We start from the raw sequence: 117,955 nt of genomic DNA, 5'->3' as shown, positions 1-117,955 counted from the left end.
CAAACGCAAAACATAGTCGTCGCGAAAATAAATTTGTTTACAGTAATTAAAAAAAAAATATATCGCGATCGATGGTGGCATTACCGCTTCAACTTACCTTAATTTTATGGGTTTTTTTATCAAAATGTCACTATAATGTTTTCTTCCGTTAGGAATCTATGATTGAGGATAGGGTTTTGTTACAAAGAAGAGGCGAAGGGAATCACTTTTTAAACAGACTTCCAACCTGGGGCATATCCTCTGATAATTGTTAATTAAACATTTACTCTGAAACAAACACTTTACAAGTGCTTTTTGACAAAAGGTTCTGTCCTCAGCAGACCTTTGAAATAGAGATGTCAAATCGGCGCTTTAGTTTGAATCATAAGACACAGACCAAATACCGGATTCGAAGATTGTAGCCTATTATTATAAGCTGATCTTTCATTGAAAGGAGGGCAGCTTCAAGTGAACGAAATTGTAGACGCTTTTACGCCCAGGGCTAAGAAATGGACACGGACCGGACATGATAACGTGGCTGGAGATTGTCCGGAGCGCGACTGGTGGATGGCCGTAGAAGACCTAGGATATGATACCTCTTGACTGATCTCGACCTCTGCTTTCCTTTGGACGTCTGCCTTTTGTCAGGGCCATGTTTAGCTCCTCAAATATTACAATAAATATTAAATGATAATCCCGCCTCGTATATTCTTCTTAACAATTATTTTCAATGATTATAATTCCTCGAATGTCCATCTCGACACCTGGCCAGTTAGCTTGTTAAATGGCCAGAAGCCCGTGGCATGGACACTCCTTCTACGGGTGGTCGGACAAAAATTCATATCATTCGCGTGGGTGCATATTAATGACAATCATATTGAATGCATATTTGTGAATTCGACACGCACAAGAGATAATAATAATATAATATTAAGCTATTTTCTGGCATTTGCTCAGTGTTTTATAACTTAAACCAACAACAGGTATGAATAATGTATTAGGAGGGACAGGTAGGGGTCACTTAGGATCAGCACATATTTTGAGCTGACCTTTAACTCCCGGAGTCAAATAATGTTTGGTACAAAACACGGACAAATCCCCCATATGTTACTACTGTCAGGTTCGTGTTCACCTTAGTTTCCCTTTACAATGAAATGTCAATTTTAAATATTTTTTACTTTAATGGTTTGGTTAGAGTTGGATTTAAAATTATCCTTATTAAAATGTAAATCTGGCATTAATATAAAATACTTATTCATATGGGCAAGACAAGTTGATAAAAATAACGGAACTTTTGTTGACTTGACACTCCTTCTGTACACGTGTTTGTCGTTAAATTTCCGTTCTTTTATTTTGAAATTTAAAATTCGTTCTCTCTTTCTAATCTACCATGTTGATATGTTGCAAATGATTATAATATGGAATGTGGATGGCCAGTAATTGATACAAAATTAGGTATTTGTTTAACTTTAACTCATTTTCACTGCGACTTTAGTAGACGTTTCTCTACCTAACTTTGGTTGGTTTTTTCCTGGATATTTGATAAACAAACAACAGAGTATACTGTACTTGTAATGGAATTGTGTTCACGGTGATTGATTTCGCGAATAGTATTGACTTGGAAAGACAAGCGAAAATACCCTTATATACAAATATCTCATGTTCTGTGATATTTTTCAAAGTTGTCCCCAAAACTTTTTTTTTAAAATAATAAATGCCATTGTTTTATAAGTAAGTTGTTATATTGACTTTAAACATATTTCATTGTCTTAAAAAAAACAAAGGGATAAGGCACACGTGATTACAACTTATGACGCCTTCTCCAGTCAACATGAAATATTCACAGGTGTTGATATAGGTATAAATCATAATTGAATTTAACAGATAGAGTACATAACAACAAGATAAACTATATATTATATTTTCATAATATGTTCAAAATCTTCTGCTGGACTTTATAAATGATTGCACAAGTTCAAATACATGACAATTTACTTCCATGCCCAAGTTTTCATTTCCATAAAGTAATAGATATAAATTCACTTGCATGTTCAGGTCATTTAAATTTTAATACATATCTGTACGAGCAGTAACATAAATCTAACATTCAAAAAAGAAATGGTTAGCATTTTCACAAGTGTTTCCACAGTTTATACAAATTGAGTCTGGTGCGGGAAAGGTCATCTTCGTTATATAGTTATCATAGAAGTATTAAAACCGATAACATGGACTATGAACCTGTAAATGTAGATCAATTTTACTTCGATGTTAAAAGAAATTTTTACATTATAAACATTCACGGGAGGTGTGCAACAAAGTACACAGCACCTTTCTGTAGTGATGGTGGTTCGTCACAGTCGTATATGTCTACGGGGGCTCTTAGTGTCGGGCTTGACCAATTAGAGCAATCAATACTGGTCGGAGTGGATTTGATGTAAAAAGTCGTAAATCACATGAAGATAAGGCCTGGGTGAGTAAGATTGATAGGCAAGGTGGGAAAAAACCTCCAAAACAGAAAATGTAATAATTTGCTATTTTGTCTATTTTGATTCTGATTTACCTAAATATCGTGACTTTGGCGTATAGCAATGTTATATTTTAATATATCTAGCATAGAAATGAATAAAAGTATATATTGAAATAAATTTATTTCATTTGAACAACATAAATTAGACTTTGTGTAGAAACCAATGGGGAGTTTGCCAGGCAACCATTTGTTAATATCAGATAACGACAGTTCTAGCGCGTCACAGTCTTCTTGTTTTCCACGACAAGTTAACAATTATCATGATTATGTTACGATTCGAAGTGAAAAATCAATTTTAATGAGAGTTAATAGAACGAGAAAAAGTTGAAGTGTCCCCCTGGGTGGTATTGCTGTAAAGTATATGACACGGCAGAAGCAGTAAGCTTTAGAACAAGAGCAGCCATTGATGCCGGGGATCAAACTAGCGATCTCCGCGTCGCCGGATTACGCTAGGGTTTGAAGCACTCATAGCGCCACTAGGCTTCATGGAGACTTTCTGTGGACAATTAAGAAAAAAATTAACATGCGCAATAGTCTTTTCACAAAATGATGGAATGTAATAGCGGATAGAAAGAACTCCATTGTTTGATTTTTTACATATGTCATTTCAACTTCGACAAATTTGATTTCGATACCGAAATCAGATTTAGCTTCTGATGTATATACATTTATATTTTAATCGTGTTAAAATTTGAGATAAATCAGGATTATGTTTAAATTTCTCTACGATAATTTCATTATAAATTTTATATTTGGAAAAAGTTATAACAAAATTGTTCTTATAGATATATACTAATTCGTTTACAAACTCTGTATTTATTCAAGTTAATTTGATTTTGACTTATGTAATCACAGCGCTGTCGGAAACTGTCGGAAAGTGAAAATAAAATCAAATAATCAAAGGATAAGACGGTATAAAACAGACAAAAATGGATTTGCAGAGTAGACATCAAATCAGGACGAACGTATTCGCTGTAACTCAAAGCACGCCGAAAACATTGTTTATAGAAGTCTAAATGAAACAAATATTGATATTAGAACAATGTAAGTTGTCACTTCTACAGTCATCTTCAACTTGGTCAGTTCCAGAGTGAAGTAGGAAAAGAAGCATGTATGGATGATTAATTAATATTTAGCTTCAAACAATTTCTATTTGCCTTTCCCACATATATAATGGTACAAAGACCGATTAGAAAAGTCATCACTTTTTCTCAGTCATTTTCTCATGTGGAAGAAGTGCCTTCCGGTAACTGCAATGTTATTTTTTTAGCAAATTCAATAAACAATACATAACTTTGATGAAATCTTCTGTGATTGGCTAAGTGAAAGCTTACCTTAGTTTTGGACTTGTATCTATTTTATCTTAGGGTCTGACCTTATATTGATATTCTTAGACAAATTTTACGTTCGACCGCCGTCAAGGCTTCCTCCAAAAGACATTAAGATATGGACACATTTAATTTTATCTACTAATAGAATAGCAAAATGCACTGTCTATCTTAGAGTTCAAATGTGTCTTAAGAAGCACGTGTTGGTAATTAAATAGCCTTATTTGCTTTTTCCACATATATTATGAAATAAAGACAGATTACAAAAGACAGCACATTCTCATTTAATTTCTCGTGTGGAAAAAGTGCCTTCCCGTAACTACTATGTTAATTTTTGCAATGTCGATAAACAATGCATAACTTTGATGGCACCCTCTGTGATTGGCTAAGTCAAAGACTAATTTAGTTTTATACTTGTATCTATTTTATCTTAGGGTCTGACCTTATTTTGATATTCTAAGACAAATCTTAGGTTCTAACACATTTTATTTCATGTTTAATGGAATTTAAAATAAACTCTTTACCTTAGAGCGAGAAAAGTTAAATTTGACTCAAGTGACGATTGAGTTAACATAAGAAGGTACAGCTGAAACCGTTATCTGTGTTAATAACTTGATAGGTGAAATGACCAACCCTTTTTGGTCAGTAAGCAGCTGATTATAAAACCAAAACTCAAAATTCAATTTTCCAAAGCCTGTTAAATAGAAATATTTTCTAGAGCACCTGGGTTTTGTACCATTGTTATAATTACTGTCTTTAAGTAACACTCTGTACTACATTCAGCGTTTCGATTACCGTTATCATTTATATCGATATTCGCTATCTAAAATGTGTGCCATGATATAAGGGCACCAGCAGTAAACGTTATAAAGTCAACAAACATTGAGGTCAATTGTCAGAACTTCGTTAAAAGAATAGCTCGATAACGCTATATTCATAAAGGAATGATGAGATTACGAAACCAAAACGCATTACATAGTAATGAAAAGTTCAAATATTTATATATGGATTTTAAAATTACATGTATTGAAATTTACCATTACCAATAACCAATAACATTTTTACCAATAACATTTTTTCATTAAATCTGATTTTAGTAAAGATAATATTCTTAACGCTTTCAAACAAATAGTACAAATGTCTTTCCATAATAAAAAAAAAACCAATCCTTTGTATTGTTTTTTTTATATTCATGTAATTAAATGTCGAAGGAAGTTAACAAGAAGCTATCATTTAATTTTTTATACCAATCTAGTGATAAATAAACGATAGAAATCAAACTCACCCGTAGTCCAGGTGAGACCGAACATGTATTATTAAGCATGATTGGGTTGGAGGTAGGAATACAAGGAGGGGATGTCTGATGGTCTCTAAAGTGTAAACGACCGGGGTCATACAAGTCAGACTGTGTATCCTCGTAATAATGGCATTAGTATAGTTAGCCGATTGGTAGTTAGACCAAAACGATATTATACAGCAAATATAGTCACTTATAACGAGGTTATCAGACCGACAGCGTGAAATGTTTAGGTGTAGCTGTGGTACCGCCATGGCGTATTGTGTATAATGTTGTTACACACAATTACGATTGGTGAGGATGTTACTTAACAGGGACATTGCAAAACTTATTCTCTGAGTAAATTGCTAGTGTTTTTTTACCATATAAAAAGTGTGGGCTTTTTTTTACAGTTATGGTCATTGAAGGATATGCCCGGTAATGGTACCAAAGAAAGCATTCATTTTTAAAAGACAACCCACATTAAAAGAGCATATAAAATAAATAGTAGGAATCAAATATGAAAAGGCAAAGAAAAATAAATAACGTGAAAAAGTAAAACATGAATTTATGAAAGTGACTAAATCACACCCATAATATTCCAGATAATAAATTATTGAAAGATATGACTACAGCCAACAAACTGCGACGGTATCTTGGATAGGTCGATAATTGTAAATATAAATCTCCTTTGTGTCTGTAGTACTATCGAGTGTACACATCATCGGGAAAACCTTATTAAACATTAATTATTATTAATAGCATCTTGGCTTGCACAGGAAAACAAATTGTTGAAAAAGAGAACCAGGTGTTTCTGAAGGTTAAGCATCATCTGATTCGCCAACGACAGCAGCCATAGAAACATTTATTTCAACATTGATTCAAACTTTCCTAACTTATTAATATGGACCATATTGGACATATTTGGAAACATTGAAATCATCCAATCATAGTCTATGAGCAGAGCCATGTGTGTTAAGATTTATTATCCGAGCATGGTTTATTTCTAGGTACACGTATAGCTGTTTGAGGTTCAAACATAATATATTACAAGAAAGAAATTTTCCCCTGGAAATAGAAAATGGTTGCTTCAAATGGCGAAACAGAATCAAATGTTGGAAGGCAATATATTCTTGAAGATAAAAATAATAGCCATAATTTATAGAAAAAAAACCAACAAAAGAACATATATTGGTATGCTTGAAAAGAATAATGATGTATCGACATCTTTACAATATCAACCAGAATTTAAAATACGTTGGTGAAAAAGATTGTATTTCAGCATGCTGACACTTCATTAATGGGTAACGTCTTCATACAGTCTTACTACAAAGTCTTACACCCCAATGCTGTCATTCATGCATACTAGACATTGGTAAAGAACTGTGTCATTCAGTCGCTGTGTGCACAATTATCAAGAAATGAAAACACCAGACGAGCCGCTTTAATATTTAACAATTTTCAGTAATTAGGGATTAATTGAAATCCAATTGATACCTAACGACAGATATCACACTCTACAGATTTCTGTGATGATATAATTGACCACCATATCCTTTAATGATATGGGCCCTGCGTTATCTCGTCACATTGCCTGCGCGAATTACACTGTAGCTGTGATGATCAAGGTTTAGATTATTTAAACTGTTAATAAAGCAATTCATAGTTTATTCATAAAACATCTTTTGTTTGGGACGTCCAAGATTTTTTTTATAGATATTAAAAAAAAAGATATGTTTCTATTCATTTCTTTCAACTTACTAATTTTCAGACAGCTACGGTATCTTATTTGACATAATATTCGTGTTCATTTTGAAATTTTAGAACCTCTTATGATATAAATGTTGAGGAGAAGGAGGAGGGGGACAATAATCAAGAAGAGGAGAGATAGCACAGGAGAAGATAAGAAGCTTAGGTAAAAATAGGAGGAGGAGGAAAATTGTGAGGAGCAGGATGACGAGAATGATGAGGAATTCGACGAAGAAGGTTGCGACGAATAGAACGATGACGAGGAAGAGGAGTAAGGGTATGCTTTTAATCAGAATTAGAATGTGATGGAAGTATCTGAACAAAAGATTTCAAAAGAAAGTAAAGACTAATGGTCTAATTATAGGCAAAACACTGTAACAAACCATACTTTATGTTATATATAATTAATTTTATATCTCTTACAATATAATTTACACCATTCCCTCACATCACAACAGCTCGAAAATGACGTTAATTTAAAATACATTTAACGATCCACGCTTCCAAAATTGAACAATTTGAAAAGATATTTAGGGTGTTATTGACATGTTCTGTCACCGCCAGCAGTACAGATATAAATCGCCTCCCATAACTAGTAAATTTTGGCCCCACGACCCGCATACCCTCCCCTTTAAGTTATGTGTCTGTAGCGGTCAACCGATTAACTTTCTTAACTTGCCGCTATTATGTATTTCACTTCCACAAACATGCCAGATAACGTTAGGCTACATATTGTGTTTTAATGGTAAAGGTTGATAATTTTTCAAAAGAAAGAAAACAATTTCACAAGGTTTTATAGCTTCTTTCAAAGAATTTGATTTTAAAAATATTTATCTTTTTAAGAAAAATATTAAGATCAAACAAACTTTTAAATGTTTGAAAGAAAGAAAATGATGTAAATATGTAAACACTGATATATAGTCGTTCTATTGTGAAGTAACCACATTTGAATTGAATGCCGTATTTCAATTGGAAACAATTTACATCGGTCTAACTGAATTTGCCTGAACGATGATTTTCCACATAAGGTGGTACGATAACTAACAAAATTTAGACTAATGAAACTACAATTCTTATGTTTTTGACAATACAAATGGTTCAACTAAGAATAGCCATGACGGAGCGAAGTTAATTTGTATCCTTCTTTAATCGGGTTTTCTGTTAAAAGTTCGACCCTCATGTTTGGCAGACGCTCGTTGGACGCAAGTTGAATTTATTCTTATTTCTGGTCTCAAAATTATATTGACATTTACGAGCCTCACACCGCCTGTCTGAAGTGTTTTACATATGTACAGGTCATGTACTATAAGACAAATATAGGAATGTCGCCTTCTTCATGTCCGTTTACGTTTTTGATTTCATCTTTAAACCGCAGGTTTTTTTTCTGTGTTTTTTTGTGTGCTCTTTTTGACGTAGTTTTTGGTTTCTTCCATTGTATTGACTTGACATTATTTGTTTGAGATAGCCTGATGTTCAATTCATTTGATATATTTAAAATTAATGAAATATAGTTGAAATTGAAAATGAAAAACTATTTGCTTCATATATTCCTGGTAATTTTGTCATGGTTATATCTTTGCCCTATGTTTGTTTGAAAAATCTATTGAAATCGTGTGCATTCATGTGTACGTTTTTGCTGTCAATCCTGCATTCATGAATATGTTTTTACTGTCAATCCTGCATTTATGTATTCGTTCTTATTGTCAATCCTGCATTTATGTATACGTTTTTACTGTCAATCTTGCATTTATGTATACATTTTTACTGTCAATCCTGCATTTATGTATACATTTTTACTGTCAATCCTGCATTTATGTATACGTTTTTACTGTCAATCCTGCATTTATGTATACATTTTTACTGTCAATCCTGCATTTATGTATACATTTTTACTGTCAATCCTGCATTTATGTATACATTTTTACTGTCAATCCTGCATTTATGTATATGTTTTTACTGTCAATCCTGCATTCATGTATATGTTTTTACTGTCAATCCTGCATTCATGTATATGTTTTTACTGTCAATCCTGCATTTATGTATACGTTTTTACTGTCAATCCTGCATTTATGTATACGTTTTTACTGTCAATCCTGCATTTATGTATACGTTTTTACTGTCAATCCTGCATTTATGTATACTTGTTTTTACTGTCAATCCTGCATTTATGTATACGTTTTTACTGTCAATCCTGCATTTATGTATACGTTTTTACTGTCAATCCTGCATTTATGTATACGTTTTTACTGTCAATCCTGCATTTATGTATACGTTTTTACTGTCAATCCTGCATTTATGTATTCGTTTTTACTGTCAATCCTGCATTTATGTATTCGTTTTTACTGTCAATCCTGCATTTATGTATACGTTTTTACTGTCAATCCTGCATTTATGTATACGTTTTTACTGTCAATCCTGCATTTATGTATTCGTTTTTACTGTCAATCCTGCATTTATGTATTCGTTTTTACTGTCAATCCTGCATTTATGTATTCGTTTTTACTGTCAATCCTGCATTTATGTATACGTTTTTACTGTCAATCCTGCATTTATGTATACGTTTTACTGTCAATCCTGCATTTATGTATTCGTTTTTACTGTCAATCCTGCATTTATGTATACGTTTTTACTGTCAATCCTGCATTTATGTATACATTTTTACTGTCAATCCTGCATTTATGTATACGTTTTTACTGTCAATCCTGCATTTATGTATACGTTTTTACTGTCAATCCTGCATTTATGTATACGTTTTTACTGTCAATCCTGCATTTATGTATACTTTTTACTGTCAATCCTGCATTTATGTATACGTTTTTACTGTCAATCCTGCATTTATGTATATGTTTTTACTGTCAATCCTGCATTCATGTATATGTTTTTACTGTCAATCCTGCATTTATGTATTCGTTTTTACTGTCAATCCTGCATTTATGTATTCGTTTTTACTGTCAATCCTGCATTTATGTATACGTTTTTACTGTCAATCCTGCATTTATGTATCGTTTTTACTGTCAATCCTGCATGTATACTGCAATCCTGCATTTATGTATATTTTTACTGTCAATCCTGCATTTTTTTTACTGTAATCCTGCATTTAGCTTATGTATCATTTTTACTGTCAATCCTGCATTTATGTATACGTTTTTACTGCCAATCCTGCATTTATGTATATGTTTTACTGTCAATCCTGCATTTATGTATACGTTTTTACTGTCAATCCTGCATTTATGTATACGTTTTTACTGTCAATCCTGCATTTATGTATATGTTTTACTGTCAATCCTGCATTTATGTATACGTTTTTACTGTCAATCCTGCATTTATGTATACGTTTTTACTGTCAATCCTGCATTCATGTATATGTTTTACTGTCAATCCTGCATTTATGTATACATTTTTACAATAATTCGCGAAATGACACAAATAATGTTGTTAACAATAAGCGAATGATGTCTCGGATGAATACCACTTCGTTAATATGACGCTAATTATGAGGAGCAAAGCCGGAGATCACGGAGAATAAAAAACCTGGTAGAAAGTTCAGAGATACATTTGTAATTCTATTAAGATGTGTTTTATCTTATATTTTGTTGTTCAATATGTTTTCTACTAGATACTGATAAATAACATCGAGAATGTCATCAAATATCTCTCAATAAATCAAATAGCTACTTTCTTAATAAAAAATAATATCTGTTAATATCAACAAATCAATCATGACTCATTTTAATACAAATTTAATTGCTACATAAAAATAGTCTATTTTGATGTATGATATACTATTTATCATCAATTAGCATCGTGCTTGCTTATTCAACATCAATTATCAAAGCATTGTATTCCTTGTTTATTACTAAATATCAATCGATGTCGTCTTATATGCAATATAACGTGATACGATTCATTTAACATCTAACCAAGGAGATGATTTAACTTGTTTGCATATTATCTAGACGTCTTTGTTACTTTTCACTATTCAACGAAATGCTACGAAATAGAGAGATAAAACATTTTAAGATGTTTTGAGAATTGAATCCGAACCGGAATATGAAATTTTGATATATCATGCTGTTTTGGTCACCAAACAAAAAAATCGAAAATTAAGCAAAGAAAAAGAAATTAATTGGTCCTAATAAATAAGAATGTCATGCAACGCTTTGCATCTGTAAACTACACGTCATATGAGAAATTGGCTGATTGTGTGGCCCTTATTAGCACTGCCAGGTTTGCTGTGATCCCTCTCGTGTAGCCCCGTGTGTCAGAGAGTTACCCATTTAGTGCACGGTGTTGAAACTAGATCCGGAACACTTGACTAGCAAATATAACGGTAAACAAGCGCGTGCTCCCCGCCAGACTCGCAATATCTACCCGTATATTTCACGTTAATCCCCACAAATACTTTTGATAACGATACCAAACCTCAGGCACGTGAAGCACATTTAGGCATTAGCAAGTCGTAAATCTTGGCTCCGCATCGCCTATCACTAACCTCTTCATGATATTGCCAATTTAATAGTTTGTTATCTCGTCATGCCGTTTTGTCCCCGCTCTTTAAACACAAGTACACCGCCGTATTTATCCTCGGCCGGTTTCGGTTGGCAGACGCTCGTACCTGTTGGTTTAAATACTCTATTCACACTTTTTCAAAACTTACAAATTTCCACCCACATCGTTGAGAATTTATAACCTTTGGTCGTTTTACGTAACTTCATTAAAAAACTCGCAAAATGTGTAATGTCAAAAGATGTGTCTTTTATTCAATGACCTCTTTCAAAATTTAATCTAATAAATCTATGTGCCCGGCACAAGCTTGGAGCTTAATCAGAGTTAATGATAAATTGGTAACCTCCGGATTCACATGCGCGGCGCTTGTGTAATATTACTCGACAGCAGTAATACGGCCAAATTGTGCGGGTCCCGTATCCTTGCTCGTATACATTAATAAAGGGGTGTTGCAGGCTAAAGGGCTCCCATCCCCTTCTGTGTATTCAGGAATACATATTTTGATACTAAAATGGAAATAAACTCTACTAGCGCATATGGTCCTCTTATAATCAAATTGTAATGTTACGTCCAAGACGAAAGTTAATTGTATTCCTAAAGTCTTGGTGTCCTTTACACGTGTTTTCTCTAGTTATCCCTGGAACTGTCGCTCTCACGCTCTGGACGTCAGTCACGCAGCTCCATATATCTTAATAAATCATGTTAATAATGTATAATAACAACATCACTTTCTGTATATAACGTATCGTATTCATATGATGATATGTTTATAATAATTTTGCCGAAAATATTGCTTCATTACATGAGATCTGTGAAAAAAATCGAATTCTATATTTATTATTGGATCTTTAATGTATGTTTTAGTTATTTAGTTATTATGATAATTTATTCAATAAATATACAAAATCTAAATAGCAGCCATTTCCATATATAACGTATTGTATTAATATGATCCATCGAAAAATAAAACATTTCAACTTTTTTTTCTTAATTGTACGTAAAATCCTATCGTATATTTATTTTTAGATTGACAACTATGTGTTGTTGATCATCTAATTTATTCATTAGATATGAAATATCTAGTTCTAGATAATATGTATTGTACTGACTAAAGTTGATTGATCATTTTATAAATGTATGCCTACAGTAGAAATAACTCCTTTCGATGAATTTACATAACGAACTAGCCACAATTTGACGGAGAATAGGTTAAAATACTGAAGTACGCTTTTTTATTTCCTTAATATCGAGTTATAATTACAATTTCATAATAATTATTATTTCGTTTCTTCTGGGAGAAATCAAAGTTTAAAGTGTCAAAATCTAGAATAACGTCAGAATAAGGTCGATTTTGCCCTATTCTCACTGGAGTAATAATATCGCATCTTCATCATGATTATTTCTTATCATGTTTTACAATGTTTTATAAAAAAAACCCAGAAGAAATAGGAAGTAATGAAAAAATGTTTTAAAGTCAGAAGGGAGATAGATATTGATTTTGTTACCATTACTCATTTGCATCTTCCCGAGAATAAACAAAAAACATAAAGAGATAGAAACTTATTTGATCCTCATTATCCATTTCCAACCTGCAGCGATTAACCAACTACTTACAGACATACATATTAATTTGATCGCCATTTTCATTTTCTACTAGCAGAGATTAAACAAAATAGTTAAACAGGAATGAATAAATCCACTAAATAAATATTACATAAACTACTATTAAATGTGTAAAAAATGCTTTTTAGATAATGCTTAAACAATAAAGAAACTGACAACGATATGATCAACATAAGGAGATGAGCTGGCTGTCCATTGGACAACAAACCTGGTATGGTAATGACAGAACCATATTAGTGTGAGTGAGAGTAGTGCCTTTTTGTGATACAGCTTGGTAACCATGCCCCTTATTCTTAATTAAACAAGCGTTGTTACAAACGTTGCTGGGTTCCATCCCGTATCTGACAAAAACCCCTCTTTACACCAGCTCTCAAAATAAATTGCATTCTGAACGCAACATGACTGAAACACGGGGTCTTGGCAAATTTGCATCGGCCGTAACTTTAGTTATTTCACAGCAAACTAAATATAACAAGAGTAAATGTGGGTAGGTATCAATTAAAACATGTAATTAGTGCGCCAGCACATTACAGCACGGTAACCACACCAGCACCTAGCCCCATATCTGATTAGCTAACGCTCTCTCGACAGGTTTCATTATTGTTTTCAACCAACGTCCGCTTCTGTTGAAATATTAATTTCGGAAAAATACATCACCTTTAAGCAAATTTTATCACATAGGCACCCTGTCTCTCAATCCCTGACAGGATCATTACACGTTCTGTCAATAAGGGTATATAATGTCAGTGTCATTCAGGTTAGAAAAACTATGTGGAGCAATTCATATCATCTTAATGTTGAATAATGCGAACCACGCATATTTTTAGGAACAAATCCACCAAATGTATTGGACAATACGACAAACTTTTTCCCAATTCGTATATATGATTCTAAAACAATATTAGAATATATAAGATATTGACCAAAAACTTGATGTATCTGTCTAGAGATTTTCGACTTATTCGAAATTTCTATTTGCGAATTAAAAAAAAATTGATTGCACTTTCCAAAGCTCGAAACAATTTTCTCGTCAACTATTTGACTTGTATAAGAACGTTCAAAGTCATTATGTCAGTATTATCATTTTATATATAAAGTCGTTACTGAGACTTCCATTGTGGTGATATATGCATTTTACGATCGCAATCTTTATATCATATCATCGTTATTGTATTTTAGTTTGTTTAATAATTTTACAGAAATTCAAACGTAAATTCAGCATTTGTAATAAGAATTAGTTAAGTATTGTTCGGAATAAAACTATATATTCACATAAAAATATTAAAGATATTCACAATTTTACAACTTGTGTAGCATAACATAGTTTTCTTCATGCAGAGATGCAGCAAAACCAGAAATCAATACATCAAAGGGAGGCAACCCAAAAGTAAATACTAAAATATGTGCAGCAATAATGCACTCATTACATATACCAATACTGCTCTTATAATGGCCATGAAGATCCATGATATCTTTTCTGTTGTTTTGTATAAAACAGTACTATTTACAACAACAATGAAGAATATAATTTATCACAGAGTAGAATAATCATTTACATGAATCTACCCTCAGATAGTGGCACTTTGTGTTCAGTTTACAACTCCATTCAATACTCCAACGTTTCAATCCCTCAACAAGGTGGGAAGAGGGGTTAGGGGTAATTAAATGGAATGAAATTAAAGCAGGACCTACTATTGCAATGCTAATCGTCATATAGGCGAACGGCCTGGCGGAAACATACTGGTGCGTTTAATGAAGTAAATAAGGAGTTATCCATGCATACGAGACCAGCAGGGGCGGGGTCAGACAACAATACAAGATCTGGCTAATATAAAACTTTTAACGGGACCGTGTGCTCTTCAGATAGCATGAATCAAACTGAAGTTGAAATAGGCAGCGAAATAAGAAATGATTATAAAATCAGAATACGGACACATGTTGTTCCACCCCTCCTGATTATCACCCGCCCTGCTGATCATGCGGGCCAGCCCCCTCCCGGCCGGTTGGATGCGGGCCGCCTTACCCACCCGTATACTGAAGGAAGCGGATAGGACTGGTTGGTATCAATCCCCACCCGTCTTACCCACGGCCTCCACCGTTAGTTACAATACAGTATCTTCTTCTACTCGACAGGCGGCATCTCCTCAGCATCACAATATTTCGGTAAACAATAGCACGACTTGTTCTTTTTACTATTGAAATTGATCGGAATACCTGCATGAAATGATCTCTGTATTATGTTGTTTTTAATGTATTCGATTTTTCATATTGTCAGATATATGCTAATTCCTATCTAATGAATATTTCCCAGTCAGATGATAAAGTAAATACAGTACAACGTAAGTTAGTCAATGTCAATTAAAGAAGCTTGTTATAATAACAGGTAAAGGCAATGGATTTAGATATATTTAGACTTGATTAATTTATTATGTTTATTTGTTCACACTCCTATGACAGTTGGTTATAGGGTATACTTATTATCTTTTATCTTTAACAGACATAGCACTCAATTACTGACAGAATTGATATTGATTTATTAAATTGACTGGTGACACAATAAAAACAAAGCTAAAAATAAACATAATCATATACTCTAAACGTGAATATTTTCGCAAGTGCTTCTTTCGTGGTATTGTTAGATTTAACAAAAAGTTTCTACATGTACAATATATTACGCGCGGTGGAAATGTTCACGATCAAGTGACATTCATGCGATTTAATTTAACAAATTCCAACCATAAAATTACAATAAAGCTGTTGTTTTAACATTTCGTGACTATTTTATGGATTCTAATTGTGAAAAATTCTATGTTGCTTGAAAATAAATAAAATGACAGATACAGAGTCATAATACAGTACGATATAACCCTCAGAACAGTGGATATAATTATTCCTTATGCCAGAATAGAGGACCGCCATCTTTACCGTTTGATGGATGTTTTCTTTCTCAAAACTGCGAATGGCATAAACCGTTTTTGACATAAACTTACGACGTAGAGTTCAGCTTAAAACTTCAAACATAATATTTTGAGGGTACTAAAATCTCAATTAAAACTAAAATGAATTAAGTAGTGAAACCTTCCAGTAGACCATTGACCAACGGTTAGGTGTTGTACTGCTGACTAAGCGTCTCCTTTTTGTTTTCACACAATAATTCATCGAAGAAAATACCACTAAAAGCACTTCCAACCTTTATTGGTGATATTTCATTCTTCGTAAAGCCCCCTTTCATTGTACATTCCGGATACTGAAACAAACTTAACTTCGCGTTTTAGAGTATATAACATTTATCAACAAACTAATTTCGAGATTAAAAACTACAAAAAAAGTTTCACTGGGGCTTTGATTGATGAAAACAATCGAAATCAAATCGCAGGCGAAAATAAATTTGTGTGTAGTATTTGTATAGTGGATGGAAGTTTATAAAAAATATCATCTTATTCAATGACGCCCCCTCCCCCCCCCCAAAAAAAAAAACAAAAAAAAATTAAAAAAAAACTCACTGAAAATTTGATGACACCCCCTTGACATTTCGGAAATTGAATAAAACCATCTTAAATATTTAGCACAGCGTATTTAGCATGAAGCTTTAACCGACTTTTCCTAATAGTATTGTGTTCAAACATGGTGATAAGCTTAGACATAAATGCAATAGACGATATCTGAGGTGATGGTAAGGGAAGTAACTCTTTTAATAAATTTTCAAAAAATCCTCCTCCAGATGGAGAAAAAAAACTTTTAAATTTTTTTAGACTTTTGTAAATTCAAAGAAGGAATATTCCCGTATACGATTTTTTATTTACAATGTTAGTACTATTATTATTCTTCAATTTTAGAAATTAATATGATAGACAATAAATATTCATATTAATGGTAGCTATCGGCAATTATATGGTGATTAACAGGGATAACTGATATAGAAGAGAAAATATCCTCCAATCCTTTTGAATTAATCAGCAGGTTTAAATCCCATGAATAAAAAGCAATGCAGGTGATCTAGACCATTTAATATATCCCCCTGCCATCGTCAGTCACCCACGTGATCAGCCTACACTAGGTTGCGATCTGATGTATAAATAAAGTGTAGTGGAGATTAAGTACCGTGGTTTCCGAGGGTGTCCCCTTCCTTGCCACAATTAGAATTAGCAGAAATATTTATTTACAGTAATTCAAATCCCTCATACATCTCCATTGGTGTTTGTTAATTAATTGAATATAATGTAAAGATTGGTCGGCTCCAATACACTACAAAATTACTAGGAATTTCAAGTTTAAAGAAACTAATTAAATTAAATTAACAAAACCAACAAGCAAGAGGTGTTTCTCTTTAGTTGACTGTCCATTAATGGATTGTAACACCTCTGCAATAGCAACTTACGGTATATGTCTCATTGGAATCGATATTCTAAGTTTTCATAACAATATTTGTGACAAACTTTGCTTGCTGATGATCAAATGTTTAACAAAGGGGTTCTAAATTTAATTAGGTTTATGAAGACTGTGAGAGAGTTTAACGGTCAAAATTATGGTCCAATTAGGACAATCGTTTGTCGATATAAGGGTAGATTTTTTAATGATCGAATTCGCCATTTAACGAAATTCTCTAACCCAGAGTGTGTTTTATCCCGAACTTGACGTTGATATGTATGCCAGGTATCGCCAGTAAATCTAAGAGCGCTTACACTTCCGGAGCACTTGGCGCTGTTCTCCTGACTTTTTTTCTCAAGACAATGGCGTGACAACAAAAGAATATGACTTCACGTTGGTGATATATTTTGTTAATACAATTCCCTTGATTACGCTAAGTAAATGCCAAATCCGTCGACTAAGTTAGAAGTCTTTTCTTTTTCCTCTGAATGAACACTTAATGTAGATAACGCGAGACGCCTGGAGACTTATTCTGTCTGACTATTATTTTTCATTAGTTTCACAATTAACACTTAGCGCGGACAGGGGAGTGTACCCATGGCGATACTTATGTCACCATACCCAACAAATAAAAACTACTTTAGCGGAGAATATCACCTTATTAGATCAGTAAATGAGATAAGCATTTGGCTTCCATGTAATAAACAAACTAAAGGGATTTTGTACATGATCATAGATCGCTATCGCAATGGCTAAGCAAGTAGTCTAAGCAAGCTAGTACACAAAGTGTTCTTAGTGACAACGCTTGGCGATGAATAAAATAATGGAAGCCACTTACTTATTTTCATTTCACATATAAATTAAAAAACATACTTAGTGATCATTAGTTTTATAACCTCAATCATCCAATTTGATTGATAATAAAAACAACTGATTAAAAACCAGATACATCATTATGAAAACAGAATATACCTACAAAGAATATATAAATAATACTCGTCTAACGTTACATAATAAAAACAATCAACAATAGCATGTCAAAGATTTTCTTTCAAAAAGACAAAGCAAATAAACAGTAAATAACAACATTTCATCACAAACAGCAAATTGATAAGCATTACCGAAATGACATTTAGATAAGCTTTTCACATCGAGGTTTACCATCTCTATATTTGAAAAGCTTTCATGTAGAAGTGACGAAGCGTGTTTCCTTAGCGATATTGCTAGCGTAAAAATTTATTAGACACGAACAAAAATATATTCTTTAATTCTCACTATCTGGGAGAGCAAACGTGAAATTCCTAATCAATGATGCCGGTCATACATCCTATCTCTAGGTCAGTTCTTGATGAACATATTTATCGAAAAGGGAAACAAGTATTCGTCGATGGTGTTATAAAGCATACATTATACATAATTTCCTTCAATGATTTGTATTTCTCTAATCCTGTACATTTATGTATTCGTCAAAATTTCATTCGTGAGTGTCATGTTTTAAAGATGCAATGATGACTTTGCATATTATCATTTTAAAGAAAATACAACCATCACAATAACATTTAGAGCAAAGTTTCTGGTGTGAAAATCACCCAATTGTAAATATCTATAAAATATGTACTTTTACATGTTTAGCCTAACAGGATTGACTTTTTAAAGATCATGAAAATTGAAAAAAATTCCTTGATATGCATATTACATGTTATTTTAATGCTTTGTTGAAATCAGGCACCACTCAGAAATCCATAAATCATAAATAATTACGTATTTAATCCATATGCTTCGAATTCAATTTCGATTAAGCAAAAGTATTTTATACTAAAATACATTTTTCTAAGAACCTGAAAAATAACAAGGTAATAGAACCATTCGCTCCTTAAGAGTTACCGTCCTCCGCGGCATCGCTGATACCCGCAACACAGGTATAGTTCAAACTCGGGCCATGTCATACTTCCTTTATAGAACTAAGACATCAATGGATCCACAAGAACCACTGAGTAAGGACATCCCTATACCACAATGAAACAGGGCAGTTTCCAAATTTACCACAACCTAAGGGAAGCAATGTCCAACTGTTTAGAAAGGCAATATCTGCAAATAGAAAAAAATGACTTGTTTCATCTGATTGCAAGTCGCCCCTGTCAGTTTCATTTTTGGGTAAAAATACAATTCAGGTAACGTTATAGCCAGCGTATTTCGTAAGTCGGCAAACGTTCAACTCTATGTCAGAGTGTGACAATGTGTAATAGTACAGATACAAGGATAGATAACATCTCCGTCTTATCGAGTCGAGACTTCCTCGACATGGAGATACGGTCTTTGATTAGTCTTTACTTTACATCTTTACAACCATTTTATCTTGATATTTGATCGCAAACGGTGTGTTAAATAACAATAATGATCGTTTCTACTATGCATGTATATATATATGTGTGTGTAAGTTTGTATGATTAAAAACGTTCAATTTATCGTTTATGCAGTCTTCTTGATAATACTTTATGAAATTGTACTTCGTTAAATATGGCATATAAGTTATGTCTAATTTTTTCATACCTGGTATGCTGTGGGTTTTGGCCAAAATATTATTTAATACTTTGAATTTTAACTGTCATAAAATACATAATCTTGTATATCAAATCTGATTTCAATTTCCATTTAAAGATGAAATACCAGTTCAATATGGCCACTCTGTCAGGTTTTTTCCAGCAGTTTCGTCAAACAGCTTTCTTCTTGCTCCTGTTTACGAAAGAAATATATTTCTCCTACAAAGTTTCCCCGTGGTATTACAGTTCTAAAAACGTAAAATCATTATCTAGCATTCAAACTGTGTTTGGGATTAATCTGTCCAGAAGTTTGGCGTTATGGATGCAAATACCTTATACGTCTGCTGTCGTGTGTTTTTCTCATTTGGTTAACCATAATTCGTCAATCTGGGGTAAAGATCACATTAATTACAACCTAAATTGACGATAAGATTTTACACCGTTGAATTTCACACCTATAAAAGGTTAGAAGCGTGCGCCATCACTTCCACCAGCTAGATATGAAGATTACACGCGTTCAGTGTAGATCTCGCGAGATTAGAACAGGCTTTACAAATGCGTTACGTTTCACTGCATAGTTTTTATGCTGATTGACTCTAAATGAGAACTCGAACAACGTTTGATGCTTTTCAACTTTTCTTCGGCTCATAAAATTTTAAAAGCGAATATTTTTTTTCATTTGATGACAACCAAATGGGGCTTGCATTTGATTCCTGCCGACTATTAGGGACTGGGATCTGTAGGTAGCAGGGTGGGTCTCTAACCAGGCGGACTGCCCGCCATTGTTGGATGCTGTGTACCTGTCAGTACTGATTGAGACAATCTCTACGGGAAGGTGCTCAGGTAGAATCACTTCGTTAATTAAAATACAGTTATGTCAGAGTCGATTAAATACACGTCATTTGATATTAAACACCCTACGGTGCTTTTTATCTTAAACTCCGTCTTACATGTGGAACTATTGCGTTCCATGTGTGACACGAAGGTATCAGCGCATTACTGAATCTCAAGCATTAAATAGTCGTTCCTTAAGTTCCGCGTTACTCATGCAATAATTTGCACCAATGGGATTTTTTTACCTGAATTTTATGTTTAAATCGTTATTGATTATTTACCTTAAAAATTTATAACCAGATATCTTAAAGATCATGTCAAACATATCTTACAGACTAACCAGTATTTATGAGATTGCTGTCCTTAGATGCAGCCACAGATATTATCAGTTTTTCATGGCTTATCCTAATTTGCCGGTTACCTATGACCCACCAGCACGTTCGTGAACGCGACCTTTAACCCGCCAGTATGTGATCGAGGACACCAAGATAAACAATCAGATACTAGATATTAGCATCTATGAATCATGTGCATTTGTGTGAATTCCTTTATGATTTATCACAACTCAGATGAGATTTATAACGTTTCTATTGTTATCTCTAAAATCTCAACACATTGTTTGAGTAACACGTGCGTACAATTAGCAAGAATGAATATATGCCTTGATGCAAATATCACCATGAACAGTCCTCGACACAGTAATGTGTGCCTATTGATGGTCATGTTCACATGTCAGATTATCTTGATGGGGGAAAATGAGATTTAACATGCGAGTTTTTCCACTTCCTCTTTCAAATAGCGAAGAAGATCGATGGTTCTGTTTTCCCATTGACTAAAATCGTTTCTTTAAACAATGCAAGTAGTAGTGAAAAGAAGTTATAAGGATGGTCAATAGATGATAGTATAATTAGGTCATTCGCTTCAAGTTTCCAATGTGCATTGGTTGTATCGCATAAAAAAGAATCGCCCTAAAGCTTCATCTACACTCTTTCAATAACGTTTTAGCTATATTCTCCCTAAATATTAAAGCATGACGCTGCCTCATAGCAAAGAATTTAAGTTTTGTATTTTTCATTTTGATAATATTGTATTGTTTGGCTGCGTTTATGCAGTGTATATATTTTTTATGAACTTTCCCTTTCCATTTTAAAACTTTTCTTATTTGTTTGTTCTTCCAACATTGCTGTTAACGATGAAGATAGCTTTCTGGATCTCTATGTTGCACTTAGTTTAATCTTTCCTTATATCTATATTAGAGGATACAGCATTGTATGCTACAGCATTGTCTCATTGATATCGTTTTGAAGAAAAAAAAAACATGTTTTCTAAACTGGTTCTCAACAAGTTAAGAAATAATGCTCTGCGCTGATATGGCGGTATCGGGCTGATAAAGGGTGCGATATCAAAATTGACATATCATAACCTTTTTATCACACACTTTGAAAAAAAAGGCGAAAGAAATTTTAACATTTTTAAAAACATGTATTATAACGTATTGAGCAATGACCGATATTCCACTGGTCATAATGTAGGCCAATTTAATGTTGAAACAGTGGAAAAACTTCATTACATGTACATGTATATGTAAATGAACGAGTTGAAATATGTATTTTAAGCAAAATTAACAAATTCCTAGTGAAGGCTAATGTAATGTTGATAATCTTGTATAAATGTATGTTGTGGAAATGTAGAACTCCAACGCAGACTGAGTGGATGGTACGATACGTTTATTGGAGTCTTAGGAGTCGACTCTGTACAGAGATTGTTTGCGAGTTAATATAGCAGTACATCGGGATAACATATGTCAATATTTGGGTATGAAAGCCAATACCTGGAACAGCTGATACCAACGTAGTTGCTGTATTACATAGGGAAACATGGTTACTCATTAGAACTTATCATGTATCATAATTAATAACATGGCTATGTAATTAGTAGTTATACAATGACCCTAACAGAAGTTGGTTTCCAATAGACTTTACATGTACGTATATATACTATTGTAAATATGAAACACATGTTCTTGACCTACACAGTGTAACATACTTGAAAGCCGCACATGTAAATGTAGATAATTATATATTAGTCCAAATTTCAAACTCTAAATTCTTATCATTTATATATATAATACCACACTAACTATCACTTAAAAAAATTGATAATGTTCTACAAATTTCGGCAAAGCGGGTTCATTTCAGAATGATCAGTTTTACAACGGACAGGAATTATGAATTCGACGGGAAAATTAAACTAACAAACCCATTGTTATGTATGCCTAATCTAGCATATTAAAACAACCAACATGGCTGAGGTCCAGCATCATTTATTAATCCAAACGAGGCTCACGAGCACGTGACATAATAACAGGGACACACTACTAACCGGATTATGGACCGATTAAGATATACATGACATCCCCCTTCTCAAGAACTTTAAAAAAATTCTTTTAGCCGAGTCCATATATCAATACAGTTACTGTAACCGATCACTATGTATATAGCCTACAAGCTTTTACATTCACCTTGAGCTTAACAGGTTAAGGTCCATCCAAGCAAAGTCCTCATTAACCGTTCAAACGGAATTTAACAAATTTTAAAACACAAACTCGAACAAATTAAAGTCTTTCGCGTGTTAACTTGAAAACTTAACTTTAAACAAAATCTTATATTTATTGAACATAGTCTTTCAAATATCCAGGCTTTGAGGTGACTCTGCCACTGCTCCTTTGTAATGGCTTCTCCACGGTAGTAGCTGGTGGCTCCTTCACAGTCTGATGATCAGCTGTATCATCCTGAGTGTATGGTACGTTCGCAGATGGCTGTTGAACCAGAACTAGAGGGTCTATGTTGAACTCGCGACACATGACACATGTCAGATCCTGTATGGGAACTATATTGCTTTAGTTCTGGAGCGCGAGTAGGTTTTAACATTGTTCGATTCCTCCGGTACCGTCTACCGTTGTCCGTGTTTACCACATACGATCGTGGACTTTCATGTTTACACTCAACTGTTCCTCTTACCCACGGTTTATCACGTTGAGTTTGAATCATGACTGTGTCACCTGGATGGAAGCTTTTGAGACTGCTCCTACTAGCTCTGTGATCAAAGTAGGACTTGTATTTCTCCTGTCGTTTTTGTAGATGTTTGCTGATCTCGTCATTACCATGAGATTTCAAAAGGCCTGACGTAGTTGGTAGCATGGTTTTCAGTCTACGTCCTTAAAACATTTGGGCTGGAGATATATCTATGTCCAGAGGAGTGTTCCTATAGTCGAGCAGAGGTTTGTAAGGATCCTTTGAGTTTTTCACCGTCTGAACTGCTCGTTCTGCTGGCCCATTTGACTGAGCATAGTATGGAATACTTGTGTTATGCACGAATCCGTAGCTTTTCGCAAAATCTTTGAACTCCGCGCATGAAAATTGTGGTCCATTGTCCAAAAATATTTCATCCGGAACTCCATATCTTGATATCAGACTTTTCAGTCGGACAATCATGTTTTTTTGCTGTCAGATTGTCTAGTAGCTGTACTTCTGGCCACTTTGAGTAGTAATCTACTGTGAGAAGATAATGTTTTGAGTTGAGCTCAAAAATATCTGCTGCTACTTTTGACCATGGGCGGTCTGGTAGTTCTACCTGTATCATTGGTTCCTTTGGATTGTTCCGTTGTACTTCCGCACATATTGAACAACTTAAGACCTTTTCCTCTATCTGGCTTGACATCCCTGGCCAAAACAGAACTTCTCTGGCCCTGTCTTTACACTTGACTATTCCTAAGTGTGAATCATGAATGATATCCATCATTGCTGGTCTAGGCGTTTTGGGAGCAATCAGCTTTGGTCCTTTGTATAAGACACCATCTATGCAGGCAATCTCATCTCGGAATCCCCAATATTCTCGTACTTCTGCAGATATACTGTCTTTGGTTGTTGGCCAACCATCTAACACTAAATTTTGTAGTTCTTGTAGCACCACGTCCTTGGCAGTTTCCCGCTGAAACTCTGCATATCTCTCAGGAGATATGGGTAGGTATCCCGTAGGATTAAGCATGTTTACGTCTACTTCCGGTAATAGCTGTTCCAGTGTTTCCGGTAAGTATGATCTACTCAAATGATCCGCAATCCACATGAGCTTTCCAGGTTTGTATTGTACATTCAAGTCGTACTTCTGAATGGTAAGTAAAAGTCTTTGCAATATCACAGGTGCCTGGTGAAGTGGTTTTGAAAATATGGCTTGTAGTGGTTTATGATCACTTTCCACCTCGACTTTACGACCATAAACATACTGGTGGAACTTGGTACAGCCATATACGACCGCTAAGGCTTCCTTCTCTATCTGCGCGTAATTTTGTTGTGATTGTGTGAGAGCTCGCGACGCGTAAGCTATGGGTTTTTCCTCTTGAAGGATTTACTGCGCCTAGCCCTTTAGAGCTAGCATCCACCGAAAGGTAAGAGGTAACTTCGGATTATAGAATCTGAGAATCGGTGCTTCGGTAGCCATGAGCTTGAGTTTTTGAAAGCTCTCCTCCTGCTCCATAGACCATTCCCATTCGACATCTTTCTGTGTAAGTTTTCTCAATGGTGCACTAACATCCGACATGTTAGGCAGAAACTTAGGCTAGATACTGAATGAACCCTAGGAAAGTTAGTAACTCTGGTTTGTTCTGGGGCTGCTTCATCGCTTTGACTGCACGAACCTTTTCGGGGTCTGGCTTGAGGCCTTCTTTGCTGAGTACGTGTCCGACGTACGTTACCTCCTCTTTTTTGAACTCGCACTTTCCTGGACTAAGTTTTAGATTGTATGACCTTGCCTTTTCCATGACTAGGTTCAGCCTATGGTCATGTTCTTTCTGGTCTGTACCCCAGACTAAAATGTCATCCATGATGGCTTCAGCTCCATCGATATCTTCAACCATTTGTGACATTATCTTTTGGAACACCTCAGGCGCCGACTTAATTCCAAAAGGCATTCGTGTGAAGCGATATCTTCCGAAGGGAGTGTTAAAGGTGCATAGTTTTGAGCTGGCTTCATCCAACCTCACCTGCCGAAATCCAGATGTCGCATCAAACTTTGAAAACACTTTAGCGTCAGGCATGTTCGCAACAACTTCCTCAATGTTTTTCATTGGTAAATGTTCTCTTACTATGGCACGATTGAGATCCTTAGGGTCTATGCAGATACGGATTTTGTTTGGTTTTGTGACAACAACCATACTGTTTACCCATTCCGTTGGTTCGGTTTCCTTGACAATAACACCGATTTCCTCCATACGTTTCAGTTCGTCCTTGACCTGGTCCTTAAGCGCGGCCGGTATTTTCCTTGGTGGGTGTACTACAGGAGTGATTGTTGGGTCAATCTTGATCCTGTGTTTACCTGGTAAACATCCAATCCCTTGAAACAAGTCTTCATACTTGATAACCTACCTGATAGTATCAAATAATGTTGGTTTACGGTATACGTACCTGAAAGCATCAAATAATGTAGGGTTAGAGTATATGTAACTGATAGCATCAAATAATGTTGGTTTACGGTAAACCTACCTGATAGTATCAAATAATGTTGGTTTACGGTATACGTACCTGAAACATCAAATAATGTAGGGTTAGAGTATATGTACCTGATAGCATCAAATAATGTTGGTTTATGGTATACGTACATGATAGTATCAAATAATGTTGGTTTACGACATACCTACCTGATAGTATCAAATAATGTTGGTTTACGGTAAACGTACCTGACAGTATCAAATAATGTTGGTTTACGGTATACGTACCTGAAAGCATCAAATAATGTAGGGTTAGAGTATATGTAACTGATGGCATCAAATAATGTTGGTTTACGGTAAACCTACTTGATAGTATCAAATAATGTTGGTTTACGGTATACGTACCTGATAGTATCAAAATAATGTTGGTTTACGACATACCTATCTGATAGTATCAAATAATGTTGGTTTACGGTAAACGTACCTGATAGTATCAAATAATGTTGGTTTACGACATACCTACCTGATAGTATTGTAACCCTATAGAGGTAGGCAGGCTGGTAGCCTTGCTTAAGCCCCAATGAGATTATTGGTGATAGATGATTGTAACCCTATAGAGATTGACAGGCTAGCAGCCCTGCTTAAGTCCCCATGAATATCATTAATAGATATGATATTTGAATATTCCCGCTAGGTAAACAGGAAGTGGGGTACCTGTCGAACCTTGACAGAAGTTGTTATGTTAGCCGTGTATAATTGTGGATCGCGGGGCTGAGTTAAATTATAGTGTATTTTATAAGAGTACAAGTATTAGTTATTTAATAACAACCATGTATATATTTATTAGGCTGTGTTTAATTTCATAGTGCATTATTGTGGTATATATATTTAAAGGTCAGTAACGCGGGATTGTTTACTCATGCTTGCAGCCAGAGTTAGGTTGTTGTTTTAGGGCATGGCCAAACTAGGTGACCGAAATATCAGTAAATTGTTACGGCACCTACTTAGTAGCGACTACGTGGGATGTTCTGGAAAGCATGACAGGACATCGCACGGTCTATGCACGTGTTAAACTAGGTGACCAACTTATTAGTAAATTGTTACCGAATAGGTATGGGTATGGTAGGGACTACGTGGAATGTTCTGGAAGGAATGACAGGACATCACGTAGTCCACACACCTGTTTAACTGCGCAGTATAGTTTGTGCAAAATGTGCATATTACAGGCGGTTCTGTCCAGCCTCAACCAAGTCCAGTCAGAAAATCAAAACATTTCTATTTTGTTAAGCCTGCATCAGGCGCCGGTAAGGCTGTATTCTGAATTAAAATTAGTAAATTTTGACAGTTTATGATGAGCTGGGTAACCTTTGGGGCAAGCATTGTCCCAACGGCACGTGCACCAGTCACGTACCCAATCATTATAAATAGAGGGCCGCAATAGGCCCCAGTCAGACGGAAACTAGACTGAAATTAGACGGACATTAGACGGGAATAAGACTGAGACTGGGTACTTCCGCCTCACATACACCTACGTCACCGCCTCCTCTAGGGTCACACACATGAGAGAGAGAAAGTGAGAATTCTTGTCTACACTTTGAATAAAAGCCGTCAACAAGCTTCTACCCTACTCCTTGACGTCATTTCGACCAACACAGCCATCCATAGGACGACAGTATCAAATAATGTTGGTTTACGGTAAACGTACCTGATAGTATCAAATAATGTTGGTTTACGGTATACGTACCTGATAGCATCAAATAATGTAGGGTCAGAGTATATGTAACTGATGGCATCAAATAATGTTGGTTTACGGTAAACCTACCTGATAGTATCAAATAATGTTGGTTTACGGTATACGTACCTGAAAGCATCAAATAATGTAGGGTTAGAGTATATGTACCTGATAGCATCAAATAATGTTGGTTTACGGTATACGTACCTGATAGCATCAAATAATGTAGGGTTACAGTATATGTAACTGATAGCAACAAATGATGTTGGTTTACGGTATACTTACCTGATAAAATCAAATAATGTTGGTTTACGGTATACGTACCTGACATCATCAAATAATGTTGGTTTACGGTATACGTACCTTATATCATCAAATAATATTGGTTTACGGTATACGTACCTGATACCATCAAATCATGTTGGTTTACGGTATACGTTCCTGATAGCATCAAATAATGTTGTTTTACGGTATACGTACCTTATATCATCAATAAATATTGGTTTACGGTATACGAACCTGATAGCATCAAATAATGTTGGTTTACGGAATACGAACCTGATAGAATCAAATAATGTTGGTTTATGGTATACGTACCTGATACAATCAAATAATGTTGGTTTACGGTATACGTTCCTGATAGCATCAAATAATGTTGGTTTACGGTATACGTACCTGATACAATCAAATAATGTTGGTTTACGGTATACGTACCTGATAGCATCAAATAATGTTGGTTTACGGTATACGTTCCTGATAGCATCAAATAATGTTGGTTTACGATATATGTACTTGATAGCATCAAATAATGTTGGTTTACGGTATACGTACCTGATAGCATCAAATAATGTTGGTTTACGGTATATGTACCTGATAGCATCAAATAATGTTGGTTTACGGTATACGTACCTGATAGCATCAAATAATGTTGGTTTACGGTATACGTACCTGATAGCATCAAATAATGTTGGTTTACGGTATACGTACCTGATAGCATCAAATAATGTTGGTTTACAGTATAGGAACCTGATAGAATCAAATAATGTTGGTTTACGGTATACGTACCTGATATTATCAAATAATGTTGGTTTACGGTAAACCTACCTGATAGTATCAAATAATGTTGGTTTACGGTATACGTACCTGAAAGCATCAAATAATGTAGGGTTAGAGTATATGTAACTGATAACATCAAATAATGTTGGTTTACGGTATACGTACCTGAAAGCATCAAATAATGTAGGGTTAGAGTATATGTAACTGAGAGCATCAAATAATGTTGGTTTACGATATATGTACTTGATAACATCACATAATGTTGGTTTACAGTATATGTACCTGATAGCATCAAATAATGTTGGTTTACGGTATACGTACCTGATAGCATCAAATAATGTTGGTTTACGGTAAACGTACCTGATACATAAATTTTCAATATATGTTGTTGGTTTAAGGTTTATATGTACTTGATTTAATCAAATAATGTTGGTTTACGTATATGTACCTGATACATCAAATAATGTTGGTTTACGGTATACGTACCTGATAGCATCAAATAATGTTGGTTTACGATACATGTACTTGATAACATCAAATAATGTTGCTTTACAGTATATGTACCTGATAGCATCAAATAATGTTGGTTTACGGTATACGTACCTGATAGTATCAAATAATGTTGGTTTACAGTATATGTCCCTGATAGCATCAAATAATGTTGGTTTACGGTATACGAACCTGAAAGCATCAAATAATGTAGGGTTACAATGTAGAATATATATAACAGATAGCATCAAATAATGTTGGTTTACGGTATACGTACATGATAGTATCAAATAATGTTGGTTTACGACATACTTACCTGATAGTATCAAATAATGTTGGTTTACGGTAAACCTACCTGATAGTATCAAATAATGTTGGTTTACGACATACTTACCTGATAGTATCAAATAATGTTGGTTTACGGTAAACCTACCTGATAGTATCAAATAATGTTGGTTTACGGTATACGTACCTGAAAGCATCAAATAATGTAGGGTTAGAGTATATGTACCTGATAGCATCAAATAATGTTGGTTTACGGTATACGTACCTGAAAGCATCAAATAATGTAGGGTTAGAGAATATGTAACTGATAGCATCAAATAATGTTGGTTTACATAATACGTACCTGATAGTATCAAATAATGTTGGTTTACGGTATACGTTCCTGAAAGTATCAAATAATGTTGGTTTACGTTATACGTACCTGATACATTAAAATTATGTTGTTTTACGGTATATGTTCCTGAACACATCAAATAATGTTGGTTAACGGTATACGAACCTGATAGCATCAAATAATGTTGGTTTACGGTATACAAACCTGATAGCATCAAATAATGTTGGTTTACGGTATACGTACCTGATAGCATCAAATAATGTTGGTTTACGGTATATGTACTTGATAACATCAAATAATGTTGGTTTACGGTATATGTACCTGATAGCATCAAATAATGTTGGTTTACGATATATGTACCTGATAGCATCAAATAATGTTGGTTTACAGTATATGTACCTGATAGCATCAAATAATGTTGGTTTACGGTATACGTACCTGATAGCATCAAATAATGTTGGTTTACGGTATACGTACCTGATAGCATCAAATAATGTTGGTTTACGGTATACGTACCTGATAGCATCAAATAATGTTGGTTTACAGTATATTACCCTGATAGCATCAAATAATGTTGGTTTACGATATATGTACTTGATAACATCAAATAATGTTGGTTTACGATATATGTACTTGATAGCATTAAATTATGTTGGTTTACGGTATACGTACCTGATAGCAACAAATAATGTTGGTTTACAGTATATGTCCCTGATAGCATCAAATGATGTTGGTTTACGGTATACGTACCTAATAGCATCAAATAATGTTGGTTTACGGTATACGTATCTGATAGCATCAAATAATGTTGGTTTACGGTATACGTACCTGATAGCATCAAATAATGTTGGTTTACGGTATACGTACCTGATAGCATCAAATAATGTTGGTTTACGGTATACGTACCTGATAGCATCAAATAATGTTGGTTTACGGTATACGTATCTGATAGCATCAAATAATGTTGGTTTACGATATATGTACTTGATAACATCAAATAATGTTGGTTTACGGTATACGTACCTGATAGCATCAAATAATGTTGGTTTACGGTATACGTACCTGATAGCATCAAATAATGTTGGTTTACGATATATGTACTTGATAACATCAAATAATGTTGGTTTACGATATATGTACCTGATAGCATCAAATAATGTTGGTTTACGGTATACGTACCTGATAGCATCAAATAATGTTGGTTTACGGTATACGTACCTGATACCATCAAATAATGTTGGTTTACGGTATATGTACCCTGATAGCATCAAATAATGTTGGTTTACGTATATGTACTGATAGCATCAAATAATGTTGGTTTACGGTATACGTACCTGATAGCATCAAATAATGTTGGTTTTACGATATACGTACCTGATAGCATCAAATAATGTTGGTTTACAGTATATGTACCTGATAGCATCAAATAATGTTGGTTTACGGTATACGTACCTGATAGCATCAAATAATGTTGGTTTACGGTATATACGTACCTGATAGCATCAAATAATGTTGGTTTACGGTATACGTACCTGATAGCATCAAATAATGTTGGTTTACGGTATACGTACCTGATAGCATCAAATAATGTTGGTTTACGGTATATGTACCTGATAGCATCAAATAATGTTGGTTTACGGTATACGTACCTGATAGCATCAAATAATGTTGGTTTACGTATACGTACCTGATACATCAAATAATGTTGTTTACGTATACGTACTGATAGCATCAAATAATGTTGGTTTACGGTATACGTACTGATAGCATCAAATAATGTTGGTTTACGTATACGTACCTGATAGCATCAAATAATGTTGGTTTACGATACTACCTATCAAATAATGTTGTTTACGGTATACGTACCTGATAGCATCAAATAATGTTGGTTTACGGTATACGTACCTGATAGCATCAAATAATGTTGGTTTACGGTATATGTACCTGATAGCATCAAATAATGTTGGTTTACGGTATACGTATCTGATAGCATCAAATAATGTTGGTTTACGGTATACGTACCTGATAGCATCAAATAATGTTGGTTTACGGTATACGTACCTGATAGCATCAAATAATGTTGGTTTACGGTATACGTACCTGATAGCATCAAATAATGTTGGTTTACGGTATACGTACCTGATAGCATCAAATAATGTTGGTTTACGGTATACGTACCTGATAGCATCAAATAATGTTGGTTTACGGTATACGTACCTGATAGCATCAAATAATGTTGGTTTACGGTATATGTACCTGATAGCATCAAATAATGTTGGTTTACGGTATACGTACCTGATAGCATCAAATAATGTTGGTTTACGGTATATGTACCTGATAGCATCAAATAATGTTGGTTTACGGTATACGTACCTGATAGCATCAAATAATGTTGGTTTACGGTATACGTATCTGATAGCATCAAATAATGTTGGTTTACGGTATACGTACCTGATAGCATCAAATAATGTTGGTTTACGGTATACGTACCTGATAGCATCAAATAATGTTGGTTTACGGTATACGTACCTGATAGCATCAAATAATGTTGGTTTACGATATATGTACTTGATAGCATCAAATAATGTTGGTTTACGGTATACGTACCTTAATAGCATCAAATAATGTTGGTTTACGGTATACGTACTGATAGCATCAAATAATGTTGGTTTACGTATAGAGTACATCAAATAATGTTGGTTTACGGTATACGTACCTGATAGCATCAAATAATGTTGGTTTACGGTATACGTACCTGATAGCATCAAATAATGTTGGTTTACGGTATACGTACCTGATAGCATCAAATAATGTTGGTTTACGGTATACGTACCTGATACATATCAAATAATGTTGGTTTACGGTATACGTACCTGATAGCATCAAATAATGTTGGTTTACGGTATACGTACCTGATAGCATCAAATAATGTTGGTTTACCGTATACGTACCTGATAGCATCAAATAATGTTGGTTTATCGTATACGTACATGAAAGTATCAAATAATGAATCGACTCGTACATGTTACTGCATAATGACCCATCAATGGTTCATAATAGATAAATACATGCATGTGCATTGGTAAAATGACATTATGGATTCTTGAAGAAGACAAAATAACACACTATAAATAAGACACTATATAATATTAGTTAAATCTTATATAACACAGTAGTACAAAAAACAAATAGTACCTGTTATTGTTTTCTTGGTTTCTTTAGTAACTACGATTTTACTTTCATGTTTCTTGCATGTATCTTTAGTTTTAAGTGAAGTGTTTCACTAAGAGATTACAAAAAAGCTTTTTTGGCAATTTCCTTTCCGTTTTAGTGTTTTAGTATTAGTCACTTATTTTTGATAGATTCCATTATGTTGAAACATCGTTAGCAACATTGTCCTGAATTTAAACCAAACCAACACTCTCCTGTAACTGCAGTTTCGAAATTTCATTTCTATGTAGAAAAAATCTTGTTGCTGTCCATTTTTTTAAAGTTTATATTCATTCTATGCGTGTTTTCTTTCTTAATATAACTATTTGTGCATTTTGCTAGAAAGAACTATTTGCTCTTGCTATTGATGGTGATATGTTTTCTCTTTAATAAATATTTTGTATATTGTTGATACCGAAACATCTAGAGGTTCTAGTACCTTGATAATGTTTCCTATTACATGTTCTGATGCTCATCGCACCATAAATCCTTAACCCCTGAAGTAATTGTAACAAAACATGCAAGATAAAATAAGTACCATGTGTATCACTTCAAATGGGAGTCGTTTTCGGTATTAGGACATTGACCTCACACTTTCATATCATATAAGTATTATTTTCCACACTGATGTCTGTATGTTCAATTTAATGACAATGTGATAAGCATTTAGTATGTCTAAATAATATTAAGATAAATACAAAGACTAGTATGAATCATGCACGGCATGTAGGCCATGCCGTGGGCTAGGAGGGTCCCACATGTACCCTCCCCCCAAACCTCCGAACCAATATTTTTCTTAACCCTTATGACCCACTGATCACAAATCAAAATAAGTTGGGATGAACTTCCGGTTATGACGTCATGAAGATGGCCGGCATCTCGAATTTCACTAAAAAATGAAAAATAGTCATAACATTGACATTTTTCCACCGAAGTAGACAAATGAGGTATCAAAATGACCACAATAAAACAACAAATACATATCAGTACCGATATATGTAGTGATTGCTACTCAAGAAATGAAAAAAGTATGATTTTTAGCTCAAAAATGGTGATTTTTTAGCAAATTTTTCATATTTTGCTTGACGCAGCAAACATGATTTCCAATAGCAATCTGTTATTTCTAATAAGTTTTTTGACCATTTATCAATCAGTTTAAATGACAACAACAACAAAAACCATTTGTAACATTGTATAAGTTCCGGTTATTACGTCATCAAAATGGCCGCCATCTCGAATTTTACTAAAAAATGAAAATAGTCATAACATTGACATTTTTCAACTGAAGTAGACAAATGAGGTATCAAAATGACCACAATAGAACAAAAAATACATATCAGGATCAAATAATCCAATGTATGTAGTGATTTGTACGCAGGAATTGGAAAAAAAATATGATTTTAAGCTAAATAAATGGTGATTTTTCAGAAAATTGTTCAATTTTGGCTTGACGCAGCTAAAATCTTTCCTAACGACTAATTATTATTCGTAATCAGTTATTTGATCTCTTATCAATCAGTAAACAACAAAAACAAAATATATAGAAATGCAAAAGAGAATTATTGTTATACCCTCATTAGGTTTACAAAACATCACCGAGTACGTATAATGGGCATATCCTAGGCCTATTTTTCGAACTCCAAACTGCTGACACCATAGTTTCCTGGTGTATCATAATTTCATTAAATAGAACATTACCTATTGACGATTTATAAGTAAAAAAAATAATGTAAAGTTGACAGAATATCTAGGTGGGACAAGTCACAGTTTCACATAATCCATTTTCATGTTTGAAATTTTGGAGATTAGCAGCGTCTCAAAAATAATTATTACAGCGGGACACCTTTTGAAAGCTTAACAAATATAACCTTATCTAAGCCTGTGTTTCCGTTAATATTATTAGCAGTTTCAAGAACGTTTGTGTCTGTGAAAATGAGCAAATTCATTGTTAATTACCTATGCATAGCATAAGCAAAATGTCAGATGGTTACTACAGTGTCACATATTTCTTTCACTGGTTCTTATCGATAACCATTATCATTGTGCGTGCTTTCTCGACTCACTGCTCTATCCAGTGAAGAGACTCGGCATGTCTGGTAGCTGGTAGTCCAAATCAGAGTAATCGAGATATCAGTATCAAATTCGTCGAAAACCAGAGCGTCGTCTTCAATGTCGTGGAGCTGATGTGACGTTACATTACCAGGGTTGTTCTAGCCTGTCATCTCTCATGACCCATCCATGGCCAGAGTTCATATCAGGAAGAACAGTTTCAGAGATGTGGGATCTCCCTCAGATTCTAACATATCATACATGCTGTTTCAGACTTCTCCGGCATAACAGAAATTACATCATATCCACATTCTTCGAATGGTGGAATTGGTTCTCCTTAACACATAGCTCCATAATATGTACAGAAGTATCATTTATCAACCTTGTGGACCCTCGTTCGACCACAAATGACACAGGTGATATCATCGAGGTCATTATTGAGGCCATAAATGTTAAATGCTTTTCATTGGTATGACTTTTCCCACTCCCTTGAAGGTGCTGGTTGTGTCACATCTGGAGTGTGCGTAAAGAGACCATTGAAGACTCTCCAGAAAAAGGTTCTCTACAGTGCTTTCCAGACTTGGAAAATAGTGGAACTTCACTGCAGACCTCATTTATGACTTCAAATAATCACCTGTGCCATCTATGGTCACTGAGGGTTCACAAGAAGGAGGAATTGTGCTTCATGCGAATTGAGGAGAACCAGCTCCACCCTTCGCAGAATGTGGATCTGGTGTCTTTTCAATCATGCCGAGGAAGTCTGGAACATCATATACGATATGTGAATCACTAGGTTGGAAACAGAAAGAGCCCCCACATCCGTGAAACCGATGTTTTTTATGTTAACTCTGGCCATGGACGGTTGATATGTTAGAACCACTATGGTAACACGGTAATGTAATGGTACATCAGCTCATCAGCTCATCGCCATCGAAGACAGAGAACTAGTGAAAGAAATATGTGACACTGTAATAACCATCTGACATTTCCTTACGTTATACACAGGAAATAACAATGAATGTGCTCATTCTAAAGACACAAAACGTTTCTGAATATGCCATGGTATTTACGGAATGACAGGCTTACCTCAGTTTCAATTTGATACCATATAGCTATTAGTTTGCGTTTTACTGTAATAATTCAGTTTGAGACGCTACTAGTCTACAAAAGTTCGAACATGACAATGGATTATTTTGAAGTCCCACTTAGATAACAATCATATGCCCTGTATACGCATCCGGTGATTTTTGTAAACCAAATGATGGTAAAACAATAATTCTTTTTTGCATTTCTATATATTATTGTTGTTGTTCTTACTGATTGACAACAGATCAAATTACTGATTACGAATAATAATTTGTTGTTGGGAAACATTTTTGCTTCGTCAAGCCAAATATGAAAATGCTGAAAAATTGCCATTTTCGAGCCTAGAATATTATTTTTTCATTTCCTGCGTACAAATCACTACATATATTGGTCCTGGTATGTATTGTTGTTCTATTGTGGTCATTTTGATACCTCATTTGTCTACTTCAATTGAAAAATATCCATGTTACTTTTTAGTGAAATTCAAGATGGCGGTCATTTTGATGACGTCATGACCGGAACTTATACACCGTGCGTTCAATACGAATCTGTTGTATCTGTATTGGAACGCGCCGAACCAGCAGAACTGTACCGGTACAAGTGGTTCGTTTTCCGAAGCGTACCACTTGAATCCGAGATTGCGGTCCTGAGATTTTTCATTTTGTGATCGGAATGTTTTCTTTATTAAAAACAAGACAATCTTTTTTATATCCGATAAAAATGACATTATAATTTACTTCAATGTATTCCGAAACTATTTTACACCGAAAATAATTGCCTTTTATATTCGAAGTGTATCTTTCATATGGGTGCCGCCATCATGGAAAAATTCAAACGCGTTCCATTTGGCAGTGTCGTATCACTTTAGTACAACTGGTACGAATCCGCAAATGAAACGCATGGAGAATTGGTAATAAGGCAGGTAATCTAGCCTACATAGGTAGCAGTTCACAGTTAGACCGAATGGCCATGTGTGAGATTTTTTATTAAGCAGAAAGCCTCTGTTTTATTATGTGCATAAAAAATGTATATGTCCTAAAATTGATAAATTCAATCTAGACATTTATATGCAGGCTTCACATCTGCATAAAGAAATTATACAAAATGGGTTCGAGATGAATGGTTTAGATGATTACCAAATGTGCGTCTAAGACGGAAAAAAACTCTACTGTAGCAGCAGAAATTGATAGACGCGGTACGAGGTAAGATTGCTGAAAAGTTTAAGGTTATACCTATGTAGAAATAGGCTCTGTTCCGCTTTCACGACAGTGATGCTTGGTTTTAAACTGTGTTCAAGAAAAAAAATGTCAACTAGAAGGGGTGTATTTTGGGTTAAAAAAAAAACAATTGTTTGCAATTTAAAAAAAAAATAGTTACCATGCTCACAAAACCACAAAAAAACAGACTTGTCAAAAAATGAACTCTGCATAACAATTGCAAATGTTGTTAGATTTAAAATGTAAACACTTTTATAGACGTGTTATTTAAGGTTAAAAAGCTGTGTGTACACAATTAAAGCCTGCACTTTATTTTGCTGATTTTTTTTTTAATTTTCTGAACTCTGCTACCATAGGTATGAAAATATGGCGGCCAAAAACTGAAGCTGTCAGATTTTGAAGATTGGGACTTTTCTTATAATTTCATGTACGTGTTACCATAGAAGTGCTTCGCACTTCGTGGCCTTCGGGCACAAATGGTTGCGCCCTTATTATCATTATTTAAAAAAAGGGAATAAAAAATGTATAATTACTCCTGTAATACATTTGCATTAGATAAATATATTTACTGCGGAGAGCAGTACCGGAGCAACGCACAAACCGGAACAGATTAAACCGGAAGTACAATTTTTTTTAGCCATTCATGCATGCAGGTCATTGATCTTAGTATATACTTTTGCTTACGTACATGTTTTCGATTTTCGACGCGCTCGCTCTTATTGTTAGTTCGTCAATGTCTATACAGTGTACTTTAAAGTTAACAACATCTGATTCAAAACTTTACCGCCGAAGGGGAGAATACCTTTCGGTAGTAAAATCATCCTGTTTCGGAATAATTCAATTGTTGACTATACGATATCTCGTCTATTTGTTATATATATATGTATATGTTGATCATTGTTTACGAGACATCTCGCCTAGCAGTGATATGTGTAGTTTGTTATTGATGATTAAGAAAACCTCGTCTGTTTTGCATATATGTTTTTAATATTGATGAACAGGGATGACTGGTTGGTCCTTTGTCATTTTAACGTGTAAGGATGTGGTGTTCTGTTCGCTATCTTAGTTAGTATGTAAAATTATAAATATTTTCCTTAATCACAAGACCATCGTCAAATTATCGTAACTATTAATAGGACAATTTACAGTATAAAATCGAACCAAATAAGAATGCCATTCTCTTGGTATTTATATGTTTTTTCTTTTATTCATGATGGATATCGCCTGTGCTGTCTTGATATTATTGACGACAAAACAGTTTTTCTCGCCTCTGTCTAGCTTATAAAGTGCTATCTGGTAACCTCTTTGCATAATCGAAGTATTAATTGGCTTAACTTGGAAGCCCATCTTTTTATTGCATTATTTTCTAACTGACTTCATACCTTTAAAACCGTCCGTCTGCCTTCTGTCATTTGGTTATAAGCGTTCGCATCTTTGGATAAGGTTTGGGGTTCTCTAATTTGGTCGAGACATGGCTACAGCAAAGGTAAAATCTTCCCTACCGAAACGTGAACGTTGATGCACAACGGCCTAGTTCGCTATGTTTCCAGGTGACTTCAACAATATACTCCAATACGATATCACTATAATCGTAAGAGTACCCGAGGCTAATGAACCACGAATGTTAAAACAATGAAATTGATTTTATCCATTATTCAAAGCACTATGGCATCAAATAACCACGAATATTTCAACCTACGAATTGACTTTAAAGTTCCAAACAGCGAAAAAAAAAAGAAGTCATGAACAATCCATGTTATACAGTAACAAGGAGTCACAACACGGACATTTACTACGCACATGTACACCCAAACAGGAAACCCGTGATCTTGACTGTTGGTGGGACGTTAAATGATAGACAAAAGCAAACATAATGTACACTTCGTATTGTTACTGATAATATTTCTTTAGTGTTTATTTATATGTATGTATATATGTCAGGTGTTTCATTGGTGTTGATAACACTTTTACTTCGTATTTGATTGGTATGATGTTTTTGTTGTTGCTGTCGAGACCTCCACTTGTCTGGTATGTTTTTGCTCATGAGCATAAATATGAATATATCAAGGATTGTAGATATTATTTTGTATTGTTTTTATGTATTTTTAGTCTGACATGTTCATAGAATGTGTGTGTGCGTGTTTTTTTAAGTTCCTGAGAATATCTCTCATTTTGTAAGTATTTATTTCACAATGATGATGTTGTCTCCCTTACTAAGTTATTTTTACATACGTTTTTGATGATGTTGGCGATACGGCCATCTTTTGAACCTTGCTTTGACATGAAATGACATGTTATTATTGTTGGTGATAGATATCTCTAGTCTTGTTTTGGCATATATGTGATTGAAATATCTCAAAATTTAAAACAAATACCTAGATTACAGAATAACATGGGTCAAACAACACCATGTTTGAAAACACCCATGTACCTTTCTTTTAATGGCTGGAAAATATCGTTTTTGTATGACTTGCTGAACTACCGGAAGTAAGCTATGAAGTAATTATTTCCGGTCGATTTCCTCATTAATGAAACTTGTATATATTCAATTGTGCGTTATATTATTCAATTAAATGTAAGGATTCCCACATGCTTTGACAGAAACTTTAACAAGCGCTGCTGTAACTTGGTCTATTTTATCTCGATTTGAAAATTATATCATACTTCATGTGGAAATGTCATTGAAATGGTTTTCAGGTGTAAACGATTGTATTGCCATTAGGTAAGGCACGGATGTTTAATCATATAATTAACAGCTTTAATTTGTTCCATCAGCACCGACAATGCCTGATGTTGTGGCTGGAGTTATCTCCAAACGATTTATTTCTCGACATTACAATAAATCGTCTGCAATCTGGAGTAGAATCGGAAATGGGAGAACTCATTTGTTTTCATGTGTGATTAGTGTGTGAATTTATAATACCTGTGTGTTACAATAAAACTCAAACCGAACAATGATCCAATTTATGGGTTCCATTCACAGTTATGCCATTTCCATTCGAACAAAATGGACAAAACTTTTAGTCATACACCCTGAGGGTGCAGCATCAAATCAAATATATTAAGTTTTTCGTCATATTGGAAGCAAGCACCTGCTCCTTAATTTCAACCCCATGCTGTCCATCAGCACATTTCTATCATATCCATCTAAATTTTACACATAATTTAACTTTAAGTCGTGGGACTTATGTCATCGGCGACTCTGGTCTGGAGGTGGAGCCTGTTGCCTCGGTTCCACCCATACAAGTCAGCTTCAATTTTGTTAAGTGATGATTTCCAATAGAAGTGATAAGAGTTAATTTAACCATGCAGAATTGTTTCATCTGTCTGGAAAATGATTTTCCTTATTTCAAAGTACCTTGATGTTAACATATGGCAACTTAACTTCAGCAAGCTGGTTCATTCGTGTAACAAAACATCTTTACACATCATGAGTTTTTCTTGTTTCTCAGAGGCCAATAAAAATTAAAAATGCCATACGTACTTAAGACACTGACTTTTTATTTATTGTAGCCTGATAAGTTCCTTTTTGATGTTTGGTTCAATAAATTTTATTGCATTTAACGCTTGCTTTGAACAAGGTTGTTCTTTTCTCTGAGATAATGGTTGACCGACACCATTTGTCTGACTCGCTGATTAGCTGCCTTCGGTTTGGTTGTAATCTTATGTAAATGCATTGGAGGGGCTGTATCCAGTCAAGATGTACTTTTGTCGGTTTTTGTTGAATCTGCATCCATGTTGGGCTGTCTGCGGGTGGGGATCAGCACGTGGTACCTGTTAGGCCACGCTCTACTCTTTGGAATATGGAGTGTCTAGGGTACTAGGAAATATGCGGGTTGGTTTTTTCGCAACCAAGAAACGTTTTTAGTTAGCCTGAAGAGCCCAGGTGCGGGCCTGCCGGCTGCATGATATGGGTAGTTTGGATTTTGTTATTGGTTAATGATATCATCCGTTTCGTAATACATGCTGCCGATCGCCTCTTACGAAATGTAGCATCCCTATTTGCAACTGCCACTTACAGGAGGGCCCCTTAACCCTTTAGACACTCCTTCTCTGTCAAACATCCTAGAACCATTTTTTTCTTGCTTTGTGATTCTTTGTTTTGAAATGTCCCTCAAGTAGCAATAAATCATCTGTGGAGTTTGCATATAACATTTATTTTGTGTACTTGTCTTCAATTTTTCCACCGTTACCTCTTTGTGTAGTTCCCTCACCTGCCAAACGGTCTCAAACTCTCCATCATGTGCCTGGCGCCTCGTACAAACAATACCCAGTTCTCGAACAAATACCCTGTATCGTTTTTGTCTATTATTCCCTTATAATTATCCCAAATAATCGGACATTACACGCAACAAAATTTCAAAAAGTTTGAACAAAAGAGGAAGGGAATAGGGCGCTAGCTTTCCGTGATGCAAAGCTTTCTTTTACATAACGGGAAAACAGCTGCATCTGCCTTCCAAGGAAAAACGACAATATGCACCTTATTTAACTTTTGGATAATCAAGCCAGCTTGAAATTAAAGTAAAACGATAAATATAAATCAATGAAACCACCGTTGCAGCAATGAAAAAGTGGCGATGGTGAGGCCAGGTGATGAGAGAAACGGAGAGTTTTAAACTTAATATGACATCAACAGCGCTCATGGCGCCTGCCTCTTTATGATACCTCATTCATGTCATAAAAATAAATTATTTTCATGTAGGATTAACTTTATTTTGAAATTATTACTCAATTTTAAAACGTATGTGCGATTTCTATCAGAGGAGCATCACTCCTTACTCTGCACAGGCAGAAATGACGATTAGAGTAACCCACCTTTCTTTTCAATTGTTCCCATTGTTGTCGCCGGATGGCGCTGTTGACTGCCTGTAACAATAGAATAGCGTCTTGTTGGTAGGAAGAGTTTTAGCGGGAAATTTTAGCAATTTGACTATGGAAATGTTATGAAAACGTACAGGAATTGTACATCTGGGGTAGAATCCCAGCAATTTAGCATCGAATTAACTATTATTTAATTTATTTAAGATTATTTAAGGATTTTATAATTCAATTTTCACATAAACTCATAAATCCTTTATGTTACGTCGGAGCACGAAGCACCTGAATTTCGGGTGGTACGAATTCAGCTGTCATGGTCTATGTAAGCCTCCACTGTTCTTTTATTTGTGTGATTGGCATTTATGTCGCAATAATCGACATATTTAGAAGGGTTTTATATCCTATTATCTCCAAAAATTAAAACCATCGCTTGGATATTTCGCGAAGTAGGAACAATCATAGAAAGCCGACCGGGTCTATTTGTTTACATCTGTGTTTACATTTTGGGAAAGACATGTGCTCGGTGTGGGTGACAGCTTCGCGCCATGTGACGTCAGGTAACGGGTCAGAGGTCACCACCTGGAGGAAAGCTCTCAATCGTCTGCTCGGAGTGTCCAAAGATGATATCGTAAATTTAATAATGGTAAGATTTTTCTTGAGATCGCCGAAAAGATACATGCTATTTTTGATCCTTTTCGAACATGTTTGCTTCGGTCAACTCGTACTGGTTCCTGTGTACTGTAAGTTAGTCGAGTGAAAGCAGACCTCAGTGTTGCCCAGTTTCCATTGAATGGTTGAACAGACATAACCCGCTGCATTGAAGTGAGGTCGACACAATGACATCTGAAATCTGATGGGCCATTGAATTTTAATGACATTGTGTACGTTTTATAGTTCACTGCCCAAATATTGGCTATCGCTTTCTAAAACAAATTATATCTGTTATTACTCCACGCTTATTTGGATTTAGGAGACCTTCCAAAGAGTATGATGTTGTATGCAGATTAGGCCTAGTAGCCTCTGATGTTACAATCTGCTCGTCAAAACCATATCGTACATAAATCAATTGCTCTGAAAAACATGTGATATGATATTGTAATCAGAACATTTCTTCTATAAAGCCAACATGATTGTATAAACAAATTTCTTGGATTGGAAATTAATGCCCCCACACCAACCACATGTACATGATGATGATTGTAGTCTTTACATTGTAGGTAATTTTAACTTAACCTAGAATCTACTTGGATTTGGACATTTTACACATTGAATTTAAGTCTGAAGTATTTTAAAAAATAGAAAAGCTAAATAATAATAGGGCCTATTAAATTAATATGAATCCCTAAAATAAATATATTTTCAATATTTGATATATGATATTGTCTAATGTATCCCTTGATTGTGCGAGTATTTTTAGTAAGTAAAAAAGTAATTTTATAATTGCTTGTTTCATGTCGGTATAAAACCATTCTAAATTCCTTGACTGTTGTAACTTAAACTTGTGTGTCAAGGGGTCCTTAGGACATGATGATGATATTATACAAATATAGCATTTTTATGAGGTCGATACATGGCATGGTTATATCGACCAAATAAAAAAAATTGACCGAGGAAGTAGTGCGAGGTCGATATTTTTTCCGAGGAAGTAGTGCGAGGTCGATATTTTTTCTGTGGTCGATATAACCATGTATTGACCGAAATCAAGATGCTATAATTGTTTTATTATTTTTTTGGATTTTTAACATTTTGAAATGAGTATGAAACTAAATGAGCATCGCATTGTAAATTCTGCTTTGTGATGACAGTTACAATCCTATGATTTTGTAACAAGTATAATTCAAACACAACATATGAAAACAGTATCAATTGATGCACTTCAAGCTTTTATTACATGAACCCGGTGCATGCGTGTTTGTAAATTGCATACATGTACATGTACTCCATTATACATGTAGCTCCATGTAGCTCTATGTCTTAAGGACACTATTAAATGTATAGTTTGTTCTCCGTTGAAATAATACACTTCGACGTCAAACATATATTAACAGATTCAGATTGACATTAAGATACATTATCTTATGCTTAGTATTCCATTCCGTAAAATAAAAATCGTACACATACAGTAGGATTAGCCTAGGCCTAATGTTGTAAGTAGCCTAGGTGGAATTTGAAAAATAAATATCAAATGTATTCACTATTCAATGGCTCCAGACGCTTAATGAATGTTATTCGATTATTTCCTACTCTCCTATCGTGTTTATATTGAAACTTTAAAAGCTTAAACTGTAGTCATCAGCTGGAAGTCTTCATCATCTTTGTTAGAAACCGAAACAATCAACGTCGTCTGTCACATTTTGTGGTTACGCTTCAAACTCAGGTCATCAAAGCGTTTGTTTCAAAGTACCAGGAACATGAAGCGTTTTGGTAACGTAGATGATAACGTTATCTAAAAATAACTGTGCAATATACTTTTTCTATAAACTACTTCCGGAAAAATTGTGCAATATAGTTTTTTATCGGTGATCACATGGCGTGTTTTTGACCAATGAGAAGTGACAAAAATCCAGAAAAATAATAAATATAGTTATTATGATTGATGATTTTTGTTATATTGTGTATGATGATGATATGGTAATGATAATGACGATATTTTTTAGTTTATCAAATGACTGCATCCAACTTGGCTTGCATAATTATGAAAATAGATAACCTCCTTAGACATTTTCCCTCTATAATATTAATACTTATCTATTATGGCCTGGTTGAGAGGGCACTATTGCCTCATAGTATTGTCGAGGGATGGAATAGTGCCCGAGCCGAAGGTCTCATGTTAGATGATGTACTAAACCCATTATGGCCTGATTGAGAGGGCACTATTGCCTCATAGTATTGTCGAGGGATGGAATAGTGCCCAAGCCAAAGGGCCATAATGGGTTTAGTACATCATCTAACACGAGACCGTTTTTGATGTCATCGTAACAGAAGCACGTCAAGCGACACCTCACAATACTATCTTCATTTCCACACCACCTTGTTACATTAAAAGTACAACATATGAATTGTCGCAGAAATCTGTGAACGGGATTCAGCTTCACGAAGATTAAAAGTAGATCAATATAGAACATGACTGAACTGTCTTCTGTAGAAAAGCATCATTTGCTTCCATCCCCGTACACAACAGCCTGTCCACCATCTTGACGTCTTGGTCGAAGCGCAACGTTATAATGACGTCATGTAATGGTGACGTCACAATACATTCACGTTCAATTTCGCGCCGCTTGCCCGGGCACTATTGCAAATAGTACCCATGTGTGTAGCCAATCAGAATCCAGTATTCTGTCACGTGATGTACTAATGTAATTTAAGCTACACTATACGTAACTATTAGCAAAAAGTCAAGGTAGATTTGACTCTGATATTGTTAGCATTTGTAGATGTAGTTGAAATTCAGTTCAATCAAAGAATATTTATAATGATTCCTTAATAACTTTGGTACAGCAGTTGTTGAAAGTCAATACTTGTAAACATGCCTTCATTATAAACTGGTTGCCATGGAAGTTACAGTTCTTGCCGAACGGAAGTCGGAAAGTGCATGACCCGTTCTCGGAAGAGGTTGGACAGATGTTACATAGTTACAGTAGTCACATGAAATTCTCAGCAACGACGTTTTAATGTCAGCTAATTTTGGCTGTTTTGACTTAATGGGACCCACCTTGTGATGTTCAATATTTATTTGATTTTTATCAAAAGTTTCCGAATTATTTTCGCTCATCTTGACTTTGATTTAGTCCCATCTCTGTATGATTTACAATAGAATTTGTATTCAGCATTCTCTAAATCTTAAAAAAAGAATAAGACAGATACAGATATTGGGACTTTAATATATAACTCCCTTAATTAGATCTCAATTCAAATCAGAGATTTGATTTGGGAATTTTTCATTGTAATTGGAGAAAAATCACTGTGAGCAGTCCTTTTTTACTTGCATTTCTAATGTAAAAATGTATTACATGAAAGAATATTCCCTAATATACATATATTTTGTTGTATATTACTACAATCCAAAATGTGATTTTATATATACATTTTTTCATGCATTATTTTCAGAAATAACAGTATCTGACATGGAAGGTCTTGCCCTGAAAATTGTCAAATTGAAAGAGATTATCAGCTGCATTGACCCTGTTGGACTGGAAGAAATTAATGATAATCAAGTTTCCAACATATTGCAGCAGATTAGGCTGGTAAGAAATTAAGTAAACAAATTCAAGCTGGGCACCTAGTTGACCCTGGACTTTTAGCAGTTTCAGAAGTCAATTCACAATTTCTTAGAAATCTGAAGAGTACCTAAGAGTCAAATCTGATTTTTGAGAGTCAAAAACATACTCTCAAGGGTCTATTGGATGCTCTGTTCAATTCATTGATATTCACAGCAAATGACACAATTTTATATATAATTTCTGTAAAAAATAACCAGTAAGACAAAAGATTGATGAATGTGATTTTGCTTTATTTGCATAAAAATAGTAACAACTCATCACTACCACTTTCACAGGGTTCCAAATGGTCGATATAATAAAGGCCTTTTGGCTATAAAGACCTTTTTTCATTCCCACTTGGGTGGTGTTTATAGACAGGTTTGAGCTATTTTCTTTTCCGTGAATATAAACATTTACAATGCTTTTAAATTTCTAAGCCAAATTAATAGTTTCAAATGTAAAAAAATATGTGATCTTTTTTTGTTTTAGATATTCAACCAAATCAGAAAATGTTCATTTTGCGAGAATTTTATCAGCATTGTCTTGGAGTTCGTTAACATTATAAATGTAAGTAAACATTTGTTAACATTATATGTAAGTATACATTGGTATATTTTTGCTTTTTTTATATTCACTGATATTAGATAAGTTGGGCATACATGTGGAAGAACTTGAGGCAGCTATAGTGATCACAGTGTCTATCTATAATCTGTCCCTTTTAACAATTGTATTCCAGAGATATATCATAGAAAGCCAACTGTTTTTCAGTAATCTGTAAATCACTACTGCATTGGATCACTTCAAAAAGGCTCCTTCTGATGGACATCTCATTTCTAGTTTGATTATTTTGAAAATTAAAAGAACAATGTTGTATTATAATAAATATGTGTATAAATTGAAAATTGGTCCAATACTAAGCATTCCTTACATATTTTACTGTTTTGTGTGACAGTATACTAGAAAAACTTATGATCAATCGTAAATTGAAAATTATTGAAAAGAAACTAAATCTGTAGTTAGTTAAATTGAAAATCATTTTAAAGAGAAACTACCCATTAATGTTAATGGAGAGTTGCTTCCCTTTGATTACAGAATGTATAATTTATGTCATTGATTGTTATATTTTTTTAAATTTATTTATCTGTTATTAAAATATATTTTTGCAGAATATTGCAGAGCTGTCATTGTCAGGTGTGTACAAACTAATTAGTTTATAGCTGATAGGTATTGAGTTTAATCTATATCTTGGGGCTTCATCCATCAATATGTATTTCTTTTAAATTGTAATTACATTATAGAGAAGAGTAAAAGGAGAAATAAAATTCATTTTTGAAGCAGTTGGGACGAAGACCATACAATAATTTACTTTATTGTTAATAATTGTTGTATGATTTAGCTTTTTAGTATAGGGCCCAACACAACGGGACTGATAAGATTTGATTGATTTCCATCCCATATTTACCTCAATCATTGTTGAATATGCTGTGATAAGTACTTCTACCAAACTCATGTACATATTGCTGGAATTAACAGCCATGTGAGCAATACAGGCTCTGTGGGCATCATGGTACATTAATTTTTCCTAACTTTTAAGGTCTATGGTCAATGATTAAAGGTAAAGTTCAACTCAATTTAAAAAAAAAAATCTTTTGATGTTCCAAATCCTATCACTTGTGCATAGTTAAAGGAGCCTGACCTTAATATATTGTTTTTACAGTAAAATCTGAAGTCATATCATGCTCTATTGTATCAATTTTGGAGCTGATTACCAGAGAAGATGTGTCATTTGGTTTTAAAGTTGAGGTGAGATTAAAGTTATGTTTTTTTTAAATAATTTGAAATTATCAAACCTGTTTAATTTTTGCAATTTATATAACTTCAAAATGAATACCTGCATGGTCTGCAACCATAATTTGAAAATAATGAATTCATAATTTTGTTCCTATTTTCATTTAAATGTAAATTAAAACGTATCATTTACTGTGATGATCGAATAGATACAAACTTTTGATTTCTCTTCATTAATCCTTTGTTTGTTTTTTCCAGGTCCTCAAATTTACCAATGTGTTACTTGAAAACTGTGCAAATGATACCAAGGAAAATTTGGTGGCACAAAAGGTTTTTGAGAAGCTAATGTAAGTCATAAGCTAATGTAAGTCATACTTTTGCACGCTGGTATATAATTTGTTAAATAATTTTTTGACATATGATATTTGTTTATTATTATACAAATATGTTATATGTGTCAGTCATTGTTGATATGCAAGGTTTATTGGTAATTTTGTGTTAATCGCTGAAGGAACAGGAATACACACTTCTCTTTGTGAGGATAGCTATTTTTTATGCTTTCCTTTTCAAGAGTTATGCCCCTTTGTCCATTAAAAAACTGATTTATTGTTGCATTTCAAAATTTAACTTTGTAAAAATGAAATGGAGCAAAGCAAATATGTACAGCAAGAATTTTTAATGCTTCAAATATAATCATCAATGTCTAAATCAATACACAGAGGATTATAATATATTTTATATAAATTGGCTGAATTAGCAAATATGAAAATAGAGTTATGGAAATAGAAAATGACATAATTTAAAGATATATATTTCAAATAGTTATTGGCTATCCTTGATTTTCCTCATTTTAGCATAACATTTGGGAGACAGTTGGATTCTATTGGAGGTAGGTCATTTGAATTCCATCTCTAAGATGAAGATATCGATCGGACAAGAATACTGGGCACCAGTCATATTTATTTATAGTGTAAAATCCATATTTATATAATTATCTAATATAGAATTTAATTTGCAGTAAAACCTTTAAAATGGCTGATAATTTGAACTAGCTCCCAGACAAGAAACTGCAGAAAAATTGGTTGCTATCTAGGTTGTCGAATTGAATTAATATTATTTTTTCAGACTATGAATTCCAAGTTGGATTGATTGAGTGCTTATTCAGGATTATCCCAAAGAAATTCCGTTCAAAGTTTGCCTCACATTTGTTTAGTAAAGCAGACCTACTACACCAATTCCTTGATATCAGGGACCAAGACTTTGAAACTGTAAGTATTTGAAATAGACTAGATGTTCTAAATTGGCTATAGCACTTTAGTATGAATTAAGATTTTAGTTTTAAATCATCAGACCTTTAACTGTTTGATCAATGTATCTGAACTTAAAGAAACTCTCTCGTTAGCTCACCTGGCCCGAAGGGCTGGTGAGCTATGCCATGGCGCTGGGTCCGGCGTCCTTTCATCCCTCCGTCAACATTTCCCTTAAATCGCTTCTAGTCATAGAGTTCTGCATGGAATGTAACCAAATTTGGCCAGAAACATCCTTGGGGGAAGGGGAATAGAGTTTGTATAAATTTTGGCTCTGACCTCCTGTGGGCAGGAGGGGCGGGGCCCTATAAGAAAAATAGAGGTAAATCTTTAAATCACTACTAGTCATAGAGTCATAGAGGGGGGAGGGGGGGGGGCAGGAGGGGCGGGGCCCAATATAGAAAATATAGGTAAAGCCTTTAAATTGCTACTAGTCATATAGTTCTGCACAGAATGTACCCAAATTTAATCAGAAACATCCTGTGGTGAAAGGTAACATAGTTTGTATAAATTTTATAAAGAATGGGTCCCAATAAGGAAATTTGAGGTAAATCTTTAAATTTCTTCAGAAAAGAAACAATGATCATGTATTCAAAACATTACTTGGCATTACATTAACCAGGTGAGCGATACAGGCCCAGAGGGCCTCTTGTTTTTGTTTTAGTCTTTTGAAATAGATTCCTACATAATTTCATGTTTATCTTCTAGGACTGCAGAACTTTCCTGAATACCTATAACAGTGATGGGAGTCAAAACCAAAGGTAGTAATGAACATGACCATTATCATAGTGTACAACAAACTGGTTGAAAATAAAGGCAAAATAGATGCATGAATATCATTTAGTAATGACACATATGATAATATTGATTTGTTTTATGGTCTTGTGTTATTGGAGTCTGTCAGGGTTGCTTCCCTTCTCTTCAAGCAAGGGGATCAGAATGGGAGTCAAAATACATGTATATGCTTGTGTCTCAGAAGTCTTATGTATCTAATGATTCTTGTTGACTACTGTTTACGATATTAAAGGTCTTTCTCAATGCCTGAAACATGTTCTAATACAGTACCTAATGCGTGTAACATTCCCTCAAACGCGTTTGGGTTTCGTTTGCGTTCCTTTCGTTTAGTTTCGTTTGCGTTTCCTTTCGTTTTTCGTTTGCTTTTGCGCTTCCGGATTCGTTTACGTTCGTTTGCGTTTGCGTGCGTTTGCGTTTCGTCAATCGGATGTACTTCTTTTTGTTTTGATTGGGAATTGTTAGTTTCGCATGGGCAAGCAAAAACTAAAAATGGAGTCAACTGCCGGTGTAGCACTAGACCTATTTCACTGTATGTTCCAAAACTAGGTTTGTTTAAATTTACGTCCTATTAACAGCCAGGGTCATGTAAGGACGTGCCAGGTTTGTTGGTGGAGGAAAGCCGGAGTACCCGGAGAAAAACCACCGGCCAGGGGTCAGTACCTGGCAACTGCCCAAGATGGGATTCGAACCCACATCCCAGAGGTGGAGGGCTTGTGGTAATATGTCGGGACATCTTAACCACTCGGCCACCGCGACCCCATGTTCCAAAACATTTGAAACTTTAGTTATATAGAATATGTAACAGGGTGCGGGATTTCTAATAATTCTAATCACGGACCCGGGACCCAGAAGTTACTGTACATTTAATTTGTACATGTACATGTACTGTAACTGTAGTCTGAAGCTTAACCGATCGAGCTGTAGGTATATGTCATCTTTTCCTAAAAATACGTGTTTATCAAATATCACATTTACACTAGTACAAATGTAAAACAAATACGATATCTCTGTATTTCATGAACTATTTTCGGTAACATTAATTTACGGACATCTTTTATTTGGATTTTATATCAAGGACGTATATATCTACTTATATATCCTTAGATACTTCATTACATTAAAATAGGATGGTCAATTGAAACTAACTAATATATCACGATCTACAAGTAGAAATACCAACTACCCGTTACGGTACAGTGAGTCAAAACATATATAATCTCCCAGTCTAGGTCATGCTCCGACGGGCTTCTGAAAGGGGAGTTATTTCAATTCATTTTATAACGTTCACGGTCCATAAGTGCAAGTTACAACATGTCAAATATACACTTTATATTACAAAAAAGACAGAAAGTGATACATAAACCATATATATTAAATTTTCAGAAAGTGTCTCATCTTTTTCACTTCTCTCACCTTTTCTTAAAAGCAAAATAGATAAATCAAGGATTTATAAGTGTGGTCATCTATAAGTCCTTGGTGTTGTTACTTGTAAATCCTTGGATAAATTTACCAAAATTTTGTAATTTTTTAATGTTGTTAACACTTATAACAATTTAACTTTAAAAAAACACTTGGTCTTCTGTATTACTATTTCTTAATATACTTTTGGCGTAAAACATCATACAATGGACATTGTAATAGAAAGTGATATTCATCATCAAGTAAGTTCATTTAAATCACAACATATACAATAGGTTAATTTGTAAAATAAAATTATAACAAAAATTATCAATTGAATTTTTGTACAGTATACCATGTGGTGTAATCTTGTCTATATGCCTCATTAATTCCATTCTGAATAATTTGAAATGTGTACTGTAACGTTAACAGTCAGCGTTATTTGGATACCATATTCTTTCACAAATCGTGTTTGAATGTGTACGATAACATACATGTACCACGTACATATAAAATGTACATGTAATTACCCAAATAACGACAGAAACATGTTTGCAGAATACTAGCAATATGAAATTCAAAATAAAGAGCACATGATAATGAATTATAAAAGAATCGCCCAAGACTGCTTTTCAATAATTTTACACATTTTGTGGTCCAAAATTAATATTGTTGACTAAAATTCCATAAATGTTCGCGTATTTTTTAGGTTGAATGTCTCGTATAATTTGTTCAAATATTTGAAGACCTCTTCTTAAAATTACCGTCAATGCATGTAAACTGTACGGTGAATTATTCCATTATCGGGATACAGTAATTACGAAAGACCTTTACGAAAGACTAGTGACTTTCGTCGTATAAATACGTATACAACAATTTTATTTGAAAGAAACATATTAGTGCATTTTTCCGCGTGAAAATGATTGTCAATGTCAAATTATATATATATGTGTTGGTTTTTTTAATATATTTGTATATATCATAGTTATATAATTTTCAAGTGTGTTTTTTATGTTATAAGATACTGATAAAATGCCTATTTTTGAATGCCAATCGTTTTTAGTGTTGTTCATGTTATTACACTGACAATTTTATTATTTATGTATCTTTGAAAACATGTTGTATTTGCAAGCCGGTATAGCAAGGACGTACATTTATGAAATTGTATATACACGCGTCCTTTGTTTAGTACACCCGTGACCGAAGCTTTTGTAATTGTGCCCTTGGCCGTGACATTGCTTGCCGATGTAAACAAGTACCGAGATACTAGCTGTAACTATATATAGACTAATCCGGATCACTATACAACTGCTGTGTGGATTGATCACTATGATCATGTTTAATTTCCGGTCTTGGCGATTTTTACCTATCGTTTTTCGTTTGCGTATTTCGTTTTGCGTTTTTCGTATTTCGTTTGCGTTCATCATCGATAGCTTGCGTTTTTCGTTTTGAACGAGAAATGTGTTTTTCGTTCTTCGTTCTTCGTTTGCGTTTTCGTTCGTTTGCGTTTGGTTTTTCGTTTTCGTTTTTCGTTTTGCGTGCGTGTCGAGGGAACGTTACACGCATTAAGTACTGTAATGTGTTCATACAATTATTCTGTTTGGATAACTGATAAATTAGAATTAGAACAAGGCTAAGTCTATTACCCATGGTTAATAAAATGATAACCTAAATTTTGTGTTTATTAGCTCACCTGGTCCGAAGGACCGAGGTGAGCTTATGGGATACTGTAGCGTCCGGTGTCTGGTGTCCGACTTCCGTCGTCCGTCAACAATCGACTACTTCTCCACTTAACCGCTGGTCGGATTTCAACAAAATTTGACTGGTAGCATCCTTATGGGCTACTAACTGAAAATTGTACAAATGATGGGGCTGACCCCCCAGGGGCCTGAGGGGCGGAGCCAAAAGGGGCCAATTTGGCTATTTCCATATAAACGACTTCTTCTCTGAAACCAAGCATGGGATAGCACCCATAATGCATTGGTAGCATCCTTATAGGGTGGGGATTCAAAATTGTACAAATGATGGGGCTGACCCCCGGGGGCCTGAGGGGCGGGGTCAAAAGGGGCCAATTTGGCTATTTCCATATAAACGACTTCTTCTCAGAAACTAATCATGGTATAGCACCTATAATACAATGGTAGCATCCTTAAAGTGTTGGGATTCAAAATTGTGCAAATGATAGGGCTGACCCCCGGGGGCCTTAGGGACGGGGTCAAAAGGGGTCAATTTGGCTATTTCCATACAAATGACTTCTTCTCTGCAACTAAGCATGGTATAGCACCCATAATGCAATGGTAGCATCCTTATAGGGTGAGGATTCCAAATTGTGCAAATGATAGGGCTGACCCCCCGGGGGCCTGAGGTGCAGGGTCAAAAGGGGTCAATTTCCATATAAATGACTTTTTCTCTGCAACCATTAACTTTTTCTCTGCAACTTAACATGGGATTACGCTCATAATGCAATGGTTACATCCTTATAGGGTTTGGATTCAAAATTTTGCAAATGATGGGGCTGACCCCCAGGGGGCCTGAAGGGTGGGGTCAAAAGGGGTTAATTTAGCTTTTTCCATATAAACAACTTCTTCTCTGCAACTAAGAATGGAAGAATACTTATAATGCAATGGTAGCATTCTTATAGGGTTGGGATTTGAAATTGTACAATTGATAGGGCTGACCCCCGGGGCCATAGACGGCAATAGATGCGAGGTCAAAAAGGTCAATTAGGCTACTACTTTCATATAAATTACTTTGTCTCTGAACCTATGTATTGGATAGCATATTTGTATGGTATCAATAGCATCATTGTATGGTTGTGATTCAAAATTAAACTTTGGGAGTCAATTTTGTTTATTTTTCTAATTGTCAGAGTCTTGTGATAATTACTAACAAAAAACCAGGTGAGCGATACAGGCCCTCTGGGCCTTTTGTCTGAAGCCAAGCATGGGGTAGCACCCATAATGCAATGGTAGCATCCTTATAGGGTGGGGATTAAAAATTATGCAAATGATAGGACTGACCCCCCGGGGCCTGAGGGGCGGGGTCAGAAATGGTCAATTTGGCTTTTTCCATATAAATGACTTCTCTGCAACTAAACATGGGATTACGCTCATTGTGCAATGGTAACATCCTTATAGGGTTGGGATTTAAAATTTTGCAAATGATGGGGCTGACCCCCCCCCCCCCCCCCCCCCCGGGGCCTGAATGGGTCAAAAGGGTCAATTAGCTATTTCCATATAAACGACTTCTCTGCATCATATTCATATGATATGGTTGTGATTCAAAATTAAACTTGAAATTGTACAAATGATAGGGCTGACCACCGGGGCCTTAGACAGCAATTGATGCGGGGTCAAAAAGGTCAATTAGGCTACTATTTTTATATAAATTTTTTCCTCTCTGAACCTATGTATTGGATAGCATATTTGTATGGTATCAATAGCATCATTATATGGTTGTGATTCAAAATTAAACTTTTGGAGTCAATTTTGCTAATTTTTATCTTTGTCAGAGCCTTTGTGATAAATACAAAAAAAAAAACCAGGTGAGCGATACAGGCCCTCTGGGCCTCTTGTAATTATTGAGAAATCATGAATTATGCTGTATGCTTTAACTTTGTGATAGATTATTCATCCATCCTTTTTGATGTTATGTTTTTAGAGTGAGGTCTATCCCATGCCTCTCTGCCTTTCTTGGAGATCGAGAGGTATGTATATCATAATGCTATTCATGCTTTATATTTTGCAGTGAAAAGCTGCTGAAATTTTATGTTGCAATGTCTATTTAAACATCTTGAACTTACATGTATTGTGAAAAGTTGATTCACCAATTAAGATCTATCTTTTGTAGAAAGTTATTGCAATATAGTCAGAGATAAGAGACACAAAATGTGTCAAAAATGAATGTATACTTCAATAAATGAGTAATGTCTATAATTGACATTCGTTTAAGCATGGTGTATCAATAAAATCAACAGAATGAATAATGTTGAAACTTTAAACTATTGATGTTTTATAGCTTTAGATTTACTGTTGTGTCGGTCTAACCGATGACAAAATAAATGATGAAAAACCTCGGTATGTTGAGCGACAGTATTATCAACTGGTCGAGTGGTTCTGTCAATTGTCTGGATGGGCGGAGTTTAGATAGCCTACCCGACGTCAGGCGATAGATAAAACGAGTGGGCGGAGTTTATCCGACAATGTGTCAGACATGGCTGCGCCTGATAAGAAAAAACATGTGTGGAAGATCTTATGCTAACAGAGTACTGACGGACGGTAAACTTCGTTGTGAAATACTTGATCATCATTATAAACGAAAGCATTATCTTTTTTCATGAAATTAGTAAAAAAAAAACATGATGTTACGAGAAGAGGTTGTCACAAGATTATAAAGAATATGACTGCACGGGGGACATTTGACCCAGCCACCTGTTCATCGGAACCCAAGCAAAGTTACCAACAAAGTCTTAAGTTTATAGAAAAAAATAGTCATAAAATAATGAGCCGTTTATTGGAGAGGAATGTTGGTTCCGTCGGCCATTTTAGAATTTAGAGGCAATTTGCTGCATTTCCATGTAAGTCCTAACGATAACAGCGTTAGATCTACGAGCGTACAATGTTTGTCCTTGAATGTTTGAAAAAATGGCACATTATATAAGAAATCCATTAATAGCCAATAAATCTGGAGTGAATTAAAAGTACTTTAGAAGGCATTGATATTTAAGAAGTAGATTGATAAAGAAACAAACAGGGGTAAACTTACCACGAGGCGGGCCTCAGGGCAGCCATTACGTTGTTCTCGAAGTAGCCTAACGTTTGTGACGCACATTCCCTACCGTGAATTATGCTAGCGATGACGCGAAAAGTTATCCAGTGTATCCCGGCTGAAACACGGACAGCAGCTCATGAAAACGGCGTTATCATGTTTAATGCCAGAGCTTTCTTTGAAGAAACATCTGTTGTAAAAACTGCGGGTAATAGAAAGTATGGACACATCCTGCAGCTCTTATGAATACAGTAATACCCAATGAGTTCAGGATAGATCTAGTTCTTAGGAGTACGGTAATACCCAATGAGTTCAGGATAGATCTATCACACGTAGGTCTCACATATTACACGATATAAGCCACGCCCACCAACCAATCAACTCGCGTTTAGCATTATATTGTAACCCAGTATGCAATTGTATTGTGCAAGTTGCGGGGTGAGTACATCACTGTCATCGTCAACGGTTAGACCGACACGACAGTAATGGGAAAAAAACTTATATTCAATTGTCAAATATTCAAGGGAAAAGTTTGTGATCAAATGAATTTAAATTATTGTTTGTTTCTTTCAGCTCAGAAAACCAAATGATCCTGGCTATGATGAATTTTGGGTGGATTTCAACTTTGGAAGTAACAGGCTTTCCATTTTTTGTGAAGACTGCAGTGGATACAGTGAGGTAAAATGAAGTGATGGTATCGCATGCGCGGAAAATAATTACGGGGAATATAACCAGACATTAGTCAGAGTTATCTTAGATAAATAAGTTTTATATTTTAACTAGGATGTAAAAGTAGAAATGTATCATGGATGCCAATGGATGGAAATATTATATTTTTATGTAAAGAAAATAGATGCTAAACTATTTGGATGTCGTTCCAAACTGAAAACTGTCTAATAAAAGAAAACCATATGAATTTATTTTATGAACAGGATTTTTCAGAAGATGGTTCATGGGAAACCTTATCTGTGTGGAAGTCAGATGTGCATTGTTACAAAATCTCTGGTAAGTGCACAATATACATCATTTTTATACCCCTGCAACAAAAGTTGAATATTGAGAGGTGGTTATACTGGAATTAGCTTCTCTGTTCATCTGTCTGTAGAAAAAAATTTGACCTACTGATTCCATTTCATTGAAAATGCAATGATTAGGAATGATGTGTAAAAGTGCATGCAGCTGTTTTTTGCCCAAATCAAAAGTTCCATTGCCACGGTACCCTGGTCACGATATACAGGTTTTCTAAAATTACCAAAATGTGTCCTTATTATTGTTTGGATCAATTATGTTCAAACTTTGTCAATTATTGTAAAGTACCGTATTTTCCCTATTAAGAGCGCCTCCTCTAATAAGGGCGCTCCCACGTTTTTTGCTGAAAAAAATCAACTAATTTCATACAATTTTTGTGCCAGATTGTGACGATTTGTCTCTGCAGACGCTAATGAAATACAGTTTTACATCAATCTGATGCCTAACAGATATCTAATCAGCTTGTATAAACACTAAATTTATTGCACTGAATAACTTGCCAAGTATTTACACATAGAAATAGCGAGAACGCCATGTTCAAAACAAAACGTGTCACTTGAATGTCCCACACACGTGTATGGATGAAGACTAACTGGCAACAACATTTTAGCGATGTCTGTACAGGTTTTATGAATACTTACAGTATATGTATGATAAAGGTTCCTAACTTACAGTAATATTATCATTTCTAAGCATTTTATTGTGTGCTCTTGTCGGTATTCCCCATCTGCCACAAAACGAAAGTAGCGATCGAAAGCACCGTCCGCCATTTTGTGTACGCAAGGTAAACAAACAGGCTAGCATGAAATGCAAAATTTCCGTGAAACAGACATATTTAACCAATGTTTAATACTTCTGGTGCATACATTTCTTCATTATTATGTAATTTCAATACTTACTTGACTTCAAAACGAAAGTTGGTTATCATAACTTTCAGAAAAATACGAAACTAAAAGCAAGATGACTATAGTCTGTTTCAGAAAAAAAACCATCTAAAAATGGTCTCAAATAACCGCGCCCCCCTCAGTCATTTACCCACGCCCGGCGCCCTCATTAGGGAAAATACGGTATGAATGTTTATAGTTTGGCTATTATTGAGTTAATGTCTGTAATATGTCTATAATGTCTATCAAATGCATCGATACTGGTTACTATGGACACATAATGATTTGTAGAGGAGATATTTACCTTTCCATTCTTGTGGCGATGAAAATATAGGTTTAGTTAACATATTTAATCATGGATGTCTTTGTATTTAGGACCCTACCCATATGAATATATGGGTGCCCTATCTGGGTTTGCACTGGATGTTCCTGAAATGAGATCCCTCTGAATAAATGGAAGTGACTTTTTGAAAATAAATGGGGTCTTTTTCTAAGCTTATAAAGGATAAGATTTACAACTAAACAAGGAGTTGACTGAAAGCGGTGAAGGTCATAAGTGCAAAGGTCAAGGTTAAATTTTGTGTTTCTTATTCGCTTCAGACCATAAATCGGTAAGAATGAGACACAGGTCAAGGTCGTTATGTCAGAAGTTAAAATCACTTGTCACCATCTCTGATATAAACATGAAAAATATCACTATTTTGTTACTTTTACTGCCGACACAATAATACCTTGAACGGTTTGGATTGCTAACTACATCAGTGTACTGTTGCGATTGCCTTGCATGCTATTGTTACGCTCTAGATAACTTCGACGATGCTGATAGGTGGCGGTTTTATTGTGTTGGCAGTAAGTGATAAAATTTTTTGGTATATAATAGGGCTGCCGCGGTTAACTGGTATATTGATGTATTGCAATATTTTTCTTAAATAATATCATTTATGTTATATAATTAAAATGTCATGCTGTTAAAACTACAAACCAGCAAGTTGTATTTGTTTTCCTTTCCGATAATATGATTGATTTTGTTATCATTCGTTTCCGATTGTGGAGTCAGTCAAATGCTTGTCATTAACATGTATAACGTTCAAATGATTCAAACATTTGCATGATGTTGAATATAAACAATATGGCATTAGGCTAGTTTCTGAAATAGTGTCAAGCTGATTTGTTGCATCAATGAACAATACTTGAAGAATTCTCCAAACACATTTAAGACCCAGTGAACGCATGGTTTCATCATGATCATCCGCAGCCATTTTGTAGTTTCTACACATATGTCAAAACAACACTGCAAGTCGATCAGCCATTTGAAGGTAATCACGATCGTAATGCTTATTTTGCCAGGACAAATGTACATAAATCCATTCATTATTTAGGTTCAAAATTGATATGCAAATGTTTGCAGACACTATCATTTTTAGTTATTGCATTATTTGGTTGCAATTGTCTGTAGCCTAGCATTTTCTCAAATATATTAATGTAACGTAAACAAGAACATCAAATTGGAGCATTTTGATTACTCAACAACACGACGAAAACAATTTAAGACTACATTAAATAGCATTGTATGTTTGTATTATGAAAAGAGGGTTTTTATTATGGAATAAATACAGATTAAACACCATTTATGATTTAAAATGTCAATATCAAAATATTGCATTACATATCACAATACAGCTGTTGTGTATCACAATATATTGTGGTACGCTTCGGTCGTATCCCGGCAGCCGTAGTATATAAACACTTGCTTGTGATAGAATCTTATACCTTGGTAGCTTAAATTATTCATTTAGCAGAGTTCTTCCTGATATGTTAGATTCCTAGTTTGATTTTGAAGTTTTCATTGACTTGTCTTATTACCCAGCATCTTTGTGAAGTATGTCAAGGCTTGAGACCCATTTTTCTGTATTTATTATTTTGTTTTTGCAGCTGAAGAAGACATGCATCATCTTGAGATTGAACTGGCCAATTCTATTCCAACTTTGTATCCAAGTCAAATGGGTGTCTCTGGTAAGGTAGTGACATTTACCTTTGAAGGAGCATGGGGGATGGAAGAGGCTGCAGTACAAACATTTGGCAAAGAAAAGCTGTTCATACAGGTTTGTTGTTTCAGAATGTCTATCAGTTAGAACATTTGGATTTACTTTGATTGCATCCTGTGTGATAAGGAGGTAAACATGGAGAAAATTGAAATTTTTGAGTTCTATGTAAGATTTAATCAAAACGACCCTTTTAGTGGTGTTGAAAGAAATAAGGTTAAGTTAAAGCAGAATTCAGTTTCAGGCTGTTATCATATATGACACATTGTTGTCTTAATCATATTGCCTTTCATACAACATCTATTTCTAGTAAGGCAGAAATGGAAGACTGATATAAGTTCCTTTTATCGTAGTTATTGATGTCAGATTTTCTTTTGATTGGAAATCAGCATGAGTTAATAAACTTTAAAGGAATGTTTGTAATACAATTCTGACCAAATTTTATTTGTTGAGTCAATTTGACATTAAAAATCACTACCATTATTCTAATCAAATGAGATAAAGATAACTAATCATTCTTATAAGTAGGTATGCAAATCACAAATGAATGGGAATTTATATCATTTTAGCAGTCGATGAAGCCAAAAGTTTCCCTACCTACAAATGCAATTTGTGTGAGAGCAAGATCAGATAGTCCGGACTTTGAAATGGTCTGTATAATACTTGTAAAAAATGTTTACAATGATGAAAACTACAAAATAATATTATGTTTTATATTTTAATTCATGAGCAGTTGATCTTAATTTATGAACAATAATAAGTTTCATTTCACTATACAAATGAAATAAAATTTGGGATTTCACCTTATAAATAGCATAATGGATGTTATTATATATATTATATGCTGTAAGACAGGTGAAATACAATGCATAAGGTAATAGTGTCCATTTTACCCCAACCTTTATGTGAATTGATAGTAATGATTCTTTATACAGCTATATATTTGATGAAGTATATGTATATTTTAAAGGACAGTAACTGTGATGAATTAGAGGAAGACATTGGAACTGCACAAAACCATCTTACTGAGCAGAATTGTCCATCGAAGTGCACGATGCCTGCAACTACTATGAGGGTGAAGGTATCTGTACCATGTACACACATAGTTATAGACAGTTCCCAGAATTCCACTACAGAACCCGTCCAGGCTATTGCTATGAAATATCTCCAGCCTTGTCCCTCACAGGGATTGAGGACCACTTCTGAACCTGAGGTAGCCATGTGTGCAGATGGAAGTGCAGCACTCTCTGATGAACAGTGCAGTCCAGTGCTGTCTAAAGTGTCAGAGCCTGTATCGTATGTCAGTCTTGGAAAACTGAAGTCTATGAAAACAGCTCAACCAAAATCTGCAGGTGAAGTCAATACATTTGTTTTGTTATTGAAAATTTTCACTATTTTAAATTTTTGCTTCACAATAAGCCATTGTAATGATTCTTTGATAGTTTCTTGGTATGATTGATGCATAAAAATAACTTTATTTCTTTGTATATTTGTCAAAATAATGTGTATATTACATTATGCAGGTTGAATTTTTAGAATTTCTACTGTCTTACAATTGATGAGATTATTGCTCTGTCATATCAACCATGTATATTTCTAGAAATTCCAACCCCAAAAACTCCAACCATTCGAGGTCAAGCGAAGGTGAAAGTTAAAACTCCTGTTGTAATTTTGACTCCAAACAGTGGTACTAAGAGCAAAAAGTCTTTGAAGAAGAAAATGGCACCTGCTGAAAATTTAGAAAAAAACCCTGATGATCAAGGTTTGTAAGTTTCATAATATCCATAGCAATATCAAACATACCATCTACTGACATTTGATCTGAGTTGAGTATCATCAGCTGATGGGCTTTTCAAATCATCTTTCTTCCTTGGTCTGTCTTTCCAATTCTTGTTTCCACTCTTTCTCATATCATAAAGTGCTGAAGGAATGTTACTTTAATTTCATATATAAGTTCTCCTAGTACCCTAGTCGTACATATTGCATTTTATGGGACTGGTCAATCAACAAGATGGCCGACAGCAGCCATCTTGGATTTTGATAGTTGAAGCTTGTAATCGCTATTTCTCGCAAGGTACTAAAGGGATCTTTCTCTAATTTCATATGTAGGCTCCACATTCATTAATAAAATGGCTGACAGTCACCCATCTTGGATTTTGATTGTTTGATGAGCACTTTCCATTGTCAGACATATATCATCCTCTGGGAACTCTTGCTAACAGTAATATTTTTAACACTGACTCCTTGTTGATGTTGATAGGTGACTTTTCTATTTTGGGTGAACTGTTTAAATCACCGGGTTGCTTCATAGAGATGTTATACATATATGCTTTGCTGTAGTACTTCATGCTGACGTTATTCATATAAAGAAGAACTTAAATCATGATAGCCGTGATATTTTTTCTGTTTCTTTTTTAAGAAAATCCTGGTATCAAAGCTGCAGCAGGAAAAGGAAAGAAAATGGTTGTCACAACTGAATCATTACCGGGAAAAGTTGACAGCATTAAAGCACTTGCAGAACAGAGGTAATTCATAATTATGTTCAATCAATTTTGCTTCCATTAGACAATGGTGGATAATATACAAAATGTGATATGATAAGGCACACCAGTCCTCTGCCTGTAAAACTGGAGGGGACTATATGGTTTTTGACTCCATCCGTCTGTGTGTCTGGTGGTTTCCAGATGATAACTTGACAATGAATCTATGGGTTTTATTGAAACTTCATATAATGATAGCTTATGAGGAAACACAGCTTAGAACTGAATCTTGAGTCAAAAGGTCAACTTTAAAAGTCACTGTTGGACTTAATGAACAAAACTTAAGTGTATTTTACTGCTAGCATCCATAGAGGTTAGGAATTCAAAATCATGTAAACAAAGGGAGGGCCATGATTTCCAATTTGCTGATGAGGGTAATAACTCCACATTTTTATATGATTTCATAGAAACTACAGGTAAGCTATTGAAAGTAATATACAATAGCTCAAGGGAAATGGGAAATTGCAAAAACTGAGTGTTTGAGTTTGGGTTGCTTCAATTTTGAAACAAATATTTTTATACCATTTTGTTTCATTCATTTTCATTTTTGATTGTTTTTCTAGAGGCAGTGTAAATGACAATAACAGAAGAAAGGCTCTGCAGAAAAAGAAAACCTGTGATACAAAGAGTCAAGAAAATACAAAAAGCACTACTTCAGCTGCCGGCATTCCCAATCCTAAGACAGTTGACCAACCCAAGACGAAAACCAATTTTCCTACTTCAAAACAATCGAAAGCTGGAAAACAGACGACTAAAGATCAGGATCAAACCCAAGGGCCCGATTTTAATGCACTGAAAATTGTTGAACAGATGTCTAAAGAAGCTAACAAAGAAGACTTTGCATTCCAATCACAAGACAGTCTGATCAATGATGAAACATCTGATGAAATTTGCTCAATGGAAAAAAATGGACTTTCTTTCTCTGAGGACTGTAATATTGAAGTTGAATGTTCAAAGAAAAGGTCTAAAGAAAAACGTTCTAAAGTGTCATCAACAGAACATACTAATATTGAACAGTCAGCTAATCTTGATAATGCTGAAATCACAAAGGACACTTGTAAAGATGTCAATGAAAAGAAGCAAGTAAGCATAAGGAAAAGTTTGAAATCAAAAAAGGGCAAAGGAGTGAAGATGAACGATACTACACCCAGTCAGGAGATTCGTGATAATTTAGAACTTGATGTGATACAAAGTTCCTGTGCTCTTGAAAATATGGAAAGTGGTCAAATTTCAAACCCTGAACCAGAATTTGCTGCCTTAATCCTTGTTAATGCAACTGACAACCAAAATTTACCAACAAATAAAAGTATTACCGCTGAGAATAAAAGCATGAAGGAAAGTCAAGCTAAAGGAAAAAAGAGAAAAGAACTTACAGCAGATATTGCCAGTAATTCTAACAAAGGCCAAGAAAACGTGGAAGATGGATTAAATCAAAACATGGATGTCAGTGTAACATTTGGACATGGAAGACGAAATAGAAAGTTAAACAAAACTCATGATCAGGACAAAAACATAGTTAAACAAACAAAAACAGCATTAACCTGTTCTGATATTCATGAGCCTGATTATGATGTATTGGATATTGCTTCAACAACCTCTGAAAATGAAAATCAGAAAAAGCAAACTGAACAGCAAAAACAGAAAAATACAGTGACAGAAGAATCGCAAACAAGGAAGAGCAACTCAAAGAAACCAGGTTTGGATGTTTATGACTTTGATGAAGTAGATGAGATGAGAATGTCTTTTGGGACTGGAAAGAGAGCAAAGACTAGTCGACTTATTGAACATGAAAATAACATTCAAAATGAAACTGAAAGTGTCAGACAGTGTAAAAATGATAGTGTCATGATTCATGAAAAGAAATCTGGAAATAAGGACAGAAAAACGAAAAGGTCTGATTGTGAGAAAGGTAACATTGAAGTGACTTGTGATGAAGAGATTGTTACAGTTAGTGATGCAAATGATGCACCAATTCTACAAAATGAAAGTAAAAAATCGAAAAGGAAAAGAAAATCTGCACAAAAACCTAAAGCCACTACATCAGAGGAAAACACTAGAAAAACAAGATCTAGAAAACTTAACACTGCTGCGGCAAATGCTCCGGAATCTGATGTAGAATCTCAAGTTGATAGGGAAGTGGAAGTGATACAAAGTTCATTTGAGCCAGAAAATGATGAAAAACCTTTGGATAATGGGAAAGGAGACAAAGGAGTTTTTAAATGCCCTTCGGATGTACAGCCACAAAAAGGAAAGAAGAAGAAGACCAAACAAATTCTGGCTTCAACACCATTAGATAATGTTGAGGCAGGTGATGTGAATTTCGATGGTGAAAATGAAATTATTTCTTCCATAGATTGCAGCAACAGTGATGGAAATAAAAGCTACATAGAACATTTAGGGAAAGAGAGTATCCCTAAAGACAAAAGAAGGGTTACTGAAAAGAATAAGAATGGGGTGTCTACTGTAGAACATAATGACAATTTTGAAAATGATGAACAAAGAGATCAACTGAGAGAATTTGAACAAAATAAAGAGCGCATATTAGAAAGTAACAAAGGCAAATCCAGTAGACCTAAAAGGAAGGCTGCACAATCAAGAGAAGATTCAAAACCCAAATCAAAAACAGAAAACCAGGTAATGGAGAATCCTATCAGAGGCAACAAGGACATTGAAGTTGATGATGCTCAGATTGTCTGTAGTAAAGATGACATGCAAAGTGAGGATGGTTTAGTCATTGAAAGTGATATAAGGAAAGCAAAAGTAACAGGAAAGAAATTAAAGAAATCTAATAATGTTAGCACCGGTGTGGAGACACAAAGTGACAATGGACAAGAAAATATGTCTCACACTTCCAAGAAAAGGGAGAAAAGGAAGGCGAGACAGACAGCCCTGGAAAGTACTGATGACTCTTTGGAGCAAAATACTAGGTCCATTAGACTAAGAAAACTTGCTGAAAAAGAATCTGACTTTGAATCTCAGAATGACAATGAGATAGAAGTAATACAAAGCTCTCTTTCTCCAGAAACTGATGAAGGAGTTTTGGAGGGTAGAAAACCTTCAAAAAATACATACAATGGAATTTTCAAAGTGCCTGATATTACTAGGCCAGCAAGAAGAAATATGAAACCTAGGAAACAAATATCAGAAGAAACAACGCCTTCAGAAAATGCTGATAAAGACATTGAGGGTTTTGATGAAGGGATAATTGGTGACACAGATTCTTCTACAGAGTGTTGTGAGATAGAGAATGACTTTGAAAAGAAGCCATTGGAACAACAGCCACACAACAAAGAGGATGAGGAATTGAATTGTTCATATGATAATTCCCTCTCTTTGTTTACAACAAATCTTTCACAAGAAAATACAATCAGATCTTTAAGTCAGAGGAAATTCTTCAAGGAAAGATCAGGATCTGCAGTATTCGAGAGACATGATGTACAGAGTGCTTGTATGTCTGCCGCGGGTGTTCAGAGGAAAAAGTCTTGTGAGGTAGAATATGGTAACAGTAAGAACAGAGTGTATTTAGCAATGTCATACTCCGCAACAGATAGAATCGTGGCACCAGAGAAGGATGTTACTGCTGGGGATCCGTATGATTTTGACAAGGAATGTGAAATATCTTGGAAAAGGTCTGAAAACTATAGCAAGAAAAGACAAAAGAATAATTCAAATGCCAAACATGGAAAGAATGAAGCTCCACTTAAAAGGCATCTCCAGAAATCTGATTCCTCATTGAAAACAAACAAATCGGTTTCTAAAGAAAATATGAATGGATCATCGTTCAAGGAGAAAGCTAAGATATGTGATAGTAATAAGAATGCTTTTATCAAAGGAAAAAAGAAAATTTCAACAAAACAACCACTAGAAGTTGTTGATGTAATAAGTGATAATGACAATGAACAAGATTCAGTTTGTTCCACAGGTCAATCATCTCCATATCAACCCAAAAAATTGGCAGATAAACCATGTAAAAGTCGGAACGAGAAAGCAAAGAAAGAAATGACTAGAAAAGATGTTAATAGATTGATGGCAAGATTTTTAGGCAGGAGAGGCAATGGGAACACCTGTTATAACACAAATGAAAATGAAGAGTTTGATCACCATGATGATCTTTGTCTTTCTAAACGTGACTCTTCTAGTCCATTAAAGATTCCACAGTGTGAAATTACTTTCGATGATGTCGGTATTCCACGACTTCAAGGAGAAAATAATATTTTACCTTGCTTCAAACATCACACACATCAAAGAAATCGACCCAAAAGAGCTAGACTAGACAGTTCAAAAGTACATGACGATTGTAATACTCAATTCAAAGGAAAACAGGAAAGCAATTCAAAAGCCAAAGATATAATGAAACAAAACGCTGATAAAGGATCTAGGTCAAACAGAAAGAGCACCTTTACAGAAGAAATTGAAAATGTAGACTCAGAAGAGGTGTCAGAAGTGTCAGATGATCAATTGTACAGGTAATGGTGGGGAAAAATAACAAAAACAATATTTGTTTTATATTCAGTTTATATTTACTGAAATTTGTTTATATGTCCGAAGGGCAATTGAGTGGCCTTAAATGCTGTGGTGTGACATCCCTCGTCTGTCCTGGCATAATTTTTTCTCTTAAATAAACTTTTCTCAAATGGAAAGTGACCCAGAAACTTTTAGCATGCTTGGATGAAGGGCTACAAAGTTTGTTAAAAGAAATGACCTTGACATTCATTCTAAATCTTAAGGGTTAAATATGTTAATTACATGAAATGCCTTATGAATAGTTCAATAAATGGCCAAGAGACCTGATGTTAAACCAGTGTCATGTTTAGATAAACTGATTCTAGATTTATGATATTTATAAATTTTTAGCTTAATTAATCTATTTTATTTAATTTTATGTAAAGACCAACCAAAAATGCCTTTAGCCAACTTCAAAGGAAATAGGATTACCAAGAAGCAAGTGAGCGATTTAGGCCCTATTTGACCTTAGTCCAATGTCCTTAACCGGAGTGAGAAAGTATTTCTAATTTTGTTCAAATGAATGGCCTTGGCTTTCATTATGTTTATAAAGGTCTAGAATCTGTTTTATCTTATTTTCATGGTGATTGGGCGATGTAGTGGTTAAGCCACTGGCCTTTCACCTAGCCGACTGGGGTTCGATCCCCAGCACGGACGTGAAAAGGTCAGGGGTCACCTACTCGATCACATGAGTTTTTCTGGGCACTCTGGTTTCCCCCCACTCTAAGACCCCTCTCGCCTTTTCATTAGGGCCATCGAAAGTGATTTGTACAATTTATAACTTGTTTTGCAATCGATGTAAAATAAATAAAGTTTATATATAATTTTGCGTAAAGACCAAAATGCTTTTAGATTTTATGTATATACATTTATATAAACGTAGGACTAAGATATTAAGGTAACTAGTGATTGTTTGTTGATGTCTAATATCCTTACCCTTGACTTTGTAGATCTGATGATATTAATGTAGATGATGGATATCCACCTGAAAACAGCATTCTAACCAAATTCAACCAGTTTTGCAAGGTAAGATGTCTTGAACAGTTGTGTATTCTGACATTTGTAAATATGGCAGCTTGAATGGATTAATTGTTGGTGCATAAGCTGTGCTATTATCTACTCTAATGGTAAAGTAGTATGATATATCTGACTGTAGGTTAATGGTTATGATACCAATTACAACGACTCGCATAAGTATTGATTTCTCCTTTGAACTGTATTTATTGTTTGTGATTAAAACGTCTTCCTCCTATTAAGTAAATGACACGCGATACAAAGCAAGGCTTCCTTACCTAATTGCTGATGTTGTATTTCAGAATATTGTTGGAGAGTCGGATGATAATGTACCTATGGAGAACCCAAGGTAAAGATGATATTGTCAATCAATACAAACATATATCTATTTATAGAGATCAAAGTGTTTAATTGGACCCACCAGGCCATTGGTTATAAATACTTTTCTCAACAGAATATACATTGTGATAGAATGGCATTTTCCATCCATCTATCCATTATCATTGTCAAATTTCTATTTAGACTTGCTTGATTTACTGTTAATGAGTTTATACGAAAAGCTGTTAGATATTTATTAGTTTTATCTTTGTCTGGCTTTCAGTTTCTGGACTGATTGATGTTTAACAAATTCTGCTGATAAATTTGGTTTTTCGATTGTAAGCCAACAGTTCCTATATAGTGCTCTACATATAAAAAGATATTCCTTAAATAGTATTTCTGTAGTCAGTTTATTACCAGTTTGTTTAATTGACTTTAATTTTAAACATCAATGTAAACTACTTGCAACTTGATATCCTGTATATGCTGTTCCTGGATTAGAGATCAAATGCAAATACCGTATGTAGAATTAATATTAAGGTGCGCTGTCCTTGTTGTTGCAATCAGCAGTTATATTAAAAAATAATTGTTTTGTTTATTTGCAGAAAGGAAACAAGCAGAAAATCTGAAGATGCAAACAAGAGAAAAGAAAAACAAAGAAAATCAACATGCAGAAAAAATGACAGTAGATTCGTAAGATTTTCAATCATGTTCTTGCACACTGACCTCATAAGCATGGCTTGTGACCGCTTTTATTCATATAACCATATATATAAAGTCTATATACGTGTGTATCATTAAAATTGTAGTTCACATAGAATATTTCATTTTGATATTCTGAACTAAAATAACTTACTGAATTGAATTTGTTATAACCCCAGTATGAGGAGTGGAGGAAGGGGCTAATTAAATTTAGAATCTTATGGATTTTTTACATTTTAACATATCTTCTCATTTACACTTTCTATTTCTATTATAATCAAAAATTGAATTATTAAGTAAATTTGTGGACAATTGAAAGAGTTTAAGAAAATTGTTTGTAATATTGAAATAAAGTTACCAGTATTGTGTGCTATAACGTAGGCCGAATATGTTATAATTTTGGTATATGCTCTCTTTTGCAGAACATTGCTAATGCTCTCAGAACACCTAAATTTATCATAAATGATGAAGATCATGTGGAAATATGTAGCATTAAGACCCCGATGACACTTCCTTGTAGTGGTAAGTATAAGTCATGTTAAAATGCATTGAAGGTAACCCATGCATTCACATGTGAAATTTTTCAGCACATGATCTAGTATACCAGCAAGTTTTAATAAATTTAATAAATTGTGTTGTAACATGTGGTACATAAAATTGATGTAAGTTTTGAAACCTAGTGAATGGGTGTCTCCATGAAAATTGGGATATTAAACTCATTCACCTCTTAAAATTCAGAACTGTTCCAGCCTTTGAATCAGTAGATTTCATATGTAACTTTAAGGGGGAATGAAACAGAAATGTGTGTAGATTTTTGAATGGAAAGCCATTAACTTACTGATAAAAACATATTTCAGATACTGAAGGTAGCCAAGAGAGTTTTCAACCTGAGGATTTACAGATCCAAACTCTGCAGGTACTTTCTGTTGGCATTGTAAATGTTGTAACAATTAGTGGTGAGGCACTAAATGTCTTATTGATTCTACTACATGAAAAGATCATATACATAACTTTGTGCTTTGTTGATTTCTGATTTGTAATGCATTTTACCATGCTAGGCTCCATTTAAAATAGAGATCTTTATTACAGGAAGTCAATAGAGAATGTAACATAAGCAGAGATAAGAGGTTACTGCAACAAAGAAAAAATGATGACCTCTCAGGATTGGTGTCAGGTAGGTAGCATATTGTGATTGATGCATCGTTTTATCTATTCATCTTACTGCTAAAAATACAAAATGGAATAAATAAGATGGATAATGATAAGGCAGTTACATATGATCAAAGAATGTATTAAAGTTTGCTAAAAGTTTTAATTCTAACCATTTCTTATTATACCCCCCACAACGAAGTTAAGGGGTAATATACTGGAATCGGGTTGTCCTTGTGTCCGCCCGTCCGTTTGTCTGTCTTTAGACACAACTAGACACAACTTCTCCTAAACTACTCAATAGATTTTGATAAAATTTGGTACACAGAACCCTAACCCTTAGGCTAGTGATTACTTTTGTGCAGTGTGCCGGGAGTATTTGTCGTCCACTCTGGCAACAGTTTTAGTTTATATTTACTTGATTGCTTGTGAGCTTTAAGATATATTAAAAACGACTTTAATTGAAACTAAATATTTGCATTTGGTGGCTTTCAGGATTTTCAACAGAAGTGAGGCCTTCAAGATCATCATTAAAGAGAAAATATGACATATCCTTTTGCCTTATAATTAATATATGACATATTGGAAGTAACATAGTATATATAGCACAATATTAAATACAACTCATATTTCTGTGTGCGTTAGAATTTCTGCTGCAATAAGTAAAGGTTAAAGTATGCCCTTTCTTAGGGCGCTCAGACTTACTCCATTTCTAAAAACCTGGCACACCCTTAATTGACCTTTTCTGTTAATAGGACAAACAAATATCAACCAAACCAAATTAGTACACAATATGTTCAGTAACTTCCATGTTTGGCCTAGTAGTAGTGAATAATCCTTAACCTAAGCACCAATTATTTCACTGTGATGATGAGGGTGATGTGTGCAGAGACAATCTCAGTGCTGGTTATGACCTTACAGACGAAGTAGAGATGCCACACTTTAGACCCAGGAGACTTTTTAGTTCTGGCTTTAAAGGTATTATTTGTACCGAACTGGTAACAGACTCGTGTATAATTAAAGTTTCATAATGTGCATGTTTGCACCAGTATGGAGAGGAGACCATCCTTAAACACCCTTCTGACAAAGAAATTAAAACAAATCCATACAATCATCAAATTTTGTATCTAAATGTGTACACATATTGCCAAATGTGTTTAAGATTGTATTTTATTCGATTTTTCCAAGACTTGAAGAGGTCCTTATACTGAAAAATGGCTTGTTTCAATTTCATGAAAAGGTATCAATTTTGATCAATGTTGAGTCAATGCGTTGGAAATTATATCATAGTTTAAAGTTCCAGAATAGAATGTTATAAGAATGGATATAAAATTCTAAACTAATTGTTGATATATTTTGTGTCTTGTTTAAAAAAGTTTCAATATTCAGCTGTTGTAGAAATCACTGGTAGTAGTGATGATGAAGACAAGGATGACTCGTCTATTACACCAGAACACATCTCCTCACCACAGTTATATAACACAACATCAAATGAGATGTTAGGCGGATCTAGGAGTCACCTGGAAAGTATGGGTGTAGATGCTGGCGTTTCCATGATTGTCAAAGCTTTTGGAATGGATTTTAAGAAGCAAATGCAGGTATACTCAAAGCTTTGTATTTTCTTGAAAATTTATATTCTTTGTCCCAACAGATATTTCTGGTATTCAAATACACATAATACATACCTTTTTCATATTTTAAGATAACTTAACTGGGATAAATTTAATGAAGGATTTGAAAATAGAAAACATATAATACTGAATAAAAACTCAGTGTTCCTTTGTCTCATGGATATTATCTGAAAAGATTAAAAAAAAAACCAACAAAAAACACTGAAAACATTTGTCTAGATAATCCATAATATTATGAGTAGAACAATTGTTGGATAGATGTGTTTTCACCTAAATTACTTTTCTTTAAGAAAAAACAACACTGTCTAGATGTCTTGGCAAAAACAGCTATGAAGTCTAGTCAGAAGCATTTAAGAAACATTCTTACAGACTCAACAGAAAGAAGGTAATACTTACTTTACTGGAAATAAGTCATCAAGTTTAACAATGTTACTACATGTAGCTCTCTGATTACACTGAACTCGACAAAGTCTCCTGAGTAATGTTCTGATGTAATGTCATCAAAATGTCATGTTTTAATTAAAAATGAAGCATTATATAGTTACATTTAACTCCTATAATCGAAATGAATACAAATTGAATTTGGATATAGGTCAAACATACTGAAACGGTTTGAGAAGAAATTGATGTCGGAGTTGACTGAACTTTCAAAGGATGTCAAAATTCTGGAAGATACTGAAGCAAAAACTTTGGTAAGATTGCTATAATTTCATGTTATCCACTCTGACAGTGGTACAAGATATTTAGGGTTTAGTATCATAATTTTGACCTTTTATCCTGATTATTACAATTGGTTTTGTATTAATTTCTGAATTAAAATAGACTTATTGAATTAAAATTATTAATTTGGATTGCTTTTCGGGGTCAAAGATCGTTGTCACTGATACTATAAATAGAAACTATTTTTACAATCTAAAACTGCAGGCATCATATCCCTTTCCCTTTAATTCTTGTTTGTTTCCATGAAGAAATTACATTGTATTCATAAATTAATCACTTTTTCGCAATCCTGAGAGACTAAATCACAGGCATTGATGCAATGATAGCATGCAACATGGAGGATCTCAAATGCTTCAATCCTTTAAATTGGTCTATTTCCAGGATTTTTTCCAGCAGCAGATGAAAACTATTAATAACTGCATGATTTCTCAAGAACGAAGGTACAATTAGTAAAAAGAGATACAGTGTGATAAAAATGAGATTATAAAATTATGAAGATAATAAAAATATCATTGCATGATTCCAGATTATTAACACTATAGTTTTATTTATAATACTTAAAAGAATTCATTGTTTGTCAACATCAAAATAATAATGTCCTTAAAAATAAATCGACAAATGTGGTTTCTTGTAGCCTAAATTCATAGAAAATTGTAAAACTATAATTGAATATTTTAAGCCCTATCTCTATTTTAAAGGGTATTTGAAACACTATCAATGTAGAAAATAAGGTGTTATTGTTTTACGTTGCACTAGATCTAATTTTGATTTTAAATAATGTCTCTAGATTGGAAAACTTGAAAAGAATGCAGATGGACTTCACTGCAAGCATGTGTCATATGAACCAGTATGAGTCCAACCAGCAGGTAACGATTATTAGGAACAATGATTTCTAATACCGTGGTATGTATGGAAGCACTTTATAGATCAGAGATCCTTTAGATTTCTCTCAAAAACATACAAATCTTTCTAGTGAGATAAATATATCAGTTCTAAGTGATTCTTAATTATGAACTTTAAAAAGTTGCACGTATTTGTTTTTATCGCTGTATTTATTTGTTTTATTTAATCACAATATAGGGTGTAATATCAAGTGTTCAAAATGTTAATTCCCACATTAAAACTCGCATTTAATGGTTATATGGTAAATAATTTCAGAAAACATTCAAAAATGCAATGAAGAAGGACTTGACCGTTATGGAAAAGAAGTTACTTGCAGATGCAGTAAGTTTGTCAATATTTGAAATTTAACTGAATTTATGAAACAGGGGAAAGAATTTGTTTCAACGTTTAAAGAGATATATTTTCATAACAATTATTTGCATAACCTGAAATTGATTGGTGTTTTTGGGGTTTTTTTCAGCAAAGACAGGAATTAACGTCTATGAGGAGAAGTCTTCACACAATGATTGGGTAGAATATGAACCTTCCTATTTGGGGACGTGATGTACTGGGTGATTAAGTGTGACTTTTAGAAAACGTGACATTGCTTTTGAACATCAAAGGATTTTACAGAATAATTAGGTTGTAAATAATGTTGTTATAAACTTAGAAGGACATGATTATATCCATATTTATATTGCGTCATTCATATAACTGTAATGCTCAATGTCTGTTATTTTGTATTATGATGATTTATACTTTTATAACTGTACGAGTTTTCTGTTCAAATCTTATTGTACATAATGCTGTTTTATGTATCAATCATATGGATAATGTCAAAAACATGTATGTAAATAATTAGTTTTGTTGTTATCGTTAGAGGAATACATTATGACATGTACCCGGTACTTGTAAGCTGGATTGCCTTATACCTGTGATGTCTTTATAATGATAAGATATTTTACATCGTTGTGATTAAACTTGATATTTTATGGTGTAAATGAATCATTTCATATTAAAGCTCTTTATGACAGAGCTATCAGTAATACAATAAACGTTGAGGAAAAAATAAGTTACAAAGTAAAAGGAAATATAGAATTATGTAGATTACAATAAACTTTATAAGGTATGAATGTCATGGCGGAGATAAATGTTGTGGTTTCAATGACATTCTCATTTATTAAGTTTATGTTTGTCCATATTTATTAATAAATAGTTTCATTATTGTATTTATGTATTATATCATGTTCTGCATGTAACAGTATTTTGTCACATGATCAAATCTTATTTTTTTGTTATTTGTGAAGGAATACCAATATAAGATATTTTCAATTCATTCTGAGGAATTTTTTTCCGATATTTAAACATGCAAAGATATAACTGTTGTTTAAAATAAAAAAATATCTGTTAGCTGTTAACTTGGTGTGCACGTCTTCTTTTACATTTAATTAGGGCATCCAAGACTGACGGAAACAAGATTCCAAATTGTTTCATATAAATGCAGTTATCATCTTAATTTGAATCTAGAATAGAAAGATGAAGTGAAGGTAGAATGTAACATTGTACGTAGAAGTGAAAATAAAAGCTGCTTTGTCAACTCGCCCCTGTATCGCCCACCTTAATATTGTAATATTAGTACTAAAAGGGACTCTATTTCTTACCTCTAACGGTTTTCAATTTACTTTCACATAGTAACTAGTTATTTTAAATATTTAGTTCTTGTGTTATTTTATGTTTCCATATTGGTACAATCTCATCACTAGACCAACTTTCTTTCGCGGCTATTAAATTTCGCGATTTCAGTTCCAAAAGAGGTTCGCGGAGGTTAATTTTCCCGGAATGAGAATATATCGAAATATTTAGTTTAATGTGTATTTTAAAAATTATGTATTCGCGGAGATAAACGTTCGTGAAATAATTTGGATAGTGAAATTCGCGAAAGTAAATCGCACGCGAAAAAATGTTGTTCTGCTATATGCACGATACATTGCAGTTATATAGTAACATTATATCACGCTGCATGTTACATCAAACTAAAAGTTGCCAACCTGAGGTTGTAGCGACCACACAAATCTTCCTATTTGGAAGTTTCGCAAATGCAAAATTGTTAAAATGAGTTGCCTATATTTTTACTAAATGGTGTCCAGGGATTGGTCATTTCTACAAAATCTTTTCTAGTAGCGGTTAAGTTTTCCCTTTTACTACAACTGTCCTAGAATGAGTCTACCACATTTTGTGCCAAACTTATTCCTTCAAATTTATCAACTAGGCCTATATGGTTTTGCTCAATGACTAACTCCGATTTGAAACAAATATATTGACACATACATGTAGGTTCAGCAGCCTTTCTTTCCAGATGACTTAAACATGGAGGGAAAACAAAAATGGATATATTTGAAAAAGTACAATACTGTATAAGAAAACCCAAGGTGTTTTTCAAAGAAAAGTCATATTCTTTAATACCTGTTATGCAAAATGAGATAAAATCCAAGATCAGCATGAATGTGCAATGCTATTGCGTAAAAAATATCAATTTTGGTTTATTTAGTTTATAGTCCTATTAATAGCCAGGGTCATGTAGGGATGTGCCAGATTTGATGGAAGAAAATCGGAGTACGCGGTGAGAAAAACCATCGACAAGCGGTCAGTACCTGGCAACTGCTCCACATGGAATTCTCACTATTATGCATAATTACATACTTTATTGCATCGTATTCGGAAACAGTTGGTTCGCATGGTTGCCATGTAACTGTAGATATCTACTTAAAACCGATTTCCTAAAAGTTACTGTTTCTTTGTCACCACAAAACTATGTAATAATTAGTTTATTTTTTTTTTGTTATATGTGCTTTAAAATAGGCAAAAGCGAACCTGGTAGGTTCGCTTTTGCCTATAAACTATTAAAATGATATCTTGATGTAACGATTTTCACTTTACTCTCACAAAGTAACTAGTTATTTTAGATATTTCGTCCTTGCGTTACTTTATATTTCCATATTGGTACAATCTAATTAAACGGAATTATAATATCAGCTATATGCATGATACAATGCAGTCATATAGTAACAAATTAAATCACGCTGCATGTTACATCATACACTTATTAACAGGTTGCCGACCTAGTATTGTAGCGACCACACGAATCCATTAAGTTATCGAAAATATCAAAATTATGCAACAATCATGCATTTATGACTTAACACAACGGAAATGAAAACCATTTACGATAATCTTCTTGGTTAAGTTTTCAATGCACGCACTCCAATAATCAACAGGCGTGAAGTTTTTACCGATACAAAGTTTATGTCAACACGTAAACAGGTATGCTTATTGAAGGATGAAGTCGAGTGAAATCAAAAGTTGAAACTACTTAAATCTCGAGAGTGTACAATACGCCCAAAATGTCTGTATTGTGACGTGTTAATTTTGGAGTGTGTAGTTAATAGAAAATTTGTTTTCATCAAATTGAAATATTTAACAATATACCTTACATGGGGACGTTCTAGCCCAGTCAATTTACTCTCACTGTTTAGCAAAGCAAAGAAAATATACCAGTGTAAAGTAAATAAAGCAAATGAACTTCTGGACAAAGGTGGACGCTTGGTTAAAGGGACCGATACGCGGCGAGGAAGAATGTTTTATTGTACACAGTTATTGGTAAACTATTCTTAATTTCAGCAAGACTCCATGAAACAAATATTGTATATAATATGTCATACATAGGCGATATACGGTTTTTAAGGATCAATATTTATACCATTTATATCAACAAATCTGACTGGGAGAGTGTGATTTGTGATTCGCTTGGACAAACCTTCATTAAAGATCATTCAGCACGTATCCTACAGCACAAGTAAACTACCTGATCGACCACGAGAATTGTCCCACGAGGAATTGCCAGAGCCACAGACAATCGACATCACGACCAGATGAAACATACCAACCAGTTATAAATGGAAGAAGTGAGGACAGAGTTCATCTTTCTTCTCACTGTAAGTGTTAAATATTTCAAAATTATTTTTTTTTTCTTTTCTAATTTTTAATTATTTCAATCAAGATTTGAAATTTTTCAAAATTCATTACGATTCGTTATGCATTGACCACGTGCAAGGAACTGTTCATCTTGACATGTATATTTGTGTAGCGATAAATTTTTGTTAATTTAGCTTTTTATACTTTGGCAACATAAACTTTCCACTAATTGGATATGCAATAAGGCTTAGAATGATGTGTTGGTGATTTTGATGATAAATGTCATTTGAAAAAATAATGGATGGGTTTAAAAGAAATTGGATGGTGTGTGCAATTAACGATACTATAGTAGTTGCTCGCTCAGGTGACAAATGTTATATAAATGTGTGTATACTCCTAAATAAGTGCATTCAACTACATGTATCATTTAAATTATAGTGCAGTGTACTGGTCTGTTTCCTATATTAATTTACGCCACATTATTACTAGTCAACCAAAACTAGCTTACTATTTAACTGAATATTACATGTTTATAAGCGATGAAAATACCATTATATGCTTCAAACTGCAAAGTCGAATATTTGCTGTTAATAAAAATATTTAATTCCTTAAGAGTATTTTCCCGTTGCCATCTTGCCATTTTACTATTGATACGATCCTATCGCGAAAGGATGCGAGTATGTTCGAACTGTCAAGCGGTTTATGGCAAGTTCTTATTCGGACATTTGTATGACAGGTTCATATTCGGACATTTGTGATATTATTTATTGGCTTTAATCTATTCGAACATACTTAATATTCTAAGTTTAGAAGTAAAACACAAAGCTTCATTTTAAATATAAAAGCCATTTTTATAGTGATATATCTTTTAGCTAATCCTTCTTAGCACTTCTCAATGCCGGTAACCCTTGCGTCAGTTAATTAGCGACTATTGTATATCACGTTTAGACTAAGTGTTGTTTACATGTTTGTTCATGTATGTTTTGTATGTTATAATTTTGTATCACTTGTATATTCACTTTTAGGCCTAGGTTTGGAAGTGTAGAGTTGGATTTTTCTCCGCTCCGCACCCGACTAATAAATCAGTACATGTATATAGAAAATTCTATCTTAAGATTATCCTTTTTTTCACAGACTACATAAGAGCTATTTCCCCAATGCACTAGCTGTAGCGCTGTGAAAGAACCGCAAAACAAAGACAGGACACAAAATAATATAATTTTGTTATGTTCACTTGAATTTTAACTTTTTCTCTATAATCGAGAAATACGTATGTAGATATTTCCTTTTACTACAGCATTGTATCTGGGTGTCTGGTTTGTTTATTTTTTATTTTAATTATTTATTGTATTGATTTGAATTCAGTCATCCATAGTATTAATCCGCATTAAGACGCTGCCATCATTATCCTAATGTAAAATATAGATTGTTTCGAATCCATCTGGTGTGTTCAGCACTTAAATAGAATGATTCGATCCAATTGTACACATACTGGTTTAGTTTCAAAGAAATACCAATGCTTGAAAAAACAGTAAATTATATCGTTCCATTATCGTATCGGTTTAACTTAATTCTATGATATTGATTTTCTTTGGATGAAAAAGATGCCGAACGAAAGTTGAAACGCGTGTGAAACATGAAGCGGTTGTCTATTTAATAATCCTTAATCAAACCTCGAAATGATCAACAACAACAGCGAATCAGTAAATCGGTAAAAGGCCAAATATTCAATCGATGCAATGATATAGATCAGTAAATTCTCTTTTAGTTGCGACATATACTAAGAAAAGGTGCCCTGAGAAGGTTTTTCTTTGCAAAGGGACAAAAGTTAGAATGCTATAGACTTATCTTCACCTATGAAATAATGGCCAAGTTTTTTAGTTCCAGTGACAAGTAGTGAAGGAAATATAGCCCATGGAAGATTTTTCTTTGGTACAGGTTAAACATCAAAATGTAGGTCACACAGTGATCTTAGTTTGGTACACGACAATTTTCATTTTTCTGTTTTTTTTTCCTGTACTAAAATATACGGCGGCACAGATTTGAAGCGAAAAAAAAATTAATATAGGACTAAAATATTTTATCCTATGTAGTGTGATTTTTCTTTTACGTGCTCACCTAAAACGTATTACCAATGTGCGTTCTCACGTAAAACTTTTCATGTGCTCACGTGCTCGCGCTAACGCGCGTCATTCAATTTGTCTGCAATCCTGGGAGAATTTAGGATTATAAATTCCCCCAAGAAGGCAATTTAATGCTTAATTACGTGCTCACGTAAAACTTATTACGTGCTTAAGTAAACGTTTTACGTCAGCACGGAGAATAAAAAAAAAATTCACACTGTATAAAATAAAATATTTTTTGTCCTACATTAAAAAAAGTGTTCTTGTCATCTCTGTGTCACCGTAGAAATACTATGTGGTGTTTGTTCAATATTTAAGATAAAATTTCCGTAAAGACCTTCACACAAACCCACTAGGTTATATAATGTATGGCCACGGGCTTTTTTTACAGGATTTGATATGTGCGTTCATAAAGCAACAACGCCTCATTTGAAAGGTTAAAATGGTCCATTTAACGGTTAATTAAATCTCCAATACATTTCTTGCTAATAAGTATCATAAAGTCATATAGTAACTTCAATAAGATAACGCCCGAGTATAAAACTAAGTTGGACTAATACTAGATATAATATTTTTATCAACGAATGATCAGGTAACCAGGCACCAAAAGAGCAATTATGATCGAATGAATGGAGGCATATAACAACAATGTTATGGTTTGCATGGCTACTCATATAAAATAACCTGTCTCAAATGAGAATAGGATGTTTACATCGAAACCTACTAACACAAAACAGCATCATGTCAATATAGCGATGTTATTTTCCAGCACAAACGTGCTTGTTATGTTTCTAAATATGTATATAAACAAGACTATTGTCTAGAGTATTACCGCTTTAGCTGGCTATTCCCAAAGGCGAGAGATTGTCCTAGTCATTATCCGTATATAAACTTGTTATTATAGTCTAGTCGTAAGTGAAATCAATGATCAGTCATCTTGTGTGGATATATTTCGTCCCGATTTGTTCAAACGACATTGATATTGAACACTCTTGTTTTAAGTGATGTCTCATGAAAATCGTGTAATTTAATTAGTCTAAATTATCGCGAATCTATTGATAAAGTAGATGGCTTGATTCTGCTGTTTAAAACAGCTACATTTTGTATCTTGTGTATCTTCCTGGCAGCAAGGGAGAATTAGTACTGTAGATTTTGAGGGAATTTGTCAGGTTAATTTCATCCCTGAACTACGAAATACGTTTTTTTATTATCTTGCCAATATCTTATTATACATACATTTTATACGTGTATATAGTTTCTACTAATTGGCTATGTTCTTTTAAAAATATGTTTTATTTGGAAAAAATAAAACTTGTATAGCATGACATGTCATTTAAGTCTATGTTATTTAGTAACTTAATGTCATTTCCGCTATTCATCCGAAGCATACCATCATTTTCTGCTTGTTCTGCTTGCTTTTTTTAGAGTTTCCGTTTAAATCCCTATTTTTACATTTTCACTGCAGTTCCACTATGTAACCTTACCTAGCTCATCATATAGTCTATGACATTATTATCATTGTGTCGTCACAATTGTCGTGCCAGCGATCACGGAAAACTATGTTCAAATTGCTGTTCCCTCCTTGACGATATCGAATGATTAATTCATCACAGATGCAAAATACCTTGGATTTCATCATAAAATTGTGATCAAATGTAAATATTCGCGCGGATTCACACAGTTTGCAAACAAAATTTATTTCATAACACGATGAAGTTAAAAAATAGTGACATCAATGCTTAAATAATTTACACTGACTTAAATAGTTCAGAGTTTGAATTATGTTTTCAGTATACATTTCTGTTTTGTTTTCAACATTTTCCATTTTCCTCTTTCCAATTGCTGTTTTGAATGAAATATATATCCATTGTAAAATGCTTTTAGAAAATATAATGTTTGATCAATACTGCAGCTGCTCATTTTTAGTTAGATATATTGGCAACAAGAATGATTGAGTGTGACGTAAATAGCATTTATTTTATTTAACAATAAATGTCTTATTTTGTACAATTAAGACGTCTATTGAAAGTCTTTAAATTGCTGCATATTTTAAAATCATATTAACCCGTACCAATGTGGAATGTGAACTATTTTATTCACAAATCAATTACATTTTAGCTTACCATATTAAGAATCGTATGACAAGTAGTCAACCGTTTTGTTAATTTTTTATTAAGTTGACCGACATTGTTGGAGTAGATCGTATCAAAGTCGCAATATATGTTAGAGTTCAGCAGTTTCGTTGCTGATAATTAAAACTGATTATTGATAAGTCGGTTGCAGTTAATACGTGTATATTATCTCACGACTTGCATTCTATCGTTTTTTCGAGTTTTTATTTGCGAGGGTATATGGCCGATTTACAGATATTGATTCAATTTGTGTATATTTTCTTGGGATACAAATTTATTCACATATTTTATAGTTCAATATTAATATATATTTGTATTTTTTAAATGTATTCAATGACATATATTTGGAACTCCTGTCTCTATGTAGAATACTATATTTTTGTAACATTTTGCTTCGTGGTTATGTGACAAAATTAACTTCACTGAATTTTCAATTTAGTTCATTAATTCTGAATCAAGCTTTTAGCATATCTATTGTTACCAGATGGATTTTAAATAGCTTGATATCACTTTTCCCAAAATGCATTGCATTTTTATTGCTTGAATCTTAAAAAATGAAATGTACGTTCCCTTTTGCCTTTATCATGATATGTCATGCATTTTTATTCCAAACAAGAAATCATGCAGAGAAGTGACCACCTTGGATTTTGACAGAGTTTTGAATTTCGTGTATATCATTTTTTGTATAATGTGATTTTGGGCCTATCTGAAAGTAACAGGTACGAACGGTGGTCATCTTAGATTTGGATAATTGAAGTTTATTTTCTCTAAGTAATAACGGAAATATAATAGAATTTTATACACACATTTTCCTTGCTTCTCGAACATGCTTAATGCATGTAATCAATATGTAATGGAATCAGCTTGATCAAAAGGTGAATATTGGACATTGATAAGTTTAGTTGTAACCATTGTTTTCCAGAAAGAGTTCAAGGGATCTTTTTTCGCATACAAATGTTTCTTTTAGTGGTCTTGTGATTAAACTAATCAACGTTTGTTCCTGCTATTTCTCCAAAAACATGTGATGGAATTTTTCTCAGATTTCATGTTTACGTTTTATTCTGGCCCTTATATTGAGTGTTATCTTTAATGAAAAAATCGAACGATATAGGACCATCTTAATTCGAATTACAAACTAAGCATTAATAAGCAGTGCTGTGCATATGTAACCATTTAATACTTCTTTCAAATAAAAAAAATGCTCACCCTGATTTGCGGTAGCCTCATTGCCATTCTATTGATCGCTATGTTTGGTTTAAATATTTACACATGGTGGTCCCACTAACCTGCTTCCTGCTTTCTTTGGATTCTCTTATTTTCGTTTTCGACCAGTAACTGACCATTTTCCTTTCAATAAAACATCTGCAAGGGCACAGGAAAATAACATTTTTCCACATGGAACTATCGGTATTTCGTCGCCTGTTGTATCCGGGAAATTTTATTATAGAAAGAGTTTGTTCCTTTGGTAAATAGAACGATTTAACGAACTCTTTTCTTCGTCATTTACGATAATATCGAGAATGTGTTTATAATGTATATCTATTAATTCGATGTTTTCAAATTACACTATCGCACGTTAGCAAAATAAACAGGGTTATTTAACCAAGTAGCCAATATTCGCACTTTCTAGATTGAATCTTATTAATCTCTATTATTAGTAGATTTAAGGCATATTTACGTATATCTAACACCCAAAGGTAATGTCAAAAATATTCTACGTAGATTTACGTGATTTAAACATTTTAGAATACATAACCCGATTGACCTGTCAGGTCGTCAAACAGCCCGGTTTTCATCACCAGGAAGAAAATCTCAATATTCGCACCAACATAGCATGTCATATCAAATCAAAAGAGTAAATGTGCTTACATCTCGAGGCGTAAGAGTCATATCAGACCGTTTTATAGTTCAGGTGTACACACACTTTAATAAAGGTGTGAAATTATAACAATTGCTATAGCCAATGTTGAAAATTAGAAATAATCTCTTCAAAATCAAACACTTTAAGGTACGAAGTAAGAGCAAACGATCATGAATAATGTACAAAATCGATATATTTTTTCAATGACGTACATTCGTATTTCTTCTTTATGTAGTATTATCACTATGGTTTTGTACACTATGATGTATATATCTGTGACCATATCAGTATCCATTCACTGATAGTATTATTTTATTTGAATATATTGATCTTGCAGCTCTTCTTCCATCAGACACATGGTTGGCACAGTTTTGGGAATACGCCTTATCATTGCTGGCCGTCATCAGCATCAGCTGCGAACCCCACCCCCATTACATGTTCAGGTTGTAGCATTTGACTTTCGTTATATCCTTTAAAAATATAGAAAAAACTAAATTTATTCATTTGTTGGGCATATATCACAAAATTTGTATTTTATATACACATGTATAATCCAAATATGCACACATAATGTTTCTAATCATTTCACAATTGGAAGTTTCATAATTATTTTACAGAATTAAGGTAATAATGTGCGGATAAGATTGATGTCTCTTAGATGTATGTTATTGACAGTGTAATAACCACTCGCGTCATCTTTTATGATGCATACATCATTGTGATGTCTTGTGTTCTCCTGAATCATTGTGATGTTGTGTTCTCCTGCATGTGAACTGATGAAACTACTACACGTCATAGAATGCTAATACTTCCATTGTTTGTGATAAAAGGAGTATCGATAGAATGGCTCGTCCCTCCCCCTACAGACGTGGTAGAAAACGCCGCCTTCAATGTCACATACGCATTGAGCCTAGATTCCACTTTTTATACGTGGGCTATCAACAACGGATATTTCGGTAGTGCTGGAGGAACAGGATTCACGTAAGTATATTCTGTCTTCGCATATCACAGAGTTACCTCCCTTGTGATTTGGTATCCATTGTGACGTTATTATTTTGTGAGTAAAGTCATTTTTTTAAAGTAAACACGTGACGTCACATTCAATACCTACCCACAAGGACAGATAACTCTGTAATATGCATATCCAGAATAATGAACAGCTAATTAGTAGTTATTATACTGTTTTTCACTTACGATATGAGATATGTATACATAAGTGATAACAAAACGCAATGTACATAACCTTAAGTTTTGACTTCCTCACTTACAAATGACTTTGCTATTGAATATATTCAGACCAATGATTTAAAGAACATCATATCTATATTAACGATATGATTCAATTTTTGTTTACAACCAATATTGCAATCTGACTTGAAAATGAATAACGTTTATTTCAAGTTTGCTTTACACCATCAATCATCGAAGGACTTTGATGGTATGTCATGGAATGTCGATTCATATATGTTATCAATCTGTTTAAAAGATTCTGTCCATGACTTGCATATTCGTACATGATTATTTAGCATTTCATTTTGTAATATATACAATATTAAGGTCATAAATTATTGAGGCAACCAGAATTGTGTTAATATTAGTGGTTGCCCTTTTTCGTCAGATATTTTTTTATTTATCCTTTGATACAAAATCACGCATGTACATTGCAAATGAATCCGATAATGAAGCAACATATTTCCGATGAAGTGATAAGTTTATACAATGCATGTCTGCCATCTTGTGTTACTACACAGAGATGCCACAGCAGCACAGACATGGTGTGAGACTACCAACTGCCCCGACTACACAACCGCAACAGAAATCAACTGTTGTGTCCACCATGTCAACGTCCATTCCTGTCCTCTGGACCAGACCTCCAATTCTTTGTGCGGACCCTGGATTCCAGACGACGGTGCCGTCTTCACTCACTCGCAGGTCCTGGTGGGGTCAGTCTCTGTCCAAAACTGGACAAGCTATATACCAGGTCTATACCAAACGGGTATCAACTCTATCATAGCTCACTTCAAAGTGGCAGATCTACATGTCGTACTCGAGGCTAAAACAACTGTTAATGCGAAATCAGGTAAAATTTACCATAAACATATGTACCAGTTATTTTTGCACGGTTGATATTTAGATTTAGACGATATCTCTGCCCATCGCTATAAATGTGAAAAAAATGATTTGTTAAATATTTTTGTAGCCAGATCGCGAAATTTTGATTCGCTAAATTTCTGTTTTCTCTTTTTAAGCTCAAATCGTAAAAATTTGACCTGCAAAAATACAATTACCAGTTATATGGTATTTGTTTTATGTAAAGTAAACCAAAATTATCTCTATTCTCTAGAGAAACAGACGCACATTTGTTTGACTCTATTTCGATAGCTTGGTCCAATATTCAGAAAATAACAGATCACTATAAAACCATTCTTTTTTTGTATTTTACCTAAAATAAACAGAGTTAATAGATACTGTTTGTGATATATTTATATTTATATATTCTGCACAACAGTTGAGTTTTTGTCAAACGTGTTACTGGTTTGATTGGTCTATGAAGCTGTACGCCCAAGCTTTACGTTTATTTCTATTTCACTATAACATATGCCATTGTATTTGTATTTAACCATCAAATCTATCGTATGTATTTTAAAATCATAGATTTGTATGAGTATCTATATGGTTACATTCTCTTTTTTAGCGATTTGGTTTTGCTTTTAGCATTCCAGAAAAGTTGAAATGGCTTGGTTGCTTTAATAAGATGTTAGGGTTTTACTTTTTCTTTTAAAAATATAGATGTCTAAACACACATAATAAATGTTGTAATAAAGTGCGGAGTAATAAGTGATTGAAATGGTAAAACCTCAACTCTCAAATTTCATCACAATGGAGTGTTACATTAGTGACTATTATGTTATGAAATGATTTGATTCAAGTAACTGAACGGTTTGTATAATCTCAGTTATTAGTTGCCAAACATGTTTGGCTTATTTAGTCCCGCAGAAGAAGAGAGTGTTTTTGTCAAACACTTCATTTATGAGTAATTGGAAAATAACTTTCACCACACCAAACTACTACACCGAAGGATTTATCGTATTGTGTTGGATTTCAGTAAATTGAATGCACAGGCTTATAATTGAGTGGATAATAGTTCTGATTAGTACTTATCATATAATTTTGGAAACCAATATTTACATAGCCAGTCCAGTTGAAATTTGAGACATGCTAATCAATACCGCTGTGTATATAGCTTTGATCAGAAAGGCTTTTTTCAATTAAATGTAAAAAGTCTCAATGTAAGAAATGTATAATACAAAACTCTGTACCATTATTAAGATATTATATGTTAAAGTAAACATGTTCCTGTACCGCAGAGATTGATACATAAACATCGTCAATATTTAAAGTTGTCGCTGTTGTAGTAATGGTCATTGAATTACTTATAAGAACTTTAGGAATAATGTGTCGCTCGCGAAATAAAGACTTGATATAAAATACTTTTAAAACTTCATAATAAACTGACAATAATGGGTTCTATAATGACTGTGAAAGTGTATGGCTAGAAAATTGTATAACCTCCTCCATATTTATTAACACAATTATGTTAGTAACACGTTATGAACCAGCTGAAATATGTGTTAATATCTATTTATTCAACCACATTGAAACTGCCTAATGAATGGATAACAATCTTCTTAAAATTCGTCATTGTTGCAAGCTTCATGTTGCTTTCGTAAAGAGAAGATTGTGGTGAAGCCTATTCACATTTTGTATTTTTATGTTTCATTTCAAAAATATTTTATTAACAATACTAATATATGAAAATACAAGGTATTGTTAAAAGAATAAGACGCCAGGCGCAATGCCTATATCAGTCTAAATTTGAAAGCGGCTTACGGAATGCATTCTCAGTTTTATGATATAACGGGCCTTAAACTACCATAATAACACGTTCAAACCATAAAAGGAAACATAATCTTTTTCGCGATTTCTGTTTCAAATCAAGGCGAAGTCCTTTCGCCAATAACATCAAACAGAAATTGCTTTCAGTTAAACACATGTAGATATCAATTCGCAGAGATAAACTTTCGCGAAGTTACAGAATTCTCGAAGATGAATCGCACGCGAAAGAGACTTGGTTTACAGTATGTCCAATGTGCAATTTGGTTTCAGTTTGAAGTTTGTCACTTCTCATCACTCGAGTAGATTCTAATAACTAGTCAAATTCTGTCATCAGTAATGTTGTACCGTTAAGTACCCGTAAGTGGTCGATGTGAAGTGTTGGTTACATCAATGTGTGAATCCCACTACTGTGTTTACTAAGGAAAGGTCTGGTAATCAATAAAACCAATGGGACCATTTATTTTGTAGTGGAGTATGCACATATTTAAACAGTTAAGTATGTGTGAAGGACCCACTAGTGATTTAAAATAGATATACTTAATCAGTTTAGGAGCTTTTAATCTCACCGGCATTAGATGGCCTACTATTGAAATCGTGCGTAACTAACCACCTGTATGTTCATTCAGTAATAATAACTCTTTTTTTTGATAAAGATTTTTATTATTTATTTATTTATTTTTTTTTTTTTTTTTTGCGGAATATCCTCAAAGATTACATCAAAGAATTTTTAGTTTTTGAGTTTGCATGAAGTAATTATGACAATATTTTCATATTTTGTAATAAATATTAGGTAAATTAAATATAAACCATCATTGTTTCATGTTTATAAAACAAAACATGCTACCAAATCGATATCTTTTATAGGAAATGAGCAGCCAGTTACGCATTTACATATATACTTTAATGTGCCAATCACAAAAAGAACATGATGAATGTATGATGACTTAGCACATATACGGGTCGATATCACAATTTATAACGATAGGCAAAGTACTTTTAAGGTAACATTTTCGTTACTTGATTTAGATTGTGGAAATGGTGCTTGTGAAACTGAGGATGGCGAGGACTGTGAGACTTGTCCAAAGGACTGTGGAACATGTCCTCTTAAAGACTGGCAAATCGCTCTGATCGCCACCGCTGGTATCCTTATCCTGTTGGCCGCTATCAGTACGATTTTAGTATGTGTTCAGCCTTCTCTAAACTATTCATGTTTACACGTTTTTGTTGGGTTTTTTTGTATATATATTTTTTATTTCTGAACAACTAGAATAACATTTAAGTTATAGATGCAAAGCTCAATCAAATGATGAAATAATTTCAAAGTTACATATTTCAAAAATTCAAATGATATTTTGGTTACTATAAACTTAGATTAACAATTTTAAGACATCTGACCTTGAAAAACTCCCAGATAAATTGTGTCCTGTTTAAAATTCGTCTTAGCTTTTAGTTTTATCGTCAAGCAATTGGAGACGTGTACCTTTTCTTTTTTTATTATTTTTGTTGCTTTTATATTATTGTAGTATTTCCAGTATCAAAAAAGGAAGCTACTTTGGGATGAGAGCTGGATATTACCATACGAGGATATCAAAGAAGGTAGTCACTTTGTTATCGGTTATATGTTTCTATTGTATGATACTGTACAAATGTTCGAAATTACAGATACATTTATATTGTTATTAATGTAAGCATAAAGGGACAATGTCGCTTGTTATAAAACCACTAAATATTACACCACCGTTATGACTGCAAAGCATAAAGGGACAATTTTGCTTGGTATAAAACTACAAAATTACGCCACCACGAAAATACGTTGTATTAAAATAGATGTAATCTTATATTAGCGTACTCAGAAGTGCTTCACAGACACAAGAGTAATTCTATGTTTGATATTCATTGATGGTCTTGGCTTTCAGATGCAGGACTACGAGGGGCATTTGGAAGTATGGTCAGTATGACCTGCGGAAGTGGACAAGATCTGACGGGAAAGTCCAACAACATGGCGATGTCTGCACTGAGGAAACAAGTGTTTGCCAAGACTGCTATAGTGTAATTACATTGCTAAATATTAATCTAATTTATTTACACACTATCGTGACACATTTCAAATTGATCTTGAGTGACCAACAATTTAAGATGTGTGGTATTAAATGTTCTATATATTTTTTATACAGGCCAAACTCAAATCCAACTAAACTATGATTTAGAAATAAAGTATCACCAATGAAAATACGTTTCCTTTCTGTTCTGTAGAGATGGACGAACTGTTGCAGTACGAAATATAACTAAAAAGGAATTCTCAGTTAACGACACTATCCGATGGGAAGTGAAATCTGTGAGGTAAAGTGAAAATTGCTTAAAATTCAATTTCGCTATTTGATGAAATGGGGTATATGCCATTATATTCTTCCACGTGTTCCATTATTGACATGTATTCATATTCAATAATAGTAGTTTTTTTTAAAAATCTCTCATTCCTCCTTGGCAGTCAGAATGATCTGCTTTCTTCTTCTTCTTGTTCAACCAACATTATATTTTATCGTACAACGAAGATTTTCGATACCGACAGATCACAACGCATTACGTTCTTATTTCCAGGGAACTAGACCATCAAAACATTTGTAAGTTTGTTGGCGGTTGTATAGATGTACCAAACGTGTCCATCGTCTGTGAGTATTGTCCTAAAGGCAGTATCAGTGACGTACTGCTCAATGATGAAATACCTCTCAACTGGGCCTTCAGGTAAGTCCCCGGGCCAATCTGTAAATAGTTCAAATGAATTACTTTCACGAATACTTGTACACTTTGTGCGTCAATGTCAACAGATGAAGGGATGATATATTGGTTATGCGTTTGATTAAAGCTACAGCGATTGGAATATAATGGCCGATAGTCTGTGAGTTCTGGGTCAACAAAAGTCATTTATGAAAATTTATTGAAATACTTATTAGTTACGTTACCACAAGTATTAGTTGTTTATCTTTTACCTCGTGTTATCCTCTGATGATCCATTTTCAGATTTTCTTTCGCCGCTGATATTGCTAGAGGAATGGATTATCTGCATTCTAAAAAGATAATGCACGGCCGGTTGAAAAGCAGTAATTGTGTTGTAGACGACAGGTGGACTGTTAAAATATCAGGTAGTATTAAAGATTACATTAATAACTACATTGTATACTTACTACATTGTATACTTATCAAGTTCATAGATCAAAGATTAATTTATAAATCATACGGTAGTTTAATGTAAAGTGAAAGACATTTATTGAATATATTTGAAGTAATCATTAAGCTATCAAAAGCGATTTTGTAAAAGTGACATATTTTATTTGTTTATTTGTTCATTGTGATTAATTGTTATTCTTTGTTAATTTGAAAAAAATAAAGCATAACGCACATTTTAAATGCACCATAGCTAGTTACTATATAAGTACGGATATTTTATATATTCGTTAGATTATGGATTAAAAGAGTACAGACGACAAGATAAGATCATTACAGAGGACGATGACGACAACGAGGCCGATGAATACTATAAAAAGATGAGAGAACGTGTATATAAGGCACCAGAGTTGTTCGACCTGAATGAATATGAATCGACCGCACCTTTAGATGTTTATGCATATTCAATCATACTTATAGAGATAGCAACTAGGAATGATCCGTACGAGGTTCGTATCACGGGTTACTGTGCAAAAAGCTATTTTATGTTTAATAAAAGTGAAATACATGATTTATTAATATGTCCATTGTGTCCTTGACATGAAATTTTGATACGTTCTGAGTCGATATTCCCTCGGGAACTACCAATGTCTTTCTCACCAAACCTTGCAAGTAATCATAATAAGAGACACCGCGGGGACACCTGTGTATTACAAAAAAAAATCTAGTTAAGGGTTAAATATACAACATCATGAAATGATGGTTCTGCAATCTGTTGTAGGATGAAGATCCATTTGACCTACCCGACCGATGGAAACCTCCATTACCTGACTTGTCTCGTGAGGCGGCAGATGATGCAGATAGTGCCTGTCCGTGTCCGGCGCAATACATTCAAGTAGGAAAAATGATATGTGTAATAAAATACATGTTGGAATCGGTCCATTAGCCTAAGTGGTATCCACTTTACTCTATCGGAAGACGTTAAGTAAATATCACTTATCAAGACAATGCTTTTTTAATTATCAACATTAATAACTACATTGTATACTTACTACATTGTATACTTATCAAGTTCATAGATCAAAGATTAATTTATAAATCATACGGTAGTTTAATGTAAAGTGAAAGACATTTATTGAATATATTTGAAGTAATCATTAAGCTATCAAAAGCGATTTTGTAAAAGTGACATATTTTATTTGTTTATTTGTTCATTGTGATTAATTGTTATTCTTTGTTAATTTGAAAAAAATAAAGCATAACGCACATTTTAAATGCACCATAGCTAGTTACTATATAAGTACGGATATTTTATATATTCGTTAGATTATGGATTAAAAGAGTACAGACGACAAGATAAGATCATTACAGAGGACGATGACGACAACGAGGCCGATGAATACTATAAAAAGATGAGAGAACGTGTATATAAGGCACCAGAGTTGTTCGACCTGAATGAATATGAATCGACCGCACCTTTAGATGTTTATGCATATTCAATCATACTTATAGAGATAGCAACTAGGAATGATCCGTACGAGGTTCGTATCACGGGTTACTGTGCAAAAAGCTATTTTATGTTTAATAAAAGTGAAATACATGATTTATTAATATGTCCATTGTGTCCTTGACATGAAATTTTGATACGTTCTGAGTCGATATTCCCTCGGGAACTACCAATGTCTTTCTCACCAAACCTTGCAAGTAATCATAATAAGAGACACCGCGGGGACACCTGTGTATTACAAAAAAAAATCTAGTTAAGGGTTAAATATACAACATCATGAAATGATGGTTCTGCAATCTGTTGTAGGATGAAGATTCATTTGACCTACCCGACCGATGGAAACCTCCATTACCTGACTTGTCTCGTGAGGCGGCAGATGATGCAGATAGTGCCTGTCCGTGTCCGGCGCAATACATTCAAGTAGGAAAAATGATATGTGTAATAAAATACATGTTGGAATCGGTCCATTAGCCTAAGTGGTATCCACTTTACTCTATCGGAAGACGTTAAGTAAATATCACTTATCAAGACAATGCTTTTTTAATTATCAACGCTATTGGTAATATTTAGTAATTATATGAATTTCACTTACAACTAGTTAACCGGCAGCTGAATTGCACATCTGTGTTCTTTAGAGTCATATATATAATTCATGATAATTTTACAGCTTATTAAAGATTGTTGGGACGATAACCCACTAAAGCGACCTTCGTTTGAGAATGCAAAAAGATCCCTGCATGTCATGAACCCCAACAAGATGAGTCCGGTAGATCTAATGATGGCGATGGTAGGTGTTCAATGGGTTCAATGAATTACAATACAATATTTAATCGGCTAATGCTTACAGATACATCAGCATCAAACTAATACACAATTATGAAACAATAATAAGAAATTTCAATTTCTGAAAATGATTTTTCATTATGAGAATACTCTTAAATAACACTGATCATGGATAAAAACTGTATTCAAGAATAGTAAGCTATTACATTACCCGCATATAATAATATCCATACTGTGATCATTACAAACTGGACAACTGTTGGCTTTTGATGCTTTTATAAGAAATAATGCTCTTAATTTATCCTTAACAATCCCTCATATCATTTTGAGATGTAGAATCCATTGTTATTATCCAAAATTATTTATTTTCATCAGATGGAAAAATATTCTAAGCATTTGGAGGCCATAGTTGCTGATCGCACACAGGATCTTATGTTAGAGAAACAGAAAACTGACCGCCTGTTGTACAGTAAGTATCTTATCACTTTAGATTATATATCAGTTGTCAAATATTATAAGATTAATACAAATCAATTTGTCTATGTAACGTTAAGGCCTTCTGAAGCGTAATTATTTATCATATAAGTTTTTTTACTTTTGCGGGGGATAACAAAATCTAGAATTATTCATATTTTAAAAAAACTACATATATAATATTTATAATGATGTTGAATCGTATCAGGTATGCTGCCTAGGACGGTTGCAGACGACTTGAAGTACGGCCGGACGATAAATGCTGAACAGTTCGAGGCGTGCACTATCTACTTCAGTGACATTGTTGGCTTCACCAGTATATCGGGAGGTAGTACTCCCATGCAGGTTGTGGCCCTGCTCAACCACCTCTACATCACATTTGACGGCATCATCGACAAGTACGACGTCTACAAAGTGGAAACGATCGGAGATGCATGTACGTCTAACTTGTTGAAATATGGAGCTGAAACGAGTATACTTCAAAGTCGTTAATTTTTCAAATTTAGAATATGATATTCAAGTTATTTTTCTAAGTCATTGCACCATCCGTGTTTTTGACATTTCTTTTGTTGTGTTCTGTTTTCTTCTGGTGCTTTTGATAGAAATAGTGTCATACCAGAATGCTGATTTGCGGTTTGTAACAAGGGTATCATAATATGTTTGCCCAAATATCATGTCAAGGACAAAATGAAAAAATATTTTATTACGTTTTCTTTAATTTAATGATTATTTTATTATTATTTGCTCATACATATTTATGATTCGTCTTCAGTTTCAATAAACCTTAAGAATGAGCTCATAATGAAACACATTTTTCAATTGGACGTTCATTGTAAAGATCAATTACTATAAATGATCATATTTTCGCGGCCAGAAAAGTTGTAGAAATTAATCCAACCATAAATTGCTAAATATTTCTCAATATATGATTTTTTTTGTTAAATAAATTGAGATAGGGCAGCAGGCAAAGTCTATATACATTTGTACGGCTTCTCGAATTTGTGATACTTTCCAAAAGCGTGAAATTAAGTAGTCGTGTTAAGTTGGTTTACTGTGAGTCATGCATAGATTTAACCAAAGTAAAAATCTTATTTAGAATTTGAACCATTACTTAGAATTTATTACACAAATCCTAAGAGCGGAGAAAACAACTTAATTTATAAAATATCATAACCAGTAATGAATATGTATGTTTTGATGTCTCTCTACAGATATGGTTGTATCTGGAATCCCAAATCGTACTGTCTTCCATGCGCGGGAAGTAAGCAATATGGCCCTGGACCTAGTCGCCGCATGCAAAGTGTTTGAGATTCCTCATCGTCCGAATGATCCACTCAAAATCCGGGTTGGATTACACTCTGGTAAATATCGACTTGGAGCCAGTTGATAGTTGTTTCAGAAGTTGTTTTAAAATTATTTGAAATTGACTTGACTTCAATGGATTTCCTACTTGATAAAATTATTTTTTTCTTTAGTTTAAGCTACGTCATTTCAAATTTTGGAATATGCTTTAAATTTAAATCAGAAAATTACGAATAAAAACGAAAGTTATCCAAAGAAAAATGAAACTGTTAAACATAACATATAACATCGCGATAAGGCTTTAAAGGTATGGAGAACAACCAACTTAATAATTTTAAATAGACCACAGTGTTAAACTCTGTTAAAGTTTTGTTATGTATTATTAAAACAAAGGAATAGTTAGCTATTGTGTTCTATAATTAAAGTCTAGTTTCTCATATAACGCTAGATAGAAAAAAAGTTTGGGTCCTTCTGCTCAAACTCCAACCAGGGTAGCTATGTTGAAATCAGGCGAATTTTGTACTAAAAAATCCTGAAATTCTAATGCTTTTACCTATACATTATCAAAATTGATATTTTGAACATATATCTCAATATGAATTTCGAAATTCATATCATGGTTATCTAGGAATAATTACCTGTCAGAAAACATTTTTACTTTTGAAATTCATAATTAGCCAGCCAATCAGCGGCCGGGTTAAAATTCTATCCTGGGCTCAATCTTGTATACACAGGGGCCATTTCGAAGGTCTTTTTTCATTTAGTTGGTTGTTCCCTTTACATGATTCAACCATATTATTAACATTATTATTTCGCAGATCAGATTTTCGCTATCATAGCAATGTGTCGCAAAATCGCTAAAATATCAAACAAGCGAAAATAACAGGCTAAACAGTATTTTTTGAAATAGTGTAATGAAATGATCGTTTCCAAAGATATTTCTTACTGTCAATGGAATGGGCGGCAACTGTCGGTATTAAAACCTTACCACGTGATCAAAAAGAACGCATTTACATAACCACGAAAAAGATGTTATACCAAATACGTTATAGATAAATATTTGGGTCGGTCGCAAAGAAAAGAAAATACTGGCAAAGTGTTTTCTTCAAGAAATAGACCCGCATATCAAATTTAAATTTTATATGCGGATCTCACCAAAACTCCTTTGTATCGAAGTTGAAGCAGTGTTCATTGAATTGAAACTTGATAAATATTTGATGCACTATAATTAGACTATCTTCATTTAGCGTACAGCTCCCCTTGATCTAGGTGCAAGTGTTCCGCAGTAACCATACATGCCTTCTAAAGAAATAGTAGCAACACGTTTGTAACATGCAATTTGTATAAAACGATTACACTTTCTTTTCTTTCATTGGTTTGAAGATCAAGGTTTGAAAATAGCCTAGGTGCTATAACATCGTTGATATTTTCTTATAATCATTACTTGTTAAAGGGTAACGACATGTTTACCATGTAGTGGATAATCATATATTTACATTACAAATTGTGTACTCAGGAACAAATTTATATAACTGGTGATTGTAATCAGATCAATATTTGATCAATGTCACACCCATATATTTGAACCTAAATATTCTTACAAGATTTTGCATTGATTTTTCACCATTGTGTTTTATGTAATATGTTTGTGACGTATTAAGAAGTATGGATTAGTTTAAATGGCCGTCAATACATTGTTTACCATATAAAGGTTATCACAGGTTCAGGTTGTACAGACTTTAAACATATCTATTGATTGTGAACAATATTCATACAAGATTTTTCACAAGGACGTTTCCTAATTACCCTTTAGAGTTTTAGGGTTCTTGAGGAGCACACATTGTTTTTCTTTGTTTAGTTAAATAATACCAAAATAAGCATACGATGCACTATTTGTATATAAAACATAATTTGTATGAAATATCTCCATATCTGCTGATTGGTTTCTTTGGCTCAGTGAAACTAACATAAGTCTGTGACTTCTGTATAACCCTCATAGACCATAGCTTAAATCTGCATGCTGTCAATCAGCATTATATTATACTCTAATGGCACTATTATATTTAGTCGTCTACAAGGAAAATATTAAGGAAATCCTATGTAACAGTTCTTAATTCTGTATTTTAGGTCCTGCCTGTGCCGGGGTTGTTGGATTAAAAATGCCTAGATACTGCTTATTTGGGGACACTGTCAATACAGCTAGCAGGATGGAGTCCAATGGCGAAGGTAAACAAATGTAAAACATACCGAGTCCTGACTTACTATTTTCACGAGAAACCATATCAAACGTTTATGTAAAGTAAAATGTATCGGTCTCGTCGATATAACAAATCTTTTTAGGTCACCTGACAATATGGTGACCTATTGCGATAGTCTTTTGTCCGTCGTCGTCCGTCGTGCGTCGTGCGTCATGCGTCTTCCGTTAACATTTCCTTATAAACGCGATAACTTGAGCTTAATAAAACTTTGTGTGTAGACTCACATTGGAAAGATCTCGAACAAGTTCGAAAATCAGCTTGATCTGACTGTAATTTACGGGGTTAATGCCCTTTCCATTTATGATTATTTTTGAACTTTTGAATACGATAACTTGAGTAAATAAAAACCGATCTTAATGAAACTTTGTGTGTAGACTAACATTAGAAAGATCTTGGACGAGTTTGAAAATCAGCGTGATTTGCCGGTAATTTACGGAGTAATTGCCCTTTGCACTATTGTAGTTATTGGACCTGGTGAACGTGATAACTTGAGTAAATATGAACTGAATCTAATGAAACTTTGTGTGTAGACTAACATTGGAAAATCTTAGACAATTACGAAAATCAGCGTGATTTGGTAGTAATTTACAGAGTTATTGCCCTTTTCACTAATAATTATTAATGGACATTGTGAACGAGATAACTTGAGTAAATACAAACCAAGCTTAATGAAACTTTGTGTGTAGACTTAGATTGGAAGATCGCGGACGATTTTTTTTTAATTAGCGTGATTCGACTGTAATTTACAGAGTTATTGCCCTTTGCATTCATAATTATTTTTGAACTTTTGAATACGATAACTTGAGTAAATATAAACCGATCTTAATGAAACTTTGTGTGTAGACTAACATTAGAAAGATCTCGGACGAGTTCGAAAATCAGCGTGATTTGCTATTAATTTACGGAGTAATTGCCCTTTGCACTATTTTAGTTATATGACCTGGTGAACGTGATAACTTGAGTAAATATGAACTGAATCTAATGAAACTTTGTGTGTAGACTAACATTGGAAAGATCTTAGAAAATTACAAAAATAGATTGGAAGATCACGGACGAGTTTGAAAATCATCGTGATTCGACTGTAATTTAAAGAGTTATTGCCCTTTGCATTCATTATTATTTTTTAACTTTTGAATACGATAACTTATAAGATAAATATGCACTCAGCTTCATGAAACTTTGTATTTAAACTAAAATTTGAAAGATCTTGTACGAGTTCGAAAATCAGCGTGATTTGCCGGTAATTTACGGAGTAATTGCCCTTTGCACTAATGTTTTTTCCCCAAAAAATAAACATTTAATATCCCAGACTTGTAATACGTCTGAAGGCTGCCAAGGTTGGAGCCTTGGGATCAGCCTTCAAAAATATAAACAAATGTCCCAACACAGGAGGGCTCTCATTCATCACACCACTTACATACATGCATTATTATAGCTCATCACATTTATCCTATAAACATAGACATTTATACCAACAACAAAAAACCAACATCACTTTCGCTGTCATATTAATCAGTTCTACTAGAAAAATAATAATAATAACTATGATAACCTGTCGTATTTTGGAAGAGAAAAAAAATATGATTGATTTTCATTTCATATATACATACCTAACTAAACCATTTTCATACACACCGTCAGTTACATACATACATACACACACACACCCTCGCCCTCACATACATACATACACATACACATACATACATACATTCATACATACATACACATATATATATATATACATACATACATACATATATGGGTCAATGAAGTAATATCAACAGTTATTTTCCATATAACACTGGATCCTTATAGACATATGTCTTGCACTAATAATTATTATTGGACATTATGAACGTGATAACTTTAGAAAATATTAAAGAAACTTTGTGTGTAGACTAACATTGGAAACATCTCGGACGAGTTCGAAAAATCAGCTTGATTCGACGATCATTCACGGAGTTATTGCCCTTTGCAATTATAATTATTGAATCTTGTGAACATTTTAACTTGAGTAAATATGTACCGAGCTTAATGAAACTTTATATATAGACTAACATTGGAAAGATCTCGAAGGAGTTTGAAAATCAGCTGGATTCGACGATCATATACAGTTATTGCCCTTGCAATAATAATTATCAAACCTTGTGAACACGGTAATGTGAGTAAAAATACAAGAAGCTTAAAGAAAATTTGTATGTACACGTTTTAGATGCATGTTCCTATTTTGTGAACAAAAGACATCAGTTGGCTAGTAAATTACATAACTTATTTGTATCAAATATCAGGTGACCGTTAAGGCCCATGGGCCTCTTGTTTTCTGTCAAGGTCGTTCTTTCCTGACAAACACGTGCAGATATTCAACCACCCCACGAAGTCAAAACAGAAAACGTTGTTCACACAATGTCACAATGTTTAAATTAGATTCACCATGTGATGGAATAACTATTATATAAATTGCTTATCACTTTACAGCATACAAGGTGCATATCAGCCAGTTCACATATCAGGAACTAAAGAAATATGGCGGCTTTAAGTTTGAGCTTCGAGGTACCATTCCTGTTAAGGTATGTAGGACCACCGCTGTTCCTTATTACATGGTGACAATGTCATGATATATAGCTGATCAATATTTTTTATTGACATCTTATATTGTTTTTTTTGTTTGTTGTTGTTTTGTTTTGGTTTTTTTTTTTAAATAATTGTCTGCTTATTTCTATTATGAAAATGCCTTAAATATCTAAATGATGTAAAAAGATAGGATGTACTTCAAGAATTTCATTCCGTTTCCTGTGTATCTATTATTTTATCGAAAAGTTAAACATAATTTCGAATTTTCATTTTTTCAGGGGAAAGGTGATATGGAGACCTGGTGGTTACTAGACAGGGACGATACTTACGAAAAACTACATGGATCTCTCCCATCCAAACCACACCAGTCAGAAGAAAATTTAATAGAAAACAAAGACAAATTATCGAAAAGCCAGAAAAGTATTAGGACATCAGACAAGAGAAATACGTCACGCTTAGGCGAAACGATTGCTGAGCAAAATGACAGGATCACCGAAAACGGGTTGCTTAAAAATGAACAGAATGTTACGCCAGTGGAATTACCAGGTAGATATTTATATTCATAGTTTCAACATTCTTCTTCCACTTCAAAATTCCTCTGGTGTTTGCATTTGCATGTTTTCAATTACTTGTAGAATTCAGATGATTTTTTTAATTGCATGAGTGTTTAATAAAGATATTCCATAGACCTGAAGAAGGGCTTTGCAGTAATTCGAGTTTACGCTGGTGTAGATGTTAGGAGCATGTTGAATTCGGAGCTAAAAGTTCCCTTGTACTTAACTCTAAAAACCACAAAACCACTACTGATTTGATGAATTACACTATGACAGATCCAACAAAAACACGAAAAATCAGCAACATCAGTACTTCAAATGACTCTGGATACAACGAAAAAGCCGACGAGGATCCCACAAATGTTCATGAAATTATTGTACAGAGTTGTGACTCCCTTAGAGGTAGGTTGGATCACTGAAATGTGTGTCATTTTAATATTATACCAGATTTTGAGAAATTGAGTTTCTTTTTGCACAATCGCATACTCTTATAATTTTTTTTCTTTCCTTTTCAATATGTTTTTTCTTCTTGTTTTTTTTTCTGACGCATGACTCATTTTGATTTAACAAACTTATGCATTATTGATTTTTGCATGCACTATTTCTTGGCTTGAGGTAGTCAAATGCATAAAAAATACAATGTTAATTATAAAAAATATTTATATTTGAAATGCTTTGTTTAGAATTATTTTAGATGATTATTATTAAAGATGATCCAATTCTAACTTTACGTACAAGTTACATAGAATGATAACACGCATATAATGGCTGAATAGCGATAAAGTAATAATTATCAGTTTTGAATGCTTTCATGCATATATTACCTTTTTCAGACGCTGTGGATTCAGGAGTTTGACGAAATCGAAGATTCGAAAAACACTAAGTGCTAGGATATGTTTTTGGTGCAACTGATAAAACTATCATATTTTGAGAGGGGTATGCACTCAAAAGCTCTAGAGGAACATATTAATTTTTGATGACGTTATGATCAAAGAAATGACATGTGTTGAATTGCTTATCTGTGGCAAATGGCCATATTTTGTCGAAATCAGATTTTTGCGCGATGTACAATTACAGTATACTTCGTAACAGATTTAAGATATAAAATAATCATGAATCATTTTAATAAACTGTATGTGTATTGTTTACTTCCCATGCGTAGCAATGGTGCTAGACTTTAATATAAATTGTTTCGATGTTTGTTTTTGTTTGTTTGTGAAATCATTCTTATTTTACCCTGAAGTAGATAGTCATTTTCATCTTAGTAGTAAGTTCTCATAACTTGAGTAGGAATACAAAATGCTCAGAATTGCCCAATAAGAGAGAGACGGACATCTAGGGCTATCCTTTCTACTTTGGTTTTGGCACCATGATATGTTGTTAATGTGATCTTATATATTTTATATTGCCATAAATAGAATGATGTCATTTTCGAAAAGTTTTAAGTCGTGCACTGTGGACTACCAACTTTATTACTGTTTAGTTGTTTCATACATGCAGTATTTAATGTATTTTGATTATTTACATAGCAGCAGTGTTGTGCTTTTCATAAATTAATCATTGTTGCCATATATGTTTGTTTTGGAATCAAACCAAATGACACCCAAACAAAGTTTCTGGAATTGATCGAATCTTCACATAGTGTAAGTCTGTCCTTGATGTATGTTTAAAAAAATATTATTACGGAGGGCGATAAAAAAATGTGTACAGTGTTTGCTGTGTTTGACGCTGACCCGATCATATATATAACCTATAGCTAGTTTTTATTATCTAATCAACTTAGGTTGCTATGGCCACTATAGGTTTGTTTGGTCTTGTTTTATCTTTTACTGCTGCATTGGTCATGTTTGTTTTACATGGAGTCCTTGTTATGATTCATGAGAAGTTAAAGTCACTTGGTATCTTACATGTCTATACAACACTATTAGTACAGTTGAACAATTGATCGATTGTTACAATGCATCATGACTTATTATATGTCCTGCTAATAACGAACATTTGAATGAGTCCATCGTCAATTTCTTCTAAAGCGGAGACAATGTAGCATCTTTTGCACATATATTTTACTTAGAATAAACATCGATCTATTTGTTTGATCTTCAGTTTAAGATTGATTGTCAATTTTGTTGCTTACACTGTGGAAGGAAGCAAATCTCGTGCAAATAAAGTGAACTGCAAATAAACAGCAATTTATTTGTTTGACTTTCAAATACAAATGGCGACTTTAGATAATGAAGATTAAATATTGCTAAAAAGCCATGAGGGGAGACGTTTCAAATATAAAGAAAACTATTCTTATATACACTAGCTTTGGAATGAGTAACTTTAAATAAAAACAATAAGACTATTTCAGCAAAATATTCGTTTCCCTAGTTCGTAGCAAATCTTGACATCTTTACTATGGGTTTTAAAGTCTTGCTATGGTGAAATCTTTAAATAACATTAAATAGTATACTAACTTCAGATTTAATTATATTTAGGCTACATGTATGTGTTTATTAGTGTGATATTATAAAGTCATCATTTGTATTTAAAAATTTAAAAAAAATATAGATTCACTTCATATTTTAGAAAGGATTAACAAATGATAAGAGTATCGATCGAGCTGCACTATTTTTTTCTGAAACATTTTCCAAATTTACAAGCAGCTCAACAATTTTAGATCTAACGATAAGAACAATTGTTCGCAATGAAAACATATCGACCTTTACTCAATTGCACCAGAATAGTGATTTATAATGTAATATTACTAGATTTTTTAAAGATATAATCAAAAAGCAAAACGCTCACGGGAAGGAAAACAACGCTTATTAATACACTGGTATCGACATGTTAATAGCGATGAATATTCAAATATATTATTTAAGTTCTGTCATTTTAGAGATATTTGAATGCTGTATATAATTACCAATATATCCCCTATTATAGTTTTAATTTATGTTTGTTATCTTGCACTTGTTAAACGCTTATCAATATTTGTAAATATATACAACCGTTTTGAATTTCATGGAAGTTCAAGCGGAACATGTTTCTATTTTTCAGTGAATCTTGTTATCTTGAACTAATATAATTTGAATAATTATATTCATTAATCACGCCCAAATATTTAACTTTTTCCAACCCAAAAGCCCTGATGACTCGAAGTTGTTTTTTTTATTTCAAGATAACAAGGTTGACGATTTAATACAAGTTTGTGAGATTGGATTTAGTCCTTTCAATTTAACTATGATTATTGAAAGAAAAGACAATCATGTTGATAATTGTTACGTTAGTGAAATAAATTGCATCTTTCTTATAAAGTCTTGAGTGCTGAAATACAGCTGCATTGTGACGTTTTTCAGTTACTACGTTGCATGTGCAATGGTCAGGCCTGAACTGTTTTGGGTATTTTTAGGCCGTAAGAGCTGTACATGATATGACCATTTCAGGAGAAGTCAGGATTTGGTAGTTGAAGAAACCTGGGTAATCCACTAGTTTCTATAATATTGAAAATTGTGACTGAAATTTGGCTTGATTATGGACATGTCCTGTAGCAATAGAAATTAGCTTAGAAATTCTTACCAACTATTTTGGACCTGATGGCCATCATCTACATATATGTAAAACTGTAAACATCTTTAGTGTAAACATATTTTTGTCGAAACAAAAACATCCGGCAAAGGTTATTACAACTTATAAAAGCCCTCTCCTAACACACAATGACGAAACAAGATACATTAGCCCTAGAAAATATTGATAAACATTATAAATACAAAATGACTTTTTTATATAAAATCAAAATATTTTTGTGGACTTCTGTAAAATTTTTGAAAATACTTTGGTAATATGATTAGCATATATCTCGCTGCCACATTAACATTAAAGATGCTCCACCGCTGACAAATGGTATTTTTTCACTATCAAAAAAAGGAGCAGACGATTTGGTGTTACAAAAGTTACTTACTTTACACCATTACCACCAATGAAAAGTTTGAGCTCTAATTTTACTTCAAGTTAAAAATATGCAAAATAATTTATTGCATCCCGAAAAAAATCCGTGGCACTATATCATATATTGAATGAAGTACTGATTGCACATGCACCAAAGGCAAAAAAATTAGTTTATATTATTTTTTTGTGTTAATTAGACATATATATACACGATTAAACACTAATTAATGTTCAAATGATGAATATCATTTACGCTCTGTCGGCGGTGGAGCATCTTTAACATTGAAGTTTCTTATGTTATCAAATAAAATAATTCTGCAATTCACATACTTATTACATCCATATAAATCTCGCATCTTACTCAGCATTAGAGAGGGCCATCAGTAAACATTTCCTTCCTTACGAAATGCATGAAACAAAATATCCATGGAGGAACTGTTAAACCTAAGACAGCTCTATAAGAATTCGGAACCATAATCTTTAGTATATTTAAACTCTACCATGATAGAACTAATGACATGACTTCTTCTACTAGGAAAACTACTTAAAATGTGCAGGAGCACGTAAGGATATGATACTATTTCTATGTAATTGGTATAGAGTTACAGTTCCCAGTCTGGCCGACCGATAACGACAGCATGATAACAAACCCCTGACCTAATTTTAACTCTCAAATTTAACTCTACACGCCTCGTGCATATGTGCGAGGCCGAGACCGACCACACGTTGTAGAGGCCAGACGTCCAGTCGACGTGTGCACTTTGTCCAGTTATATCCACTCCAGGATTCAGACTAAAGGAGACAGCATGTCGTCGTTCGCCCCCACATCCTCCTCGTCCGATGATGGACCTAAATGTGCCAGCTTTGATGCTCCTGATGCTGTGTTTTTCGCAGGTACGTTTATGTAACTGTTTCTGTGTGTTTTAAGTGCTTATATAACAACGTCATTACCTTAGCTTACTGTCCAACACTCAAGGATGCAACATAAATGATTGCCTTATATGATTTCACTTGCACATGTTAAGTGTAGGTATATAAAGTGCAAAACCAATTTGCACGTACGCGTACGCCCTCAGCTCCATTGAGAAAGCGATGAGTGAATTTGCTGTTTGGACCGTTGGAATTGTCACATTTTTAGCACACCAGATGGTGGGCTATTGATGATGGTGGGCTATTCAAATCGCTTTTCGTCCGTGATCCGTCCTTCCTTCCGTCCGTCCTTTAACAATTCTTGTTATCGCTATTTCTCAAAAAGTGCTGAATGGATCTTTCTCAAATTTCATACATAGGTTCCTCTAGGGCCCTAGTTGTGCAAATTGCGTTTTCGGACCGATCGGTGAACAAGATGGCCGCAAGGCAGCCATCTTGGATTTTGATAGTTTAAGTTTATTATCGCTATTTCTCAGAAAGTACTGAAGAGGTCGTTCTCAAATTTCATCTGTAGGTTCCCCTAGGGCCCTTGTTGTGCATAATGCATTTTGGGACCGATCAGACGTGCAGCCATCTTGGAATTGATAGTTGAAGTTTGTTACCACTATTTCTCAGAAAGTACTGAAGCGATCTGTCTCAAATTTTATATGTAGTATGTTTGAAAAAGTTTTAAAAGCAGAGAAAAGATCCCTCTTTCCATTGTCAGACATAGATCATTCTTTGGTGGGCTCCACGATCCCTCTGGGATCTCTTGTTTAAGTTTTCGTTCAATAAAAGTAATTATAGATGTAACGTCGCAGCTTTATTTTCTGATGAAGTATCAAGTTTCCATTTCATGACATTTTGGTGAAAATGTACTTCACTACACGTTTATCTCGTTTGTGGGTAAGGACGGGGATGGAGCTAGATCACATTACGGGGGCGGCGGCATGCTATACACCAAACTAATTAGCCTACTTCACTCTAAATCCAAGGTCATGAATACATATTGTAAATTTACCTTCGCCAAGCAACACATTAATGTCATGATTACCATTATTTATATCTCACTGAATAACGATTTTGATTTTGATATTCACTTGAAAAATATTCTTGAAAACAACTACTTTTTGGATCGATGTTCGGTGGATAACGTCTTATATACGCCAAGGTGATCAAATGACCGTTTACTATTAAAACGTTTAAATGGAAGCTTATGTTTGTCTTTGCAAACATTTAATGTACAGGGATGGGCGGGCAAATTGCAGATATACTTTGGAAGATATTCTACATTTTTAGCCCACCATCATCAGATGATGGGCTATTCAAATCGCCTTTCGTCCGTGGTCCGTCGTCCGTCCGTCCTTCCGTCCGTTAAGAATTCTTGTTACCGTTATTTCTCAGAAAGTACTGAAGGGATCTGTCTCAAATTTCACATGCAGGTTCCGCTAAGGCCCTAGTTGAGCATATTGCATTTTGGAACCGATCGGTGAACAAGATTTCCGACAGGTAGCCATCTTGGATTTTGACAATTGAAGTTTGTTACCGCTATTTCTCATAAAGTAATGAAAGGATTTGTCTCAAATTTCATGTGCAGGTTCACCTAGGGGTCTTGTTGTGCATAATGCATTTTTGGACAAATCGGTCAACAAAATGGCCGACAGGACGCCATCTTGGATTTTAACAATTGAACTTTGTTACCGCTATTTATCAGAAAGTGCTGAAGGGATCTTTCTAAAATTTCAATGCAGGTTCCCCTAGGTCCCTAGTTGTGCATATTGAATTTTCGGATCGATCGGTGAACAAGGTGGCCGACAGGACGCCATATTGGATTTTGATGATTGAAGTTTGTTACCGCTATTTCTCAGAAAGTACTGCAGAAATTTGTCCCAAATTCCATGTGCAGGTTCCCTTAGGTCCCTGGTTGTGCATATTGCATTTTATAATCGATCGGTGAACAAGAAGGCTGAAAGGCCATTATCTTGGATTTTGATAGTTGAAGTTTGTTACCGCTATGTATTTCAGAAAGTACTGAAATGATCTTTCTCAAATTTCATAAGTAGTATATAGTAAAAGTTTGAAAAGCAGAGAAGAGGGCTGAAGTTGGTTGCGAGTTCCTAGTTCCTAGTTCCGTTTAATAAACGGAACTAGGAACCAGACCCGAGTTCCGTTTAACTTAAACGGAACTAGGAACCAGACCCGAGTTCCGTTTAACTTAAACGGAACTAGGAACTAGACCCGAGTTCCGTTTAAGCTTATACGGAACTAGGAACCAGACCCGAGTTCCGTTTAACAAACATACTGACCAACGAGCGGAGTTCCGTTTATTAGGATTCCTATCTCTAACTGCATGTTCAATTACCTATTATATACAGGAATCGAACTTAGAGCTCCCATGAATAATACAGCACAGAATTAATCTCATTAACACAAATTCCCTTAAACGGATCTGACACCTAGACTCCAGTTCCGTTTAACTTAAACGGAACTAGGAACCAGACCCGAGTTGCATGTTCAATTACATATCATATACGGGAATCGAACTTAAAGCTTACATTCATAATACAGAACAGAATTAATATCTATAACACAGATTTCCTTAAACGGATCTGATACCTAGACCTCAGTTCCGTTTAAGCTTATACGGAACTAGGAACCAGACCCGAGTTCCGTTTAAGCTTATACGGAACTAGGAACCAGACCCGAGTTCCGTTTAACAAAAATACTGGTCAACGAGCCGAGTTCCGTTTATTAGGATTTCTACCTCTAATTGCATGTTCAATTACATATCATATACGGGAATCGAACTTAAAGCTTACATTCATAATACATAACAGAATTAATATCTATAACACAGATTTCCTTAAACGGATCTGATACCTAGACCTCAGTTCCGTTTAACTTAAACGGAACTAGGAACCAGACCCGAGTTCCGTTTTTTTTTTGTTAAACGGAACTCGGGTCTGGTTCCTAGTTCCGTATAAGCTTAAACGGAACTCGGGTCTGGTTCCTAGTTCCGTTTAAGTTAAACGGAACTGAGGTCTAGGTATCAGATCCGTTTAAGGAAATCTGTGTTATAGATATTAATTCTGTTCTGTATTATGAATGTAAGCTTTAAGTTCGATTCCCGTATATGATATGTAATTGAACATGCAATTAGAGGTAGAAATCCTAATAAACGGAACTCGGCTCGTTGACCAGTATTTTTGTTAAACGGAACTCGGGTCTGGTTCCTAGTTCCGTATAAGCTTAAACGGAACTCGGGTCTGGTTCCTAGTTCCGTTTAAGTTAAACGGAACTGGAGTCTAGGTGTCAGATCCGTTTAAGGGAATTTGTGTTAATGAGATTAATTCTGTGCTGTATTATTCATGGAAGCTCTAAGTTCGATTCCTGTATATAATAGGTAATTGAACATGCAGTTAGAGATAGGAATCCTAATAAACGGAACTCCGCTCGTTGGCCAGTATGTTTGTTAAACGGAACTCGGGTCTGGTTCCTAGTTTCGTATAAGCTTAAACGGAACTCGGGTCTGGTTCCTAGTTCCGTTTAAGTTAAACGGAACTCGGGTCTGGTTCCTAGTTCCGTTTAAGTTAAACGGAACTCGGGTCTGGTTCCTAGTTCCGTTTATTAAACGGAACTAGGAACTAGGAACTCGCAACCAACTTCAGCCCTCCGAAAAGATTCATCTTACAGATGAAGATCATTCTTTGGTGGGCGCCAAGATCCCTCTAGGTTCTCTTGTAATAACTGAGGTTTTTTACCGCTATTTCTCAGAAAGTACTGAAGCGATCTGTCTCAAATTTTATGTGTAGGTTCCCCTAGGACATTTGTTGTGCATATTCTATTTTCGGACCGATCGGTCAACAAGATAGACGACAGGTAGCCATCTTGGATTTTGATAAGTTTGTTAGCGTTATATATCTCGAAAAGTACTGAAAGGATCTTTCTCAAATTTCATAGGTAGTAATATGTAGTAAAAGTTTGAAAAGTAGAGAAAATATCTCTCTTTCCATTGTCAGACATAGATCATTCTTTGGTGGGCGCCAAGATCCATCTGGGATTTCTTGTTATATGTACTGATAAGGTATGAATAACTTAAACAGTCGTATTTTGGCTTGGCAAAATATCATGTAACTCTGTTCTAAAATGAGTGTTAAAGAAACGTGCATTGTACTCGCGTATTTCATTAAAATCTTCTCTGATGTATCTTTATTTTCCACAGGAATCGACAAGATTCCATTCCGTACAGGCGGGGGTGCCAATGATACCATGGCCTTCAGACACTACGACGCTAATCAGGTATATAATGTCCCTTGGTGTAACATAATCGTGACAATGCAATATGTTCTGTCAAAGTGTAAAAGCACGTAAGTCATTATCTATCTTATTTTCTTTTATTGGCTTTCTACGAGTTGTTGATGCATCGGTGGCATGATTCCGTGAGAGAGCACTATAAAGAGAAAGGAGTTATTACAAGGAAACACAACACAAATAAACCGCAACCTCCAAAAATTGCATTTTGCCATAGTATGTGTGTTACAATTAATTACCAACATGAAGTGTGTTCTAGATACATCCGAATTTGGCTTTGTAGGTGGTGATGGGACGTACGATGGAAGAATGGCTCCGATTCTCCGTCTGTTTCTGGCACACATTCCGTGGAACAGGTAAGTCTAATATTCATAAGATCAAACACCATATGTGGTACCGATTATTACCAGAGTGGCGGTAATACTTCTATTTCCTAGATACACAACATAGAAACAAAACTGCTCTACATCTGTTAACAATGTGCATGCTTTTTATTTACAAACTCTCCTTAAACTTTAACATACAAAGGCAAGGAATATAATAAATATAAGTGTATCACGTAACCACAGGTGCTGACCCGTTTGGCTTCCCCACATTGATCCGCCCCTGGGACGATGGATCCGACACGATGGCAAACGCAAAGCGTCGTCTGCGAGCAGGCTTTGAATTCTTCGTAAAGCTCGGAGTGAAATACTGGACATTCCACGATAGGTAAAATGTTTTTTGTTTACTCAGTATCATCAAGGTCACAGCAAGTTTTGAACATCCAATAATGGAATGTTGACGTGCTCTTTTCCAATGTTTCAAGTGTGCTGCTAGGTTGCATTTCATGCAGTTCTAACACACATGAGCGTTATCGTCATATTTGTTGCTGCGACCAGACATTTGATTTATGGCAGTACCTATACTTTCAATTGTGAACGAATGGTGGAAACGAGATCTGCTTGTTCATTAAAATATCTTCTCTATTTAAGGCGCGAGAATAGACACCCGTGAAAATAAGAAAACATCTATTGCATTAATGTATTGGCATTTCTATAAAGATTTGTCACAAAGCTACATTATCCATCAATGTTTTGTTCATAAGAAAACCTTTGTTTACACACATTATGTTTGTTTTCTTTTTAGAGATATTGCTCCAGAGGGCGCCACGTTGGCCGAGACCAACAAAAACCTGGACGAGATAACAGACCTTGCACTGGAGCTACAGAAAAAGACGGGCGTGAAGTGTCTATGGGCAACCTGCAACCTTTTTGCAAGTCCAAAGTAAGAGTTCATAGATAAATATGTAATGCGCTTTGAATTTAATAATGATATAAAATTGTACCCACCCTGCAAAGAAAATGTAGCATACAATGTCATTGGTATGGGTATATGAAATTGCAAGCGTTGCTACCAAAAATATGGCTAGCGTATTGTTGCTGGTAATTGAAAGGTTGAAAGAATCACTTCTCGGAGATATTGACCATTCAGAATAAATTAGAACAAGAGGCCCAGAGGGCCTGTATCGCTCACCTGGTTTGTAATGTCAAGTCATGTTCTGAATACAGGTTCACTGTTTCTTTTCTGAAGGAATTTTAATATTTACCTCTTATTTTCCCTATTGGGCCCCGCCCCTCCTGCCCCCAGGGGGGAGGGTCAGAGCCAAAATTTATACAAGTTCTGTTCCCCTTCCCCCCAGGATATTTGTGGCCAAATTTGGTTACAATCCATGCAGAACTCTAGGACAAGTAGCGATTTATAGGATTTACCTCTATTTCCCCTATTGGGCCCCGCCCCTCCTGCCCCCCGGGGGGGGGGGGGGGGGGGGGGTCAGAGCCAAAATTTATACAAGTTCTGTTCCCATTCCCCCAAGGATGTTTGTGGCCAAATTTGGTTACAATCCATGCAGAACTCTAGGACAAGTAGCAATTTATAGGATTTACCTCTATTTCCCCTATTGGGCCACGCCCCTCCTGCCTCCGTGGGGTCAGAGCCGAAATCTATACAGTTCTGTTTCCCTTCCCCCAAGGGTGTTTGTGGCCAAATTTGGTTACAATCCATGTAGAACTCTAGGACAAGTAACGATTTATAGGATTTACCTCTATTACCCCTATTGGGCCACGCCCCTCCTGCCCCTGGGGGGTCAGAGCCAAAATTTATACAAGTTCTGTTCCCCTTCCCCAAAAGATGTTTGTGGCCAAATTTGGTTACAATCCATATAGAACTCTAGGACAAGTAGCGAGTTATAGGATTTACCTCTATTACCCCTATTGGGCCCTGCCCCTCCTGCCCCCGGGGGGTCAGAGCCACAATTTATACAAGTTCTGTTCCCATTCCCCCACGGCTGTTTGTGGACAAATTTGGTTACAATCCATGTAGAACTCTAGGACAAGTAGTGATTTATGGGATTAACCTCTATTTCCCCTATTGGACCCCGTCCCTCCTGCCCCCGGGGGGTCAGAGCCAAAATTTATACAAGTTCTGTTCCTCTTGCCCTAAGGATGTTTGTGGCCAAATTTGGTTACAATCAATGTAGAACTCTAGGACAAGTAGCGATTTATAGGATTTACCTCTATTACCCCTATTGGGCCACGCCCCTCCTGCCCCTGGGGGGTCAGAGCCAAAATTTATACAAGTTCTGTTCCCCTTCATCCAAGGATGTTTGTGGCCAAATTTGGTCACAATCCATGTGGAACTCTATGACTAGTAGCGATTTAAATTAAATGTTGACGGACGGACGGACGGACGACGGACGCCGCGCCATGACCATTTACAATACTGTAAGTCACCACATTTCATCTTCACAACAGTTGGACATGAAGAAAACCGGCTCAAAACTGCTCCCCTTAACTCTAACCACTGTTTATTTGCGCTCTGTATAGGTACATGAATGGAGCGGCTAGTAACCCTGACTCACACGTCGTAGCCTACGCCGCGGCCCAGGTCAAGAAAGGCATGGAGATCGCAGTAAAGTTGGGAGCTGAGAACTTCGGTGAGTGCTTATTGTCAATAAGTGTTGAAATGCCAGAAAACCATGTCACGTTGTCATTATTTTAACAAGACGTAGTTTTGGTATCCTTCTAAGACACCATTCACTGGCTTGTCTTTTATAGTTGATCCTTAACCACTCTATCTTTCAACTTCAACAATATTTTATTGACATTATATACATCAGAAGGATCGGACATCAGGTTATTTAAGGCCTCTCCAGAAAACCACTCGGATACCATTCACATTTAAAATAAACCACCACTTTACAAAATGTGTTTTAAAACGAAATATAGGACACGTGTTAAACCTTTGTGAAGACTATAATACAACATTATTGATATTGAGCACTAGGTAGTAATACCACTACTTTCTGTTTCCAGTGTTCTGGGGCGGCCGAGAAGGTTACCATACCATCCTCAATACAAATATCCTCACAGAGCTCACAAACATGGCCAACTTCTTCAAAATGGCTGCCGGTAAGGGTTTTGTTTGGGTGTCTTCTAATAACACTTTGTCATTCTCTTCATAAACACTTTGTTATCCTCTTCATAAAAAATGAATATAAAGGTATAGATTAATACTGTACAGTAATACAGTAACAATCATATACAATGATGTATACATAACCTTCAATAATAATGCACATATAAGCTGAAGTGGGACAACCATCTTTACGTATGAGCTTATATGATTCCCTGTTCTAAAAACTTAATTTCATACTATTACATAGTCACAAGTAGAGATTAATGAATGAATCAGGAAGATATTTGGTATTGTAGCTTACAAAAAGAAGCTAGGATTCACAGGAACGCTGCTGATAGAACCCAAACCAAAGGAACCAGCAAAGCATCAGTACGACTACGGTAAGTGATGACTGAATCAGTACATTGATATTTATCATCTTATAACGTGACTTTTTCGATCATCTTGTTGTATTTTAATTGGTCACAGATGGCATATCTTGAACAAGAACATTTATCGTTTACCATTCTTATTCATCCATGCGATTAAAAAGAAGAAAAAAAACATATTTTATTATTTTAATGAGAATTTGATAACTGTCTCTTAACTACATACTTTTTAATAGGTATTAGATATTATGTGGCCAATGGATAATTGTCTTCGCCTGTAAAATGTAATGTATTGTGAAATGACAAAAAAAGCAGAAAGAAAAAAAATCGATTGTAACATTAAAGGTTTGCTGCCGTTTCTAGATAACTTTATTCATTACTCTAATTATGGTATTGATAATTTCTCTTCAATGACAGACGCCATGACTGTGATCGGATTCCTGAAACACTTCGGGCTAGACAAAGACTACAAGGTAAGTTGTATAATCAGTTTATGATATAACATTATGTTTGACCTTCTCCACATATTTTATATTCAAAACCAACATTCCTTGGAATTTGTGAAAATGCATATTCATCTCATTGCTATGGTATGATAAAATTTATTGCCTTCTTTCTTGTAACTTTAAAATTATATTTCATCTGTGCTGAACAAATCGTTTGTAATGCTTAATTTCATATGCATCATCAAAGATGTACTGATTGAATGAATACTGAATATACTTCAGCTGAATATTGAGCCAAACCACACAACTCTTGCCGGACATGGATACGAACACGATATCATAATGGCTTCAGCGTAAGTAGAAATCAAAAGAGATAATGATAACATTAAGTGGCGCTATGTTGATCAGCAGTAAAGTAAAAACACTTGCAGAGTCGATGGAAATTTTACTAACAAATACGCTGACATGGCGGGTTCCTTTTTCTCCATTTCCTTCAGAATTACGCGTCGGGCATACCGCAGCCTCCCAAAGCAAACATACAATCACCACAAACATTAAACAAATTCATTTTAATATTGATCGGACTTTCAGTAAAGACCATTGTAAATGAACCAACAAGCAAGAGTAATGTAATTAGACACAGTACAGGCTGTGATTTGTCCTCACAGGGTAAAAATAGGTTCCGAAACGTTTGTTCTCCGTCAACAGGTTCGGGATGCTTGGGTCAGTTGATTCCAACACGGGAACACCGGACCTTGGATGGGATACTGACCAGTTCCCTATGGACATCAAGAACGCCACATTGGTCCTCAAGGTAACATTGAGTTATTGTTTTACCATTTTTCCGAGATGTCCTTAAAGATGCTCCACCGCCGACATAGCATAAATGATACTAATCATTTGAACAATAATTGTTGTTCAATCATGTATATATATGTCTAATTAACACATAAAATAATAAAAAATAATTTATTTTGCCTTTGTTGCAAGGGCAATCATTACTTCATTCCATATAGGGTATAGTTCCACGGAATTTTCCGGATGCAATTAATTATTTTTTATATTTTTAGCTTAAATAAAATTAGAAGTTCAAACATTTAAATTTAAAATTTGTCAGCGGTGGAGCATCTTTAAAGTAAGCATTCACTGCTCAAGGTTTTTGGTTTGAAAAAGATGAAGAGTTACTGCAAACAATAGAAAGACGAAAACTATAAACGAAATGCTGTATGCATGCTTTTATAAGAGGTATTGACAATGCTATTGTTGGAATTCTCATGACGCATTTCATTTGCAGGCAATTCTGGAACAAGGTGGTTTAGCGCCAGGTGGTCTAAACTTTGACTGTAAAGTTCGAAGAGAGTCCACTGACCTTAAAGACATGTTTATTTCCCATATCGGTAAGTTGTCTCAAAGTATAAAAAAGCGCAATCTAAGCACCTAGTAAGCATGACGACTGGGTAGGCAATTTTAAGTAGATTTTACCAATAAGAAACAAGATTACATGTTTTTGTTTAGATTTTGCATTTAATTGAAATGCTGATTATAACAAATTACTTGTTGATAAAAGATTTTTTTACCATTTCTTATGATCATTTTATGTTCGACAGGTGCCATGGATACATTCGCACGAGGACTGAAGTGCGCAGCTGCGATTCTAGAGGAAGGAGTTATTCCTGGGCAGGTTAAGGTCAGTAATCGGCTTTTTGAGCTATATGATTATTTCCCACTTATTCAATAGGAAAAAGGATAATATATCTATGTTATTTCCTTTTTGATCTTCTAAATAAGTGCACGTGATTTTGTTTCGTAATGCAGGAACGATACAGCAGTTTCGAGTCTGGAATTGGCGAGAAGATCAGCAAAGGACAGACTTCCTTCGAAGAACTAGAGGTAAACGCCCCATTTCAGTGGTCATTTTCACATTGTCGAAACACTTTTACATCCTCGGTACTCCAGGGTTCCGATCACCTACGATCTCTACACCCCTGGACTCATAGTAAAACTGCAGGCAGTTCGGAGGAAAAAACTTAACCAATCACAGGTCTGCAAAACTTTCATTTGAAGACTACAGAGAGAGCGACGCCCAACTTCAAAGCCACATAGTCAACTACAGTGTACCGTTATAGTCTCTATTGATGTACATCCAATGACTAAATTACCTGTTCTTTTATGTTGTCTCCAGTTTCACTTTGAGATAGTCCAGGGGTGTAGAGATCGTAAATGATCGGAACCCCTGGAGTATCCAGGCTGATAAACTGTATGATCACTGTATTATGATGACTTAATCTCACGTTTAATTTAAACCAATGATAAATAGTATACACTGTATGTAGCTTTACTAATTTTGTAAAACATGAGTAATTTCTATTGCCAACGTTGATGTCAGTAACAATGTTTTAAATCAATTATTTTCCAGGAATTCATCACAAAGAACGGTGCCCCAACTATTCCGTCCGGCCGACAGGAGCATTACGAGTCCATGATGAACCATTATGTCTGAACACTGGATATCGGAACGGACTAACACAATCATACCATGGACCTTGCATGGGCAACAGGCACGGTGTGTAGAACAAAGGACTCGGGACCAATAATTTCTAAGTTTTTGTGACTCTGGATGTGATTCAATATGCTCGGACGTTTGTCTTACCCATTATAAGATCAACACGGGCTGATTAGTGAAACAGTATATGATACAATAGAAATTCATTCTTTATTTCATTTGTCTTTGTATTTTACCAAAATTTTGTTTAAAAACTTGATAAAATTACATATGTACGTAATGAATTTGAGAATTGCGTTTGTGGTTTATATATAATCTTCGAAACATTTCACCGACCTACGTTACAATAATTCAGTAAAGATTGTTTAGGATTTGACGTTATAATAGTTTTACCACAGGTGTTCGTTTCTAATATAAGTATAAGTATAATACTGGGTCAAGGTCTATAACTCGGCCGGCCATATAACACTACCCAATTTCAGAAAAAGTATGATTATTATCCAACCGTATAGGATATAATAATAGAAATACTCTCAATCGACAGCCAGATAATTTATCTTTAATTTGGTATATGATACAATATATATCATGCCGTATAAATGTCACTAGGTATCCAGAAACATCGGAAAACAGCCAGATTTCAACTGGTCGGACACTGTGGTGTCCTCCGGTAAACACGCTAGGGCTCTAATGGGTAGTTCAAAAAACCACTGCATGTCAACACTTCAGCTTCATAGGAATTAAAGTTTGGTAAAAAACAAACTTACCGGTATGTTAGTGTTTATCTATGTACCATCCATTTGCGCAATACAGCCTTTTGAAATTTCCGATTGAAAAAATGTGTGTCTCTAGCCGTCATGTTGATATGTGTGTAGTACATTTGTTTTCTCGGCGTTGATTGGTCAATTAATTTTCGAGAGCCAATCAACGCCGACAAAACAAATCTACTGCACACATACTTACATGGCGGCTAGAGACATAATTTTTTTCAATCGGAAATTTCAAAGGGCTACGTTAGGCAAATGGATGGTATTTATCCAGGGATTTACTAACCGGTAAGTTTGTTTTCTACCAAACTTTCATTCTTATGACGCTGAAGTGTTGACATGCAGTGGTTTTTGAGCTACCCATTAGAGCCCTGGCGTGTTCATCGGAGGACACCAGTGTCCGACCAGTTGAAATCTGGCTGTTTTCCGATGTTTTTGGATACCTAGTGA

General features: G+C 34.4%; 3 protein-coding genes across 4 annotated transcripts; all 3 read left to right on the top strand.

Annotated features, from left to right (window-relative positions):
• The first annotated feature begins 43,045 nt into the window (after window positions 1-43,045).
• Window positions 43,046-75,646, top strand: LOC138325765 (titin homolog). 2 transcript variants are annotated; one of them, XM_069271646.1, is made up of 33 exons: window positions 43,046-43,131; window positions 46,596-46,732; window positions 47,237-47,314; window positions 47,914-47,938; window positions 48,465-48,550; window positions 48,794-48,882; window positions 49,390-49,424; window positions 49,661-49,803; window positions 50,551-50,603; window positions 55,696-55,741; window positions 57,376-57,480; window positions 57,735-57,807; window positions 60,648-60,817; window positions 61,330-61,407; window positions 61,728-62,109; window positions 62,358-62,519; window positions 63,177-63,282; window positions 63,861-67,763; window positions 68,751-68,826; window positions 69,117-69,163; window positions 69,738-69,825; window positions 70,257-70,356; window positions 70,692-70,750; window positions 70,924-71,008; window positions 71,479-71,531; window positions 71,835-71,961; window positions 72,373-72,581; window positions 72,905-72,999; window positions 73,207-73,306; window positions 73,716-73,774; window positions 74,122-74,200; window positions 74,493-74,558; window positions 74,698-75,646. In XM_069271646.1, exons 2-33 carry the CDS (start codon window positions 46,613-46,615, stop codon window positions 74,749-74,751), a joined length of 6,951 nt encoding a protein of 2,316 aa, XP_069127747.1. In that variant the 5' UTR covers window positions 43,046-43,131; window positions 46,596-46,612; the 3' UTR covers window positions 74,752-75,646. The 2 variants fall into 2 exon arrangements, with proteins under 2 accessions (XP_069127747.1, XP_069127746.1); XM_069271645.1 differs by having other exon boundaries at window positions 61,327-61,407.
• Window positions 75,647-77,756: 2,110 nt separating this feature from the next.
• On the top strand, window positions 77,757-104,114 carry LOC138325764 (atrial natriuretic peptide receptor 2-like). Its single transcript, XM_069271644.1, has 21 exons — window positions 77,757-78,208; window positions 84,642-84,747; window positions 85,135-85,285; window positions 86,056-86,384; window positions 89,228-89,379; window positions 89,725-89,797; window positions 90,118-90,250; window positions 90,455-90,541; window positions 90,800-90,943; window positions 91,220-91,341; window positions 91,658-91,872; window positions 92,145-92,258; window positions 93,538-93,657; window positions 94,029-94,122; window positions 94,336-94,563; window positions 95,339-95,488; window positions 97,557-97,655; window positions 100,166-100,257; window positions 100,540-100,807; window positions 101,092-101,217; window positions 101,649-104,114. The coding sequence occupies exons 1-21, from the start codon at window positions 78,170-78,172 to the stop codon at window positions 101,669-101,671; spliced, it is 2,865 nt and encodes a 954-aa protein (XP_069127745.1). The 5' UTR covers window positions 77,757-78,169; the 3' UTR covers window positions 101,672-104,114.
• A 1,318-nt stretch (window positions 104,115-105,432) lies between these two features.
• On the top strand, window positions 105,433-117,030 carry LOC138325763 (uncharacterized). Its single transcript, XM_069271643.1, has 15 exons — window positions 105,433-105,639; window positions 109,877-109,953; window positions 110,249-110,321; window positions 110,535-110,676; window positions 111,094-111,231; window positions 112,830-112,939; window positions 113,319-113,414; window positions 113,718-113,801; window positions 114,207-114,262; window positions 114,518-114,588; window positions 114,944-115,049; window positions 115,530-115,632; window positions 115,843-115,922; window positions 116,051-116,125; window positions 116,652-117,030. The coding sequence occupies exons 1-15, from the start codon at window positions 105,552-105,554 to the stop codon at window positions 116,733-116,735; spliced, it is 1,383 nt and encodes a 460-aa protein (XP_069127744.1). The 5' UTR covers window positions 105,433-105,551; the 3' UTR covers window positions 116,736-117,030.
• The last annotated feature ends 925 nt before the right edge of the window (window positions 117,031-117,955 follow it).

This window comes from Argopecten irradians, chromosome 6 (assembly GCF_041381155.1).
Source record: "Argopecten irradians isolate NY chromosome 6, Ai_NY, whole genome shotgun sequence".
NCBI classification, from domain to species: domain Eukaryota; kingdom Metazoa; phylum Mollusca; class Bivalvia; order Pectinida; family Pectinidae; genus Argopecten; species Argopecten irradians.
This window is presented reverse-complemented; position numbering and strand designations above follow the sequence as displayed.

Bases quoted from the DNA above. Each gene is read 5' to 3' on its own strand.
- LOC138325765 (XM_069271645.1), top strand. From the start codon at position 46,613: ATGGAAGGTCTTGCCCTGAAAATTGTCAAATTGAAAGAGATTATCAGC. The intron at 62,110-62,357 runs GTGAAGTCAATA...GTATATTTCTAG, and splicing joins AGCTCAACCAAAATCTGCAG to AAATTCCAACCCCAAAAACT. The intron at 72,582-72,904 runs GTATACTCAAAG...CTTTTCTTTAAG, and splicing joins ATTTTAAGAAGCAAATGCAG to AAAAAACAACACTGTCTAGA.
- LOC138325764 (XM_069271644.1), top strand. From the start codon at position 78,170: ATGGAAGAAGTGAGGACAGAGTTCATCTTTCTTCTCACT. The intron at 85,286-86,055 runs GTAAGTATATTC...GTTACTACACAG, and splicing joins GCTGGAGGAACAGGATTCAC to AGATGCCACAGCAGCACAGA. The intron at 100,808-101,091 runs GTAGATATTTAT...ACACTATGACAG, and splicing joins TACGCCAGTGGAATTACCAG to ATCCAACAAAAACACGAAAA.
- LOC138325763 (XM_069271643.1), top strand. From the start codon at position 105,552: ATGTCGTCGTTCGCCCCCACATCCTCCTCGTCCGATGATGGACCTAAA. The intron at 113,802-114,206 runs GTAAGTGATGAC...CTTCAATGACAG, and splicing joins AAAGCATCAGTACGACTACG to ACGCCATGACTGTGATCGGA. The intron at 114,589-114,943 runs GTAAGTAGAAAT...CTCCGTCAACAG, and splicing joins GATATCATAATGGCTTCAGC to GTTCGGGATGCTTGGGTCAG.